General features: G+C 37.3%; 12 protein-coding genes, 4 long non-coding RNA genes, 1 other non-coding gene and 4 pseudogenes across 39 annotated transcripts in view; 11 read left to right on the forward strand and 10 right to left on the reverse strand.

The window, feature by feature from the left end:
- The first annotated feature begins 841 nt into the window (after positions 1-841).
- On the forward strand, positions 842-6,477 carry LOC126588760 (uncharacterized). 2 transcript variants are annotated; one of them, XR_007611598.1, is made up of 5 exons: positions 842-1,208; positions 4,043-4,149; positions 4,347-4,861; positions 5,109-5,219; positions 5,363-6,477. It is a non-coding gene; the product is annotated as an uncharacterized LOC126588760 (long non-coding RNA). The 2 variants fall into 2 exon arrangements; XR_007611597.1 differs by having other exon boundaries at positions 4,347-5,219.
- Positions 6,478-17,143: 10,666 nt separating this feature from the next.
- Positions 17,144-19,784, forward strand: LOC126591622 (zinc transporter 6, chloroplastic-like). Its single transcript, XM_050257382.1, has 2 exons — positions 17,144-17,924; positions 19,183-19,784. Exons 1-2 carry the CDS (start codon positions 17,202-17,204, stop codon positions 19,495-19,497), a joined length of 1,038 nt encoding a protein of 345 aa, XP_050113339.1. The 5' UTR covers positions 17,144-17,201; the 3' UTR covers positions 19,498-19,784.
- Positions 19,785-34,012: 14,228 nt separating this feature from the next.
- On the forward strand, positions 34,013-34,086 carry TRNAI-UAU (transfer RNA isoleucine (anticodon UAU)). Its single transcript has one exon. It is a non-coding gene; the product is annotated as a tRNA-Ile (tRNA).
- A 972-nt stretch (positions 34,087-35,058) lies between these two features.
- LOC126588742 (uncharacterized) lies at positions 35,059-36,814 on the forward strand. 2 transcript variants are annotated; one of them, XM_050253845.1, is made up of 2 exons: positions 35,059-35,466; positions 36,243-36,814. In XM_050253845.1, the coding sequence occupies exons 1-2, from the start codon at positions 35,182-35,184 to the stop codon at positions 36,357-36,359; spliced, it is 402 nt and encodes a 133-aa protein (XP_050109802.1). In that variant the 5' UTR covers positions 35,059-35,181; the 3' UTR covers positions 36,360-36,814. The 2 variants fall into 2 exon arrangements, 1 of the variants encoding a protein (XP_050109802.1); XR_007611585.1 differs by lacking the exon at positions 36,243-36,814 and adding an exon at positions 35,546-35,785 and having other exon boundaries at positions 35,333-35,466.
- A 1,289-nt stretch (positions 36,815-38,103) lies between these two features.
- On the forward strand, positions 38,104-40,431 carry LOC126588747 (uncharacterized). 3 transcript variants are annotated; one of them, XR_007611593.1, is made up of 4 exons: positions 38,104-38,162; positions 38,255-38,682; positions 39,234-39,300; positions 40,125-40,431. It is a non-coding gene; the product is annotated as an uncharacterized LOC126588747 (long non-coding RNA). The 3 variants fall into 3 exon arrangements; XR_007611592.1 differs by lacking the exon at positions 38,104-38,162 and having other exon boundaries at positions 38,178-38,477; positions 38,561-38,682; XR_007611591.1 differs by lacking the exon at positions 38,104-38,162 and having other exon boundaries at positions 38,178-38,682.
- Positions 40,432-41,167: 736 nt separating this feature from the next.
- LOC126588743 (photosystem I P700 chlorophyll a apoprotein A2-like) lies at positions 41,168-42,060 on the reverse strand (annotated as a pseudogene).
- Positions 42,061-46,649: 4,589 nt separating this feature from the next.
- Positions 46,650-48,736, forward strand: LOC126588746 (uncharacterized). 3 transcript variants are annotated; one of them, XR_007611590.1, is made up of 4 exons: positions 46,657-47,230; positions 47,468-48,076; positions 48,228-48,340; positions 48,461-48,736. It is a non-coding gene; the product is annotated as an uncharacterized LOC126588746 (long non-coding RNA). The 3 variants fall into 3 exon arrangements; XR_007611589.1 differs by having other exon boundaries at positions 46,650-47,230; positions 47,468-48,340; XR_007611588.1 differs by lacking the exon at positions 48,228-48,340 and having other exon boundaries at positions 46,677-47,230.
- A 1,793-nt stretch (positions 48,737-50,529) lies between these two features.
- LOC126588741 (RING-H2 finger protein ATL63-like) lies at positions 50,530-51,702 on the reverse strand. Its single transcript, XM_050253844.1, has one exon. The coding sequence runs from the start codon at positions 51,598-51,600 to the stop codon at positions 50,782-50,784; it is 819 nt and encodes a 272-aa protein (XP_050109801.1). The 5' UTR covers positions 51,601-51,702; the 3' UTR covers positions 50,530-50,781.
- Positions 51,703-55,501: 3,799 nt separating this feature from the next.
- Positions 55,502-63,549, reverse strand: LOC126588737 (6-phosphofructo-2-kinase/fructose-2,6-bisphosphatase-like). Of its 2 annotated transcripts, none has more exons than XM_050253838.1 (23): positions 63,055-63,549; positions 62,879-62,942; positions 62,425-62,723; positions 62,033-62,242; positions 61,567-61,770; positions 61,365-61,460; positions 61,048-61,146; positions 60,919-60,948; positions 60,537-60,590; positions 60,129-60,182; positions 59,968-60,045; positions 59,766-59,857; positions 59,633-59,690; positions 59,459-59,533; positions 59,104-59,151; positions 57,907-58,004; positions 57,464-57,539; positions 56,806-56,868; positions 56,586-56,671; positions 56,445-56,513; positions 56,301-56,364; positions 56,135-56,200; positions 55,502-55,781 (listed from the first exon to the last, which is right to left on the reverse strand). In XM_050253838.1, the coding sequence occupies exons 1-23, from the start codon at positions 63,256-63,258 to the stop codon at positions 55,704-55,706; spliced, it is 2,265 nt and encodes a 754-aa protein (XP_050109795.1). In that variant the 5' UTR covers positions 63,259-63,549; the 3' UTR covers positions 55,502-55,703. The 2 variants fall into 2 exon arrangements, with proteins under 2 accessions (XP_050109795.1, XP_050109794.1); XM_050253837.1 differs by having other exon boundaries at positions 56,580-56,671.
- A 1,240-nt stretch (positions 63,550-64,789) lies between these two features.
- LOC126588745 (uncharacterized) lies at positions 64,790-65,347 on the forward strand. Its single transcript, XR_007611587.1, has 2 exons — positions 64,790-64,958; positions 65,109-65,347. It is a non-coding gene; the product is annotated as an uncharacterized LOC126588745 (long non-coding RNA).
- Positions 65,348-67,031: 1,684 nt separating this feature from the next.
- LOC126588739 (protein CHUP1, chloroplastic-like) lies at positions 67,032-69,837 on the reverse strand. Of its 3 annotated transcripts, XR_007611583.1 has the most exons (6): positions 69,046-69,819; positions 68,628-68,944; positions 68,347-68,458; positions 67,511-67,642; positions 67,231-67,422; positions 67,032-67,067 (listed from the first exon to the last, which is right to left on the reverse strand). XR_007611583.1 is itself a non-coding variant. In XM_050253842.1 (5 exons), the coding sequence occupies exons 1-5, from the start codon at positions 69,652-69,654 to the stop codon at positions 67,333-67,335; spliced, it is 1,260 nt and encodes a 419-aa protein (XP_050109799.1). In that variant the 5' UTR covers positions 69,655-69,819; the 3' UTR covers positions 67,032-67,332. The 3 variants fall into 3 exon arrangements, 1 of the variants encoding a protein (XP_050109799.1); XM_050253842.1 differs by having other exon boundaries at positions 67,032-67,422; XR_007611584.1 differs by lacking the exon at positions 67,032-67,067 and having other exon boundaries at positions 67,358-67,422; positions 67,511-67,778; positions 69,046-69,837.
- Positions 69,838-73,525: 3,688 nt separating this feature from the next.
- Positions 73,526-76,484, reverse strand: LOC126588738 (pyruvate decarboxylase 1-like). Of its 2 annotated transcripts, none has more exons than XM_050253841.1 (6): positions 75,844-76,484; positions 75,323-75,486; positions 74,468-75,118; positions 74,266-74,383; positions 73,998-74,186; positions 73,526-73,891 (listed from the first exon to the last, which is right to left on the reverse strand). In XM_050253841.1, exons 1-6 carry the CDS (start codon positions 76,369-76,371, stop codon positions 73,721-73,723), a joined length of 1,821 nt encoding a protein of 606 aa, XP_050109798.1. In that variant the 5' UTR covers positions 76,372-76,484; the 3' UTR covers positions 73,526-73,720. The 2 variants fall into 2 exon arrangements, with proteins under 2 accessions (XP_050109798.1, XP_050109796.1); XM_050253839.1 differs by having other exon boundaries at positions 74,266-74,395.
- A 990-nt stretch (positions 76,485-77,474) lies between these two features.
- Positions 77,475-82,829, forward strand: LOC126588740 (uncharacterized). The gene is made up of 6 exons (XM_050253843.1): positions 77,475-77,655; positions 78,153-78,239; positions 79,814-79,877; positions 81,382-81,892; positions 81,973-82,204; positions 82,289-82,829. The coding sequence occupies exons 4-6, from the start codon at positions 81,395-81,397 to the stop codon at positions 82,738-82,740; spliced, it is 1,182 nt and encodes a 393-aa protein (XP_050109800.1). The 5' UTR covers positions 77,475-77,655; positions 78,153-78,239; positions 79,814-79,877; positions 81,382-81,394; the 3' UTR covers positions 82,741-82,829.
- Positions 82,830-84,376: 1,547 nt separating this feature from the next.
- LOC126588735 (potassium transporter 1) lies at positions 84,377-89,064 on the reverse strand. Of its 3 annotated transcripts, XM_050253834.1 has the most exons (10): positions 88,779-89,064; positions 88,513-88,639; positions 87,865-88,099; positions 87,312-87,557; positions 86,876-86,926; positions 86,526-86,786; positions 86,380-86,432; positions 86,147-86,261; positions 85,806-86,060; positions 84,377-85,726 (listed from the first exon to the last, which is right to left on the reverse strand). In XM_050253834.1, exons 2-10 carry the CDS (start codon positions 88,558-88,560, stop codon positions 84,717-84,719), a joined length of 2,274 nt encoding a protein of 757 aa, XP_050109791.1. In that variant the 5' UTR covers positions 88,561-88,639; positions 88,779-89,064; the 3' UTR covers positions 84,377-84,716. The 3 variants fall into 3 exon arrangements, with proteins under 3 accessions (XP_050109791.1, XP_050109792.1, XP_050109793.1); XM_050253835.1 differs by lacking the exon at positions 88,513-88,639 and having other exon boundaries at positions 88,779-89,063; XM_050253836.1 differs by lacking the exon at positions 88,779-89,064 and having other exon boundaries at positions 88,465-88,559.
- Positions 89,065-98,447: 9,383 nt separating this feature from the next.
- Positions 98,448-100,010, forward strand: LOC126589359 (protein LYK5-like; annotated as a pseudogene).
- A 4,734-nt stretch (positions 100,011-104,744) lies between these two features.
- LOC126591459 (putative ion channel POLLUX-like 2) lies at positions 104,745-113,065 on the forward strand (annotated as a pseudogene).
- Positions 113,066-115,362: 2,297 nt separating this feature from the next.
- LOC126589414 (photosynthetic NDH subunit of subcomplex B 5, chloroplastic) lies at positions 115,363-116,640 on the forward strand. The gene is made up of 5 exons (XM_050254704.1): positions 115,363-115,735; positions 115,830-115,893; positions 116,006-116,068; positions 116,158-116,216; positions 116,305-116,640. Exons 1-5 carry the CDS (start codon positions 115,493-115,495, stop codon positions 116,539-116,541), a joined length of 666 nt encoding a protein of 221 aa, XP_050110661.1. The 5' UTR covers positions 115,363-115,492; the 3' UTR covers positions 116,542-116,640.
- Positions 116,641-117,496: 856 nt separating this feature from the next.
- LOC126589404 (putative disease resistance RPP13-like protein 1) lies at positions 117,497-123,188 on the reverse strand. 11 transcript variants are annotated; one of them, XM_050254696.1, is made up of 5 exons: positions 119,612-123,188; positions 118,987-119,530; positions 118,454-118,641; positions 117,995-118,200; positions 117,497-117,817 (listed from the first exon to the last, which is right to left on the reverse strand). In XM_050254696.1, the coding sequence occupies exons 1-2, from the start codon at positions 123,125-123,127 to the stop codon at positions 119,177-119,179; spliced, it is 3,870 nt and encodes a 1,289-aa protein (XP_050110653.1). In that variant the 5' UTR covers positions 123,128-123,188; the 3' UTR covers positions 117,497-117,817; positions 117,995-118,200; positions 118,454-118,641; positions 118,987-119,176. The 11 variants fall into 11 exon arrangements, with proteins under 11 accessions (XP_050110653.1, XP_050110649.1, XP_050110645.1 ...); XM_050254692.1 differs by having other exon boundaries at positions 118,454-118,577; positions 118,987-123,184; XM_050254688.1 differs by having other exon boundaries at positions 117,995-118,165; positions 118,987-123,184.
- A 3,284-nt stretch (positions 123,189-126,472) lies between these two features.
- Positions 126,473-129,524, reverse strand: LOC126589412 (ran-binding protein 1 homolog b-like). Its single transcript, XM_050254703.1, has 4 exons — positions 129,286-129,524; positions 128,971-129,122; positions 128,736-128,861; positions 126,473-126,966 (listed from the first exon to the last, which is right to left on the reverse strand). Exons 1-4 carry the CDS (start codon positions 129,435-129,437, stop codon positions 126,722-126,724), a joined length of 675 nt encoding a protein of 224 aa, XP_050110660.1. The 5' UTR covers positions 129,438-129,524; the 3' UTR covers positions 126,473-126,721.
- A 6,234-nt stretch (positions 129,525-135,758) lies between these two features.
- LOC126589413 (galactinol synthase 2-like) lies at positions 135,759-136,714 on the reverse strand (annotated as a pseudogene).
- An 863-nt stretch (positions 136,715-137,577) lies between these two features.
- The window catches only part of LOC126589360 (uncharacterized mitochondrial protein AtMg00810-like), a 6,709-nt gene continuing 2,882 nt past the window's right edge, over positions 137,578-141,404 (reverse strand). The window contains exons 3-5 of the mRNA XM_050254630.1: positions 139,349-139,454; positions 138,472-138,511; positions 137,578-138,425 (exon numbers count right to left, since the gene is read on the reverse strand). Of these exons, the coding sequence (XP_050110587.1) occupies positions 137,579-138,425; positions 138,472-138,511; positions 139,349-139,454 (993 nt within the window). The 3' untranslated portion in view covers position 137,578. The remainder of the gene's footprint in view (positions 138,426-138,471; positions 138,512-139,348; positions 139,455-141,404) is intronic.

Consider the following 141,404-nt stretch of genomic DNA (forward strand, 5'->3'; position numbering starts at 1 on the left):
GGAGATGAGGGGAGGACGAACAGGGTCTGGGAAAAAGAAGGGATTTTTTTTTTGTTTTTAATGAATTTAAATTGTTAAATAAGTCGGCCCCATTATTTTATTATTATTTTATTTCATTTGTCAAATGAGTCGGCTCCGTTCCTGTCACATCATCATTTAACAATCAAATTAACAGAAAATTTAACGGATGTCTGACATTGCAATGAATTCATAAGTTAAGATATGACATTGCAATGTTTAAAACATGATGTATAACATTGTGATTCGACCTATAGTTGAGATAGTTTTGTGTGATTTACCCTTTAAGTTAGAAAGAATGGCTATTTGTAATGAGCCAAACAATGTTCTGTGAAATTCCGTCTCTAGATTTCACTATTTAAAATTACGTATTTCGTATTTTTAGTTTCGAGCGTGTTTGTATTTGCAACGTATAATTTTTTTTTTTCAATAAGTAAAATGTCGAAAACGCCTTTAATGGACTAAACGGAATTCTTCATGGATGTATTTGATCTTTCATGATTTTCCATATTTCTTAACATATTTGGATAGTACTCGTCGATACATACGCGTGGGCGCAAACGAAATGTAATTTGGAGTTATAACAAAGAAGTTATAAACGAATAAAGTTGAGGGTAAAATGGTCATTTGATCATTATCGGGAAGGCTCCAGATTTGCTGGAGCAAAGATCTGTGAAGCCACATGTGTGGCTGTGATGGAAAGGAAAGGAAAGCAAATGAGGGAAACTGACCAATCAAGGGGGAAAGAAAGGAGGAAAAGAAAGAATGAGGAAACCTGGACCCCTTTTTGACCCGGTTCCTCTATGCAACCTGACTCGGTTTCCTCTCTCTCCTTCCTGTCACTTTTCCAGCGGATTTTACGGCAAATCACATTGAGCCATCACCTACAAATGAGTTGCCGACCTTCCCTCTTCATTTCTCACTCAAGTTCGAGCCATCTTGGCTACTGTTTCATGAGAATCGAAGTCGTGGGCTTCGTGGGTGTCACGACGATGATCCATCGTTCCTGCAACTATCATCTTCGACCACCACTCATTATCGACTTTCCTTGAACACAGGAACAAGGCCCAAACAAGTTTGGGGGCGGTGGAGTACTGGAGAAGACAAATCAAAGTACAACAATTTCAAGGGTTTTTAGCAGATCGAGGGTGTTTTCAGGCTTTACTTGGCTGAATTGGACATCGGCCCAGGTATGAAAGTTTTTCCCCTTGTTGTGCTCTACATTCCTATAAAATTTGGTAATTTTTGGAGTTAGGTGAATTTTTCGTCGAGTCAGGGCCATGACACGTGGCCCAAGGACCCACTTGACCCTTCTAGGCTAGATTTGATACCCCGATTCAATATTTGACATCCGATTGATGAAATTTCATCGTTTGAGCCTAGTTCCATTATGGTCCGCCACTTGATTAATGTAGCAAACGACAATCCGACCGTTAGATCATTACCAAACTTTAATATGTTATTATACGTAATATTTTAGGACCTTAGGAACTTACAGATCGGGAATCCGATATACGGATCTCCCGGATTGAATTTCTAAGTTTGTAAAACTAAACGTTGACCGCCTCTTAATTTTAGCAATTGGATGAGATCCGACCGTTGGATCGTTCCAAAATTTTAGGATATTGTTATAGAAGATAAATGAGACTCTTGGGAAATTACAAATCGGAAATCCGTGGACTGATATTCTAGATCGAATTACGTAAGGTTGTGGACCCTACCATTGACTGAGAGTTTACTTTTGGTCAACAAGTCTCGAATTGTTTGGAATACTAAAATTAGTATTACTAAAGACTCAGTGAGGCTTTGCGAGCCTATCTCGATGAGTGAATTTTATAAATGTGATTTCTATTGAAATGTATTTTTTATATATATTTAGCCATTGATCTATGTTTATTAAACGTGATTTGACTTGTGTATTGATGATATTTGTGAAATGTCATTTAATTGAAATGTGGTTTGATTTGCATGATTCGTATGATGTGATGGAATGTGAGGGCTAGTAGTGGACCATTAACCCAATGCCATGGAGTTTGTTGCTTCGAAACTTGTTTCATATCCCGTTCATTATTTCATTTCTCGTTTCGTTGACCGTTCTAAATTGTGTAATTTGTGCTTTGTTTCATTTCTTATTTTGTTGAGCCTTTGTAAATTAAGTAAATTGATTTATGTCTTGTTTCTTCGAGTCGTTGTTTTGTTCTACTTCCGCTTGGTTTCGTTGAGTGATCCGGAACTGGGTCCCGCTGGGGTTCTGTTGAGTGGTCCGGTTCCTAGCTCCGTCTGGATTTCGTTGAGTGGTCTGAAATCCCTCGTACTCTACGATTCTGTTGAGTGGTCTGGAATCTTATCATGCCTTATATTTCATTGAGTGGTCTAATATCCATTGTACTCCGTGATTCTGTTGAGTAGTCTGGAATCGTATCCACTCGGATTCCGTTGAAAGGTCTGTAATCCCTTCTACTCTGCAATTTTATTGAGTGGTTCGGAATCGTATCCAAGTTTGGATTCCCACCACAAGAAAACATGGATTAGGTGACGGTATTTTTTGTGGCGCCTAAAAATTCATCACATTTGGCTAAAATGAGTGAGGCTTTTTCAGAAATCGTCACATAAAGATTTTCACAAACACCAAAATATTTTGTGTCACATAAACATTTTGAATTTGTCACAAACTATTAGGCGGGACATGTAACCTGCGAACGAAATGTTAATATGTGACAAAAATTTTACATTCATCACTTATATAAAGAATAGGCCACGTAATAGTCAATTCATCACTTATAATATTAAAAGTAAAAATTAAAAATATTGAAATAATAATGTCAAAACTCCCAAATTGTAAAACCTAATAACCTATTTTGTTTTCCCTAAAAAAAAAAATAACCTATTTCGTTCTATTCTCTCACTCCATCTCTTCCAGCTCCCCTTGGTTCTACTCTCTCACCCTACCTCGCCGACCAGCCACCTGGTGGTTGCCATCAACGGCGACCACGTACCACCTCTCCTTCGTCTCCCTCCCTTGGCCTGTCAATCGACAACAAGGTACTTATTTCTTTAATTGTTTTTTGTTTTTCTTCTTCAATCAGTCTTTGTTTGCCAAGTTTAGACACCCAGTTATCAATTTCCTTTCTCTTTTGAAAATCAATAAATAAAGGTTGTTATTTTTCTATTTTCTCTTTGGAATGTCGTTGATGGCCATCTGTGAACATTATCATTTGTTAAATTGTAATTTTCTTATTTCTAATTTAGTTAGAACACAATTATTGCAGCTATTTAAGCTCTTGATTAGTTGCATAGTTAATTCTCTGAGGTAGGATAAAAACTACAACATATCGGCTATAGCACAAATCCACTTCTAAAAAAAAACCTATCATGTCCTGCTACACCATAACAAATAAGAACAAAAGGGGGAAAACAAAAGAACTGAACAAAAGGTAAAAAAGAGGAGGAATAGTTTTTGGTAGATGAAGAAGATTATACTAATCGTAATATTGGGAAAAAAAAAACTGTAACTACTTCCTTTTTCGTGTAACTATTTTTTCAACACGTAGACTACCACAGAGTAAATTTTTGGAAATTTTAAGTTTGTTTGAATTTATTTTTCATAGATTGATTGAATGTACAAGGGGGGATATATAATAAGGTAGAAGGTTACACGCAACCCTACCTTGGCAAATCCTACTAACCCAGTAAACCCTAAAGTTGTCACTCCTTAAATTAAGAGAGTACAACAAGTAACTAGCACACAACTATCAACAAGTCATCTAGATTTCAATCTTTCTCAAATTAAGGGATTAGACTTAATAGAGAATCCCATGGAAAGAGGAAACATAAAATATGGCAGCATCAGTTACCCCATATCGTCTAATATTCATATGCAGCATCAGTCACCCAGTATGCAGCATTAGTTATATGCAGCATCAGTCACCCCATATCGTCTAATAAAATTCTCAAACAAAATAATATTTTGTTAATTAATTTGAGTTTGATTGAATTGATTAAATTTTGGTGTTTGTTAGTTCAGGTACAAGTACAATTTTAGTATTGTGTACGATTCTAAAATCCAGAGGACCCTTCGCGTTCTTTAGAGGGTTTCCTATTCTATTTCTCACTGAAACACTTTTTGTCATGGTACTCTTCCTCTTTCCCACACATTTATTTACCTATCTATTAAGTGCAATGCTTTTAGCACTTCAAACTAAGTATTTTACAATTTTTATACACGCAATATATGTAGGGCCAAAAGTTAAACATGAGAGTGCCAACGGCGCTGTGTTGTTGTCCTTCTGTAATTGGTTTATTATATGATTTGGTGCATTGTATTGCAGGCTACATGGGGTGTTTTTGAAAATCTCAAGAAACTAGAACAATGAAGGCTGAATTTGGCTTTGCCATTTTCTTGAACGCATTTCATTTTAAGGCGTTGGACATGCATTATGCAAGCTTAAATTTGGATTTCATGTTCCCCATCTTTTTAACCTGCCAAGTTTGGGATCGGATTGGATTTTACATCCTAGTCACTTGTTGGAGCAAAATGTAGTTTGACATTAGCATGCTAAGAGATTCAGATATTCTACCCAAAGTACCTTCAAGTGCTTTACAATAGAGGAAGAGAACAAAAGATTTGAATTAATTTGTAATTGATGGGATATAGAAAGCCAAAATCATTTGTTGGGAGGATAGGAAACTTGAACTAGTAAATTGATTAAACATCTACAATTGGTTAGTCAACTTTTAAAATTTCTATATTATGCTCTGATGCAAATTTACTTTTGTATATACATATATGAAATTCGTGTACTTTCTTGATTTTCAGGATTAAAGGTGCTCAAGCTTGAGATTAGTTAAGTATAAGACCAAAGTTTCAAGTTCGTATGTTTTTTCTAATACTTGCAATTTAACATGACATAGTATTCATGCTACCTTTAGTCAAAAGTATTATTGCATCTGAATAGTAATGATGTATATGAAGTATTGTGCATGTATATGTTGAAAGCATGCTAGTTTTTCCTGTCATATTATATGTCTATCTAAACAATTTTACATATATTTTATTATGCCAACCTATTGAAATGTGTCAGAATGTGCAGCTCAATAATATGACTAAAAGTGATCTGACTTCGATTCATGGATAGACAATGGATTTGTAGTTTGGTGAGCTTACGACAATGATGATAAAGTGATTATGATTGATGACAGTGGTGAGATATGTGCATTATAAATTAATTCATATCCTACAATAATAATCTATTGGCCTATAATTTTACAAATAGTCATTATGCATATAATGGTTATATATTAACATTTTAGTTTGTGTTAATTACTTTTCCTTTTCATATTTTAGATGGCAGCTTCTACGTAGTGAGGAAAGAGGGTGAAATAGGTGAGGGGTCCCTTATCTCCTCCTCCAATTAATGCACTTGCACCTCCTACGCCACCACCTCCTCCACAAAGACAAGAACGGTCAATGGATCAATGATGTTGCTCTAGACAAATAGATAAGTCGTTAAGTCATTCATAGGCTTATCATTTTTTTTTTTCATTTCAAGAGAGTTGGAGAGTCAAAATTCACATTTGACAAGATACAACTTAGAAAGCACAAATAAAGTGAACATGCAAGATTGACATTAAGAAAAAAACTTGATATAACTAGCTAGAAGCTGAAAGGGCCCCTTATGAATTAAATTACATTTGTGTTCCAATATAAGTTTATGTTTCTCTTCGTTTTGTTTGCCCCACCAATATATCCTTATGATATTGATTGATGCTTATTAAAGTATATTCTTATGCTATTGATGCTTATTACCTTTTTAGCAAAACCTTGTATGTGCCTAGTTCAATTTAACCCACATTCAAACAAAAACTACAAAATCATATGTAAAGACAGGTTATACCTAGTGGTCTCATATAGTAGTCAAGTTGTATTTTCTTAATTAAGGATATTGTAGCTGATCTTTCAAAAAGAAACTAATATGTTTCTATTTTATTTTGAAAGGATAACATGAAGAAAAAGAATGATGAAGCAGATCCAATAAGCACCTAAGGGTACTCTTTTAAATCAAGTTTTTATCAGATGGTTTCCCCATATGAACAATTGATAGCTCAATTGGATTTCCAAAATGAAGATGAAAGTCTGGTAAGTTAAAGGCTTTTTTGGCTGCAAATGTCGTAGACTTCTCTATTGTTAGCACTTCAATGTTCATGAAAGTCTGGTATCAAAAGTTAAAGGCTTTTTTGGCTACAAGTGTCTTGGACTTCTCTTTTGTTAGCACCTTAATGTTGATTAGACTTTCCTTTTGTTAGGACCTCAAGTTGTCTATGTATAAGTGTTGGTGCCCTTCATGACAAATTACTACCACTGGGATAGGTCACCTTGAGTTAGATTGATATTAGGATGTTTATGTTATTTTGTGGGATGTACACTTGATGAATGTATTCGACTTATTTGCTTTAATTGTTGATTAATGAAAAATGTGACTTAAGTATATTACCTTATAGTTATGAATTGCAATTCTAGATTACGAAACAGGAACAAGTAATTAATTCATCATATATTATTCCTAAATAGGTATTTGATTTAACATATGTGACATAAGTTGTGTCACATGTCAAAAGAATATGTGACGCTTTCAATGTCATTTAGTGTTAATCATATCATTCTGGGATTATATTGGGTGAAGATAAAATCATCACTTATAAGTTTGATATGAGACGAAAAACATTGGTAACTGACTTTTTTATTTTGTGATGCTTATTTCGTCACTTACAAACAGAATATGTGACAAAATTAACGCCACGTAAAAGAAAAATATGTGGTGACTCTAACATTCGTCACGTAAACTATCGATGACGCTGTATAGGTGACGATAATTGTGATGTTGGAATTTCGTCACATATAGTCAAATGTGACGAATTTTCATATTTATGTGATGAATGTCTGTCGCCACAAAAACCTTGCTTTCTTGTAGTGTCCGTTGAGTGGTCCGGAATCCCGCTTGGTATTTTGGTTCCGTTGAGTGGTCCAGAACTTGATGTTGTTGGATTTTGTTGAGTGGTTTGAAATCTCATTCTTCAGAGATGTAGGCTTCGGTCGAACTTTGTCGCTCTAGCCCTGCATTTTGGTGTATTGTATGTGTTATTGATTGATGTGATTGTTGAATGGTGTTGGAAAGCATATGTGTGTGTGAATGGCAAGATGATAACTCTTTGTTTGGCTTATGGTTGATGTGTAGTGTGGTACTTTGTGTTTTATGCTAGAAAGTGTTTTACGAAGAGTTCAAGGTTTAACAAATGGTGAACTACGAATGGCTTGATCCCTATTTAGGGTACGTAGGCAGTCTAACGAGAAGGTTAGATGTAGCCATAAAGTATCCGAAAATTACTACACAATTCGAATCTTGAGTTGTGCTTTGTCCATATCCCGGAGGCAGGGTATGTTAGATATACGGGTACTTGATGACATCACGTGTCGATCCTGGAAGTACGTCGGGATCGGGACGTGACATGTTCATTACTCAACCGGACCATCTGATATAAAATATCCAAGTTCGTAATATGTCACGATAGACTTTTTGACAATATGCGGAGAAATCCCAAGATGTCCCCATCTCCTGTTTTCAACACTTTTCTTCTGAAACTCTCTAGCTAGTCTAGGAGAACAAAAGGATTGAGCAAACGTTGTATTCACAGTAGTTGATAAAAAACAGCCTCTTGGACCACGTTGAATCGTGAATCATGAATTTGAACATAAAGCCAATTCTATGATCTAAGATAAGTCAAAAACTTTGCTCATCGTACGAGTAATGCATGTACTGTTTCTTTGAAAAACTTGCCGCTTTTTGGAAGGAAATTTCTCCAGTAGGACAATATGATTATGATCAAACCAAATGTAATTGGACCGATGACTAAACTTTGAGCCGCCCTGCAGTTAGCTGTACTACAGTTGACGTGTTAATCTATAATCAAGCTGTTGAGTTTATATATGCACGGTGTAACTGAGCTGCCATGTCGCTACCATGTACATCATTTCTCTCAAGTTCATAGAGTTTGACATTTTGATGAACAAATGTTTATACACGTGGAAGAACTAAATTCCATTTCGTAGACTACTAAACAAGATACAACAAAAAGTTGGCGACCCACTCTCTGTTACCATAGGATGTCCCAAGTCCCAACTGAGGAGTTTCATCAAGGTAATCCCTCTGCACTATAGCAAAAACGTAGGAGATTATCATTCATACATCACCCACATATCCGTAAATTATATATGGGTCTAATTAAAAACCTAAATTTCGAAGAGGTGATTTAGGAATGATATATGAGTTATAACCCATCTGGTTTTTACTAAGTGCGGCAGGATCCCTTTTGTTTTTGAGGGGGAGGGAAGCACGCTCAAGCACTTAGCTGTTAGTAAATTAGTATAATTAATTAGTTAATAAATTAATACAAACGGTTCGATTTGAATAACTCAACAATGTAAGGGTTTTGTTTAAATTTTTTTTATAGATGTGGTTCGAATTCGCTGATCGAACTTAAGACCTCTCAATTACAAGTGAGAAGAATATCAGTATACCTTAGTACTAAATGACATAAAATTATAAGAGTTGAATCGTTCAATTTGTAGGTCCTCATTTCAGTTTCATTCATGAAAAAAAAAATCTAATTCGCTATTCCATCATTATCATGAATAATTCATTATTTATGGAGATATTGTGTTAATATATATATACATACATACATACATATATATAATCATAGTAAAGTGACTAAACAACTTTTTAGTTGATTGAATTTCGCAGGATGATCTTGCAACAACAATTAAAAGGTAAATTGGATGGAATGATAGATTAGATTTTGGAATTATAAAAAGTAAATGGTTACAATTATATTAATTTACTAACTAATTAGAGCTTGAATTCTACTATAGATGCATATATATGTATGTATTTATACAAGATGAAGCACACACATTATGAGTGTGTAAATATAAAAATATAAATAATAAATAAATATATATATATATATATATATATATATATATATATATATATATATATATATATAGGGTTGGATGATAGGTTAGATTTTGGAATTATAAAAATTGGGGACACCCTCTTGACTGCTAGATTTGTCTTTAATGAAATTCTGTGGTTGAGATTTTCTGGCCTGTGATTTAATCTCAACCACATAATTTCATTAAAGCCAAATCTAATGGTCAAGAGAGTATTCCTATTTTTTTTTTAAATGGAATCCCTTCCCTTAAAGGGCATGTATGTGTGTGTGTGTGTGTGTGTGTGTGTGTGTGTGTGTGTGTGTGTGTGTGTGTGTGTGTGTGTATGGAAGAGATCATTAAAGCCAAATCTAATGGTCAAGAGGGTGTCCCCATTTTTTTTTTAAATGGAATCCCTTCCCTTAAAGGGCATGTATGTGTGTATATATATGGAAGAGAGAAGTTTGAGAGAAATGTGAAAAAGAGAAGAAGAGAATGAGAATGTATGAGTGGGGAGAAATGTTTTTATTTTTTCAAATATTTTTTTTTTAATTTTTTGTTGGGAGGAGTTATTAGTTTTTAACCGGGTGGGCAGACATCCGACAAAAGGGGTTGGCAGTTAAAGGGAGAGAAAGAGAGAGTGAGTGAATTTGAAGGTAGTGATTGGGTGACATGGTTGTTGTTAATCTTCATGAATCGAAGAATAATTTATGAATATATTGTTTTCTTAGCTACCAAGTAATACAATAAAATGTCTTATATAGACAGTTACAAAGCTATTAACCTAACTAACTCAATCCCTAGGATTGTGACAAGTTTCACAATCATAGACCATTAAACACATACTTTAACATCCCCCCTCAAGCTTAGGCTTTGAGCAACCAAACATGAGATTGATACAATGTGTTTGAAATAGAGGACCACTTAAGCCTTTAGTCAATATATCAGCAAACTGTTCTTTTGAGGAGACAAACTGCACTGATAATTGTTTCTTGGCTACCCTTTCTCGAACAAAATGCACATTTATATCAATGTGCTTAGTCTTTTGATTTTGTACTAGATTAAATGGCAGTGCAATGGCAAACAAGTTATCACATAATAGTACATAAGTTGCTTAATCCAATCCAATTCAGCATAAGTTGTAGATAGAGCTCGATACTCAACTTCAGTAGAGGACCTAGACACAGTTTGTTGTTTCTTTGATGACCAAGAGATCAGATTGTTACCCAATAACACAACTAACCCAGTAGTGGATCTCTTGTCATTGGGATCCCCTGCCCAATCAGCATCACTAAAGGCCTTGAGTTGTAAATCTCCTCTAGTATATGTTACAACAACATTAAAAGTGCCTTTTTAAGTACATGAGAATATGTTTTACAATAGTATAATGAGCCACCATAGGATTCTGCATAAACTAGCATACCTAATGCACTGAGAATGCAATGTCAGACCTAGTAAAAGTGAGGTACTGTAAGGCTCCTACAATACTTCAATAGGTAACAGGATTTGCATAGGGATTTCCATCATTTTTAATATTTGTTTGTGTGAAATTATTTTAAAGGCCACATTTTTTTTAATATTTTTTTTTCAGTTATGCATTAAAGGTTATAATTGTGATTTCATTGGTTTTTTGTTGACAAACAGAGTTCTATTGATATGTAGTTTAGATTAGAGACATGCTTTGATAACATGTGAGTGAGAGAAAAAAAAAAGAGCAAAAACTTTAATCTATTAAATATCTATATAATGCTTTAATGGTCATCCCTTAGCGCAAACACTAAGCAAGTAAACTACTTTCCTTTAAAGCTTTTGTTTTAGCAATTTCTTCCACCTTCCTCCAAGAACTAACTTGCCGGCACTACTTTAATGCCCATGAATTTTCTTTTATGATATTTTCTTTCAATTATGCATGGAAGATGCCACTTTGTACTACAGTCTAGTGGTACTCTTCTTCACTTGTAAGTGGAAGGTTTAGGTTCGAGTTTCGCCAAAGGCGAAATTGAACTACATTTTGCTAGCCTATTGTGAGGCTTAGCCACTCTCCCACCCCCTTAGTGTAGATAATATCGTTTGTTCAAAAATAAAATTATGCATGGACGAGTACAATAGTATTTTCCTTGGTTTTTGGCTGACAAAGAGCGATCTATTAGTAATCATTATATAGATAGGGATGTGCTATCCACACACCCTATTTTACTTCTCACACACCCCTTGATAATTTCTGTCCGTTGATCTTCTTCAATTCATCCGATCCGACGGCCGAAAATTTAAAAGGTGTGTGAGAAATAAAATAGGGTGTGTGGATATCACACCCCTATAGATATATATGTCCCATTACGTTGAGGGACACCTTGTGGGACCAAATCTACAATGGATTTCGACGATTCGACCATTGAATATCCATCTCATAATTCGTAGATCATCCTAAAACAATCATCAAAATTGTTAAGTCAACTTGGTGGAATGTAAAAAGAGGTGAACATAGTTTTTTCAATAAACACTAAAATGATTACCTTCGAATTAAGTGGTCAAATGATTTTCGATTTTGAAGAACATTTTTAAGAATAATCTATGAATAATGACTTAAATATTCAATGGTTGAAAAGTCGAAATCCATTGCCGATTGAGCCTATATACACACTGGCGGATCAATGGCGCATGGGCTTGTTTGTGCTGCACGTTGTTGCGTCCTTGAGCAAGTTGTTGTGCATTGTGCAATGTTGCAGCATTCTTTTTTCTTTATCTGATCAGTTAGTCTCCTGGGGTTTGTGGTGTAAACCACAACCAAGATTCAGTTACAAGAATCACAACCGAGTAAAGCACAAAACCTCAATCCAGATGAATGCTGCAATACACTAACCTGAAGAGTTTTCACTCGACGAGCCATGCATGCTTGAATAAAAAAATGTGCAGTAACTCTTCTCCTCTCTGTCAGAATACCTTATGCTCAAACTAAGAATAGGGCCTAGTTCCAAAAGAGCGTAGTTCTGTGAGAGCAGAGATCACAATATATATAGATACATATAACGTTCTCATAATATAATGAAGACTCCCTATTAGAATCCATATAGAAAACAACTTATGTTTCCCATCATATCTCAGTTCCAATGCTTCAACAAAATTCTTTATCAACAAGAATTAACCTACATCTTCTAATAAGGCTTTCCTAATTGGACTCAAACAGCCGATGCCAAAATATCTAATCTCATATTCATATTCTTACATGTGGTTGTTATATATCATAACCTCTCAACTCTCAAGACACTGTAATGATATATCCGCATTTTTTATTAAGTTTTTAAATACGTTAATTGATGAATTTAACATTCCCTAAAGTTCTCTAAATCTCAACTTTTTGGAGCATCATGCAAGATTTTTTTGTTGCTATCGTTGATGTGGTATTTTCATAAGATAAAAACTCGAGATGGAAAATTGTATCTTGTAAGGTTTTTTTTTATCGTTCAAAAAACTTTTATACATTGACCTTTCATAGAAAAATTTCTGAATCCACAACTATATATATATATATATATATATATATATGTTTGCAAACTCAGATGAGACACACACTTTGATGAGATACACAAATGTTGATAAAATCACAAGAAAAATGATTATGCTAGCCGCAGTTGTTCAGGACGCAAACACATTCACTAATGATTGTGGCCGTAGAATAACAATCTTGGTGAAGATACAAGCGACTGACATTAACATAACTCCAAAAAATAGAGAGGGGCAAACCCGTTGTTGGGAATTTTAGTGCTACATTTGATCAAGAATTGGGTTTGGGGGTCGATCATATGCTTAAACAACTGACCCAGCATTGATACAAACTATGATCACTCTAACCTCCAAGGTCTTTCAGAAAGGAACCCAACCCACCATTTTAGGCCAGGCCAGACTAGCTGAACTGGAGTTGTTGGGCCTTGGTTAGTACTTGCTGGACTCGTGCTAATCTGCCCTCCTGTTTCTTCAAGCCTAAAACTAAAACTACACTGAAAATCTTCAGTTATCTCTCTATGAAATAATTCTTTCAATTTCATGGTTCACTTCTAAATGTAGCGATGCTTTTTGAGATAAAACTCGCAATCAGAGGCTCAATGAGCCACTACCTACCTTTAGTATTGAGCCTAGTAGTTAACTTCAGGGTAAAATAGATCTAAATTTAAACCATCTATATATATTTAGTATCAATGTAGGCAGGTGAACAAGGAGATTAAAGTGAATGTATGTTCTAATAAATTCCCACGAAGTGCTATGGTTTATCAATTATCATAACTGAGGTGGCATCAATTGACCAAAATGGAGTAAGATTCTTCTTCCCTCCAGTCCCCTCATCAATCTTTTTCCTCTTTTTCTTTCTCTTTTATTATAGAAATCAACACCAAGTATTATTGTGGCTTAATTATAACTGTTCAAATAGAAGAAGACTGAAAATGAAGGGAATTTAGAAAAATAAATAAAATCCTACTCCCAACTTGAATTGGTGAAAGCAATAAAATTAGAACCCCACCACTTTAAAATGTTGTATTAATTTTGGTTGTGGGAGAGTGAAAGCGTCTTCATTCAACAGATTAATGGAATTCATACACGACCATCCTATTTAAAATGATGCATCTCTGTCGGGAAGAAAAAGTTACTAATGGAGATGTATTTGTTGTGAAAGTTATGTTACTTACATTGGGTTAGATGGACACTAATTAGGATAATACTAAAGCGACTAAATTTGTTAACGATATGGAAGTTGATAATTTGATTATTACTTAAATTTTGATTAACGTGCTTATTTTTTATTGGTGACACATCATTTGATTAGCAAATTTAGTCAATAAATATAATCTACTTAGTTTTACTCATTAAGCAATACCATTAGGAATGATTTATTCACATGTAAAGTCTAATGATTGAGAGATTTTTCAATGTAACCGATACTCAGGACGGTACATCACGTGTCACTATATAAATAGTGGGATATATGTGCTAAAAAATCGATAACTTAAAAAATAAAATTTCTCACCACTTCTATTAGAACACGTGATGTACCACTTGTATTCCCGTCATAATAAAAAATTTATCTCCTAATGATCAGGCGCACTTTCACACTAACCAACAAAAATTGAGCAAATGTATACATAAGCAGTGGCAGATCAAGGGGTTTTGTAGGTTCCAAGACATGCAGAAGTTGGGAAATTGAAGTTGCCGGAGGGCTCGGGGGCCATCTGGCATGAGACTTGAGAATGCCCATAAATCGTTCAATGAAATGTTTCTTGGGCAGAATTTGGCAGCCCTTGACAAGTGATGCTCAACAAGTTTTGGTATAAGACCTGGCAGGTGATGCTCAGCATCAGGCTTTGTAAGTTGTCGATAGAACTAGGAAGATAACGACATATCCTCCAAGTACTTGATTAAATGCCTTAATAAAAAAACTAAAACAAATTTGAGAACTTTAACGAAAAACTCCCGATACTGTTTTACTTTAATGAAAAACCACATTTTTACACTAAAAAATCAATCTTGGTACTACTCACTTTACCCTTTATTTTGTTCTTATCGTTAAAACTCAAAGTTTTCAAGCATTTTTCATTAATTTTTCTAAAAGAATTTGGGCATTGCTCTCATTTGGATCTTTTACTTTGGGACTCCACAAAGTTAAAGTCTTAGGGCTGGTTTGGTATTGCTGTGATTTGAAAAAAAACTGCTTCTTCTGTGCTGTGAAAATAAGCGGCTGTGAAATAAAGCTGTAGAGTGTTTTGTAAAAAGGCTTTTGAAAAAAAAAACAGTATTATAGTGTTTGATAAATTTTTATGTAAAACAGATGTGAAAAAAAACCAGTTTTTCAAAGCTGGGTTTTGCAGCTTCTTGTTTTGGGCTTTTTTCACCCAAAACTGTGAAAAAAAGCTGAAGCTGAATGTTTACCAAACACAAAAAAACTCCCGGCTTTTTTTTATACCAACTTTTTTCAGAATCACCTCAGCACCAAACCAAGCCTTAATGAGATCCTCCATTGAACACAAAACACATGACGTGTGATGGTCGTGTCCAGAAGACTACACTACTTTTGTCGCACAACCACAGAGCCTGACAAAGTAATTTTAAAATATGCCCTATATTAGATACAAAAATCTGGCATAAAGTACTTAAAGGGTGCGTTTGTTGCACCAAATTATTTCAGACTGGATTGACTTAGACTAGACTAAGTTGACTGAATTAATGAAGTGTTTGGTGCAATATCAGACTAAGAAGCAGGATAACTATTAAATTTAGATACTATATTATTTAATCTCTATTTATTAATATTTTATTATTAATCTATCATTTTACTTCTACAAACACCTATCTAAAGGCCAGTATTTTTTTCCCTAGCATATCACTCTAACCCATTCCTTTTTCCTCCGCTACTCTCTCCCTCCCCTCTCCCTCTTTGTATCTGGTTCACCATTTTCTAGAATTCTCTTCCACTCTACGTATACATCTCTCTATTTTCCTCCGCCCACTCTCTCCCTAACCTCTCCCTTTTTTCCTTATGCAGAGGATTCATCAAAGCTCACCACCCAACGCCTCCTCTGATTTTCTCGAAAAATCTGGGGATTTTCTGGTGATTTTGCATTTTTTGTTTTGAATTTGTTTGGGAGATTCGTCTGTATGTGCTTTTGGGGGAATTTTAGATGTTGGATTTTGAGGTTTTTGTTTTGAATTTGTTTGGGAGATTCGTCTACTTGTGCTTTTGGGGGAATTTAGATGTTGGATTTTGAGATTTAGGCAGTGGGTGGGGAGTGGGTTTCAGATCTAGACAGGGGTAAGGGAGTAGGAGTTGCAGACGACAAAGGTGTGCAAACGATGTTGAAGACAGGATTAGCAATCCCGTGGTTTTTTGGGGGTCTCACTAGGAGTACTTAGCGAAGCTCTTAGTCGGAATGAGTCCGACTTAATCCCATTTAGGTTTAGTCCAGCTTGCACCAAACACGGGATTAGTAATCTTAGCAAAGTAGTCCAATCCAGTGAACTTTAATGAGGGCAAACAAACATGCCCAAAAGATCTTAGGCCTCTCAACGGGATCAAGATCATCTCCTGAGCTTAAGAAGCTAAGTGTCCTGAGCAAATCATACAGACCGTTATATCAAAATTCAACAACTACAAATAGGAGATCCCTCTAAAAATTATAATAATTGTAACTGTTTGATTTTGATCCAACAATCCGTGTGCTTTGCTCAGAAGACTCAGCCTCCTAAGTTCTGAAAGGATGTTGATCCCTCTCAATACGCAACCAGTTTATATTTATGTTGATTTGCCTTCTAACTTCATATAAAATTTTTCAAAAGCCAATGATTAACGTTTAACTCGCATCAAAATGTTTAAATTCACCATCCATCGATCTACACAAGAACAAAAGTAGCCAATTTTTTTATTTCCCTTTTCCCTTTAGTATCAAAAGCAATTAACTTTCCTCCTAAAAAAAATTTGGAAGTGGAAACACACACACATCACACTTCACAACAATGGAAACTCACGGATATCCAATACCGCCGCATGCCAAGAGCACAGTGTGAAACAATATATGTCATAATATAATAGGTAATACTGGAGAAATTAAATTTTTAGACAAATTTTAGAAAGGAAAGAATATGGAAATTGATGATTGATTTATTACTTAAGTGTTAATAAATATACTCATTTATATTAGTGACACATCAATTAGTTTGCACATTATTACTAAGTATTGATAAACGTAATCGTTACTATTTGTGGTAAATATTTAGTTTGCTAAAATTGTCTACGAATTTAATTTCTCTAGCATTACCCTAATATAATTAGTTGAAACTTTTTTTTTAAGTTTCTAACAAATTGTATTGTAATAATAGATGAATCGGGCCGTGTTTTCAACAAACTAAAAAATCTTTCCTCGTACAATCTGATGATTTCTCAGCATACAAGAACACATAGTATAATATCACATGTTATCATACAATTAGACAAATACTTAAAGAAAATTTATCTATAATGACACATAGTGTTCAGCCTCTTATTCTTTATTTCTAACTGAAAATCTTCTCCTCACAGAGTCCCTAGGCCCCACAACCCGGCCCCACACTATTTAACCCGACAAGCATCTCTCTCCCTCCCAACCAGACAAGAAGTCCACAAATTATAGCGGCCTAGAGTCAGTTGAATTTTGCTTGTCAGTTGTATAGGAAAATGGTCTCTTGCGTATCGGACACTGCTCGGACCCTCTCCTGCCGGGACGGACGCGCCGCCGCTCAACTCAAGCTAATCTCAATCTCCGTCATCTTCGTCACCAGCGTCATCGGCATATCGTCCCCCGTCCTCCTCTCCCGCTACTTCCAAGGCAAGCCAGCGTACGACAAAGCAACGCTCGTCATCAAGTGCTTCGCCGCCGGCGTCATCCTCTCCACCTCCCTCGTCCACGTCCTCCCCGATGCCTTCCTAGCCCTCAACGACTGCCACGTGTCCTCCCACCACCCCTGGAAGGACTACCCCTTTTCGGGGCTCGTCACCATGGTCGGCGCCATCATCGCCCTCCTCGTCGACCTCACGGCCACCTCACACATGGAATCCCACTCCGCCGGCGGCGGCCACGGTCACGGCGGATACGAGGTCGTGCCGGTGGGGACGCGGGACGAATTGATGGGGAAGAATAGCAAATTGTCGATGGATACGGAGGTGGCGGTGGCGGTGGGTGTGGAGAGTAATAGTGGTGGGGGTAGTGAGGAAATGTTGATCCGGATGAAGCAGCGGCTGGTTTCGCAGGTGTTGGAAATCGGGATTATTTTCCACTCGGTGATAATTGGGGTGACGATGGGGATGTCGCAGAACCAGTGCACCATCCGGCCGCTGGTCGCTGCGCTGTCGTTTCATCAGATTTTCGAAGGGATGGGACTCGGGGGATGCATTGCTCAGGTAAATTTATTAACAAATATCTTAATAATTTGATTTTAGATACAAAAATTGACGACATAGATTTTGTTGTTTATTACTTTCTCTAAGTTTGCGGGTCTCTGATTTACCTTTGTCTTCAATTGGAGAAATTTTCAATATATCGGAAACACGTCCAGTACACCACAAAACAATTGGTCGGATACTTGGAAAAAAAAAAATTTAATTAATTATGTGTGGCACTTGATGTATGTAGTTTGTACACTAAAACATATCTCATTTGACTGATCATACTGTTAGAATTCTAGGTCATTATTGTTTGAAAATTCTAGTATGCTCCGTTGTGATTAAAATTCAGATGGTTTCAAAAGTGATTTTAATTCTGAAACTGACATATTCAATGGGCGAAGTAAATGTTCCAACTCAATGTGCTCGTATGGGTAAGCTTTATTTGTTTTTTGTTCGAAAATTTGCACATTATTTGTACGTGAATGTTTTGATGAGTATTTTTATGTCCGAAAAATTGACACAATTTTTTGTTTAGTGGTCGGGTGTGAAGCACTTGCAACTTTTTTAACGGAACAATTTATCGAATTAGTAAGAGACATATAGCAATAACTTTTATTTTAATGGAGGTGGCACATTATTATTATTATTTATTTATTTTTTTGGAGATTTGCTAAATGGCCTAAAATTCAGATGATATTGGTATAAATTATTAAATTATTTTATAAAACAATGTAACTTTAGATAATGCTGCAAAATCAAACACCAATTAAAAGCAGAAGTTTATTATAATATAAAAGTGGGTTTATAAAGTACACAAACGATATTATACAATATCACCTGCATGCACAAAAATAACAAAGCAAATAGCTATCATATGATCCTAGGAATATTCATGTAGTGCGCAAAATCTCAGTCCCAAGAACACGTGGCTTATAAAATTCGTAACAAACTAAAGTGTTTATTACACGTGGAAATATGAGTTAGGTCAATTAAAAAAAATCCGCCATGCACATGCGTTCTACTCCTCCTTCTAGTAAAATAAAAGAACAACTTACATGATATGACATGGCTAACACCATCACGCACCCATGCCAAAGTATCGTATCAATGAAATGAAGACATGAATTAAAATATATATGTGTTTTTATTTCATTGACATGAGACGCTGCAAGTGTCATATAAGTCTTTCTCATAAAGTAAAGACTTCTCTATATGTTTTGACAAAGAAAGAAAGTGCTCTTACATAAGATGCGCTTCATTTGCTTCGTTGCAGGCAGGATTTAGGTTCGGGACAACAGCCTACATGTGCTTCATGTTTGCAGTGACAACACCAATGGGGATAGTATTGGGTATGATCTTGTTCTCGGTGACTGGTTACGATGATAGGAACCCTAATGCCCTAATCTTGGAGGGTTTGTTAGGGTCCTTCTCCTCGGGTATACTTATCTACATGGCTCTGGTCGATCTCATAGCTCTCGATTTCTTCCACAACAAGATGATGAGCTCCAATTCATGGTTGCGAAAAACATCGTACATCGCTCTTGTTCTTGGCTCTTCCTCTATGTCCATCCTTGCCCTTTGGGCATAGAATTTGCTCCTTTTTTAATTAGCCAAGGAAAAGAAAAATCATGTCATGGGTTGCATAATGTTTAGTTTGAAATGTGAAATGATCGTTGATAGGTGCCGTGTAGCATAATGTTGTTATCACATCTTCATTTGGATCTTTGTAAGAAGTAGAGGAAAGAAATCGAAAATGTGAACATCAATGGGGCGATAGGGTAAAGCTTGTGCCCGTTATATCTTGTATCTTAGACGGGGTTCTACCTTTAATCAGTTATATAAGATATTCTACCTAGAGGTTCCAAACACTAACAATATATATTGTTCTCGCATTATGTTCGAAAAATAAAATTTTATTTATCAACGAAAATGAGAATCCGAATTTGGATTGTTAGTTTCAATTACATTGAAGATTGGATAGCACTATCACTCAAGGTTCTAAAAGACGTTAGGCGCTAGTCGGGCAACAGTTTGGGGCCTAGCGCCTATGCGGCTAGGCGGATTTAATTAAATCTATTATATTTCGTGTAAATAAGTGTCTGTTTATACTTAAAATGTATATGATTTCATCATAAACTACAAAATGGAATAACATATATATTATGAGCTATTGGAACATAATGAAAACATGGAGAACGAGTATATAATGTATGTTCCTTGGGTGCGTTTGGTACGCAGACGGAACGGAACGGAACGGGACGGGACGGGACGGAACGGGACGGGACGGGACGGAACGAAGGTGTAATTTTTGAAAAAGACATGGGGTATATTTGTCTTAAAATGGTAAAACATTGCGTTCCACAAACGTGGAACAAACCCGTTCCAGGGGGGGAGGTGGAACGCAAAAACACTCAAAATCTGTCCCGTGGAACAGCCCGTTCCACCCATTTTTGGAGCACCAAACGCGGGACAGAACGCCTCGTCCCGTTCCGTCCCGTCCCGTCCCACGTACCAAACGCACCCTTAAGTATTCAACAAGTCTCTTACAATTTATTGAAAAAAATAAAATACAAAATGAAAGTTATCTATTTTCTGTCTAAGTAAACCGCAACCTAGGCATCTAGGCGGGTCTGGGAGGCTAGACGGGTGTCTAGACGGTCTAAGCACACGCCTTAGTAGGTCTAGGCGTCCTTTTTAATTTTCAACCGCTTAGGCATTAATCGGAACAGTGTCCAACCGCCTAGCTCCTAGGGGCCTAAGCGACATTAGGCGGAGATTTTTAGAACAGTCACTACCTCTTAGTTTGGACTAACATGATGCGAAAGAAGCTATTTAATTATTTAATTTACGAGAAGATTTGTAGCTCAATTATTTAAGTCATTTATCTTTATCTTGAGCTCGATTTTTCTTTTCCACTCTGACTTGGACAAAATATAAGAAATGGCCAACCAAAAGTTGGCCCACGTTCTTTATCATTACTTTACCATGCACTGTTAGTTTCTGCCTTCTATGTCATCTCCAACTACACATACTAAAGTAAAAAGTAGATGGAATGCAACTATATCAACCCCATCCAATTCTATAGATTGACATGTTTGCTAAATGGAGAATTCAATTGACAGCTTCTTTAACTGAAAGGTGGAAATGGATCGGATCATGTCGTCACGGATTTAGGTTTTTACGTGCCGGGTTTGGGGCTGTTGAGTTATTAAACAGGTTAACACAACTTATATAACCCGTTTGTTAAATGGGTCGGGTGTGAATTTGGGTATTCTTTCTTTTTTTCTTTCCTGGTATTGAGGTTAATAATAAAGAAAATGAAGTTGCGATTTTCACCTCCAAAACAAGATTCTTTAACTTTTTGATGCGAGACTACTATGTGCATCCTCACATGTCCCAAGTTCCTTTACATGTAGCGACACTAAGTGAAAAATGTGAACAACACATATTGAATGATGTGGAGCACCTGTTATACAAGTAAACGATTGTAAAAAGTAATTGCCCCGGTTATTACTTGATGCACTAGCAAACAATTGCAATCCCTTTTTGCCCTAGTTCAAATCGAAGTCTTGATTTTATTCCTATTACCGTCTTCCTTGGTATGCTTGATGTAATTAGGAAAGTTTGAGTAATTATATTAGATTTGTCTGCTGTAATTAGGAAGGTTTGTGAATGCATGATACGAAGTCCAAGCTATTAGGGAATTAGATATGTTTGTTGTAACTAGGAATCGTTTTCTTTAATTAATACTAGCAGAGAGCACACTTTGTGTGTGTGTGAACAATTACCTATTTCCTTCTACGTTCTCCTTAAGTGCCACCGCTTCAATTCATTCAAACTATCCAAAAAACATCATGATTTCACTTACTTGTATGGAAAAAAATGATGGTGGGACAATTTCTCTTAATAAGTGCATATTTTTATCTTATGTAAATATTTTGATACAAAATTACTAAAAAAAAATCATGATTTCACTTACTTGTATGAAAAAATGATGGTGAGACAATTGTAGACATCGAAATTTCGGTAAATAAATGTTGACCGATAAATCAAAGTTTCAACGCTCATGTATTACATAAATTTTACACGTAGCGTGTGTCTAAACAAAAAATCAAAATAAGTTGGAAAAGTCATCAAACAGGACACATGTCAACACCTGGCAGAAAGGACTTATTTCATCTGGAATATTATATTCAAAATTAGGCCTTGGAAATTTCTATAAATAGAAGGCTAATTCATTCATTTAAAAAAAACCAAAATCATTAGGCAAAATTCTGAAGCTCCGAAGCTCTCAAGCATCCAGGTTCCCGAATAATCAAGAAAGCCTTCTTCGTTCTTCGTTCATCATTCATCCAAGATCAAGCCCCGACGGCCCTTGGATCAACAATCATCCACCTTCAAGATCAAGCCCCGACGGCCCTTGAAGAAAGCCTTTTTCGTTCTTCGTTCATCATTCATCTAAGATCAAGCCCCGACGGCCCTTGAAGAAAACCTTATTCGTTCTTCGTTCATCATTCATCTAAGATCAAGCCCCAACGGCCCTTGGATCAACAATCATCCACCAATTCAAGATCAAGCCCCGACGGCCCTTGAAGAAATTGTTCTTCGTTTTTCATTCATCATCTGTTCATCCTAAGATCAAGCCCCAACGACCCTTTGGATCAACAAACGTCGACAAATCCATACATCCAATCATTGTTCTTCAAGATCAAGCCCAAAAGCCCTTGAAGATCCGTTCATCACCGTTATTCAAGATCAAGCCTCAACGGCCCTTGAATAAACGCTCATTCTCAAGATCAAGCCCCAACGGCTCCTTGAAGATCCGCTCAAATCCACCTTCAAGATCAAGCCCACGGCCCTTGAAGAACGTTTATCCTTAGATCAAGCCCAACGGCCCTTTGGATCAATCGCACATCCACAAATCAATACCTTACGGAGATCGAATCAGAGGATCAAGATAGAGAGATTGTAACCCAAAATCATCAAATACAAAATATTATTTTGTGCACGTGGTTCTTGTCTCTTTCGTTTCAGGAATTTTTCGTGTTCACAAATTGGCACGCCCCGTGGGATGATCTCTACCTCTCATCTCTTTCTCCGTTCAAGAAATTCGAGCACACTTCCAAAATTAATGGCATCAAGGAAGGCTCAAACTGTTCCCGCAACTAGCACAAAGAACAAGAGCGTCCTCGTCGCAAGTGGTGTCACTTTAGACATCACGACTCGAAGCAAGGCAAGAGCTACTTCTGCCACCTCTTTCACCTCTGCATCAACTCTGCCAAGGGAACAAGAGCACCCAAGGCACGAGCCTTTGATCACCTTAGCCTTACCAAGGGCACCAAGGGGCGAAAGTCCAAGGAAATACTCTGAATCCATGCTCTCCGATGCCGATTCGAGCGGCAGTTTAGCCATGCAAGTCATGACCATTGGAGCAACTTCAATCGATGAGCAGCTGGCTCAAATGAATGAAGCAATTGCAAGGCTAACCCGAACTGTGGAAGAAAAAGACTTGCAAATCGTTGCACTCGTCAACCGACTGGAGCCACAAGACGGGGAGAACCCTGACCCAAAGGATGATCCACTAAGAGAGGAGATGACGAAGAAGAGGAGCTTCCGGTGGAGAATATCAATGTGAAGCCGGAGCCAGACCAAGCAGCGGCACTCATGGGATCTCTTTCTATCCAGCAGCTGCAGGAGATGATCGCCAGCACCGTCAAGGCACAGTACGAAGGGAGCTCAAATACCTCCGGGTTGTACTCAAAGCCTTATTCAAAGAAGATTGATGCCCTAAAGATGCCGAGGAGATATCAACCACCAAAGTTCATGCAGTTTGATGGAAAAGGAAACCCAAAGCAGCACGTTGCACATTTCGTTGAAACTTGCAACAACGCGGGGACGGAGGGAGACTACCTCGCCAAGCAGTTTGTGCGCTCGCTGAAAGGAAACGCCTTTGAATGGTACACAGACCTAGAGCCTGAGTCCATAAACAACTGGGAGCAATTGGAAAGAGAATTCCTTAACCGCTTCTACAGCACCCGCCGCACTATAAGCATGCTGGAGCTCACAAGTACAAAGCAATGGAAGGATGAGCCAGTCATTGACTACATCAACAGATGGCGCACTCTAAGCCTCGACTGTAAAGACATGCTCTCGGAAACCTCTTCAATCGAGATGTGCATCCAAGGCATGCAATGGGGTTTGCAATACATCCTTCAAGGCATTAAACCACGGACCTTCGAGGAATTGGCCACCCGCGCCCATGACATGGAGTTGAGCATCGCCCATCATGGGAAGAAAGAACCGATCGCTGACTACAAGAACGACAAAGTTCTTGGGCCAAAGTTGGAGAAGACTGCGTGGAAATCCACCAAGGAAGCAATGACAGTCAACACAGCTCCCGTCAAAATCCCTACACGAGGCAAGGCAATTCAAGCCGAAGGCTTTCGTGATCAAGAGATGCGTAGACGCACTTTGAAGGAGCTTGAGGAGAAAACTTATCCATTCCCCAACTCTGATGTGGTTGCCATGTTAGAATACTTGCTGGAAAAGAAGGTGATCAGTTTGCCTGAGTACAGACGGCCAGAAGAGATGAATCGCACCAACAGTCCAAGGTACTGTAAATTCCACCGCTTCATCAGTCATCCGACAGAAAAGTGCTTCGTTCTGAAAGATCTCATCATAAAGCTGGCTCAGAAAGGAATCATCGAGCTAGATCTTGACGATGTGGTGAAGTCAAATTATACCACCATCACTTATGGCTCTGTCAACTCAAAATCTTCACCTCAATCGCTAGAGGCATGCTCCAAAACCATGCCAGTCAAGCAAAGCAAAGTCGAAGAATGGACTCAAGTCACTCCTAAGAAATTGCACAAGAAGCATACGTCTCTTCCACAAGTCCGCCAATCGGAAAAGGGGCAAAACAGCTCTTGTCAACCTTCAAAACAACGTGAACGTGTTGAAGATGATGAAACTTCGACACGAAGATCGTCCATCCCCATGACAATGCGCGATTTCTTGCCCGAATACTTCTTCAATCACTCGGTCAAGGCTCCTTGCTATGAAGATTGTGAGGAACACCTCTCCAAAATTGCTTGACAAATTCACCAATGCTCCTTGTTCGCACGAGCCTAAACTGCACGAACCAAAGCTCCTTGTCCACATGAGCCTAAACTGTAGGACACGAAGCTCTTTGCCTGCACGAGCCTAAACTGCATGGCACAACGCTCCTGGTCCGCATGAGCATAAAAGGTGACATTAATGCTCCTTGTCCACACGAGCCTAAACTGTAGGACACGAGGCTCCTGGTCTGCACGAGCATAAAAGGCAACACTAACACTCCTTGTTCGCATGAGCATAAACTGCACGAACCAAAGCTCCTGGCCCGCAAGAGCATAAACTGTGTACGGCAAAATCATCATCAAAATCACTGTTAAATTCGTCACTCATTTGAACTACGTTATGATTTGATCTCTTCTTTGGAAGAGTACGTAGGCAACTTGAAACTTCAAAACTTCGAGTTCAGTCACATCACATAAAAAAAAAAGTTTTATTAATGAAAGTCAATTTCATTACCAATATATATATATATATATATATATATATATATATATATATATATATATATATATATATGTGTGATTACTATGTATTTAAAAAAATAATAATAATAATAAATAAGTGTTTCATTGATGAAGGTCAATTTTATTACAAATTTATTTTGTTAAAAAAAAAAAAAAAGGGTTTGCAATTTTCTTTGTACACAATTAAATTACAATTTCTTCGAAAAAAAGAAAATGGATACATATGTTATGTATTTACCAAAAAAAAAATACATATTCCTTTTATATATATATATATAACCTCTATCCAGCCAGCTCATCAAAAGAAGGTCATCCAAACCCAAGTGGCAGTGACCAGGCCCAAGCCTATGTCCAAATCCAACTCCAAGAAGAAGACCCAAGTCCACCAGCTACAAATCCAGGCCTGGTCTTCTCTCGATCCGTACACCCATCAAGCTACAGGCCCTGTCATCCTCTTTAATGCCTCAGAGATCCGAATTGTCTCCTTTTTTCTCCCATTCCGCGACAGATTCAACACTCCATAACTTACAAGGTGATGTTGCTGTCAACCCATAATGCGATACTGATAATGGGATGACTGCAATTGTTGCCGCGAAACTGTCTAGAGGGAGGAGCTTTCCGATGGGGTCGCATCACCGGCGAGGTCATAGTTTGAGCTTAGGGCTAAATGACTACGATAAAGGCGGCCTGGATCTCTTCTTGAAGAATCGACAGATTCTTCCTCTAGCTCCCTCTTCCTCCGAAGACAGTTGCGATTCCTCTCTCTGTTCTCCACAGTCGCACCCTCACTTTAAGTTCCCCGTAACTTGGCTCAAGTGAACTCGCCTTTCATCTCATGCAGCGGCGTGCAGTGGCGTACAGTGGCTTCTACGTAGCGACAAAAAATAAAATAAAATAAAATAAAAAAATACACCGCTTCCAACTTGTTAGCAACGCCGAGTCAAAGCGTCCTCGACTGGAGGAAGAGCATCCCTACCGACAACTCAGCCGCTGTCACCTGCAAAGCCGACTTCTCGTCTGTGGAAGTTCATGTGGCAGCCATAAGCAGCACAACAGCATGGTTCTTCTGGCAGGTGAAGACCTGAGATGAGAGCATCACACATTTCCGTTACAGAAGATGGCTTAACTGCTGAAAATGAAGACGTGGCAGATTCTGAAGTGGAGGGTTCATCCTCAGTGCTGATTTCTCAACATGCTAAGGGCGTCAAGCGATTTGTTGGATCCGGTGATTCTTCTGATGCTCAGAAGGAAGTTCGAAGGTTTGCTGATTCCAATGTTGTCGACCTAAATGGGCAGAAGAGGTTTAATATCTCATCAGAAAATGAATATAAGCTTGGGAATATGGCGTATGGCAGTCCCTGCAATCAGTAAACATGATGAACATACCTTATTCTCTCCCGACGAAGGAATCTAACTCAGTTGGTGCGACCACCACATCAGGACATCCAATACATGGGATGATGCAGGCGATGCCTACTGTTATTGGTGAGCGAACAGGGACTCAACCTGTGAATCCTGGAAACTTGCCAGTTATGTTTGGCTATTCACCTGTCCAGCTCCCAATGTTGGATAAAGATAATTATTGGGGTGCGATTCCTCATGCTCAACAAATCCATCCTGCCTATGCTGGCAGAAATCCACCAGCCCCTGCTACCTCTTCGGCATCCCTCACATCGCCACCAGCGATCTCGTCCGTGACGAGCTGGTTGCCTCGACCATCAACACGTCTTCTCCCGCATCTCCTTCTTGTTGTTAAAGTAGACCAAGTCACCATCTCCGCCGCTTAAGCCGTTCGCAGTGATCAAGCTGCTGTCAACTCCTCCTCCCCGACCGCATCGGCAACATCAGTACGGGCAGTGCACTTCTGGACTCAAAGCTCAGCAACAGCGGCGGCACCGACGGCTTTGAGGTCGAGTCCCGGAAGCTCCCTTCCTCCTCCAAGCTTCTATCCCGCACCCTATATATATATGTATGTATGTATATGTATGTACGTATGTATGTATGTGTGCATGAAAAAATAAATTTTGGTGCACCCGGCACTGAAAGCGAAAAAAATAAAATATAAATAAATAAATAAATAAAAAATAAATAAAAAAAGTGATGGTGTCAGCCACCACCCTAAAATATACATATATATAATAAAATAAAATAAAAAGGGGATGGTGCGGATTGCACCATCTGAAAAGACAAAATAATAATAATAATAATAATAATAATATATGTATATATATAAAAAAAATAAAAAAAGGATGGTGCGGATTGCACCATATGAAAAAAAAAAAGAAAAAAAATATATATAAAGTAATGGGTGGGATGGTGCAGATTGCACCATATGAAAAAAGAAAAAAATAATATATAAAGTAATGGGTGGGATGGTGCAGATTGCACCATATGAAAAAAAAAAAAAGAATATATAAAGTAATGGGGGGATGGTGCGGATTGCACCACATGAAAAAAAAAAACAAATGCATTGAGAAAAATAAAGTTTATTTCGTTGATTTCTCTGGAAAATTACAGAGGGAACATTTACATGCCAAAAACAAAAAAACAAAAAAATGTGCAAACAAACAAAAGCCTTCATTGATCAGGTGGCGCCTCAGTACTCGGCGAAGCCCCAGATCGGAGAGGCACCAAAGGGTGATTATTCAGAGCCTCAGTACTAGGTAGAACTCCAGGAAGAAGAGGAGCCGGAGGTTGATCATTTGGAGCTTCATTACGCGGTACAGCCTCAGAAGACGAAGGCAAATGCTGTTGGAACAAACCCACAAACCTCTGATGATCAAGTAAAATCTGACCATCAGATTCCTGCATCTGGTCAATCTTCCTCTTCATGTTTGTAGCATAGTTATGTGCGAGCCTGTGCAACTGTTTATTCTCATGCTTGAGCCCTCTAATATCCTGTTTGAGACTCATCACTTCAGCCGCCAATGATTCAACTTGACGAGTTCGAGCAAATAGACGTTGGGCCATATTAGACACAGAACTTGCACACTGCACACTGAGGGCCAGAGAATCCTTAACAGCCAACTCATCAGACCGTTTGGAAAGTAGTCTGTTATCTTTGGGAGTGACAAGGTTCCGGGCCACCACTACAACTGTCATATCATTCTTCATCACCGAATCCCCAACGGTAAGAGGACCAGTAGGGGATATGAAGGATGGGCGCCATATGTTGTCTGGAGAAGAAGGGACTGCCTCTTCACCAAGATTCAAGTCAAAACGACGGTCGGAGGGTCCAGACATTTTCAAAGTGTTGAAGAAAGAAGAGGTCGAACGAACCAAGATCTTAGAAGTGCAAGAAGGGAGTTTCTACAAGCGAAAATTCAAAGGTGCTTTGAAACGAATTGCGTGCCTCTATAAAAAATTAGCACTCGACGGGATTTCAGAGATCGAATAGGCAAGCTCAGAAATCGGAGAAACATCTTGCTTTTCCAGACGCGTCAGCACCCGTCACACGCAAACTCAGCTTTGCGGAAATCACGGGCAATTTGTCGAAGCGCCGATTCCAGATATCGAAGAGGCGCCAGTCTTTTTCAGCCTCATCAACACCTGTCACATGCACACTCAGCTTGGCTGAAATTACGGACAATTTGTCGAAGATTTTTGATAAAGAATAAAGCACGTGAAGCCATACTAATCAATCACTTAATGGTTATCGACACGAGTGAAAGAATAGTACCTCTACAGGGATTAAATGACTTCCTATAACTGTCCACCTTCACCCTACATAGCAAGGCAGACATACAGAACATTTCTTCATCTCCCAGAATGCCTTCCCAACGAAGCCTCTCGAGTCACCCAGTGTTCCTTATTCCTTGGGGTACCTCTGCAAGCCGATGACTCCAAAGCAAAAGTATCTTATATCACCAGGGTAGAAAGCAAGAGTATCTCATATCATGCGTTCTCCCTGTCCTTTCCTTTGTCCTTGTTCTTACCTATAAAGACAAGGATAAAGAAAACAATATGCCGGAACCTCCACTCAAACTCGGGTAAGGAACCGACTGCTTGGAACCCTTCCCTGATTGCCTACCTAGCACTGCTCTCGAGTACTCGTCTCCCACTGCTGCTGTACTTCCAAAGAAGCTGCCACATTTGCCTGAAGAACAAATAAGGCAAGTGAAAATGATACCTTGCAGCATGTGGAGACAACGTGCAGAAGAAACAAGCAGAGAAAAATGCAGCCTGCACAGTCAACTCAGCAGAAGGAGTCTGAGATGAGGAACTCGAGAAGATGCCACATCTGCCTGAGGAACAGATAAAGGAAATGAAAATGATACCTTGAAGCATGTGGAGACAAGTGCAACAAAGCACGTGCTGATTCATCCACTACTTCTTCAAAATCAAAAGTATCTCATATCATCAGGGTTGCAATCACTCTGGGTGGAGGACTCGTTTTGACCCTCAAATTCTTGGGTCGACTTGCTAGGCGTTGTGGGCTGCATGTGCCGTTTCACCACCCTTGAATCAAATCCTTAAAGATCAAGTCACCAACTGGAAGAAGAGCCCATCAATCTTGAAGATCATACCGTTGACCAAACTGCTCAGGTGTGAATTAGAAAGATTGAACAAAGCAACAAGTCGTCACCTTCACCTCGTGCCTGCTTGCCATGTGTTCGAGTCAACCTTCAAGAATCAAGCCTCAACGGCCCTTGAAGAAGTTTCCGGTTAAATTCAAGATCAAGCCTCGACGGCCCTTGAAGAAATCACAAGTCCGATTCAAGATCAATTGTCTACCACTCTTGAATCAAAACCTAGTTCAAGAATAAGCTGTGGAAAATCAACAATTGGAGGAATCCAAAAAATCCTCCAACCCAGTTCAAGATCAAAGCTGTGGAAAGTCAACAAAGCGCAAAAAACCAAATACGTGCCGATTCATCCACTACCCAAGCCAAAGATCATCTACCACATGAAGCTCCTTGTGGTCCAATTTCAACCTTCAAGATCAAGCCTCGACGGCCCTTGAAGAAATTCCAAACAAATTCAAGATCAAGCCTTGACGGCCCTTGAAGAAATCTCCAGCCCAATTCAAGATCAAGCCTCGATGGCTCTTGGATTGACATCTACATTAAAGGACTTCAAAACGCATCTCCTACACGCGACAAGCACATGTATACAATGCGTCTTGAAGTGGGGGCATTTGTAGACATCGAAATTTCGGTATATAAATGTTGACCGATAAATCAAAGTTTCAACGCTCATGTATTACATAAATTTTACACGTAGCGTGTGTCTAAACAAAAAATCAAAATAAGTTGGAAAAGTCATTAAACAGGACACGTGTCAACACCTGGCAGAAACGACTTATTTCATCTGGAATATTATATTCAAAATTAGGCCTTGGAAATTTCTATAAATAGAAGGCTAATTCATTCATTTAAAAAAAACCAAAATCATTAGGCAAAATTCTGAAGCTCTGAAGCTCTGAAACTCCGAAGCTCTCAAGCATCCAGGTTCCCGAAGAATCAAGAAAGCCTTCTTCGTTCTTCGTTCATCATTCATCCAAGATCAGGCCCCGACGGCCCGTGGATTAACAATCATCCACCTTCAAGATCAAGCCCCGACGGCCCTTGAAGAAAGCCTTCTTCGTTCTTCGTTCATCATTCATCTAAGATCAAGCCCCGACGGCCCTTGAAGAAAACCTTCTTCGTTCTTCGTTCATCATTCATCTAAGATTAAGCCCCAACGGCCCTTTGGATCAACAATCATCCACCAATTCAAGATCAAGCCCCGACGGCCCTTGAAGAAATTGTTCTTCGTTCTTCGTTCATCATCCGTTCATCTTAAGATCAAGCCCCAACGGCCCTTTGGATCAACAAACGTCGACAAATCCATACATCCAATCATTGTTCTTCAAGATCAAGCCCAAAAGCCCGTGAAAATCCGTTCATCACCGTTATTCAAGATCAAGCCTCAACGGCCCTTGAATAAATGCTCATCCTCAAGATCAAGCCCCAACGGCTCCTTGAAGATCCGCTCAAATCCACCTTCAAGATCAAGCCCACGGCCCTTGAAGAACGTTCATCCTTAGATCAAGCCCAACGGCCCTTTGGATCAATCGCACATCCACAAATCAATACCTTACGGAGATTGAATCAGAGGATCAAGATAGAGAGATTGTAACCCAAAATCATCAAATACAAAATATTATTTTGTGCACGTGGTTCTTGTCTCTTTCGTTTCAGGAATTTTTCGTGTTCACAACAATTTTTCTTAATAAGTGCATATTTTTATCTTATGTAAATATTTTGATACAAAATTATTATTTTGCCCTCCCTATGTAAATATTGTGTATCAAAAGCGAGGGTAAAATAGGAAAAAAAAATCAAAAGATACAAAATTACTATTTTGCCCTCCTCATGTCAACATTGTGTATAAGTGAGGGCAAAATTGGAAGAAAATTGGGCAAAAAGTTGACAAGCCCTCTTCTCTTAATAGAATAGATTTAACATATGTGTGATTGGGTAAATCTTAGGTAATTTGGAGTTAAAATTAATTTTTACTATAGCGATTCTTTCTTATTAGATTTTGTATTAATTAAGGAACAAATTTCTCTCTTTTTACTATTTACTATAAATAAAGGTATTGGTACAAAAAAATACACACTCGATTTCACAACAAGAAGACGTAATATATAAGCAAAGATTTTCTGCCTATAGCGCTGTTCCCGACAACTGAATACTTATGTGGTGAAGACATTACCAAGAAACTTGGAAGTACTTTTCATGGGCCTTCGCTTGTGCAAGAAAGATTCACCCTACGCCAGTTGGACAATCATGGGTTTTGCTTAACAGATGGTTGGAAACAGATCGTGAGAAGGGAGAGATTTGTTCAAGGTGGGAAGGTGCATCTATGGGCTTTTAGAGAGGAGGACGATGACCTTTGGTTTATTATGCATAACGTATGATGGATTTTAGTCATTTCGTTTAGGACTTTAAAACAACATTTGAAATTATGTAATAAAAATCAAACCTTTCAATTATTGTCCGTATTATCTTGTTTTTAATTTTTAAAGAACTCTAGGGTTTTCCTTTTAGTGTCTTTATAAGCCATTTGGCTGTGTATGTACTCTTATCAGTTCAATCTTTAATCAAATAACTCTTTGAGATTTCTCTCAAATTCTGGTTTCCTTTGCATTAATCTCTTTACTAATAAACCAAAAAAAAAAAAAAAAAATTGACATAAACTATACACTTATTTTTGCATTCTCCCTGGAACTTGAACTTAATCCTACTTCTCCCTCAAAAACAAAAATAATGCCACCTTTTAAAACATCATTGAAAGATGGAGGCTATATGGTTTAACCACCAGAAGCACGCATATGGCATTTAGATTGACAACATTAGCACAAAGCTTCACTCTGTGTTTCACTAAAGGAAGTACTTTTAAGTTTCTGTTATCACCCTACCATTAGCGGATTAGTGTAAGTTTTGTTGTGCCCCGGTTCGGTGGATTCTCTTCTCGGATAACGGTAGGTTTTGTTTGTGCCGCGTTAGTGGGTGATGTGGTCTCGTCTTTGAGCGACAACTTGATATGGTTTCGCCTTCGAGCTATGATTCTATGCGGTCTCGCCTTTCATCAATGATTTTATGTGGTCTCGCCTGTCATCAATGATTTTATGTGGTCTCACCTTTCAATAATGATTTTATATGGCCTTGCTCTCCAACGACGACATTGTGTGGCCTCACACATCAGCAAAGATCGGTGTGTGCACTAGTATATGTTTGTCGCGTCTATCGTTCTGTGTTAGGGTTTTAATTAATTGCTTGTTTATGCAAATTTACTCTAGATATGTGCTAGTCTCTGGAGCAATGTACCAAATTGGCACCCATGCATTTATTTGTGATGATCAATGAAATACCGCTATTGTTTCTCATTAAAAAAAAAAAAAAGTTTATGTTATCACTCTATCATGATATTTGGTTATTAATTTGTATCTACTTTGTGACCAAACTTTTAATTTCAATTGTTATACTCTTTCTCTATATTCAATAGAATCGATACAATTATGTTGGATTTTCCGAATCTCGCTTAAAGAGATGGATGAGATTGATAATTAGATGAATTTTTATATGATCGAGCAACACAATGCAGATGTTGTTGATCTATGCATCTTGCAAACGTGTAATTAATTGAGTGCTTGTAACGTTGTTTGGGGATCAGTGAATTAATTAGTGAAAACAGCAAAGTAAAGATAAGGTTGCGAACGATAAATGTTCTTTTCCGTTCCTCTCACAATGAGAAGCCTTTTGGAATGAGGTCGCCTTTGAACACTTCAAATCAAATTATTTAAAAACAAAGCCCTTACCTATATCAGTGGTTGATATAGAACACATAAGGATGCATAATATAGTAATTTTGTGCGATTACAGTTGCTTCCAGGAGTTGTTTTCGAAACCAGTTTTGATGTGGATCAAGGCTGCAAATTGGACCCGAGATTGCTACAATTAGATTACTTGTTTGGATTTCAAATTGCGTGACGACATAATCGTATATAAATGGCATTGGAGAAATAAACAACAAATTGGTCCCGTAGCTCAGTTGGTTAGAGCGTTGGTCTTATGAGCCGAAGGTCGCGGGTTCGAGCCCCGCCGGGACCAATTCGGTTTATTTATTTTTTCAATATTTTTGGACCCCTGATCCTTTCTTTGTGAATATAAAGTGGGCCCGTAAAGTGCCAATTTTTAAGTTCTACCCAACATTGAACTTGACCCAATATTTTGTCCCAGAAAGGAAAAACTTGGCCGAATATGATGTGGCTACCAAATTAAACACAATTTTGTTAAAAGAGGCCTAAATATTGTTGTTCAGATAATCGAATGGGAATATCATTTAGCTTAATCAAATTTAACGACTTCAAATAAGCAACTTAAGTGTGGACTTTTGATGTGCATTGGAGAAAATTTGCCTGTGGAAAGCTCTTTTTTCCTATAAATTCAAAATATACTTTCTTAGCTTTGGCCAGACAATAATAAATTCAATACAATGCTTAAATCATAGAAAAAGTCTCAGGGATGCGGCCAACTTTGTGTGCCTAAATAACATTGTTAAATGTATAACACTCACTTTATTAATCAAATGAGTGAGCTGGAAAACAAAAAGAGCTTGAAGTGAAAGCTAGCAGAAGTTGCCAAAGAGCTTGATGTGAAAGCACGTAAAAGTTGCAATATGTTATGGGTGATGTTATTTACACATTTCTTTTTATCTTTTACACATCTCATGCTAATTTATGTCATTCAATTATTTTCAATTCATTCGATCATCCATATATATCCATATATTGATACTCATTTATGACTGACGTAACACAGAAGTAGGACATGCAAGTAGTTCAATATTGAGACGTTGCACAAACACTAATGCTCACAACCACCTAACCCCGTGAACTGCCAGCCCATACTTCTAATTAAACTAGTCTCTATTCTATCCCCCTGGATATATGACAAGTCATCCCGTTTTGTATGATTGAAAGCTTTTGTGATAGTTTTTTAACAGAAAAAAAGTTAAACGTGCTTTTAATGACAGTACTTTTAACAAAAGTGCTTATGACCGTTCGTTATGCTACAAAAGTACTCCTCAACATGCCCGAAGGGTACCAAAAGCACACAGCCCTCACCGTCACAACCCACACCAACACTACCATTAAGTCCAAGAGAACCCACTAAAAACTCATCAAAACCTCTTTTCCAATTTTAATGGCGTCCGAAAAATCACCACTCTTTGAGTGGCATTTCAGTGATCTCAACCACTCCAACTTCCACATCGACAGCCGAGGCCTCTTACTAGTCCTCTTCTTCTTCTCTCTGATCTTCATCATCACTACCCTATCCTTCTATGCTCGTTGGGCTTGTATCAGAGGTCGTCTCTCAACAACAACCTCTAGGGCTACAAATATTGCATCTTTGCCACAAGTTCATCAGTCGCTAGGGCTCGATGCTGCCGCCATTGATAACTTGCCGGTTGTCTTGCATCGATCGGTGGTAATAGCTAACCCTAGTATTGTTCTTGATGTTGAAACCATTGATATTGAGTGTTGTATTTGTCTTGGAGTTTTTGAAGGAGAAGAGAAGGTTAAGGTGTTGCCAAAGTGCCAACATACATATCATTCTGAGTGTGTGGATAAGTGGCTGACCGTTCAGTCAAGCTGCCCGCTTTGTAGATTGTCCCTCCGAATCATCACCTCTCTTTAGTTAATAATATGACCTCCTCATCTATTTTATATCATAATATTTTCATGTATATGACTGAATAATTACACAATTTAATTTTATAATAATTACAGGTTTTATACAAAATTCACCCTTAAGATCTGTTGTAGATAATTCGTATTTTTGTGTAATTCTATTGCCATCTCATATATGCATTTTGTAAAAAGAGAATCGAATACAAGACCGTAGATACCTTCGTCTTTCTACCATGAACTACAACCGCCCATGGGCGTCGCCAATGGCTGAGAGCCCCACTTTGTAGCTAGATAAAATGATCTCTTCAATGAATCATTCTCGTCCAGATTCTGCGTACATATATGACGGGATAACTTTGAGACTGAGTTTTATGCAAAATTTACTCATGTTTTGCATGTACATAATTTATACTTTCGCGTAATTCTATTGCCATTTAATTCATGCATTTGTGAAAAGAGAGAAATGGGTACATGATCTCTGGTGCAGTGTTGCATATTATTTCAGTCGTGAGCTACAAATATTTCATTTTGCTTACCTCAATCACTCAGTTACTCATCAGTGTCTTCAAACAGCAATACATGTCTGCTCAAGGACCTACCGGTTTAGGTAAATATCTAATGCATTTGCCGACCGGGGAAGTTATTTTTGGAGGAGAAACTATGCGTTTTTGGGATCTGCGTGCTTCCTAGTTAGAACCCTTAAGGGGTCCTAATGGTTTGGACTTGAGTAGGTTGAAAAAAAGACATACAACCTTGGCAAGAACGATGTTCTGCGGAATATATGACTCATGCTCCTTTAGGTTCTTTAAATTCCATGGGTGACGTAGCTACCAAGATCAACGCAGTAAATTATGTTTCTCCTAGAAGTTAGTTAGCTACTTCTCATTTTGTTCTAGGATTCTTCCTATTCGTAGGCCATTTATGGCACGCGGGAAGGGCTCGTGCAGCTACAGCAGGATTTGAAAAAGGAATTGGTCGTGATTTTGAACCTGTTCTTTCCATGACTCCTCTTAACTGACACAGAGATCCAATGCTTGAAGTAGGAATCAAATTGATTCCACCAAACTTAATATGTATGGTGGATCAGGTCATATTTTAAAAGTATTCTTTCTTTTCAACTCATTTATATCTTCTAATCTTTTTTTTTCTGGCTCGGCTATCCCACTTAGTCGAGCCATTTCCTTTTATGCTACCAATTTCTTTTATGCTACGCTACTGAGCCGAGCAAAACCAATAAAATAAAGAAAAGCAACAAATCTATTCACCGAGTATAAAGGAGAGAGAGGGATTTGAACCCTCGATAGTTCTTTGTTTCGAACTATACTGGTTTTCAAACCGGAGCTATCAACCACTCGGCCATCTCTCCTAAAGATAATTTCTATTTTATTTTTATCCCATATTTTATTTTTATTCCACCTCATAGAACATGAACATATGAGTTGATACCATTACTATCTATAGAAAGATATCAGGTGTAAATCTATAGGTCTATCTATTATGTATATATATAATATAGATGCATGATCCAGCAAGCATGCCCCTTTGTAAGTTAAAAAAAAAGAATGGATTCATGGTAAAATCCTTACATGATGCTTTTTTTTTTTTTTTTACAATTTTTTGGCTGATAAAGGGATCAAATCAAATGGTATAATTCTTTTGTTGGTGGATTGGAGGATTGGAAACATGACTATTGCTTTCCAATTGGCTGTTTTTGCATTAATTGCTACTTCATTAATCTTTCTGATTAGTGTTCCTATTGTATTTGCTTCTCCTAAGGGTTGGTCGGATAACAAAAATATTCTATTTTCCAACACATCATTATGGATTGGATTAGTCTTTTTGGTGGGTATCCTTAATTATCGCATCTCTTCAACCTATTCGTTCTATATCCAAAAATGAAATGACCCCCTCCCAATTCCTTTAGGTTGTGAGACACATTAAAATTCAATATAAGTCCCAAAAATTCAAATAAAGAAAAAAAAAATAGAAAAATTTGAGGGGGGGGGTCAAACTTGTGTGTTTTTGTATTGTAAAAATATATATAAATGAAAAATATTAAATTAAAATAAATAGATGTAAATATGTATTATTTATTCAATATGGATTGTATATATTGTATATTAAATATGTATTATTGTATTATTATTCTATAACTATAATAATTTAAAAAAATGAAATTTTATTTATTTATTTTATTATATATAAAATATATAATTTATAAAATATTATAAATACTAAATAAATTATATATAATGCATATATAGTCGAATGGTAAAATTTCTCTTTGCCATGGAGAAGACGCGGGTTTGATTCCCGCTATCCGCCAAGGATAATGGATAAATATATTAAATTTTATTTTTTATTTAATAGATAAAGCATTAAGTATAGCTGACCACAATAGTACAGGAGTTATACTCTCCTGTCACAGCCCGTCCCAGAATTACTAAATACCGAGGACGTGAAATTACAAAAACGCCCTTAAACGGGATTAAGGTGCGTAAATTTGGTATTTGTTTTACACTAAGATCTTAAACTAGGGTTTAGATTTACATTTGTTTGGTCTAATAATTTTGTATTGGACTTAGGTGGGATCCCCACCTCCTGAAATCCTTCCCCAAAACCCGTAGGTTGTCTCTCTCCCTCTTTCTTCCTCATCTCTCCCTCAGAAACACTCTCTCTCTCTTACTCTCGAACTCTCTCAAGCTCTCGGACAAACACCAAGAACAACCACAAACGTGCACCAACGTCCAATCTAAGATCATCTTCGTGATCTTGGGAACTTCACGAGCACGGGGGTATAAGTTTCAGGTAAGTTTCATTTCTGAAATCCTAGTTTCAAAACACCCCGTGTAATGGCACTGTTCACGAACTTAATTTTGGTTGTGTTTTAGGTTAAACAAAGATCACCACGAGTCTTAGGAAGTCCTAAGGAGGCTCGGAGTGCCTCGTTTGAACAAAATGGACGTCGGGATCGTCGGGTTCGAGTTTGGCCGAAATTGAGGAATTTTGGAAGGTATGATCTAGTTGTTTTTAGGCCCTAAAACCCTTCCAACGTGATAGTACTTGTTAAATGCTTCATTTTGGTATAAAATGCGAAGAAATTGGTTGAAAAACGAAGGAGAATAGTAGATTTGAAATTTTTCCAGAAACCGGCGAACAGTCGCCGGCGACCGGTGACTCGCCGGAGAAGACAGGGAATCTTCCGTCAAGTTTGACGGAATATTCCGACGCCGTTAGTTAACTTTAACGGAAACCGTTAGTTTTTAACGGAATATACTAGGATTTGACGGAATATTCTCTAACGCCGTTCACTGTAGCCGTCAGTGTGCATGTCACGTGGCCGCGCGTGGGCCGCGCGTAGGTCCGTGCCACGTCAGGCGCGTGGGGGCGCGTGAGGACTCCAAAAATTATTTTAAAAATTTGGGGATGATCCTGAGGTTGTGTAGGTCACTGTGGTATATTCATATACCCAATTTGAGCATCGTATGAAGAATTAATTACCTAGTTTGGTTTAGGTGCGTTAAATGTGCGTTAAATGATTGTTTTAAGTTATTTCACTTCTAGGTGGAACTTTTAACGAGGACGAGCACATCCAGGGGCGTCAAGGGGGTTACGACCCGGCGACATACCAGTGAGTGGGCATTTGTTTTTATATATACCTATATACTCGATTTCCCCAGAAATCAAATTTAAATGAAAAGTATATTGAAATGAAATGAAATATGATGTGATTGCCATGCATAGAATATTATGGATATTATGAACTGTCGTATGATGCATATATGTATGATGGTGCTGTGGAAGCACAGGTAAGTATTTAATTAATATTATGATGATGATGATGATATATTGAGCTCATATCCTGCACCATGGTTTAGTGCTTATAGTATTCACCGCATCGCACGCTCGCCTTGGATCCAAGTAGATGCTGGTCGTACAGTCCATGCGGAGTGGGTACGACGGGCCAGTCGTAGAGTGTTAGTGAGATTATGACTGGTGGGTGACCTTAGGTTATTGTATACAGATGATTGATGAGAGAAGCACTAGAGCGAATATTACCATGAGTCGTTCAAACTACATTAGGTAGTTCCGACTTATGTGCAGAAGGCCGGACAGGTCACGCGGAGTGACTCCGGCAGAGAGTGAGATTGATAGATGTTGAGCTCTAGGTTCAATCGTTCAGGGCTATTAGAGGGCCTACGATTGATTATTTCTTTTACCTGATTATATTATGTTAATGCATTCATACTAAACTGTTGAAATTGGCATGGTACATTCTTTATTGAATCTGTCATAAGATTGATGATTGAGACAGTTGAGATATATATGCTATATACTATTTTTCTGGGAAAGTATACAGGTTTTCCAAAAAGGGGTTATAATTGTGGATTTATGAAATGATTTGGAAAAGATTGATTTTCGCCCACTCACGTTTTCTGTTTTTCGCCCCTCCAGGTTCTAGTTGATAGTTGAGGCGTTGGTGGCCTACGAGGACTGCTTCGGCGTTCTGACAGACTAAATAAATGTAGGATTCACCCGAGGGTGTTGTAAAATAGTTATGTTCCTACTTGACTGCACCTAGATGCTTATGCTCTGTTTATGTGTGTTTAGTACACTCTTATGCACATAGAATGCTAGGTTGTAAATAACTGCAATTAGTGGTTTTTGTTGACTCGTATTTTATTATTAAATCGTTTCCGCTTGCGTTATGGTTACGTCACACTCACGTGACGGCCAGCACGTCCTAGTCTTCGGGTTAGGGTGTGTCACTCCCCTCTCTTTTCCTCCCACCAAAATGAAAAGGGTAATTCATTATTTTTTTTTGTCAAAAAAAAAAATGTTGCGGAGACGGGGATTTGAGCCCATGACCTCAAGGTTATGAGCCTTGCGAGCTACCACGCTACTCTACCATGTGATGCATAGAAGAACTGAGAATTAATGGACAAACAAGGATTGAATGCGCCCCTTTACCATATCCTTACAAATAGGATAGCCTATTTATACATAATGGTAAAGAGACCCCTCTATGATCAAAGAAATTAATAGAAAATGGATATTTTAATCCTTACCAACTTGATCTTGTTGCCCTCGGCAACAAACATGCACAAACGATTTCACGAAGTATGTGTATAACCCAAAATCTAGATAGTTAGCTCTTTGTCTTCTGGTCGAAAAACAACGTCGATGAAGGCATGTAGGTGCACTATTACGCGGTGGGGATTGTAACTTTCCATGAATTTCTCATTTCTCGCTCAACGACGGAACTTTGCTTATTTCTTTTTTGAGGATTGACGAATCAAATGATTTTTTTTCTTTCCAATTTTTGTCTCTTTTTCTCCCACTAAATCAAACTTTTTCTTGCCATAAGGGTTCAATTCCTATTAGTATCAATGATACAATTCAGATCCTAGATGTAGAAATATAAGCAGGTAGATCCCTTCTCCATCGAAAGAAATGGTATGATATATTATCGTGGATACATCACATAAAATAAATAATTAACCAAATTTGCCCGACATAGAGGCAATCAAGAAAGCCGCATAAGTAAATATATATCCAACATAAAAGTGGGCTAATCCAACCAATCTTGCTTGCACAATGGAAAGAGCCACCGGTTTATCTCTCCATCGAATCAAATTAGCCAAAGGTGTGCGTTCATGAGCCCATGCTAAAGTTTCAATCAATTCCTGCCAATATCCACGCCAGGAAATTAAGAACATAAATCCCATAGCCCAAACAAGATGTCCAAATAAGAACATCCACACCCAGATTGAAAAACTATTCATACCAAAAGGGTTGTATCCATTGATAAGTTGTGAAGATTTAACTATAGATAATCTCTTAATCATCCCATCAAATAAGTGGAAGACTCATTAAATTGTGAAACGTTACCCTGCCATAATGTGATGTGCTTCCAATGCTAATAAAAAGTAACTCATCAAATCATATTTAACATCCAGAAAATTGCCAAATAAAATGTGTCCCATGCCGAAATATCACAAGTCCCACCTCGTCTTGGACCATCGCAAGGAAAATTATAATCAAAATATTTTTTATTTGGCATTAACTTGGAACCACGTGCATCTAAAGCACCTTTTACTAATATCAATGTAGTTGTATGTAAACTTAGAGCAATAGCATGATGAACCAAGAAATCTCTAGGTCCTATTGATAAGAATAGTGAATTACTATTCTCATTAATAGCATTTAACCAACTCGGTAACCATATGCTTCGACCTGCATTGAACGCCGGACCATTCGTTGAAGATAAAAGTACATCGAACCCATATGAAGTTTTACCATGAGCAGATTGTATCAATTGGGCAAATATAGGTTCAATCAAGATTTACTTCTCCAGAGTACTAAAAGCAAGCATGACGTCATTATAAACATAAAATCCAAAAGTATGAAGCCCTAAAAAGAGACTGGTCCAACTTAAATGGGATATGATAGCTTCTTTATGGTCTAACATTCTTGCCAATACATTATTCTCATTCTGATCCGGATTGTAATCTCTAATAAAAAATATAGCTCCATGAGCAAAAACCCCCTATCATGATGAATCCTGTGATGTATTGGTGATGACTACGACGGCAAAATGGCTCATGTCCCTTGAGTCAATGGGTGCTGAATTGACAACGTGTGAGAGCTTGCCACACAAACACACACACATATCATATTTGAACACACTAAGGATGATAAATTAGTTACTCAAGCTTGTACTAACATTGCATGACCACTTTTATGCATGTGCTCACTTATTCAATATATATATATATATATGGGTGAACTACAAATTTAATTCCTGAATATCACTTAAGTGAAAATTAGGTCTCTAAACTTTTTTTTTCTTCAGAAAAATTAGTACTTAAATTATAAAAATCTGTCATTTACATCCCTAATTATGTTATATTAGAAGCTATCATATTCAATTTTCTGTCAATTTAAGTCATATTACTTGCATGTAATACACATTGGAGGGTAGATATGGTAATTTCACATAAAGAAATAGTATGTGAAGTTAACTTTGGGGGGTAATTAGACGTTAAATTGCAACCTATATGAAATATTAAGTGCTTAAGAAAAAGAACGGAATTACACTCTAAAATGAGTCAATTGACTTAAGTTGACAAAAAAATTAGGTAAAATAGCTTTGAATATAATAGTAGGGATGAAATTAGCAATTTTAATTAATTTAGGGACTTATTTTACTAAAAAAATAATTCAGGGACCTAATTTTCACTGAGGTGATAGTTCAGGGACTAAATCGGCACTTCACCTTATATATAATATATAGGGTGGTGCAATCCACACACCCTTGTTAATTTCCGTTCTTTGATATTCTAGCTCTTCAATTCATCGATCCGATGATCAAAAATTGAGAGGAGTATGTGAAAAGTAAAAAAGATGTGTGGATAACAATACCCTATATATATTTATTTGAATATTAACTCCTTTTTTTTGAAATAAGTCTTATCTGCAATATACATGTAAGACTAATATAGGGATTGCATCTTTTTAGGATTCATAATTGAAAAAAGTAACAATAAGGAAAAGTTTTATAAGAAAACTAAGGAAAAGAGCTTGAAAATTTTGAGTTTTAATGATAAGGACAAAATAAAGGGTAAAGTGAATAGTATCAGGATTACTTTTAGTATAAAAATATGGTTTTTCTTTAAAATAAACAATATCAGGATCTTTTCGTTAAAGATCCCAAGTTTTATTTGATTATCATCGTTACTTGAATTGAGGTGAAGTAAAGTCATAATACAATGAGAATATCTATCTTAGGTTATGAATGGTCGTGCTAAGTGTAAATATTAAGAGTCAGTACTTTTTGTATGGATATTATAGATTGGCTAGGAGTGCATAAGGCTTTTAGGAAAAAAGAAAGATCGTTGCTACTTCGTCATTCAACTTTGATCAGGTAAATGGCTTCTCACAGTCAATACTTTTTGTATGCATATTATGGATTAGCTTACCATACACACTTTGACACACAAGCATAAATATACCATTAAAAGTATAAAAATAAAAACTCACATGTTATTATTTGGACCTGCTTTGGCATGCATTTGACTCATCTATTCTAAGTTGTTGGATGAGAGAAATATAAGAATCAGTTGGTTTCAGAATAAAAGTTGAATCAATCGCATAATCCATCTAGATTTAGAGTCTCAGTCGAATATATTTAGAGAATATCACAAGGAAATATAATATTATCAGAATTTTACAGCTCAGCATGCTTGGTCATCACCGAACTCTTCCCTATATATAGAAGTGGTTAACTTTTCATTACAAAACCTATAAACCCAAAAAAGATGGATTATTTTGTGAAAGAATTTTTGGGCCTATAAAAAGTGGAATTTGTGCTTTGCAACGCAAAGAACCCTTCAACTCAACAAACAACTCAAAGCGCTCTACGCGGAACCTTGCTCTACGCTAAGCCTTCTCACAACCTTGAGAAAGATACTAATTATCCTAACCCTTATGTAAGCACATATTCAGTTCGTTGGAACGTCACTGGAGCCATAGAACTAATCAATATAGGAGTATCTTCAGTTTGGTTAACAACACTACTTCTAGTTCAGTTGGTCACCTATCCAAGTCTCAACCAGCAAAGAGTCTTTAATTCTTTAGCCGAAAGAGGTCACTTAATAAGCTTCCCCGTCGAAGTGAAGTGTTCTATGATTGGTTACTCGCAAATGCATTTCCGAGTTTGATATTCGGACGGCCAAACAACATTCATGATAAAGACACTCATCTCCTTTTAGTATATTTTATAGGGGTGTGTTCGGTTCAAATCGGTTCGGTTTTTTGCCAAAACTGAAACCAAACCAAAATTTCAGTTCGGTTCGGCTCGGTTCATTTTTTTTTCGGTTCAGTTTTTTCAAGTTCGGTTTCGGTTTTTTGTTTTTTTTTCGGTTCGGTTTTTTCCGGTTCGGTTTCGGTTTTTTGTTTTTTTTTCTTTCAAAAAAATGAAAAACATTGAAATTTTAAATTTTAACATCTCCAACACAATCATAACATAAGCATTCTAACTAGAATCAAAGACAATGAAAATAAACATTTAAAGTTGAACTAAAATCATCAATCAAGTCTTCCAAAGTCCAAACTAACAACCTCACAACACAAAAATCATACAAATGACTTAGAAAAGTTAAATTGTATGATGTTGTTCAAAGATCAGGGATGTTTGCTTGTAACTGCATGTTGACAACTTGATTAGTAAAAGTAATGCGTGGGTGGATTTATTTAGTGTGTGTTGGATTCTTTTCCATCACAAATTACGCATGTAATCTACAAAAAATAAATGTTTATGGATTCTGTTACATGTTATATGAGAGTAGATTTGGAAAAGAAAGTTGGGGCAGAAGGAGACAATGCTATGGAGATGGATGTAGGTACTTCAGGAGGATGTTTGGTTCCGGAACCTTATATGGGGGAGAAATAATAGGTTAGGGTTTAGAGTTTTTATAGGCCTTTTTTAAATATTTTGAGCTTAAAGTTTGGCAACACATTGGGTTTAGCACATTTTAACTTACAAATTGGGTTTAGAAAATAATACCCAAAACAAATAATTAAATAAAAAAATTAATTTAATTAATTCGGTTTGGTTTGGTTTGGTTCGGTTTCTAGATCACTAAAATCGAAACCGAACCAAAAGAATTTGGTTCGGTTTTTTCAGTTTCGGTTCGGTTCGATTTTCGGTTTTTTTCGGTTTTCGGTTTTTTGAACCCACCCCTAATATTTTCCCTTACATCATGATACCAATTCGGCAAACTTATATTATCATGAATATAATTAAGATGTCGAACCTAGTGCAGAAGATCTTGAACTTCATAGAGAATTGAGTAACATTGCCTTCAAGTTCTAAAACCCTACGCTAAGAGACGTTCCTTCATTGGCCACAATTGCTAAGTAAAGAAGTCAGCAATGAGTTCAACACCACCACCACATCTACTCTACTCGCCCAACTAGCCTCCGTTGTGAGTTGGCATGTCCGCATTAACAAGAATAACGTAGTTAGCTCAATATTTACTCAATCTACACGTCACGTAGACTTTGTAATTTTTAAAGTCAACAGTTACATAGTTATTGAAATGTAAAAGTTAGAAATGACTACTTTCAAGAGAATGATCAAAGTATTTTTCTTTGAATATCCCTTCAAAATCTGAAAAGGAGCCGAAATAGTGGTTTAGAGGTCATATACATTAATTTCTAGGATGAGTGAAAAGTTCCATTGTGACAATCCTTTCCCTTTGTCGTTCATTCACGTGCCCAACCCCCAATTTTGGCTACTAAACAAAAGCCATACTTCTGAGAATCCAAGGCCCTACCATGCCTCTCGGTTCTTGTCTATTCAGATTTTTTCAAGATTTGTTATGTGACAGTTAATAGTTGAATTTTCTAAAATAAAATTATTACTTTAATTATATTCTGTAGAACACATGACGTGACAGTTGATTATTGAATTTCTTATTAAAACATTAAAGAACGTATTTGATCATCAATCACCACATCATGTAGTCTAAAAATTATGGCTAAAAATATGGTCTCTCTTTGTTTTTTAGGTACGAATATAAACGGCCCCATGTACAATTCTTTGCAAAATCAACAATTTTATTTACAAAATCTCTAGCCACATAACAAAATAGTGCTATGTCACTAGTACATAACATCATATTTACCACATCAATTCCATCACGGGCATCAACAGCACGTGGTAGAAACTATTCAATTACCACGGTTAAATGTAGCTTGTGGTAGATAACATTAATTCACCACGGTCAAATTCTGGCCCGTTGTTAAAAGTGAATAATCTACAACGGTTTTTAATCCCGTGATGAAATATCAAAACCACCACGCGATACGCTCGTTGTGGTTACTTCAAACGACCACACCGCATTTTTAAAGTTCACCACGTATCTGGCCTGTGGTTGATGTTTTTGAATTTTTTTTTGAATTTTTTTTTGTTAGCGCCTTGATAATATTTGGGGATATTAAAATTATTTACTTACCCCGCGCGCGCCTCAGCTGAGTGGTTTTAAGTTTTTCTCAATTGAGAGATAAAGTCGTGAAAATTGAAAACCGTAAATATCCATCGTTTCCTTATTCACCTTCAATCCTCTTGTATCTCCATCTCCCGTCTCTTTTACTCAAAAGCCCAGACCTTAATTAGAGCCTAACCGCTTCCAGTCTCTCCTCGCTCATCTCCGTCTCTCCCTCCACCAATGGCAGCCTCCCTCCTGTGCTCAGGTTTCTTTTATCTCTCTCCCCTTCATTATCTCTCTCATCCTTCCTGTATCCTTTTTCTTCCTCATCTCTTTCACGCAACAGTAGCGTCGTCCACAGGTCACCAACGACCCTCAAATTATACTTCCAGGATGATCTTCCCGTCCTCTTTCCAACCCCAAGTTAGTTTCTACAAATTTGTAGCCGAATTTCCTCAATTTCAGATCCAATAAATGGTGACCGTCGGTTTTCCAGCCAAGCCTACCCGAATTGGACCTCGACCCAAGAGGTAAAAATGATCCTCTCCTCGTGGGCTGTCATCTAGTGTAAGTGCTTTTCCAAAATAAAAACTTTCAGTTTTGGGATTAAGGATAGAACAAACGCCTTTTTACTTTTCTGTTTGGCTCTAAACCTATTGGGAATTCTAGTTTATACATTTGTAATTCATTGGTTGTGTGAATTTTATGATTTATTTATTAAATCTGTGGCTTTTTTTCTTTTCTGTTTGGAGTTTGAGTAATTATTTAATGACATCAGAATTTGACTTGGAATTTTGATTGCAGGTTATAGTGGTTAATGGGAAGTTTTCAGGCCCTCATATCAATGCTACTACAAACAACAATATTGTTGTTAATGTACCTAATGAATTGAACGAGAATCTCCTAATAACTTGCTAAGGCTTTTGTATAAATATCATTGTATTTCATGAAAGAGACGTTTTGAGATGTTTATGCAGTTTGTGTGAAATTGATTCTTATCACATTTGTTGTTTGACTACTAAGAATTATTGTTGATACTTGCATTCGGTTTAGTGAGCATTTCAGATTTTTAGTTATTCGTAGAGCTCTGACCTTACCTGAATTAGACATATTTGTCACCGTGATTTGAGATAGTTCTGGTTGAAATTGTGTTGTGACATATGGGCAACTTATCGATTTTGATGTCTACATATTTCTATTTCATAATTTGATCTTATGGGTGTGGGGTTTCTTCCTATGTTTTGGTTTTACACAATATTTTCTAGTTAAATTTTTTGTACATGCACCCAGGTTGTCTTAATCCACTGACCCATGCAATAAGTAAAGCCAAGCAATTCGCCCCATTGATGATGTTCGAGTGCAGGGTTATTAACCTGTGGACTTGTATTTGATGGTGGCTGGAAAGCTAAGTCTGTAAGTTTCTCGTCCTCACGTGCAACTTTTAATCATACATCATTCGAATGAACATTTCTCATTGTACTCGACCCCAGAAAAGTCATTTCGTTGGACCTATGAGCTGAATGACCTTAATAAATAATATTTGTGTGAAATTTCCTAACTTCAGTGAGCATTAAGGAGTACAAGACTGTTTGTGAATAAGATAGACTGTTTCTTGTGCTGTGAACAGAAAACCCTATGTAATTGATAGACAGTGGATGTTCTGGAAAAGTTTAGAATGTACGTTATTCGGTTTTGTATATCTATTCACTTTTCCTAGTTGAGATCAAATGTATATTTCCATCTATAAGTGTACAAGACTTTTTTGTCTTTTTGATACATATGCTTATGTCTATGCAGATAGAGAAAGCCAATAACTGCTGAGGCTCAAGCATTAGGGTCAGTATTCCACTCTCAAAGTCATTTCGTTGGAGGTGTTTGAAGAAACGTGAAGTTTTCAACTGACAATGTCCTTGTTATTGGAGGCTTGGTTTTGTTGTTAGCTTTAGTGTAATGTACTACTTGTAATATTTGAATTTGTGATTTTTTATGTAATTATTATATTGTAGTAAATATGCAATTTTGTACTAAAATATATAATACAGACATATATATATATATATTTGTTAAATAGTTTTAATTTTTTTTTAATTTTGGAAAATAATTTATAACGGGCATTAGTTGTGGTCAATTAGTAATCGACAACGGCCATACCACGTGATGTTGGATCCCAATTTACCACGGGTACAATCCGTAGTTATATTGCCTTTGACAACGGGCATAACCTGTGGTAGAAACTGAGACTTTTTATCACATCCAGAATACTAACGGGCACAATGTCTGTGGTGGATTTCAATTTATCATGGGCATTCACCGTGATAGATGAGCTTTTTTCTTCTAGTGTGTACACTCTAAATTTTTCATCATGCACTCAACATTCCTTAGTTGAATATAGAACACGATTCATCGTTGTATTAACATTTTATTAGTCCAATTAGTTTAACTGTACCTCTTTTTTGTTAAAAAATGGGATAAATGTAACAATAAAAACATGATTCATTCACAAAACAAGGACAACATACAAAATTTAATGCAGCAGGACCCGAAATCCAGGCAAGGATATGTATTAAATGTAAGAGCATAGAGCATACAGTGAGCCACCACCACAATTTCACAAGAGTTTCTCTTCTTGACTATTCTTCCTTGAGACATGCCAATGCAACGGTCCAAAACATTAACCAGAAATCATGGACGAACGACTTGACAGCAACTCTCTTGTCTTCGTCACCCACAGGCCATAGTGGGGCCTCTTCCAGTCAAGGACATGAGTCCCTGTACAATCTACATTGCCCACCTATTATTGGTAATGCCGACAAACTTAGGGCTCCAAACAAAATTTATTTTAATTTTGGATTTTACATGTTTGAAACACTATGAGTTTAATTTGACTTCGCTCAAACTCACAAACTCCACAACTCAATTTTAAAATCATCGCATGAGTTCCATGTTTAGATTTTTCTTTAATTACGTTGAAGAGAATCGAACTTTGTACTTATTCTAATTCTACCTTATTTTCCTAATATTAATTGTGATTTAATATGAACCCAGTAATTTACCTATAACCGACTCATTCATCCAACCCAAATATTCACTTATTGTGCGCCTACTATGTCTTTTGGCTTTATCTTAGCCTTGACTCACCCTTTGTGGCCGAACCTGTGTTTGGGTTTCGGAGGATTGGATTCTCACCGGGTTTGGGAGGAGGATTGGGTTCTCACCTAGTGTTTGTGTTACTCAAGCTGCATTCTCGCTTCTACTAGGTCCAGCGCTGCTCACGGATGCTTACCTCTAGGCGGAACACTCCACTACAAATGCATTTTTACATCCCACTGCTTTGATATATCATTCAAGAGACTCCAAATGTTTGAGTGTATTATTATAGGCATTGCTGAGAAGCCAATATGAGTCCATCGGGGATTTTTGTGTACCTAGAGACACTAAGTATGTCGGTGTTCCCCTTAGCTTAGGAGTGAGTATTTGGTCTGGCCGCCACACTATAACATTAGACACACGATGGTGGAAGCCACAAGTTCGTTAGATTATCCACTAACGACATCAAACTAGTATGATGCTCTACAAAAAAAACCTTGACGTTAGTTGTGTGCAAATTGATGACTCCTTACAAATACGATATGGATTACAAACATGACTCTAATCTAGCTTACTTTTTCTAATACTCTCTCCTTTTCACTTCGCGGAATTGTGCCTGAAAACTACAAATTGGCATCCTTGTTTGTTTGTTACCCCATTTAACTATACACTATTTGTAAATGTCACATCCAAAATCTTTGACACCATGCCTTTTCATATCAAAACCGACCCAAAGTTTTTAGCACAAGTCGCATCAGAAAAACACTAACAACCGGAGAGGTATGAACAAATCATTCAATAACGTCAACAAAAGGCATTTCTGATACGCTCCAAAAATATGACAAAAAAAAAATCGATGTATACTTGCTAGAAATCTGTACAAATTTGGTTTACAAACCAACCACAGAACCCTCTCTCTACTCTCTGATCCTCGATAAGAACTTTTATCGCGCAAGGTGAACGACATTGTGATAATATATTAAGTTAATCACGTCCTGTTACGCGAGAAAGTTAAAACTTACAACAGTTACTCAAGCATCTGCTTGGTCAAGCCCATTAGTGGTTGGGAAAACCTTGCTAGTTTCCGGCCTATTTCTGCTCAGCATTCTCTTCAGTGAACACCCCACCATTAATGGCGATGATGATGAAGACGAAGGAGAAGACGAAGATGTCGATTCGGAATCAGTACCCATCACTCCAACATTAACAAGACCGCGATTTGAAACATACCCAGAATCCAAAACATCAATGATAACCGATTCCTCTTCGCCCGCAACCCGATCTGACGTCGTTTCAACCACCGTCGGAGCTCTGCAAATTGGACAGTTCGTGTGAGAACCCAGCCACATATCAATACACTCGACATGAAAACAGTGACCGCATTTTGGCAAACTCCTCCCCACGTCGTTGTCCTCGAACAGACTCAGACAAATCACACACTCCATCTCCAAAACCCCATTTTTACAACTCTCCTCCTCCGCCATCTCCGGCAACTCCCCTGTTTTGTACACGAACAAAGGAATGGCGGAGATGGTTTTCGAGTCGAGGCCCTTGGATGAACCAGAGCCCGAAATATTGTTAATGTTGGCCGAGTTTGTGTCCAATGTGAAGGTGTGGAAGTTCTGGAAGCGGTTGGGACCGAGGACCTGAGAGACGGTGACGGAGCTTCCCCGGCGGCGGTGGTGGGCTTGAGCTAAGAGCCACTTGGCGTAGATGTGGAGGATGAGGACGAAGAGAATGACGAGAAGAAGAGAGACCAAGGCGGCGAGCATGACATTGCCGTCGTATGAGAAGATGGTGTCGACGAGTTGTTCGAAGGGGTTGGTGGTGGAGTTGTTGGGACTGAACATTATTATGGATTGGAGTTTTTGCTGAGATAGTGCAAGTAATTGAAGGGACCTATGGTTGAGAAGGGAAAACTGAAAAGGTAGATATAATGGGTCATATGATTGAGTCAGTGAAGAAATGAATGAAAGGGATTAGGATTCTCTCTTTTTTTTCATTTCTTCTTTTCACATTTTCTTATTCTGCCTCTCTTTTGTTATAAAAAAATTAATATAAAACGTTGACGTGATTTAACAGTAACTGTTTAAATAAAAGGAAAAAAAAAGGGAAGAAAATTCTACTCCGAATGAAAGTGCCACCAATTACCCAAAAAAATAAAAGGAAAATGCTAAGAAAACTCTTAAAAGTGGGGACTTTCCACCATCTCATTTTTTTGGCATCTTGTTTTATAATATTGACATAGAAATTGTACCATAAATATAAGAGGACGAAAAATCTATTAAGAGTTTTACTTTTAAAAGTTTTTTTAGTGTTTCGGAAAAATAAAAACAGAGGAGTGATGCTAGACTTACTAGATTCCATTCGTCAAAGATGTGTCATATCAAACACAACTATCTATGCATTTGTGAATGAGTGTCATTCATTAATGCATGCAAGTGAGTTTATAAGCATCAACGTTTAACAGCTATTTGTGCGGATGAATATTAGTTGCTACCTCAACTTTTCGATTTATCAAATTTGGGCTAACTATAAACCATATAGATCCGATGCTAAATATGTCTCGTGACATCATTTGGTTAGCAAAATTTTTACAAGTAATCCTATACTCGCCAAACTTTATGTGTTAAAGACATTTCTAGAGTTGATGTAATTCAATCTCACAATGTATTAATAATTGACAATCACTCATGAACACATGTGAATATATTGCCGTCAGCACAATTTAAGCTCGTTTACGAAATAACTATCTTATACATCATTTAGTGAACAATTTTTGTTTTATTACAACAATATATTTTACACTAAAGAGAGGTGGAGTTCGGACGAGATTCGAACATAAGATTTTTCATTTACAAGTGAAGATGAATACCACAAGACCGTAGTATAGAGTGACAGTGAACAAATTTAAACAAATAAATTTAACCAATATAATATTTCCCGTGAATGAATGAGATATAATTAGATTATAAAATGCAGCCAAACGACTTCATCTTTAGTGGAAAGAGATCCTCTCCGGATCTCTCTCACCAAAGTCCAATGATCAAGTGATCCGGACCTTTGAAATTTGATCAAACGGCTAAAATTTCAAAGACCCGGATCACGATCCTTGGGCTTTGGAGGGAGAGATCCAGAGAGGATCTCTGTCCCATCTTGAGTGACCTTTTGTTTCTATATTTCCGTGAACATGGGTGAGAAGGAGCTGACGTGAAGACGAAGAAAAAAGGGTTTCCCTTGTTTTAATGGGATTAAAATGGTGGGTTTGCGGACACTTGGTTGCCCTTGCCCTACTCCCACATTTGCATGTAACGGAGAGATTTTTCAGTGTGACCGACACACGAGGTGGTATATCACGTGTCATTATACAAATGGTGGGATATGTATGTTAAAAAGTTAATAACTTAAAAAGTAAAATTTCTCAATACTTACATAAAAATATGTGGTGTACCACCCGTGTTCCCGTCACAATACAAAAATTCTCATAGTTTTCAAGTAGGTTGATGCTTTGAATACAATAATATTAAGGGAACGGGTGAAGTCGTGGTTTTAAGTCAAGGGAAGATCCCTATATCCAAGGCCAAGGGAAATGGAAAGAATAGATTTTTTAGCGTACACGGAACATAGACACATATGTTACATGTCATTATTTAAGTGGATGATACTTAAAAAATACTTTTCTCCACAACTTCATTTATATAATAACAAATGATGTATGTGTCTGTATTCCGAGTACATCAGAAAAATCTTTGAATGAGAAGGGGAACTCAATGCATGTTAGACTGGTGAAGGCGACGGCAGCGGAGGTGGGAGAGGATTCATGTGCTATTTCTTTAGTGGAGGTAGTGGAATCCCGAGACCCTTGAGATTTATCGAATCAATTAACCACATTTCTTTCATTTGATTTTTAGTGCTTTCATATTTAACCCTTTATTCTTTCTACAATAATTTATAGAAAGTTAGAAGTAACTGCGTCTCACAAATGCGTCAACGCCTCGAAATCGCATGATTATTTACGGACATTTCTTCATTGTGATTCTGCGAACTAAAAGAGGCTTGCCCTTTGAGAGCTTTTACCCTTGTGCATGTAGATGACTGTCAGGTATTAATGCATGTGAATTATAGATATACAACAAGTATTTATGGCCAAATAGACTATTAGTGTACTGTAACGAGCGCTTTAATTTTACATTCGTTAACTTTTTGAGTGTATTGTTTTAGAGTAATGCTTGTGTTTTCCTCATGGAAGAACATATTTGTTTATCCACTTACAATTAATATATCTTAATCGTACAAACATCATAATCGAACTCGTTCATAAAACATGAATTATTTATACTCTTCCTTGCATACTTGAATTATTTATATTCCTTCATCAGTATTTAAATCATAATAACCGTAATTGAATATTTATGTTCTTCATGCGTTTGCTAAATCATGAATACTGAAATTGCTTGAATTTCTGACTTTCATGTTTGTTTACTAACATATATAGAATACAAAAAATGTGAATTTCACCTTAAGTTTCATAATATAATACTTGAAAAATCAAGAATTAAATTAACTATAGAGGCTAATTGATCCCCATACACATTCCTTATTTTCCTTCCTAATTCATGACTTTCTCATTTTAATGTCATCTCCAATGCACATAGAAGACGAGTCAAATATAACTTTTGACTTCAAATTTGACTCAATTTTCCAACAAAGTATAATATTAAGTCCATAACTTTCATGTTCCCTGCAAATGTGCATTTATAGATGAGAAATGCTAAGGATACTCTTTCAAAATGAGACTCTCCATAGGACTCTCTGTCACCTCACAGTTCAGCAACAATTCTTGTGCCAATATTACGAAACATTGTGCAAAAAATATAAGGTGACAGAGAGTCCAAAAGTAGAAACCTAAACAAAAAGAATTTGATTGATCAAATCAACCTAATAACCTCAGGATAATCTCTTCCTAATAATCTTTTCTTGGGGTGTTTTTGTTCATGGCAGGAAGACTGAGGACAGAAGAATTGGGGAAGAATCTTTCTCAGGGGTCAATTATTTCACAAATCAGGGTTCCCATGTGAAACCAAACAGACCTTTTTTCTGTTGCTCCCCACAAGCACTGTTTTGGGGATGGCTGGTCAGTTTTAGGGTTTGGCCCTTTGGAGGTAGGTGCAGGCTCTGTGGCTGGTGACCCCTTTTGAGTCCTTGACCCATACACACACAGTCACACACTTGGCCTTGTTTCATCATCACATTGTTCACATAGAGCAGGACCCCCACATTGCAAAATTCTGGGCGATTGCAGAGCCAATAAATCTTTTGCTACTAGGGTAGTGAGCGTACAGAAGAGTGAGAGGGAAATTTGACCCGTTTGAAATCACTGTGTTTACCTCTCTTGATTTTTAAAATGCCTATGTATGTTTTTGGTCTTTGTAATTTGACAATGTTCCACTTTGGTTCCGGTAAACTATTGTCGTTTAACACCTCTTGTTTACTAATTACTGCAATTCAAGGACAATGGTTTAATTTCGTCACTTTTCAACGGAAATAGAATTAAATCATTGTCCCTGAACTGTAACAATCAGTAAGCTACAAGCGTTAAATCGCAACAATTCAAACTATAAGAACTGAAGTGAAACTTCGCTTAAACCGCTTAGGCTTTTTTGGTAACTAAACCAGAGACTCAAATCATAATTTAGATAACCAAAGAATTAATACAAGAAAACCTTACATACTTTGGTAAGATGGTAAGAATAACAGGAGCCAATAGTGAAATCACTACGTTGGTAAGAGTTTGGATTACTTATTATTGTAGATAGATATACAGTTGAGACATTTCTGCTAATACTACATTGTGTCAACAGATGGAGATAAGAATGGAGATTCGGAGAAAATAATTTGAGGCAAACGGAAATTTTCCGGAACCTTACAACGAAAAGTTTCGGGTAGCGAATATTCAGTCCATGAGCTTGTATCTTTTCTCCTGTACGCCAGTAACTCCCATTTGAATCTCTATTATGGTGTGAAGTGGCATCTGAAAATTGAAAAAATGGCTGTCAGTAAGACCTTCATGAGATCAGTTAAAGCAAACCGTTAAGTTTATGAACGAAGAAAGACAGATCTTTTAGGGCTCGTTTGGTGGATCAGATAACTCATAAAATTCAAGGTATGTCAAGGGTAGAGGTGATTGATTTTTATTTCGAGAGGATTAAAAGGGATTAGACATGAAGAAAACTTATCCAAGCGTAACTTGAGCACAAAAGGGTAAAGGGCATTTGGCCTTTGGCCTTTTTTTTTCAAGCCGATAATAACGATGGGTAAGTAACTCGGAATGTTCAGGGAAACAGGCAATAGAATACAAGAAATGCACGAAACAGAAGCAATAACCTCAATGTGTGGAACCTCTTTCAGAGGCCTATCGGCAAAGTAAGCATATAATGCTCTCAAAACAGCCTACAAAAATGAAACAATAAACAAGCATTTAATTATACAGAAAGAAGAAGGGGAAGAAGACGATGATTAAGCATATATTAAAGCCATGTGTATCACCTACCTGGTGAGATATAACCACAACAGGTGCACGTTGTCGTTCGAGTTCAATGATTACTGGCTCTAGCCTGCATTTGCGGTGGAAGTTAAATTCTACTGAACAGGTTGGCTTACAAGAAATTGTATATTGTAACTGTAAACTACAAACCTTTGGATAACATCTAAATAAGATTCTCCACGAGGATACCGATACCTCAGTTTGTCTTTCATACGTGCTCTGCAGTCAAACATATATTAGCAAACAACAAAGACCACTTCTAACTTAGAGAATAGTGTAACATACTCATACTCGTCCGGCATATTTTTCTTTATCTCTTCATACGTCATTCCATCACAGACTCCAGCATTTATCTCATCCAGTGCACGCCATTGTATCTACCAAAATTGTAAAGAACCATAAACCAACCATGCTTAATTATATGTAAATTTCTGGGACTATTGGTAGTCTTAAATGTATAAAACTTGTGAGGCTACAGAATTTTACGACATTCTAAACGATGCACACTAACCTTGGGAAATCCTACAATGGGACTTGCTGTCAATATTGCTCGCTCCAGTGTGCTAGTCCAAATCTGAACAACATGAAGAAAAGTAGTATTATTCGTTATACACACGTATTATGCATTCAGTCAAGGGACGGTGAAAGAAAAGTTAGAAAACAAGTGAACAAAAAATCAAAATGCTAAACTTTCAAACAACAAAAGTTAAGAATTGATGTCAGGGACATGGCTGCACCCCTTACATATGCTACATACCATGAAGAAAAGAACCCAGAAATTAAAATATGTTCACTAGTAAGATAATTAGTACGCATAAAATATTTGTTTGCATTTAAATCCCAGTTGCATCTCCACCACTCATGGTCAATCCTCAATTAATGTTGGTCCGATTTAGAAGTATTTTAGTAAATGTAAATTCAAAAGCAAACTATATAGTTTTCCAATGTTAAACAGCTGATATTATATATCTTCTAATTAACATTTAGCTTTACTTATCACACCACCCATGGTCAAAGCACATTTTAGTAAGAGAGATGTAGAATTGTTTTTTGGGATCAACAGATATATGTAGACTACATGAGAAACAAGGATCAACCCACAGCAAGCATTTACTTCATATGGAAAGCAACAAAATTCAAACTGAACATTAGATAATGCTGAAGCTTACAGAAGCAGCCCGTTCTGATTTCAGTCGTTTTTCAACAAAGTTGGCAAGTTTCTTTGCATAAATTTCTCCGGTATCACTGTTGAAACAATTAGGAATATCATTTGGTAACTCACAATCCAGCACTGACAACCATCAAAAAACAAAATTTACGTGGAATTTAAAATGCATTATGAAGAAAGTAGAAAAAAAATCAAAGGAACAGGTCTTGTAATGAGGCAAAACCAAATTGTATAATAGGACTGAAATGAAACTGTGGCGGGAGCAACACCATTGTATGTTAGCAAATAGAAACATGAATAGCAGCATACTTACGAGTTATAAAATGAGAATAGAATTGAGGATCAGATAAGTTTGAGCGGTTGAGCGGTTACTATACTAAATGAATATTTTAACATGAATAAACCAGTATTATTATATCAAGATAATCAACAGCAAAGGCAAACCTCAAAGGATTGTCTCCTCCAATTCTGCCTCTTACATTATCCATACTCTCTCCATGCCTAGTAAGTAATATTGGGCGGGGAGTGAGGTGTGTATTCACCTACAAAGTGTACCAGAAATATATGAATACATGACCAAAGTATGAAGAGACAAAATGACCAAAAAAGAGTGCCAAAGGAGCGCAAAAGAGGCGCTGGGGGTGGGGAGGGCGTTTGGGGCTTGGGGATAATCAACGTAAGATTTTGGTATGGTAATTAAAAGTGCAATTTAAAAGAGGGAACCTTTTACTAAGATGGTTAACTGTAATTTCATCAAGTGCAGTTCCAACAGATTATGGTCAGATTGTTATACATATTATATGACAGATTGTTAGTTTTATGCAATGATAATAATTACGAAGTCTAGCAATCAAGATTGAAGTAACCTGGAAAGAGATCACCCATTTTAAGAGAATTACTGAGTCCCAATGAAGAAAACGTGAGAAAATAGAATTCTTCTTTTGCAAAGCCAAAGAACCATATTCTTGGCTATAACGGGACGAAAATAAGGGCCTATTTGGTATACAACCTGGATCCAACTTTTCAAACTCAAAAACAAAATTTTCAAGTTATTAGCTTGTTTGCACAAAGTCTAACAAAAAAAAAACTCAAAAAGAGGCCCACTTTTTAAAAACACAAAATGTAAGGTTTTAGAGTTTTTGTTTCAGCAGCTCTCTCATCTCTATCTTCTCTTGAAACCTCTCTCTTCTCTGCCTTAAGAAACTAAGGACGATCTCTCTATTTCTTCTTTCTGTCTCTGCAAATCCTATCTCTTCTCTCTATTTTCCTCTCTATTCTCTGCTTTGTCATCACCGCAATTACTGCTTTGGCTCCGCCAAAATTCCCGGAGCTACTACCACAATCTAATGGTTGTGTTGTTCATCATGGTGATTAGATCGTTACTTCAAATCTGAAGTTGGAGTTGGCAGATCTGGTTGTTATGTAAAAAGATTTAAACATAGGTTTAAATGTCAGATATTCAAAAAGAGGTTTTTGAATCTTTAATCTTGTATTTGGGAACTCGCATTTTTAAGAATTATCATAGTCTTTAAGGAGGATACCCAAAGGGCCTTAAGATTACCACCATTGTATAAAAGCCTTGAAAGAATAGGAGTACGAGTTATACCAATACTGAACTATATTCTTCAGAGAATAACATACCAGGAAGAAAACAATTCGTCCGGGAAGATAGCCACTGATGTTGTTCACCTGAACCAAAATAGAAAGCTTCTGAGTGGATAGGAATCAAAAGTCAAAGCTACACGCGCATGAAAATCTAGGCCAAGGATTCTAGAGGGCGAAGAACCTAGTTGCATTAAATTGAATTTACATATATGTAGGAGGTTCAACAATAACACGCTTAATAATTTCAGAAGATGTAGAAATGTCGAAATCCATTAGTTATATCTACCTCTTGAACAGACAAAACAAAACCATGTCCTAAGAGCATGTTCAGATATAATTACCGCAGTTCACTACTCTTCAAGAGAACAATACAAAAATCATGTGAACTTACTTGTAGTTGGCCTCCATGTCCACTGACCATATCTATCATTTTGATGTATGATCCTTCTTCTACTGGCTCATAAACCTAGCAGTGGCAGCATAAATGTTAATCTAAATATGATAATAAGAATAGTTACAGACCAAACGTCACCAAACAATTAATAATATATGTTTAGGGAAGTACTGTTTCATAATAAGCCAGTCGATTTTTGAAGTCCTGTAGTCCAGCCTCAAAATCTGGCCTGCAGAGCGGCAACAATTAATGTACCGCAGAATCCATCAAGATAAGGAACTAATGGTTGAGGTCTAAACCATACTGTTCTGCATAATCAGGGCTTTGTTGAATTTTAAGACGTATATTTCTTTCTATAATGCGTTCATCGTTGCATAACGTTTCCAGAAAAATAATCTGCAAAGAAATATATAACCATTAATAAACAAACATCTACAAGAAGAGCTTAAGACCAAGTTTTTACAATGTCATATGGGAACTGTCACTCCACGCAATACTCATAGTACCTTGCATTTTCCTTCAGCCAATTTCATGAGCATATTTCTCCGTTTCCTTGTACTGTTTGTGGCATCAAATATTCCTACCTATAATCCAGTTGGATTTGTTAAAAAGAAAGGATTAAGCAGACACCAGTAGAGATCAATATCACTCATGTAGAAGGACTTACCTGGCCACCTTCTTGCATCCAAGAAACCATGTCATCGAATGCCAGGGCTGCTACCTAGTAGCACGTGATATATTAAAACTATGTACAAAGAAAAAGATTAATATTGTGTTAACTTAGCCATTTGCCCAATGAAATCCAATTTCCTCTAAATAGTATTATTCTTAAGCACAAACACTCAGAGTTATAAGCACCTATAGACTGTCGTGCACTAAGACCTGACTGATATACGCTAAAAGTGCCGACTCTCAAAGTGTTTTCACTTCATTAGGATCGTATTCTATTTCGTGTTTCTCATAAGACCTCATCTCTTTCACTTGAGAAACATCCGTTCAAGATGTGTCTTTTCTAAACAGGAGAATCTATCATGATTTATGAAGTCTAAAAGAAAGTAAATCCAAGGACATTCACCTCGTTACGTGCCTCTATGCCTTCAGGGTTGTCAGGTCGGAAAAAATCAGCAGTCTGCATGAATAAAATATGGTGAGATTTTGCAGGGCACCCAAGAACTATTCGATTAATAATTTAAAAACTGTTTAAATTTATATCTCCACCCACATCTTCACTATTGTGGAACCATGTCTAATTTCTTTTGACACAGGAATACCACATGACATGTTTGCAAAAGTTTAAACAAAGATTCTAGTGATGAAAAAGTAAGGCAGCAAGACAAATAGATTGCATTTTGTAGGATGACTCATCAGTCAACAGATAACAAGTTAACCATTAATGACTTCTAAAATCTCTGCCAATTAATCAACCAAATCAAACTTTCAACAACCTATAGTTTTACCTGATTAGCTCCATGCTTAAGACGGCGGTACTGCAACAAAAAAGACAAAAAAGGCATGTTGGTGTCCATCTTCATATATTTTCAACAATGAATACAACAAACAATTGTCAGTCATAAAAAAGTAGTAACCTTTCCAACATTGAAGTGCTTGGTATCATGACCCAACCAGCGGAGATACCTTGTAAGCTTAGCTGCTGTAAAAGTTTTTCCACGAGCAGGCAAACCAACCTGAAGTACGTAAAACTTGTTAGAACTGTTTGCTCTAGTGCTCATGAACAAATTTTGAATCAACCAAAATGAAACCTTCTATGTTTCAGCTTTTAGGCTACTAAGTAATACGTTCAATTTTATAATTACCAAGAAGTAAACTAAGAGACAACACTAAGAAGATGATTATATTTATCAAGTTCTAAGCTGTGCGGCCAATCACTCATGCAGGGCAATACCAGGACAATTGCCAAATGCCTATCTTCCTTTGGTCCAAGCATTTGATCAGCTACGGCTGCAGCTGCAACGGCTCCAGCAGCTTCTGGAATTGAATTCTAATATAAAACATTGAAAGATAGAGTTTCAGAACAACAAACACTGCAGATAGAAGATGAGTTAACTTTTGATAATCTTCGAGGCAAGATGCTAATCCATACAGACCTTTTTTTCTCCATCAAATCTGGACTCAGAGAAAGTACTAGTACTAGAAGATTTAACTAGCCTAGGAGATCCAACACCCCTATCCACAAAGAGACCCCTGTGATCTTGCTTTTGAAAAGGTGAAAACGTTCCCACTGACTTTGATTCAACCATCCCAGAGGAAGAAGACAGATTGGATGAATCTGGGATAACAACCTCCATCTCCTGCATAAACTTTGAATTAGAGGTATGCTTACGGTACAATGTATTAAAATTCTCCAGAGTCAAATATTGTCCCAGAACCAAAATATGATTAGAGCCTCTTATTGTAAAAGTTGCTCTGCTCAAAATTGCAATAAAACAATGAGAAGGTAAGAATAGATAGATGTTAGATAGTGGTGAGAGAGAGAGAGAGAGAGAGAGAGAGAGAGTATAATTTAGAAATAAATAAAACTAAAAAAAAAGGCACACAGGTAATGTGATAAACCTTTGTAGTTGCATGTCGATCAGCTGAAACACCACCATCCTTGAAGGTATGTGAAGCACTGGTAGAGCCATCTGCCACTCCAGAAAGATTTAATGACCTTGGAGTCTCGGTCATGTTAGCTGCGTAAACATGACCTGAATTGGCAGAAGTTGAAGGAGCTGGAACGACATAATATTCAAGGTCGAGCTCCAAACTAGCTGAAGAGCAATTCTGCATATACAACAACCACACTTTGAGCCAACCAACGAAAATGGTCAAGAGCTTCTTGAACAGGTATGGAAACAATCTAATAACCTCACTTTGGCCAACCAGGACCGCAATTACAACCGATAAAATGTCAATATAATGAATGAGCAATAAGAGAGATGCAAAGCTTCTGACTTGGAACGCACCTCCTCACCTATCTCTGGCACTGTACCTAAACTGACATCAGGAATTCCACGAACAGCAGAAGGCCTAAGGTTATCCTGATAAGCCCTCCAACTGGCTGCAAGATCAAACGGCGATACCCTATCTGCCTTAATGAACACCCGGTACTCAAGAACCTCATCACTGCTAAGCCTAAATATAGCCAGCCTTTGATCCCCTTGCAAGGCCCCTCCAATGAGTTGGCGGTTCGGACCCTCCTCCACAACACAAGGTGCAGGCGCATTGTTCTTTGGCTTCAAAAGGAACTTGAAGTCCAAAGTTTCTAGTTCGAATACAACAAAACCAATCATATCAGAAATCGAAAGCCAATATCTTTCCACTCCACAATGGAAACAGAGTTAAACTAAGCAAATACTATTACAGCAATTCAAGGCTCAGAATTACAAGTCGAAAATCGAAAGCGGAATCATAAATTACCATGATTCGAAGGAACAACAAAGCTCAATTCCCACATGGAAGTCGATTCCCGCTCCATTGAAAGCTAACAATCATTCAATACAAACAATTGCATCAATCAGCAATCAGAAAACAAAAACGGGATTAACTAATAGATAGTCAGCGAACTAATTGGATTGAATTCGTAGAAAGATTACAGCTTTGGAAGCATCCCAAGAGCCAACGAGCGGGACGGAGCCGAAGACGTGAGGGAGGAGCTCGCCTTTCTTGAGCTTGTAATTGTTCTCCATCTTCAGCGACACGTAGAGCTGCCCACCTCCCTGGTCCAAATATTCCTCCTCCTCCGGCTCATGGCCGCCGTGCGAGCCGTCGTCCGTCCTCTTGGACGCACCAGTCCCCATTCTCTCTCTCCTCTCTCCCTGCTCAGAATGGCGGTGAGTGCGCTTTGTGGTGCGAGTTTTTGGGATTGGATAGAACGGGAGTGGAGAGTTAGAGATGGAAAATGAGTGGGATTGGAAAAAATTTGGATTGGATTGAATTTATATGCTGCCGGCCTCGGGTTGGATTGGATTAGCTTTCTAGTTTGATGATGGGGTCACCGCCACGGCTGAGGCCTTCGCCGGTACGTTAGAAGGAGTAGTTGTAAAATCAAATCATATCAAATTACACTGGAAAATTTGACTGTGAAATTAATATATTGAATATATATTATTAATACTCTCTATCCTTGTTGTATTAAGATACATTCGCTTCTTGTGCGTGACACGTGTTTTGGTACTGGACTAACATGTGTCGTGGTGTTTTAGATTAGAATCGATCATATTAGTGATTCGAATTAACGATCTAACAATGTAAATATCTCAATCGACTATTTACGAAATTTTTTCTTCTTCTGAAAACTAGAAGATGATTGAAGTTTGAATCTCCTCTTGTTATTGATTAGAACAATATAGATCTTATGCATTGTCAAACGCTTTGATTATGTTAGGCCAACTACTTTTTTTTATTTATCAATGATTGATTTATTTATTTTTAAAACTTATTTATTTTTTAAAATGACGATATAAAGTCAACAAAACTTTTCATTTTGGAAAAGTTGAAAAGGAAACGACTTATTTATCTCTAATTTCCATAATTATTAGTCTAGTAGATTTTTTGGAGTTGTTGAAAGAAGTTTGGTGTTCGAATTCTCGTTCTTGCTTCTATATCAAATTTCATAACAAATATCCTCCAAAAAATTTTGATGAACGGCAGATTAATTAGCAACATAACTTTGGATATATGCTTGGGACCAATAGAATATTCAGGTAAATTATAGTCTTTTTTTTGGTAAAAAAGCAATTATATTCCAAGGAATTAGTATTTTGATTTCTCTAAGAAGCATATTTTTATCTCATGTCGCGAATAGTAATGCGCGCTTTTGGGGCCATTAGGATAACAATGAGGTGCTTTTAATAATAAATATACAAGTAAATTCTGAAAAAGTACTTAGTAAAACATTTTAAATATTTTTGAAATTCAAAAATAATTTCTTTAAAAGAGTTTACCGTCATTTAAAAGCACATCGGTCTATTTAGAAATATTTTTAAAATAACTAAAACTGCTTTAAATTATCGAAACCATTTGTATGACATAAAATGTTAGAAATGCTTCTAGGTTCAAACAAAAAACTTGAAGTACTTCCTTTTATTAAAATTTTAATATACTTTTAATAGAAGTCCTTTTACTTAAAAGTAATTCTAAGCAGAAGTACGTGTAAAAGAAGTTGTTCCAAACGAACTCTAAAATTTCAATTTCCTCTGATGTATACAGTGACAATAATAACGGGCCACGGCCCAAACAACAACATAGGACTAGTTATTTAGAGGATGGCCCACTAATGCCCTTTAATTCTTACCGGGCTCGAGCCCATGTCCCTCGGATTACATCCAACGGCCCAAAACACAGCTAGGGTTTTGCGTATAAACGCTAACCTCCCCCTCACTGCCTCACTCCAACAACAACACAACACCCATTTCTCACCCGCCGGTTCTCATCGGAGGAGGACCTCCAACAAAGACCGCAAGGGTTTCAGTCTCGCTTTGACGCCATGAGAGCTAAGGTAACAACCATAACCGGTTCACATTTCTGCATCCAAATTTTTTAGCTTTTCCTGAAAGTGCTTATGATAAGTTATAAGCTTTGCCAAACAAGGCCTTAGTCTCCAATCTTGATAGATCAATCTCATGTAATTGGTGCTGTTTAATTGCAGTGGAAGAAGAAGAGGATGAGGAGGTTGAAGAGGAAGCGCCGAAAGATGAGGCAGAGATCTAAGTGAGAGGAGCAGCTGCGTGGAGCTCGTTCGCATGGCGGTTCTTCTATCCCCCAGGGTTTTGGATCTTGTCAGACTTAGCGGTTTGTTTAGAATTAATGTGAAACCTTTTGTGTTTTTATCTGTTTATCTTTGCTACATTTCTTACTATTTAATTGAAATTTGACTGCTTTTTATAATTTGGCTATGAGGATTGCTTTGTTTTGAAGAAATTGTGATTTTACATGTTTGATTTGTTTTTGTTGATTTTTTACATTGGGGTTTATTTGAGTAAAATGTTAAATTTTGGGTAGAAATCAATTAGTTTAGTTAACCCTAAACACCCATTTGAATTTGGTGAAAAGTTTGAGGATTTCTCGAATTTTGCAAATGGTTGAGGATTTTTCAAAATTTGTGAAGTTTTAGGAAAGATATAAGAGTTGGTTTTTTATTCCTAGAAAAATGGGGGAATTTTTAGGGAAAGTGCTGGGTAAAATGTAACGACTTGTCCCCAAATATTACGGTTCGGATCGTTACATAAAATCCATCATTGATCCTTCCTAAATTCTTCTCTAAACATAAATTTGAAAAAAAAAGTCATCCAACCCTTTATTAAGCTTCTCATTTGTAAGAAATTTCCTCAACTTTTCATAGTCTTGCGGGTTCACAAATTTTTCAGAACTTGGAACCTCTTTATCTTATTATGGTCTTGCGGATTTGGATGAGTGCTGCTATGTTCGCTACTTTTCCACCTATCTTATAACCAAAATACAGATCACAAATTCATGTAAGGTTGTGCATAGCAACATTCATTCAGATTTGTTTAGGAGGATTATGATTATCCAAAGTATGTTTTTAAGAAATGTTTGGTGACCAAGGAATGTGTAGTCATCCACCATTAGATTTTGATCATGGGTGGAGATTAAATGAATGAGCTTTTAAATCTCAAACTCTTGATATAAAATCTCAAGGGTGTTTGACCATGAATCCTTAATCTGTGACCAAGAGAATGAGGCACTTATATATGTATCTTGATGAACTGGTATGCTTGCTAGGTTTGGTTGGTGTACCACGTTACTGGTCCAACCATACTCATAAAAATTGAATCTCTGCATTGTGTTGGACAAGCATTTGGTGTCTTGAGGAGGAAGAAATTCTACGGTTTTGCACCGGATCAGCTCAACCATATGGTCAAGACACAAAGAACCACCCTACCCTACCTCCTTGATTTTCATCTTCACACTTACCTCATTTTTTATCCCACCCTCTTTCGTCCGAAAACTAAACTAGGACCAAAAAAAGGGTGGGGTCAAAGAGTGGAGTAGGGGTTGGTATAACAATTGAGGGTGTGGTGTAAGGTGGTTGTTCTGTCTGGGACATAGGGGTTCTGGTTTCCCTATGCTAGAATTTCTATCTTTTGTGACCCAAATAAGGAGTTATGCTCTTTGTGAGTGTGGTCGGACAGGTGACGTGGTCCACCGGCGTAATCTAGAACATGCGCAAGGAATTTTGAGAAAAGGTAGTGGATTTAGATTTAACGAAGAGGATTAACGATGATCCGCATTATGTTTTTATATCTAGAAGTAGAAACATTCTTGCCTAGAAGTACATGTAGTTGGTAAAAGAGTCGGTGTGTCTAGTATTATTGATTTCGATTCTTTGCATCCATGTGGAATTAAGTAGCAGAGTATCGATCAAATTCTTGTTTACTGTTTAAGGACTCCGGTGGTGTTCAGTGTGCATGCTAGTTGAGGAAGCATAAATGGTGGAACCCTAAAAGGAGGGATTACGCTTTTTGTGAGAGTGGTCCGACGGACGACTTGGTCCTCCGCCAAATCGGAGAATTTCCCTGAGTGAAGCCTGTCGCACCCAGTTCAAATTAGATTATCACGGAGTTTTACCAGTATAATATTAGGAAAACTAATGAAAAGTGTTTGAAAACTTTGAGTTTTAATGATAAGGACAAAATAAAGGGTAAAGTGAATAGTACCAGGATTGACTTTTTAGTGTAAAAATGTGGTTTTTCGTTAAAGTGAACGGTACCGGGAGCTTTTCATTAAAGTTCCCTGTAATATTTTCAAACACATTATATGTTGGACATTTTACAAACACATTTTCTGCTACAAGTAATCTGCTTACACCCCCATCGATCAATTTCTGGGTTCATGTACGTATTGAGAGTGAGCTAAATCGTGCCATTTCTTCTACTATTCGCGCCTATCTTCTTTAGTTCCTCAAATGCAAGTACCGTCTCCGAATCAAAACCTCCTGCAAACTGAATTTTCTGTGTGTGAGTACCTGGTGTAACGAATTAACAAGTAGGTCAAGAAATTTGGAACGGCGTTTGTGAAGCATTTCACTACCTGGTGTACCCGGAAAGCGAATCGGACGCCTTGAAGCAGGAGATTTTCTTCTCTTGAGCATTCACTGGACTGCACTTCTCTAGTAATCCTCTTCATGAACTCCTTGGCTAGCCTCAGCGAGCTCAGTTTCATCTGCAAATAGTTATGTGTACAAGATATACGGTTTGTATCAATCGATGGTTTTCAGTGAAATGAGATGTTTTCAAATGAATGTGCGTGAATCCACCCCTTGCTTCAAATCCACTCCTTGGGTATTGTCGTTAGCACTCTGAAACAGTCGTGGAGTGAAAAAATATTATCTTAGAGTGTTAATAACAACTTTCTTATTCTTTGCGAACTGCTATCTACAGTCTCGTAGAATAGTGTTGTCAATTCATGTTCACAATTTTCAAATTTTATAGCTTCAACATCATTGTTAATCAATTGAAAGTTGAAACTAGATGGGGGTTTGCTTAGCTAGAAAGAGTTCAAATATTTTGCCTTTATTTTGTGTGGGCCTTTCTGTGGCTCCTATCATTGATTAACACGTGTTCATAAGTTGAACTCTTCTTAACTCTATTGTCATAAATTTAACCCTCCTTAACTTTGTTGTCATAAATTTAACCATTTTTTAACTTTGTTGACATAAACTTAACTCGTATCATTCAATGATAGAGTGCAAAAAAATTGATCCCGGCTAAAAAGCGTAGATATTTGGTCACTTGGGCTCTAATTAACCACAATTTAGTACCACTTTAATGGAAGTCAAAAGTAAACATAGGATTAACTCTTTCATAAATTATTATCTGAATGATTGCCAAATTAAAGTTATTGGTAAGCCATAGTTATCTACCTACCTGACCCATCAGCCCTGTGTCCAGCATCCATTCCCATGGGATCTGAAAATCCCTGTACCTCTTGCTGGCAGTCTCCCTTGTTCTTTCTGTGCTGCTCACACTTCTTTCCAACCTGCAAAAGCGGACTTCTGACGTTAGACGAGGTGATATTCTAAACTGCTGCTCCAATCTCCAATCAACTGACCTAACACGCATCTGCAATTTTTGATATCAATGGAATAGCACGTCTGCAATTTTTGATATCAATGTAAGACTAATAAGCTATTGTACTCCACGCTTACCTGTCTTGTAATGCCTCCATTCTTCTCAGAGCAAGGATTGATGGCTCCTTCATGTTGTCCTCAAATGATGAGGCTTCGTTTTTCAGATTCCTCAGGTCTCTGTAGCTGAAAGCGGCTTCTCGCAGCGTGTCTGCTTTTCGTTCCGGCCACTGCGGGAAGTGCTTCAACACTGCTCTTTCATCCACTAAAGAAGATAGCTGCCGATCCAGCCAATTTACAAATGCTTCCACATCTGCGATGTTTGTAAATTTTGCAGACTCCACCTCACTGATCAAGAAATTTATGAATTCTCCTTGCGTTTCGACCTCCGACTTTATCTGTCCATGAATGTAGAAATTAGTATTAGAAATATTTCTTGTATGACTTTCTTTTGATTTATTCAATTCAATGTGCGGAAATCATTTGTTAATTAACTTACTGCTAAAACGTAAGATGAACGGTTTTCGATTTCTCCGATCATGTTCTTAGTAAGTGCAAAAGCATGAACTCCTGCTGGGTTGGCTTTGTTCTCCAGGTGTGCATCTTTCCTTGTAAGTGAACGGTACAGCTCAATTACTTCCGGCACACGTCGCACTCCTCTTGACCCGATTAATGATTTTGAGGGCGGAGGAGGAGGAGGCGGTGCTAGTGCTGAAGGCCCTTTATTTTCCTTTACCTCCTTGAACAAAGCAGGGGGAGGAGGAGGAGGCCTCGGTGTTGATGGTGTTGCATTGGTTGGTAATAATCCTGCTGCCGGTCTTTCCTTTATGGCTTGAGATTCCGTGAAGTCTACTTTCGGATTCGGTTTCTCTTTCACTGGACTCTGCTCCAATGCACTGTGCTCCAACGTGCTTTGAAACTTCTTCCAGAGCACAGATTTCCTCTCATTGTTGTGTGCTTTGAGGGAAGTTATTTGAGCTTTAAGACGACCAACTTCTTGCTTCAGTTCATGGTTTTCTTTCTCCAACGAGCCGTTCTTTTCGAGAGAGGCTTCGAGTTCTTTCCTGAGAAAGACGACGATCTCGGAGCTTTCATCTTCTTCTGGCATCCTCCGAGTCTGCTATGCTTTCACTGGAAGGAGATAGCTAGAGGTGACAAATGAGTTGCTGGCTCGTTCCTCTTTTATGTTATGTTGTCTTACTTTTGATGTAAGGCTTGGTGGGTTCACGTAAACCTGACGATTGATGCTCATCTAGTGAGTCGTTTATTAGGGCATTAACAGTGCATTAACATTAGTTTGCCCATTTTTATTTTCATTTTTTATATACATGATAATGAGCAAGGCCCGGAGGGAAAACGGTACACATGACTTTAGATGTAGGGTAGATGATTTTTTTTTGTTCTTTTTCCTTTGGTGAGAGTGAGGAGAATCGAACCTAGAGACCTCAAGTGTAGAGCATAGATAGTTTTCTCACTTGATCCACAATATGGTAACCTTAGTTTAGACAAGGATCCTTTTACATTTGCAAGATTTTATACGTTAACATTAGTTTATTCTGTCATTTGTTTAATGGCAATGTTGAATTGTAGGTAAGAGTCTTGTTGCAAGTACTATATACTGGTTGGTTTAGGTGCAACATTATATTCTTTGGTCAAGTTTACCATAAAACCCATATTTTTCTTGAGTATTTAATACAATTATGTTAGAATATCATTAGCAAGGTAGTGCATTCATAATTTGAAAAGCTTGAGCATCCACGTAATGAGTTAACAATGTTATCTACTTTTACCCTTATCTGTTACATACGTCGACATGTGAATCAATAACGAGAGAGGTATAAACATATAGGGTGAAGCCTCACTCTGCGCTTTGCAAACCAACAAAGAGGTGATCAATGAGAATCGGATTCAAAACCCCTACACTAAAGCCTCAAATACCATATTAGAAAGAACTAGCCCCATAAGCTTTATGAGAAAATCATGCATCGTGTACCGAACATGGTTATTACTCCTATTAATCACAAGTGAGTGTTATGATTAATTTTTTTTCTTCTGTCTCCTCTTAGTTTATGCTAATCACAAGCGGAAGAGACGTCACTAAAATTATGCATTGGATGCGTACGAGAGTCACTCTTAAGTTTTACCTGAGGAATGTCATTTCCATCACTTTTCACATGTAGATTTGTGAAGCTTCGGCTAAACAACGAATGGTGCATGATTGATTGATTGCTAACTAACAACTTAAGGCTCATTAACTAGCTTCTTGGACCAGTTTTTGTTGTCCAGGTGTCAGTCTCAGGCTGGGATGTTGAAATCATTAGGTAAATCTTAATTAGCATACATAAGTCGGTTGATATGCCGATTGATTTAGTCCTCCAGGAGATCATGACAAAATTGAATGCGAATTTTCAATTCTTTGCTTGCGAAGCAAGGCAAAAGCCATAAAAAGGGGGAAGGGGAAATAAGAGCAACAGAGAAGGGTATATGCTGACAGTCGAAAATTAAAGAAAAAGTAAAAGCCTTGACATTTACAGCCTACCAGATTCAGATCTTCCCCTATTCTTGCTTTATTTTTCATGTCCTTCATGGAACAAAGTAAAAAAAAATGGAGAGGGGGTGTCATTTTTCTTTTTGAGGATCACATTTATGCAAAAATTCTTAATGACAACACAAATCTTGCAAGATGGTTGCAGAATAAGTGGCCGGCCGTCCGGCTTTATTATGCCCATTGAGAAGCTACTTACGTCACGCAACTATCCAACAATATATTTGCCGCATTAGACAAAACCCTACATTTATCTTTTAGTAATATAACAAGATCAATATTTGGATGCCATTGTTTATGACAAGATAATAGTTTAAATTACTCTAATTTATAGTGAGGGAATTCAAATTTCGATATAAAGAACGAACACACTATCATAATTAACTAGACAATATACGTCAAATTTAAGAGGCAAAATTTGTTTTATGCCAATGAACCCTAAGGAGAAAATCCTACAACTTTGAATAGTAAAGCACTAATAGGCTGAAGCTGAAAGGTAGCTCACCTAGACATGAGGTGTAATTACTTGGCATGAGCATAATCTTTAGATCTTTTTAAAGGGTTTATGTTCCTCTCACTGATTTTAGCAAAAGTCCACTTCAAATTCAGCTTTAATTTCTAGGGGACCACATACCCTATATAGCCCTTAATCAAAGTACCCTACAGGTAAGGGAACCTTATTTTGGGTGGGGGTAGTGTGTGTGTGTTCATAGATAAACAACTTGAACGTGCCGCACCCTGTATTGATTTGAAGGACTTTAATTACATGGAGTTCTGTGCCAGTAATATAATAATGTGTGTAATTTTCTATTTACGAGACATTGTATTGTATTAGGACAAGGATTGTCTACCCTCCTTGTTCCCGTGCCCTTCCATACTTTACTGTTTGTATGATCACGATTAAGCCACGTTAATATTTTATATTACTATTTATTTTTGTCTTATTATCTCTATAAAAAAACAATATAAAATGTTGACGTGGCTTAACCGTGACCACACAAAACAGGAAGGTACGGGAGGGCACGAGAATAAGGAGGGCAGACAATCCTTGTCCATTGTATTATTAGTACGAACACTGTGATGATGAAGAATTCCTGCCATGTAAAATACTTTAAAGTAGAAGAGCAAAAAAATAGAAAAATGACTTACATGAAACGGGTTCACCATCACGTGGTGTTCCCTACTTAATAATGCAGTGCCATTTGCAAGTTTTGATTCATAGGGCAATATGTTATTAGATTAGAACGTCATATGATTGTAAAATCTGTTTCATATAAATTGCTTTAAAATTTTGAGGAGATTTTTTATTTGGTCAAAGAAGGTAGAGGAGATTGAGAAACCAGGTAGTAGTCACTGCTCAGTGAAGAATTTATTTGGCGGACAGACATGCCCCAAATCAAGGGAAACACAAAAATCAAATTTGACTACCCTACTTGAACAAGATCTTTCATTTGAATGGCTATTTGACATGTTTCGACGTACTTTACAGTGCTAGCAAGAGCTTGCACGGTAATAACTCAGTCTTCCCTTAGTAAGGAGATCCTTGCATACAATTAGTGACAAAAACTTGGGTTACAAACATATATATCAACATGATATGGACGACTAAATAATCAAAGTATCAATAATATCAATAATATAAATAATATCGGTAGTCAATAACGTGTGGGTATGCTTTTTAAAATTGAACGGACAAATTAACTACCTAATTTGACAGTCTGACTCAAGTTGTTCTCATATTCTTCTAGCACTCATCCTCTGAAAATAGCTAAAGTAGGAAAATACATGTATTTATCACACATAAAACAAACAAAGATAAGAAGCATTTCAATCATACAGAGTTTTTAGCGCATCTTAACGTGCTATGTGCGTTAGTGGATTGGTATGTTAATTGGGTTGACCACATTTCAAGAAGCTTTTGGTGTCACAAAAGCAAGACATTTCAAGGAATGCAACGACCTCACATCTTAAACCTAGCTATATATGGATCTTGCAATTTATAAACATAATTAATTTCCACATCAAAGTCATGAAACAGCCTCACAACTTAAGCCTAACTTTGTGTTTGATACAAAATACTCACTTGAGCATCTCAACGTCCTTGATCGGTAATACTCGAGTGTCCCTTTTAACATCCTTCGAGCAAGAAATACATAACTAATGCTTATTGTAGAAAGCACTTCAAGTGTTTTTTCAAGATTAATTTGCATTTTTACCAATAATTAGTTTCAAAAATTTTTTTTTTTCTGAAAGCGCTTTAGTCATTTAAAATCACTTCTCAAATGAGCTCTTAACTATCCAACAAAACAAAATGCACACCAAACTGCCAAAGGTTCCAAACTACAATGATATGGAACCCAAATTTTCCTCTTTGGGTCATGGCAATTGAGCTTGTTTGACAAGTATTCAAAAAAAGGGTTCAAAACATAGGAAATGATACGAATGAAGCAGAAACTAATAATTCCAAGTAAATGAGTTGATTCCGTCACGAATAATAGAAAATAGAAACACACTACTAAGACATAATTTGCTCTTATTCTAATTTAAATAAAATAGTTCACTCTACCAAAGTACTAAGATCTTATTCTAATTTGAATTTCTTGAGATCATTCTAAAGGATGGCATTTTTCTATTGAGGATTTGGCGGGCGGCTATTAGCAGCTGAGACCCTTGACCCCCATTCAAGCAGCTCTTTGCTTGTGTCATCCTTGTGAGCAATCACTTCTATGAAGCACAAGCAGTCTTTCTTCTCCTCCGTTGCTGTTGCAATTGCCTCCGTTAGCTCCTCCTCAGTACGAACCTGAGACCGAAAAAAGGAAGGAAAAACACATAAATTAGGTCATGATTTACTTCTCCAACACAACATATATAGTCTAACAAAGCAAGTTTTTATATCGAACACTAACCTTTGTTGTCCAGCAGTTTCCTTCGCCGTTGTGGATTGCGTCCACCAAACCAGTGTAGTTCCAGTTCTTGATCACATTGTAAGGGCCGTCATGGATTTCAACTTCTATGGTGTATCCGCCATTGTTTATGAGGAAGATGATGCTCTTTTGATTGCATCGAATCATTGTTGACACATCTTGTGCAGTCACCTGTCATAAAAAATAAAGTTTCATATATATAAGCTTGAGACCAATTAAATCAAACGCTGGTCGAAGCATTAATTTGAACCTGGAAGCTCCCATCACCGATGCAAGCAATGACGCGCTTCTTCGGAACTGACTGTGCATAGCCTAGAGTTGCACCAACAGACCAACCAATCGATCCATATTGCATCTGGAATTCATACCTGCAAGACCAACTTTTTTTCTCTAATGATACTGAAAAATTAAAAACCTCAAATCACATAGCTCGGGTTTTGTTGCATGCTCACCCACATCCTTCCGGCAGTTTCAATTTCAAGCAGTTAAACCAAGAATCACCGGTCTCAGCAATAACCGCAGTGTCAGCTGAGAGCATTTTCTGAATGTGCTGGAACAGAATGTTCACTCTAAGAGGCTCATTAGGCTGAGATTTGAGAGGCTGGCCATCTGGGACGAAGATTCTGGCATAGTTTTCGTGAGCGGTTGTGTTTTTGGTGACACGCTGTGCAAGTGCCTGAAGAAAGTCCTTCATTAGGACACACCCGAAAGAAGGGCCATTGCCAACCACCACACGATCAGGCTGCACAATAATTGCCTTCTCCCTCTTGAGAAGAAGAGAGTATCCAACAGAGCTGTAGTCGTTGAAGATTGGACCAGCAAACAAGTATGCATCAGCAGACTCTACAATCTCACCACAGTATGCCGTGCCGACTGCTCCCCAGTATGTCCCGATGTAGCGACGATGGGTTTCGGGGAAACGCCCTTTGGCTGATGGCATCATGGCAACAGCATAGCCACTGGCATCAGCAAATTCAACAAAGGCTTCATGTGCCTTTGCCACTCGGATCTTTGGTCCGCCAACCACAACTGGCTTCACTGCCTTGTTCAAGAAGGCAGCTGCCGCCTCCACAGCGGCTTCTAGCCCCATCTTGTTGGTCATTCTGTATCACGAAATCATCAAATTGTCATAAACTAAATCTCATGTTAAAGAAAGAGAGAAATATTACATTGTCAAACTGTCAATCATAAATATCTTATTAGTCGAACTCTTATTTGATACTGGACATGGTGCGGGATCTTGTACATGTCTGACATACCTTGCACAACTCAGATAAACCATGAAGATCAATTAACAAATAACTTACCTAGGTGAGATGGAAAATTTAATGGGGTGTGTGCTAAAAGCTGGATGTGGAATGCCAGGCAAGTTGCAGCTAATGCTGATATAGACAGGCTTGCTTTCTTTGAGAGCAGTAGAAATGGCAGTATCAATTTGTTCATGTGCATCATCCAAGTTGTTTACCACAGCCTGCCACAGCAAATAGCATAAACAAGAATCTATACATAATTACACAAAGGAAAATAACACAAATCCAAATTTTCCCAAAACGCAAAATAACACAACAATATATTATAATTTATAAATTCAAATCCTAATTAGGTCAAAGCACTAAAATGTTGTATATATATTATTATGCATGGCTCTATACTTAAAATTTAAAACGTGGTTAGCAATTTAACACTCCTATTTATTCTCGTTTTTGTGAGTTAAAAAAAATGTCATCAAAGTGTTTAATTTAAAGTGCAGATGGTTACAAATAAAATATTTCTATTTAAATGTCATGTATTATAAATCAATAAAGGCAAATCAAACACTTGAGCTGACTTGATAGCAAGTGACAGTCTGGAAGCATCTGAGTTCTTGGCTGAAATCCGGCAGGCCAATGGTGTGGTGAAGAATTCTGTTGGTGCCATAATCATTTGTGTTTGGCCCTCCAACAACACAAATAACAGGAAGGTTCTCACTGTAAGCTCCAGCAATGGCGTTGAGAACACTAAGCCCACCCACGGTAAACGTGACAACGCACGCCCCAACGCCACGCTCCCGGGCATATCCATCAGCGGCATACCCGGCATTGAGCTCATTGCAGCAGCCGATGTTGGTGAGCTTCGGCTCAGCAATGAGGTGGTCTAATAGGGTTAAGTTAAAATCCCCGGGGACGGTGAACACGTCCCCCACCCCGATCTCCACCAGGCGGCGCGCTAAGTGGCGGCCAAGAGTGGAGTCAGCGGAGGCAATGGTGGACGGAGGGTGGGAGGAGTCGTGGATGGTGGCAGTACCATTTTGAGGAGGGCAGCCGACGTTGTTGTTGGCCGGTTTTGATGAGTCTAGGGAGCCAATATTGGTGGCCATGGTGGAAAACGGAGAGCTCGAAAGTGGGATTCAGGATTCTGGTGTTGTAGTGGAGATCAAACACACTGTTGATCGAACAAAAATGGGAGAAAAATTGGATCTTTGTGGCTGTTGGGAGGAGGAAGGAGAGTAAGAAGGATTTATATATATAGGTTTGTTTTGTACGTGAAATAAGGTGGTGGGGTTTCTTGGGAAGGGTGAAGAGACACATTCGGGGTTATGCATGGTAAAGTAATAGAGTGAGTGCTAAACTAAAGGAGAAGGAAATAATTTGTCTTTTTATTTTATTTTATAATATCTATATGATTTTATGTTCTGGTAGAAATAAATAATTTGTTTTGTGTATAGATACTTGAAATGTTACGTAATGAGACTATTAATCTGGATCGTACATTCAAATAAGAATCAGATCGTATCAATTATTGTCCAATTTGTATTTCTCACCTTGAGTATTGTATTTTATTAGAGAATAAAATGGTCTATAATTTCTCTCCCAAAAAACTGGGTCTAAATTTTGGTTATGGTATGTGTTTTTTCTGAACCCCATTAGAATATTCAAGAACATTATATATAATTGACAGTAATATTTTGGTAGTATTCCTTGGAACCCATTCACATTTTACCGTTCGAATTAGGGGTGGGCAAACGGGTCCTGGACCCGCGGGTCGGGGCGGGTACCCGCGATTTGGGGCGGGTAAGGGGCGGGTCCTAAATTTCAAAACACAAAACGGGGCGGGGCGGGGCGGTACAAGAAATTAGCGGGGCGGGGCGGTTCTAGAAATAAGAGGGAACGGGCCCCCGGCCCGGCCCGTTTCTAGCAAGAATAATTGGTTTTATCCTCATTTCAGTCTTCTCAGTTCTCATATACTCAGCCCCAGTTTGGTAGGGCTGTGCTTAAAAAAAAGCTAGGGTGAAAAAAAGCCAGAGGGATTTGAGGCGTTTGGTAAATTTTTCAAAAGCAGCTTTGTTTTAAAGCTGAGGGTGAAAAGAAGCCTAAAACAGGAAGCTGCTATTTGCAGCTTCCCAAAAACAGTTGCGGCTTCCCAAACCAAAAACACGGGTGAACAGTGTAGGTTTAATGAATTTTTCAATAATCCAAAATTGCCCTCCTTCCTTATACAGTCTCTCCTCTCCGCCTCTCTCTCCTTCTCGCCTTCTTTTCCTCTTTTCTTTCCTTCAGTCTACTCTCCTCTCTCATACCCGAACCAAGAAATCAGATCTCTCTCGTTCTCTCGTTCCAAAACCAGCGTTCTCCCTTGTTCTCTCGTTCTCCAGGTTCGTTTGGTAAGTTTCTCTTGTAAATTTTATTTATTTATTTGTTTGGATTTTTAACTTTGGGGATGGGAGAGGGAAAAAGGGGTGGGAAGAGCCCAGGGATGAAGGAGCTCGACTGCATGGAAAATGTAGGCACAAATCGGGCTTGCTTCTGTTGCGTTTGACGCCTCTAGGAGGGTGATCATGTTGCGTACACTTTCTTCGTTGTGGACACAGCAAAGGATTTGAAATGTTTCCGAGTTGCTTGCCAGTAATGATTGGGTGTCGGGAAAAACAATTGGGGATGGAGGGTGGGGAAAAATTAATTGGGGAAGGTGATATGGTTTGTGGAAAAAAAATAATTGGGAAAAAAATAATTGGGGAAAAAATTAGGGTTTGTGGAGGAAACAAGAAAAATTGAGAAGGTTTGCTTCTGATTTGGGTTTAGGTAAAGGATAGTTTTTTATAAAGCTTTGCTCTGGTTCTAATCTATGAACTGTGCTTCTGATTTGTCATCCCTTTGTCAGTGTTCGTATTGTATCTCTCTGGAAGGAAGTGGGTTTTTGAGGACGTCGCTGAGGCTGTACTCGAACAGGTGGATTATTTTTTTCTTGGTACAAAATTCGGTTTTCATGTTTTTGATAAATCTGTTTTGTGATTGCATTTAAATGGTATTTGGTTTATTAGACAGATTAATGATAGAACATTAGACAGATTAATGACAGAACAGAGCAACTACAAAGTCTGTTCTGGTGTTTGTTGGTTAGGATTAGATAAAGCAAAAGTCTTCTTTCAATTAGAAAATGCATTTTAGAATAAAGCAAAAGTCTGACTCTATGTAATTAAAATGACTAATGCTCTAATCACACATACTTCTCACATCCACTAAATCAATTTAGCCTTCCATAAAAGGTTATACAAGTGCAGAGCTTAAAACACATCAAATTTATAAACAAAGCAATATATATTTATGTATGATCAGGGTTCTGTTTGATTGAAGCATTTATGTCAATGTTTTCTTCCATTTTCCCAGTTTGTTGGTTTGTAATCTCTCTTTGGAAGGAATTGAACTCCCCAGTGTGGTGTGGTGTGGTGTGATAAGTGACTCTCTTTCTTTCTTTCTGTCTCTCTGTCTTTGGTTTTTGTTCTTCATGATATGCTTCCAAACAACTGCACTTGTTCCCCAGATATGATCCTACATATTAATTAATTTTCTTTTCTTTTTCTTTTTTTTTAGTTTAGTTTGTTGAGTGAGTGAGTGGTGGCTAATGGCTATTCTTTTCTTGCAATTTTTTGGTTTTGCTGCCTTTGAGTTTCTTGGTAATAATATATTGATATGAAATGTGAGATAGATTATCTGGTTAATCTAGTTAATTTGGTTCTTGGTTGCTAAATCTAGCTTCTTTTTTCCTCTTCTGTTTTTAATTTTCTGCAAAGTCTACGTCTTTTATTTTCACACACAAGTCAAGTGATATATACGTATATTATTTATGGGTTTTATTTTATGTGATCGATCTAAGATATTCTCGAATAATCACACAATTTTTCTCTAGTCCAAACCCTTTTGCATTACCTTAAATTATATTAATTGTCAAGCCAATGTTATGTGGAATTGTTAGTAACTGCGCCTTTTCGTTTACTGAGTTTTTGTTCTTCTTCTTTCACAAATATTCTGCGAGGTTCCATGGAAATTGTTTGCATTTTGTAAATGTTTTGGTTCAATGCCCTCTGGATGGATGAATGCTGGGTTTCTTTTACGGTTGGGTTGGGTACTTGGGAAGTGCAAAAGAGCATAATTAAGTAATATTCATTGGGTGGTGGTGTTCTCGTGCATTTTCTTTTCAAACTTGAAATGGTTAAATATGTCCGAGTCATGTGCAGAAGTTGGCAAATTTCTGGAAAGTGGAAAGGAAGTATGGCAGATTACATGAGAATTGTTAGATGTTTAAAGAATCAACAAAATTAGCATTGTTTTCTATTCTCTAACCTTGTATGCATAGTAAAGCCACTCCGCTTGAAAATTACTTGTAAGGAACTGGCGACTAATTTTGAGTTCCACTCTGTCTACTCACTTAAATGTGTGTTGTTGTTGGATCTGCATTTTTGCATATCCATTTTTAATCCTCTCTATCTGTTGATGCTTGCCAGTACACTGCTATTAATCCTCCATCTCATGTTGCATTTTCAGACTGTGCTTCCTCCCGTCTATTAATCTTCACCGCCACGGTTTCATCTTCTCCGTCTTGCTCTAGGTATTGTTCGTTCCTATTGTATTGTATTTATGGTTTTCGTTAATATTTAATTGTTTCCTGGAAAGAGAAAGAATAATTGAAAATACTTCGATTGTTAATTTTGGAAACTTGCAATTTCCCCACAGAAATATGGCATAAAACAATAAAAAGAGGTTTATGTTTCTCATAGGCTTTTATATATAAGTATGAAACCATAAGCAAGAAATATTTTTCAGAAATTTTTCATTTGTTCTTGTTTTAATATATAAATATATATATGTATATATACAATTCAGTAGTTGGTATCGATGGCAAAGAAGGGGGCATCTTCATCAAATCCTGTGGCTACATGGAATGCCCACAATATATCTATATTTTGTGATGTTTGCATCAAGGAGGTTGAGGCCGGACATCGTCCGGGCACTCACTTTGACAAAGATGGATATGCAAATATTAGAGCTAACTTCAAGGCAGAGACAGGGCATGATTATGATAGAAAACAACTAAAAAAAAAGTGGGATGCACTTAAAATTGAGTGGAAGTTGTGGAAAGAGCTAATTGGTAAAGAAACTGGCCTAGGGTGGAATTCGAGCAAGGGCACCGTTGATGCCTCTGAGGAGTGGTGGAATAATAAAATTCAGGTTTGTGTATTTATCTTTGAATATGTATTATGATATCATGGAATATGTATTAACCATATTCTTTGTTTACTTGTAGATAAACAAAGAATATGGAAAATTGCGGAAAAAAGGCATTAGTCCTGAGATGGAGGATAAGTTAGATAGGATGTTCTCGAACACAGTTGCTACCGGTGAACATGCTTGGGCACCTTCATCTGGAGTACTACCACCAGAGTCAAGAGATGAATCTATAGGGCAAATTGATTTGGATGATGAGGAAGAAAGTGAGACCATGCAGGATCTAAGGCAAGCTACTAGGAAGGGGAAAAAAAGAGCGACCAACCAAGGAGATTTTCAAAAGAAGAAGGTTGATAAGAAGGGGAAAAAAATTGGAGGTGCTGCAAAACTTTCTGGTCAAATTGACCGTCTTGTTGAAGTTTATGAAAGTAGGAGTTCTGCAAACTCATTGATGAGGCCGCCGCATATAGGTTGTAGTATTGCGGAAGCGATAGCATCTGTTGCACAATTGCCTGGTTGTGAGCCACCTAGCGAGTTATGGTTGTTTGCTACATGTTTATTTTGTAGTGCAGAGAAGCGAGAGGTGTTTGCCACTATGACTGATCCTGAAGTGCAGCTGACTTGGTTGAAATATATGTTCAACAAACAACAATAGAGAGCTAAAACTATGAATTATGACTATTTGTGGTTTGTACTTTGCATTAGGATTATGTGTTGAATGTTGCTTGTTGCTTGTATTTTGTGTTTATTGAATGTTGGATTATATGTTGAATGTTGGATTATGATTTCTTATTAAACGTTGGATTATTCTTGAATGTCGGATTATGACTTCTTAGTGATTGTTGGATTATGACTTATGGAATGTTCAATTATGTGTTAGGTTACAGGTGTATATTCAATATGAACACTTATGATGAAGATGTTGAGGAGTTGGAGGATGGTCTAATTATATGCACTATAGCGACAGCTGTCGAAACATATTACTCAAAATATATCCACAAAACTCCGTGTATGAATTCTTCCCAAACAGGTAATATGTGGTTGATGGAAGTACTACAAGGAAATCATGTGCGATGCTATAGAATGTTTAGGATGAACAAAGATGTCTTTTATAGATTATCCAATGACTTGCAAACTAATTATGGATTGAAAGGTTCACGGAGAATGAGTGCTACTGAAATATTAGCAATGTTCTTGCATATGTTGGGATATGGTGTGAAAAATAGATTAGCGCAAGAGAGATTTCAACATTCTGGTGAGACTATTAGTAGATATTTTGGTGCTATGTTGGATATCGTATGTAAGATGGCAATAGATATTATCAAACCGATGGATTCGGAGTTTCGTGGCATTCCCCAAGAAATAAGGAGAGATACAAGATACATGCCTTATTTTAAGGTAAATTTTGACTCGTCTTCTAACTTATTTCCAAACTATAAGTGTAGGTTGACGGTTTTTTTCAATGTTATTATTTTTAGGATTGTATTGGTGCCATAGATGGAGTACATGTTGAGGCTTCAATACCACCTCCGGATCAAGTTCCATACATTGGTAGGAAAGGAATACCAACTCAAAATGTTATGGCTGCATGTAATTTTGACATGCAATTCACATTTGCTTGTGCTGGATGGGAAGGCACTGCACATGATACAAGGGTTTTTCTATCCGTGCTACGAAATCCAATTTTAAACTTTCCTAAGCCTCCAAATGGTAATCTTCATACTTATATTATAACATTTTACATACTTGCTTTGTATAATTAATACAATACAAAACAAAATTTTCAATTGTCAGGAAAATATTACTTGGTAGATGCGGGATACCCACAAATGAGAGGTTATTTGGGACCATATAAAGGTGAAAGATATCATCTCCCAGACTTTCGTAGGGGTGCCGAACCAACGGGTCATAAAGAGGTATTCAACCACACACATTCTTCTCTTAGGAGCATCATTGAACGAACTTTTGGGGTATGGAAGAAAAAATGGTCAATTTTAAGGGATATGCCTAATTACCCGTTCAATAAGCAAGTGAAGATTGTCATTGCTACAATGGCTCTTCATAACTACATACGGAGGTATTCTGAACGTGATCGTCATTTTGATGACCCCAGAGACTATTGTGAAGAGAGCGATAGTGGTGATGATGATGATGAAGAATATCGAAATTATGAAGTTGAAGGATCAAATGAGATAGAGGCATTAAGAAATAGAATAGCGGCAAGTTTGATGAATGCATCTAATTAGACTACTTTCAAGTACATTAACAATATTGTACTAATGAATTCTAGCTATTCAGTCTAAAATATTTCAATTGAAATAGTTTGTCATACTAATTAATATTTAAGATAAAGTTTATAAATATTTTTCTTTTAAAAATAAAGTATATTTAATAATTTATCTTTATTTGTTAAGAAAATTAAATTAATAGCACATCTAGTATTATACCCTTTTGGTCATTTCACACAGCCACAGCTGTTTTACATAAAAGTTTACCAAACACTATCATACTGCTTTTTTTTCAAAAGCACTTTTACAAAAAAGTTTACCAAACACTCTGCTGCTTTATTTCACAGCCGCTTTTTCTCACAGCACAGCCGCTTTTTTTTAAAGCACAGCAATACCAAACTAAGCCTCAGAGTCACTCACTTTTCCTTTTTCCCAACTCAATCTCTCATCCCGACTCGCTCTCACTGTCCCAGCTTTGTCTGCCGCCGCCATCATCAGCTCCGTCCGCCGCTGCCATCATCAGCTCCGTCCGTCGCCGCCATATCAGACCTCGATCCAGGGAAGCTGAAATCGTCTCTTCGTTTTTTTTTCATTCAATTTATAGCGAATTTCTTTGTTTTATGTGGCTTTAATTTTTGAATGCATGCAAGGAATTGGGATGGGGAATGCAATCATGGTCGATGATCTGGAGCTCCTTGTTTTCTAATGTAATCTTAAACCGCTGCTGCTGTGTATCTCTCTCACTCACTCTCTCGAAATCAGTCTCTCTCTGTCGAACTCGAATGGACGAACGACGAAGTCAAACAACTCAAAACGACGAATCAATCATCTCCTCCACCTAACTCAGACTCATATTTGCAGCGCAGTCGAGCTCTGTTAACAGTCATCTTCAGTTAAGGTAATATGTTTTAGGGATTTAGGATTTAAAATTAAATTAAGGTTTTCTAGATTTAGAGATTTTGTTGGGTTTTGAAATCTTGACCTCTGTTATGTTCCAATTTCAAATCTTTTGTTCAAATGATTTGGGTGGAAGGGGTCGAAATCTGGGATTAAGCATTAGCTGGTATCAGTTTGTGAACCATTGTTAAAATGAGATCATATTAATATGTGCTGATGTGCATTTGTGCTTCAACAATCTGTGCTTCAATATTTCTGTGAGTGTAAGTGTAATATGTGCTGTTGTGCACTGCAGTGCAGCGGCAGGCTGCAGCTCCATTTTATAAAATAATGTATTAAAAAAAAAAAAAAGTTGGACCCGTGGACCCGCCCCGAATCGGCCCGTTTGAAACGGGCCGGGTTAGGTCCGGTTCCAAAACTCAAAATCTCTTTACCCGGCCCGTCCCGCCCCGTTACTATTTAAAACGGGTAAGGTCCGGTTCCTCCAAAATTGGGCCCGGCCCGGCCCGTGCCCAGCCCTAGTTCGAATTCTTTTTACCATGTGAAGTTAATTTGATAAGTTAAGTAGGACTAATGATGGTCATGAACATGCAGAGTTTGAGAAAATGTGTTTGCCAGTGGGAGTATATCTCTGTGTTTATAGAGCAAGTCACGTGATGAGTGTTGTAGACATAATGAGTAATGTCTCGAGTTATAAGCTAAAAGTATGCATGTTCCACTGCTAAACGTAACAATTATTTTTAAGATAAAACCCTACTGAAAGAAAGCATTTTGGCATGGCTTTTTCCATAGCTGCATACTAGGAGAATCAGAATATACAAATTGTGAGGGTGTTAGTTAAAGGTATTTATTTGTTCTAAGATACAGCAATTTAAAATTTTACATTTCTCTGATACAAAGTTAACATATATAAACCTGAAAAGTCAGTGTTGAAAATCTAACTGTAACAGCTATCAGTTTCTGCAAGTCCATCTGAACTTCCCACTGCTTAGTAAAACCATTGCGAGTTCAAACAAAGTATGGATTTACTCCGTCGACACATCCCAACATCACACGCAGGATCTTCCGATGGGTTTAGTACGCCTTCTTCCTAGAAGTCAGACGTAGTAAATCATACCAACTTCCAGCAAAGAAGTATGCGGCACATTCAGAACAACATCCGGCTCTCTGCAGTTCTTGCTCAGAAAAGCATAGACGATATCTATAACAAGTTTCTTGAAAAAGGATGATGATTTCTTTGCCTTCGCATGTGAATGCCCGAAAATGTATGTGACACCAGATTCTTTGGCTTCTAATATTCGCAGGGACTCGTCTTTGCAAAGAGAACTTTCTACTTGCCTGATACCAGGTTTTATCACTTGAAGATCACATGAAAACTGCACTGTGTTTTCTTTTTTGGTCGAGTCCATGAAGGTGCGATCTGGAGCATAAAGGGGGTCGGAATCTGCATCAATAACCTGTCTAGAGCATCCAGTTATCGGTCTCAAAGGACTTTCTTCCTCTGTTTCTACAAAGTGCACTATACTAGACACCAATATGTTGTCAAAATTACAGGTTTCCTGTTGAAGATCCTTATAACCGTACCTCACAATGCACCGGAACAGTCCATACTCCTTTGGGCCCACCCTACTAACAAGCAATCTTTCATTTCCACTAACATGGGGAACTTGAACAGATTTGATGCAAACAAAAACCAGCACCTTATGGAATGCAGGTAGATTAGTTACAAAGTGTCCGAAAATAGCTGGTACCCCAGTCGCCAAATTAGTGTACATGAGTCCAATTCCAGGGACCCGAACCATGCCAAGGCTCGGACCTAAGCTCACTATTCTGTTGATTGAGACCTTGTTTTCAACATCAAATTGGTGTTTCATCATTGTTCCGTAGTTCCATATGTACATTACACCCATAAAGATCAGAGAGAGCACAACCGGGATCCATCCACCTTCTGGGATCTTGCTGACGGATGCTGAAATGTAAACTAGCTCAATTGATCCAAAGAGCATTAAAAACGCTAATGCAGTTATTATGCTTTTCTTCCAGACTATTATCATCACCAGAGCCATCAAGCAAGTTGTCACAAACATTACAGCAGTGACTGCCAAACCTACCAAATTCAACAACACAATCAAAGTACATTCATGTAAACACCAAGAATATCCAAGAGATAGCAGTTAGATTTATACCGTATGCATGACCCATCATGTTTGTGTCCCTCAATCCAATTGTCACGCCTAAACAAAGGCACATTAACATCCAGTTGACCTCTGGAATGTATATTTGGCCATATATTTTACTAGAAGTATGAACTATCTTGACGCGGGGAAAGCATTTAAGTGCACAGCACTGGTTTATAACGGAGAAGGTAGCTGAAATTACTGCCTGGCTTCCGACAACAGATGCAAAAGTGGCAACTATGAACACTGGCCAAAACACAGCCTCTGTAGCAAACCAAACAATTACGGCATACATACAAAAGATGACAATTAATGATATTAACCATTAGGGTACTATGATAAGCTATTACCTGGTATGGCTTCATAGAAACTTCTTTGGATGTCTTCGTGGTGCTTAGAAAGAAACGCAGCCTCACCCATGTATGAAAGAACTAGAGAGGGATATACGAGTAATGTGAAGGCCATCTGGGATTTGATGCCAGGTACTTACATCAGTGTTGAAATAAGAAAGAACTATTTGTGGATGCAATTTTAATGATTCAAGGCATTAGCATCGTGTCCATACAATCGACTGCAAAGTTACCTTTATTGAGAGCGGAGAGAAATGGCCCAAGTTAGCAAACATCGCCTCTACACCTGAGATAATATTCCGGAGGAAACTAGTTTCCAGTAGCTCTGTTTAGCAGCAAGTAAACCACAATTACTGCAACAGGAGTTTAGAAGAGATACCTGTTATTGAAAGAACAACTCCCGCCAAGGATACCCATCCTTCAATGCCTGTGCTTCGAAGGAACTTTAACATATAAACTGGAGAAAGGGCATGAAATATACGTTTGTTCCACCGAAATACGTTGTATATTCCAATGCCACTAATACACAGAAGCCATGCTGTAACAATCGGAGCAAACATGAAAGCAACTCTGTGTGTTCCGTGATGCTGAAGGGAGAAAAGCCCCACTAAGACGACACATGAGATTATAACAACATAATCTGAAAGAAAGAAACCAAAGAGAAGTTTTACAAACGGTGATGCATAGATATTTGAAAGGTTATTGGCGGTATAAAGAAGTTTGACGTACTGTCGTGGAGTCCTGTGATTTTAAGCTTAATCCCGGAGACTGCTGAAAGAACTGAAAGAAGAAATACAAGTGAATCTCTGTCATAAATAATGTTACAAACTAATCAAGAACTATCAAACTCTAGTTGAATTAGAAGTCTTTCTAAAACGCCAACAGATGCGTGTTTGGAATTGGACTCGTAATTGAACAAGCTCTAAGAAAGGGAGGAATTTAGCTCTGTCATACATGCTTTAGGTATAATGTGTATTTCTAACCATTCATATGTCACAAAATTATCATATATATCCATGTTCTGAAGGATGTTATGCTTACTCAAAAGTCGAAACCTGAAAAGTTAAGATGAGCTAGCCTAGAATTTGAAAAGTTCAGGGAACGGAACTTGTATGGGGAAAAAACATTCATATCACTATAGAGAATTTTGTTAGGACTAGCCCACCTGATATTGCAGGAGTGAGTACACCATCACCAATTGCCATACAGGTTCCAAATAGAACAAAAACCAGCAGCCCTTTGCGAAATCTTGGATGCTTGTCAAAGAACGATTTCAGAGCTGAACTCTGCCATGTTTCTGTGGTTCCTTCCGTCACATATTCAGACAACTTCTCATCTGTGATTTCTTGATTTGGCAGAATGCTTAATCTTGCATGACGACAGAGGAGGGAGTACAAAGCAAAGGTACCGCCTGCACCATGTGTACAAAACTGGTATTGAGAAACCGTCTTTTTGCCATCCAATTACATTTTTTTTTTTCTACAAATCATTTGGAAAATTAGATGAGATCAAGAACAGTCGAAAATGACAAGAAAAAGGAGATCAGCAGAGTGTTTTTCTCAGTGTTGAAAACAGTATTGTAGAATGCAAATCCGAACCAACCATCCAAAAGTGACTGGAAGGTTGAATGAACAGCCTAATAATTTGCGTCATAAGATCAATCGGGTTACTTAGCATTGTCATCAGCCAACATCACAATGAAAACAACATAACTGTACCTTCACCATTGTCATCAGCCAACATCACAATGAAAACATACTTGAAGAGCGCAATTAGAGTAAACGTCCAGAAAATAAACGAAAGGACGCCAAAAATCTCTTCATCATCCTCACGAAGGCTCAACTTTCCGGAGAACGTGGTCTTATAAACATATAGAGGGGATGTACTTAAGTCACCATACACCACTCCCAGGCTTTGATAAGCCAATGTGAGCACAGTTGCACGGGATACCCTCTGCAAGTCCCGATTCAAGACAACATTATAAACATACATTCGAAAAATTCAACAATTTAGAAACATCAAAGAAGGTCAATTAGTACAAAAGAGCCCATAAAAGTTCATGACCCTATGGTTCAGCAGCTACATTGAAGACTAAATTTATTTTTTCGGGGTTTTATGCATGTCCCCAATATTTGTTTATCTGGCTGCTCAAATTATGAACAACGACGAATAGCGTAAATCCTTAAAAACCATTCACACTACTTCCCTTTTTTCTTTTGAGGAAGCAAAAAGAATGCCTTTTGAAGCCAGGATGTGAATTCCATTGAGAAAACAGTAAAAGATGCAAAATTTATATCAATTAAAGGGATTTAGTTTACCCAAAACCCAGAAATAAACACTCAAAAACTGGAAACCCCTCTTCTCACATTCTCAAATGTCCTGGTTCCACAGAAGCTGCTGCTCCAGATGTACATTTTATATTTGCATAAGAATATGCAATATCTCACACTCTGATGAGAAAATTTTCACTAAAAACTATTTGTCCAAGAGAAGCTGCAAAAATGGCTGACATTCATAAGTTTGTCGATATCAAACACTTAAAGTTTACCATCATGAAAGCAAACAACTAATTATCAAAGAACAATATTAGGAAGAACAAAATAGAGTGAGAGAGGATGAAGGATATATATACCCGTGGAGATATTCCCTGTTCCATTAGTTCTTCAGATGGGTTCATTGTAGAGAGAGAGAGAGAGAGAGAGAGATGCAGTGCAAGAGAAGTGACTGACTGAAGAGGAAGAAAGGCTGGTAAAGTGTATATAACACAGAGAGAGAGAGACAGAGACAGAGAGATGTAGGAAGCGAGGGGCGGTAACAAGTAAGTAGGAGTAGGCAAGTGTTGTGTTGTGCGTCCTAACTCCAAAGAATTTGCCAAAGGCGTTCAACGCTCTTTTACCTCTCTTCATTTCCAAATTTTTGACCAAAACAACTCTAAATCTGTATACGTTTGAATGAAGTGTTATAAGCTCGTGTTCTTTGCCCAAAGTTTTAATCCTTGCTCTGTATATTACAATAGTTTAGATTAAAGAAATATATCCGTCCCTCATATTTTTAGTTCAAATTTCTTATTCGCATACTAAAATAATATAAGAGGGTGTATTCGAATGAGATTTTGATGGATTTTAAGAGAGCTCATAAATCTGTTTGCATGCAATGAAGATTTTAAATGAATCTGTCAAATTCTAATAGTATTCAATCTTGATTTTCAAAGACTTTGTAAAAATCTAGTGGTATTCACTCTCGAGTTTTCTTAAAATGTTCCAAATTTTGGTTGCATTCATAATTTAATGAATTTAGAGGAATTTAGGAGTTAGAAGATTTTAGTGGATTCTAGAGTGGAAAATATAAATATAAAAAATCCTCACAAGCCATGGCTCTACCCTAATATTTTTTCGTGATTCTTCCCTCTACAAAATATGATCAGACTTGGATATGAACGAAGTCTTCTTAAGACACCCAAAAATCTACAAACTTCTTTTTCAATTTTTCTGTCTTCTATGGCCAAATCTTTATCTATTTTCTCTTCAAAGAAGACAACAAGTAATCAACAATTTTTTTTGTCTTCTCTTCATGGCCAATTTGGATTATTATTTGTTTTAGAGAACCCTAAAATCTATATAAATCCATGAACGTCTATAATTCCAAAAGTCTATACAAATCCATTAAAATTTATAGACTCCATGAAAGTTTATAATTCACAATTTGAAGGCCTATTGATTTTAACAATTGATCAAGTTAATTATTCGGACAGTAAGTGTGGAGTTGGAATCCAAAAGCATTCTCTCCGGATCTTTATGGTGAGGATCTTTGAGATCCGTAAATTTTCGTCCATCGTACATCTTACGATCAATTTTTATTAGATATTGCTTATATTTAATTTTATATCTAAAATAATTTTTAACCGCACGAGGTACGATAAAATGATATGATTCACGGATCTTCATAATTCTCACAAAGAGGATCCGGTTTCGAGTTGGTATTCCATTCTAACTAAAGATTCATGTGATTTCGGAGGATTCATCTCATAAAACAACGCATTGTCAGAACCAATAAAAAAAACTCAAATTTACATCCTTTCATCCAATAATAAATAACTTTATATTTATTCCTTCCTAATATTTTGAAACAGCTCACTCTACTAAACGAATATTTTATAATTTTTTGGCCACAGCTGTATGGATAGCTTAATGATAAGTGTCAAAATCGCAAAACATCGTAACATGATTAAATTAAATATAGAGAACTTTAACAAAAAAAAAAAGCTCTCGGTATTGTTCATTTTAACGAAAAATCACATTTTTACACTAAAAAGTCAATCATGATACTATTCACTTTACTCTTTATTTTGTTATTTTCGTTAAACTTAAAGTTTTCAAACATTTTCATTAGTTGTCCTTAAAATATAAACCCACAAACACCCAAACAAAATATTTAAATAAGCAATGTGATAGTCTAATCCACATCCATGGGTTTATTCATATTGGATTCCATACAAATCATTATTTTAATTTTTTGTTTATGAAGGAGAATAACAGACTAGTGGCAAGTTACAGTTATCCACTTCTTTCGGAATCGAAGAGGCTATGGGAAAATTTACTATGCATGTGGCCACAGTCAAGCAGATTCACCAGCTTGGAGCATGAACATGGGACCTCCCTCATTTTCTTTGTTTTATTAGGAAGTCGCAGTCCGCGCACTTACCATTAGACCACTTGTTGTGATTCATACAAATAATTATTTAATTGTGTGTTTTAGCTTCAATATGACTAGTTTAGTGAAGCTTAACACATAACATATAGCCACCGATAAGTGGTTTAGTAGTTAGGGACGGATTCTAGGCCAATTTTTAAAAAGCATGTTCTGGGTTCGATTATTGACCTATGTGAATTACATAATACCTCTTTGATTCTTCCTGTCTCTGAAAAAAATGAAATGCCATAGCAAATCCTCCAGCTGCTCATTTTTTTCCCTAAAAGAGAAAAAAAAAACACATATTATAGAACCATTAATTGCTTAAAATCGCCAATTAGTATTACGGTCTAGTAATATTCCTCTTCATATGTAAGTGAGAGGTCTTAAGTTTGATTTTCGCTAAAGACAAACGTAAACCACATTATTGCTAATTCATTGTGAGGTTAAACCCATCTCGTCTACTTACTGTAAAAAATATCGTTTCTTTAAATAATAATAATAATAATAATAATAAATAAAAAAGGGCTTACACTTATGTGAGTGAGAGTAGTCAATTTCAATCATCCTGGATTTGACTGACAATTAGCCATCACGATCTCATAGAGAAATTTTTAGTTGTGATGGGAATACAGATGATACATCACTTGTTTTTATGCAAGTGGTAAAAAAATTTAATTTTTAAGTTATTAACCTTTTAACACACATAACCCACCATTTCTATAGGGATAAATGGTATATCACTTCGTGTGACGACCATATTGAAAAATCTCTCAATCTCATGGTGTGTAGATTTTAATATTAGGTAGAAAGTCGATTAGCCTACTATTTTTAGTCCATGAAAAGTACGTGACTTCAAATTATTGTTGTCTGCATGAGAGTCGACCTTGAAGATAGAACAATCCAACACAACATTTCGCGTGCAGTGACGGATCTAGAATTCAAATTTTATGTAATTCTAATATTAAATACAATTTTTTTTTATAAAGAAACAAAGCGCGAAGAGCATAAAAAATAGTTTATTCAATGACACATTTAGTTGAACACGTGGTGGACTTATTGTCATTAGCCAAATCATGTTGAGTACGTGTTAACAAATATCAACATACGCCGAAGCAAACTAATGAGTGATATAAAGAGAATTTGTTGAGTGTTATCGACATACTATCGAGATATATATAGCAGACATTACATCAAACACTTGCACACAAAAGGGATTCATACCAAATACTCAAAGGATCCTCAAAAGATCTTCACATGTATATTTTCCAAACATTATGGTCTTGGAGCCACCTTGGTTTCAATATCCATCCATCCCTACTTGTGTGCAATAATAAATCTTTGGAGTCTCGTGAGCCACAAGCTCCTTGCATTTTCCAGATCTCTGAAAATGAAAGATCATTAGGTGGGAACCATAATTATCAAAATTAGGTATATCAATTTTCCTTGTCAAAATTCTGGTAATGTGGTATAAGTAGGAAAATAGTTAGACTTTGATATTTTGAAGTAAAAGGTCCTTAAATAAATTCTTTACGGTACCAAGTTTCAACTATCAGTTTAGGCACGTCCCATTGAATATAAGTTTTGACTCACCAAAGCAAACAAATTAGGTTCAAATTGGGCATCCTCCCATACTCCTCAATTGACATCAACATGCCCTCTAAAAGATTCAAATGTCATGCGAAAAATATTTCACTTCTCACTTGTCAAATGCATTGGTAGTCAGTTTTTTATGAATAGAGACATTGGCAGGGCTAAAACGTACATGCAACGAGTTGTATATTCTTTTGCATTTGTCTCTCTCTTCATGTAATAAGTAACGTGATAATCAAAATAGACGCAAGAGAATATATATCCCGTTCATAAGTCTATCTCTAGTTGGAAGTTGTATCCATTATTGAAGTACATTATCTTCTAATAGCATAAGATGCTAGAACATGATGTTACTTATCCAAAATAGAATGAAAAAGGAGATATGATGCTCTCTCTCTCTCTCTCTCTCTCTCTCAAGTTAAACCCAATGTTGACTAATATAGGAAGATGATCAACTCCAAATTAACATAATTGTCCTACAATTTGGTGTAAGATCCATAAGTTTGAAGTGAGATATCATCTTTACCTTAACAACCAAATACGATGGCTTTGTTCATATATCTTCTTGTCCAAAGTATGCCAAAAGAAATGGGTTCCAGCCGTACGATGTCACATTACATGATGGGAAGAAATGATAGTTAAAGCTCTTTTGGACTAAAAATATGAATGATTAAGAACCGTATATGGTCATCGTCTGCATGCCTTTGACTCCACAACCACCATATCTTCTTTGTTTGTTCCTCGCACCATTATTCAGTTCCAACCGTACATTGTCTTAATCATTGTTAGTACATACATTGCATGAGAACGAAATAGGAAAATAATTGGCTTATTAATCATTATGTATCAAGAGCAATTCTTGTTTCGAATAAATTACAATTTGACATGTATACGTATCACGGTCAATTTTGAAAGTATGCAAGTGGTATTGTAGCACAAAACCCCAAGTTTGGAAAGGCAGGTATTTTTGAACCCAAAACCACTGGGTATGAGAAGGGTCTAATCGCCGCACTACACTTTCTTTTGGGACAGTTGCTTGGAGTTTCGCACATATAGTTTCCAAAAATCCAAGATCAGGCTTCGTATTTGTGATGATTCCATATGTATAGGGGTGTGTTCAGTGTTTGTCAAACTAAATTTTTTCATGTAATTAACATCCACGATGCACGTAACGTCCCCTTAATGAGACGAGAATCGTCCAGAATTAATACAGTTGAAAAAAAAAAGAGTAACAATGAAAGAGAAAAAGGTACAAGCATATGTTTGGTATGCTTTCAACGTCAAGTATTTATAGTTCTGTCATACAATGTGTGTCCCCTCCCCCCAATTGTGATTTGGATTGAAATATGCTATTACCATGCTTGGCCATTGGAGATTGGTAGGTCAGTTGGCTTCTCCCTACTCATCTGGTCTTCCCCTTTCAAAGGACAAGCACACGAGAGGAAGATGATGTTGATCTTACAATAATACCCTCATACTCCCCATATAATTACTCTATGTGTCTCAATTCAATGGATTCTAAGGGTCATCATCATTCACTATCAAGCCCCACGTGCATATATCCGGCATAACTAAATTGATATTTTTGTTCTCATATTTTAGTGGACAAGAGGTAGGTTTTCTATCCACATCTTTCATGTTTGAAACTTCTCATTTTCTAAATTATTGTAATAATTTCGAACTCTCATTTTTCTCCTAATAATACTAAAATTTAAAAGAAAAAAAAAGTACCGACATGCCTTGCATATACTATCATTTGGTGATTAGTATTGAATTAGATCCGATAGCTCATAAAATTTAATGTAATTAAGGGCTCGTTTGGATGTACTTTTAAAATGATTGAAAGTGCTTTTAGAAAGAAAAAAAAAGTTTTTTGGTCCCAAAAGCACTTAAAGTGCTTTCTGCAAGAAGCACCAGTTACGTGCTTTTTCCAGGAAGCACTTTAAGTGATTTTCCATAATTTACTTGCATTTTTACTAAGAATTGGTTCCAAAAATATTTTCATCAAAAGCGCTTTCAGTCATTTTAAAGGCACATCCAAACGAGTTTTAAGACATGAGAAATTTTAGTTGAATTCATTTGTCTTGTCTTTACCCCAGCTTAAAAACTCATTTAATAAAATTCTAAATGTGCCCTGAAATAAATAGAAAGAAACTCAAAATAATTGGAATTTGTATATGCTCCAGCCAAACCCATCGGGAATGTTATAACCCATCAATAGAAAGAAATTCAAAATAATTGAAATTCTTTAAAATCAAATTCTAATTGAATACACTTAGAATGTTATAAACTTCCTTAAAATCCTAATTGAATATACCCAGATTTTTAAGGATTTTAATAAATTATCTTAAAATCCTGATTGAATACACATTGAATTTTAGATAATCATTTAAAATCCTGATTAAATACATCTAGATTCATCAAAAGAATTAAAATCCTTCAAAATCCCAATTGAATACACCCCTAAAAGAAAAGGTGGGACCCACACAAAGAGGATGTATTCAATTAGAAATTAAAGAGATGTTAATGAATTTATAAATCTATGAATTTTTATGGAGTTTAATTGATTTGTAGAAATTTCATGTAAAAATTTGATTTAATTCTCTCGAAATCTTATGGGAAGAGGGGAGATTTGTGGATGCTTAAAATACACTACAAAATCTCTCAAATACCCTCTAAATCCTCAACTTTTTGAAATTCTTTAAAATCAAATTCTAATTGAATATATCTTGAATGTTATAAACTTCTTTAAAATCCTAATTGAATACACCCAGATTTATAAGGATTTTAATAAATTATTTTAAAATCATGATTAAATACACATTGAATTTCAGAGAATCACTTAAAATCCTGATTGAATACTCCTAGATTCATTAAAAGAATTAAAATCCCTCAAAATCTTAATTTAATACACCCCCCAAAATTTTGGAATTCAATTCCAAAATTTGGATTCCTTAGATTAACATGGTATTTGGATTCCTGATTGCTTGGGCAATCAAAATGACACTTTTATTCCCTTTGTGCCCTCATTTATTTTTTTTTATTTTCAAGACTATCCTTTATAAACCCATTATCCCTAGTTTAATTATGCACAACTCCTTACTTTTTTTTATTTCCATGCTCATTCACATTATGCACAACTCCATGTTCATTCATATTATGCACAACTCCATGCATATGCCAAAGAGAAGAAACTACAACTTGAGCGAGAAAATTTAAATATTAAAGTAAATACTTAAATTTATAAAAAATAAATAAATAAACAAAAGTATTTTAGCGTGTCTATGAAATAAAAATAAAAAAAAAATTTCTTACTATTATATATTATATCAAATTTTATTAAAAAAAGTATATAAAATGTTTGATTTAGGACAAGGGAATTTTAGTAATCATACTGGTTTATATTCCGATTCTGCTGTATTAGTAAACAGTTTTATGAAATTAGTGTCATTTCTATTCCAATTCTAGAATTTTTAAGTAAACAACTTTAACAGGAATCCGATTCTGACTTCTCCTCATTCCAACTCCTCCTCAGTTCAATTCCTCCTATTTTCATTAGGGTTACATAAACGCGCCACAAGTGTTATTATTGACTTACTTTTAGAAGAATGCATGAATATAAGGCACTGAGAACTCTATGTAACACTTGGTTTTTATACCTTTTGATGAAATGAAACAAACTATTGTATCTTAAAAAAAAAAAATGTACATAAATGACCATCTCACTAGAAATAAAAAATGAGTAGGATTCTCTCACCTCTAAATTTCTTCCGCTTCTCTCGTTCTTTCCTCACTTTTTTTTTTTGGTCTTTCTCTCTTTATAAAAAATACGGAAACAAATTATTGAAAACATAATTGAATTGTATCATATTTGACTTTAGTTAAGGGAAAATTTATTTAAACCCATTTAACCTCTTTTTACACTCAACTTAAATTTTAAATGTTAATTGTCTATTTTACCCTATTGCATAATTACTATTAAGTATAAAATGAAATTAATAATAAAACTCAAATTTATCAATAAACCCAAACACTATAATTAGACCCTACGATCACTCTTTGTTTATTCTATGTTCATTCTGGCTAAAACCCTAATAGCTCTCATAGAGAAAAATAAGTTTTTTTACGGATGGATGGTGATTTTGAAGTTTTGAATTCTCCAACCAAGGTATGACTCAATTTATGAATTTTTTGTTCGTTTGATTTCAATTTTTTAGAGTGTAGAAGTTACTTTACTGTAATTTTTTTCAACAAATACAACGAAAGCATTCTACCTTCTGGCTAAAACAACAATGAAAGCATCCAACGATGAAAAATGTCTGGTGTGAAAGGACCCAGTAACTGGTTGAATTAGCAAACAACTAAGAGAAGTCACACTCTATGCTCCTTTTTTGCGATTCTAAAGCGAAAACCATGATTCATTTGCATTATCTTGCTTAGTTGTTTCCTCGATACTAGGACATAAGAATATAAGATTTTCAAATTTGTAAGCCAATTTGTGCTTGACTGCTAATATCCATTTTTTTTGTGGATTTAGAACCCAAAATATTTCTACATCGTTTTTTTGTGGCGTTTTCCCAGTTATGATCTCCAAAAGGACAACCTCATAACTATACACATCGCTTTTCGCAGTGATTTTTAGCATGCAAACATATTCTGCAGGTAACAAATTGAATTATCAGCTTTTGTGTTGTGGAAAACCATGCAAAGAACTTAGGTCTAAACACTTCAAATTTAGCTTCTAAAAATCAAATGGGTGTAAAAACATTGGGCTTTTAGATTCAAGGTCCAAAAACATAGAGTGTTTTTAGGAGTGACTCTAGTTATCTAATTATATGTTTTTATTTCTTTTATACTCCTTTTATATTTTCTAAAAATAATAAAAATCAATAAAAATCTTTTAATATTATGCATTTTTCAACTCCAAAATATCTAATTAATATCTATAAACAAAAAAAATTAATATACTACCATAAATCTATCTGCAAAACATTATACCCTAACTCAAGTAGCAAATATATAAATGTATATTATACCTATAAGTGAGATATGAAACTTAACTAAAAGATAGAAAAAAAAACATAATATACCTACAAGCAAGACACATTAATCTGTGACAGGTTGACTATGAAAAAGAATCTGTCATATAGGTAGATAAATACAATTAACCTATGATATAGGTTGATTATAAAAATTTAAAAAAAATATATAAATGGGTTAAACCTGGAGGAAGAACAAGAAATAACAATATATATATACAGAAATAATCAAAGAGATAATTAGGAAGAAATTTGATTTTTACAATAAGTTTTTTCTTTTAAAAGATAATTATTGATAATTAAATAATTAAATTTAAAGAATTGGACTTATTTTAATAAATTGGACCATTCCTATTATTGGCTCAAAAAATTGGAGTTATATCAAGTTTCCCCTAAAAACAAATCCACAAATTGAATTGAGTTTATGGGGTATATTAGATATTAAATTTGTATTTATATAAATATTAATAGTTTAGTTAAAAATTAAATGGATACAAAAAGTAATTTAAATATAGAAATAGATTAGATGAGTTTAAATAAAATTTTCCTTAGTTAATTGGAAGCATATAAAACAATTTCAAGGCCAATAACGCTACAACAAGTAACCTCTCCCCAGTGGACCCGTAGAGTGACAAGTGCAGTATACGTCGTCGTTTCCATTGCAAAAGCTGCCGCAGACCCCTAGGTCAGCCCAACGTGTCCAAATTCATTGCTTTCCAGTTTCCGGACTACTTCTATTGTGTGCTGTTTCCAGACCCTCGTCTTAAATTACGTGAAAGCCCCTCATTGGGAATTACGCGAAAGCCCTTTCCCATTTTCTCCATTACAGAAATGAAATTGACCACGCAATTAATTAAAGTTGAATATTAAGCTGAGCAGGCCCACCAGACCAGTGAAACTTTCGGACAAAAACGACACCATAAAATGTCGTATTTCCACCTAATTTGACCGTCTTTAGACCGTAGAATTCCAAGTTGCACATGCACAAATATGGACTGCTGATTCATGAAAGACCTATGATTATGATTGATTATGATTATGATTCCAGTAAATTGTCGAAGGTGGTACATTTCGTTTTCCAGTCCGTGATATGTTAAAAGATAGATATTTTCATCTTTATTATTTTATTCTTTTCAATACAAATGATATTTTACGTTAAAAGTCATTATTAGTTGGAAAAAATTTAAACCCAAAATGTCGTAGAATGGGAAAGAATACTCTAATTATAAGAGCAGTACGACTTACGTTAAAGATAAATATTTAAAAGGGAGAAAGCCAATTACTGTTTTGAAAGGGAGGATAAATAATTAATTATCTGTTTAAGGCTTTAAGCATAGGTTGATTTGTCGGCACCAATATTAAGGCTTTCAAATGGGAGAAAAAGCCAATTACTTTTAGCATAGTGGAAATGCCTTTAACCTTTTCCTTTGATATTGTTTTTGCAAAATGCATTACATCCTGTTCGTGGCCGTATAAGCCAATATGAAATTTACTTTCTTTTGAATCTTGCATGCCCAATTTGGCCATGTTATTTTTCATGTTATTTTAATAGGTTTGGTGAGGTTAAAGACAACATTTACTTACGTTTCTCTTTTCTATTTTATCCAGAATTTAATATAGACTAGAGCAGTTTAAAATATATATCATTCATCGAGCAGTTTAGAATATTTATCTCATTGTCCGGAAAATGAAAAGAACATTGAAGATTTTACTTCACTGGGGTGCATATGAGATTGCTTCTCATACTTGAACTTAAAAACTTTGATGACTTCCAATATACTGTTATTAGCAAACATTTTAACTACTTTGCATAGGGTATTTTAATTACTTTTGAAACATGATTAATATGTGATTATGTGCACAATTTTGAATTATAATTGACAAAATACTGGCTTTTCGGATTTTGAAGGCAAACCATGGCAATTTGGTGAAGCTAGAGGGTTTCTGCATAGACTCGGAGGATGATTGTTGCTATCTAATTTACTAATATATATGTCGAAAATGGTTCTCTTTATTCATGGCTGCATGAAAACAAGAATAAAAAATTGAGTTGGAAGACAAGGCTGCAAGTTGCTATCGACGTTGCAAACGGTCTCCAATACATTCACGAGCACACCAGGCCAAGGGTTGTGCACAAAGACATCAAGAGCAGCAATATTATCTTAGATTCGAACATGAGAGCCAAAATAGCCAATTTTGGGGCTAGCAAAAACTGGTTGCAATGCCATAACAATGCACATTGTTGGAACTCAAGGCTACATTGCACCAGAACGAAAATGGATGTTTTCTACTTTGGAGTGGTGTTATTAGAGCTCATTTCGAGGAAGGAGGCGATTGATGAAGATGGAAATGTTTTGTGTACATGTGCTGGTAGGATTTTGGAGGGAAATGAGGAAGAGAAGGCCAGGAAACTCAGGGAGTGGGTGGACAATGAACTTTTCTTGGAGTCATGCTCAATGGAGAGCAAACTGAATGTTGTGGCTGTTGCCATTACTTGTTTGCATAAAGATCCTTCAAAAAGGCGAACTATGGTGGATATGTAAGATGTAATATGAAAATCAACAAGTTACTAGGATCACATATAACAAATATAACTACAATAAACCAATCAAACAATTAAAAGGAAATAAACTTATCTTCCAAAGCAGAGGAAGAAGACGCCATGACTGCTAGGGTTTCCAAAGGAGTCTTCTACTTCCAGTACTTCAATAATATCTCTCTGCTATATGAATAGGGTTCAGTGTATCTGAGAGATTAAGCGTATGGAAGCAGGGATTTAACCATAGTATTTATATCATTAGGGTTTAATCACAGCCAACCTATTATTGGTTGTGAAAGTCAAACCCTAGCACTAAAGTGTTTAAGTCCCACCATGATACTATATCTTTGTAGGGAAATCCATCAGATTTCTTTAGGTCAATTGCAAAGGATAAGACTTCATAATCCTTATTTCATTAGGACTATCAGATTACTTAAGTTGTTAACAACTCAATAAACAAGTGGCCCACAAGATAAGTAATCCAATACATCATTCATTGTCATTCACAACCTTACATGATATTGTCTATGCCTTGTGTAAGAGTGATGATTTGTTTTTTGACATCTCCGATGATGGATCATCGGCTCCCCCAGTAAGAGCAAGATGAATCGCGAGGAACTCTTTTGGCTTTCATCCCATTTAGGGAAGGCAAATGTTAGAGTCGAAGTCTTGCCGTGAATGTGGGAGTAAGTGATAGTTTTACTCTTAAGAGCTATTGTCTAAATTTATTATGTACCTGTAAATAAATATTATGTATCTGGTATTTTCAGGCACATGTGTTTCTACTCGTTATATTTTTATTATGGTGAGTAAAATCTGTTAATTACTGCTCAAGTGGTAGGAAAAGAATCATTTGAATCAAAAACTCAAACTCAAGAAGAATGCGACCAACTAGCTATTAGTTTCGCTGTATTCTCTTCTGGGCTATTGAACTAGGTTTCAAGTTCAAAACACGTTTTTCAGGGATATAGAAAATAAAATTAGAAGGAAATAAAAAAAGCACTCAAGATCAAGAGATAGCCACATCAAGTTGGCAAGATCTTGCAAACTTAGCATTCAAAAGCTGAAACCCAGTTTTGCAATTCCATTACAATTAAAAAGCTGTAAAGATTTCAACCATAAACTAGAAAAATTTTAGGACGAGTTTGCAAAAAAGTGGTTGTAAGATGGGGGAGTTGAGCCGGACAGCACGCTAGGTAAAGGCATCATCATCTGTAGGATCTGGGCAGCTGTTGGCTGTTGAATCCCATTTAAACCGTGTGTTGACTTCTTTGTTGGTTTGCTACCCACTTTTAGAGAGGTGTCCTAATAACTCGAGTAGTATATGACATGCTTTGGAGCAGTCTCTCCATAAATGGGGGTAAGGCTAGCCGACATTCACCTCTTCCAGACCCTGCGTAAAGCGGGAGCCTTGTGCACTGGGTACGACAAAAAAAAAGTATATGACATGCTTGGTATGATCCCACGCTCCATAAATGGTTGTTTATGTACAAACTTTAGAGTAAATTGTAGCAATAGTCCCTGAACTTTAATCAAATTGGAGCAATGGTCCATCAACTAAAAATCCATTATCATTGGTCCCTCAACTTATCAAAATGTGTAGCTATAGTCATTTTCATCAATTTCTTCAAAATTTTGTCAAAATATGTTATGTTGGAATAACCATTTATATAATTAAGGTCCCTCAACTCATCAAAGTATGTAATTATGGTCATTTTCGTCAACTACGTAAAAAATTTTGTCAAAACGAGTTATGTTGGAAGGACCATTGCTACAATTGGGTTAAAATTAAGGGACCATTTCTCCAGTTGAATTAAAGTTGAAGGACCAAATGAAATGAATTTTTAGTTAAGGGACCATAGCTGTACGTTTTGATGAGTTGAAGGACCAAAGGTAATGAATTTTTAGTTGAGGGACCATTGCTCCAATTTGATTAAAGTTCAGGGACCATAGCTACAATTTACTCCAAACTTTAAATACCTTTGCCCACCTGACTCAAGCTCCATCAGTGTAAAATCATTTTAATGCTCTACTTAGTCACAAGTCCATGCAACTGAGCTCGACGATATTAATATTTAGTAGAACTTCTTATAAGCATCTGTTCTATGCTAAGCAAGTGCTTGCCGACTTGGGACTCCGTCCACTTAATTTGTAACTTATGAATCATGGCTGTCGCAGACTCGCACAGCGCAACATAACTTTGAACGAAGTCACGACTCACACCCTATAGTACAATGGCATTTGCAGGTATACCTGCCACACTTCTATTGTTTCTTGTTGCTTTTGTTTTTCATGGTCATTTTTGCTTTCATTAGTTATTAGCCTACTCTTCGCATGCACTTAACACTCATGTGAATAAAATCTTTCTATATAAAACATATATTTTTCAAAACATGTCGACATAAGAAAATTCACCATATGAATTAGTTAGAGCCAGTAGCGTAGGGTTTTATTTCTCTAATTTGAGTCTCTATGGATTTTACTATGGTCTAGATTTCTCTTCACTTGTAAGTGAGAGGTCTTAGGTTTAGTTCTAGCTACAGACAAATTTAAACTAAATTATTGCTAGCCCATTGTGAGGCTAAGTTCATCTCCCTCTCGTGTAATAATATCGTTTGTTCAAAAAAACTTTTTTTTATATTAGTGGGGAGGAATAGTGCGGGAAGGGAGCGAGACCAAGCCGAGCCACTAGGACAGTAAGCCCTTCCCACGCTTGCATTTTCCATTCGAAAATGGGAAAGGACCGCTTGTGCCGTGGAGGCGGGGTCCGGCTCCAGGAAAATCCCTAAATTAATAAATATTTATTTATCGATATGTTTATAACTTCTTCAAAATAATAATGTTTTAGCTCCAACATTATTCATTTATAGAGGATTTTTCCTATATTCACAATTTTAAAAAATATGAATTATCAAACGCTTATTTGTTTTGTTTTACAGCTAATTATTCTTTAAGCACAACATAATAAATTTGTGGTTTGCTACCCAAACATAGCTAGTGGGGTGCTCTACTCTTGAGAACCATAGAGTGTGCTTACTATAATACTCCAAATTAACGGTTGTGGCCTTTACCCACCTTGATGGATTCTACTCAGTGACTAGCCATTTTAATGTACCGCTTAGTTACAAATTTGCGCTATTGGACTTGACAGTATGAATGATTCTTGTAACTACTTATAAGCAGTCGAGTCAAGCAAATATATTTCGAAGTGGGAGTTTATCTGCTTAATTTGTCGAGCAAATGTATCTTTTTCTTGCTTCTTGTGTTGTCTTTGTTCTCCATGGTCACTTTGTCTTCATTAAGTGATCACTAGTCTCTTGCCACGCGTCACACATAGAATTAGTTTTTAAATAGTAGTATAGGAACTCCAAAGGGTTGATCTAGTGAAAACTTAAAAGTGAGCAAAGAGTTGGAGCTTTCAATTCGAATTTGAACTTCCACGTATGCATTCCTTGGGCCCATTTGCTCTGCTTTGACGTGTCGTTTGATTCGGGTGCAAAAAGTACGCTATCGTCTCTTGCGGTACTCGGGCTACATGGAAAGAGAAATTAGTATGTCACCAACCCTTTGACAACACGAAAAATCATAGTTCAACTATTTGACAACATGACAAACCAAAAGCTCTGCCCTCCTCTCTATCTATCCAAGGGATGGAAGGGGCTTTTGGGATGAAAAAACAAAAAACAATTGCAGGTTTCTTTTTTTGTTTTGAACAAATAATATTTCTTTTTTATGTATACCTTTGCTTTGCATTGAAAAAGAAAAAATCGATAAAAAAATGATATGATTCAACCTCAAACCTATTTGAATGTGGCGGATAACAGCGGAGTTCGAGAATTGATGTGTATTCGAATCATATGAGTTAGTAATCGACGATATGCTCATATTGGTGATATTATTGTGAGATACCTTCTACATTATGAAAAGAATAGTAGTATAGGTGTAGGACATGTCGATCCCCTCCATAAAATTTTCATGTTTCATCGGTAAAAATTGTTTATATAAAGTCAATTTATACTATTAAAAGTTATACTTGGATCCTTTTCCATCCAAGTGGGCATTCTAACTTTCTTGCACTATGTGGTTGGAATTTATTGAATTACTTCCACTACTGTTAAATTAGTTTTAGGATCCTTCATGATATCATAGCCTATTTGTGCGTTGTTTGTATCATACTTTATCAGTTTCAAAATTATCGAGTACCAATCAATTTTATACCTTCAGAGCCCCATTGAAGGATTTGTGTTGAGGCACTAGCCACACTACTGCCAAAGCACAATAGTTTCTCTCAAACCAGGCGGCCAATCACAAAACGACACATGTTAATATCAAAATTAAGCTTCTAGAGTCCCATGTCGACCTCGGACAAAAGTGTGCGCCTCTCCTCAACTATAAAAGAAGATCATTCTCCCACAACTAATGAATAATGACATTATTCCACTTAACCCATTATTAGAACTTACTAATGATGATTATATTTGAACCTTTGTGTTATGTAAACTCTATATTATTAACGAGAACTCCTTTATCCTAGTGGACGTAACCCAACTTAGGGTAAACCACATATATCTTGGGTTTGTTTTTCTGTCTCTATCTATTTACATATTACCTACACTTGACCGAAGCAATCTTGTGAGAGTTATATCTTGACACTTTAACGAATGTCGCAACTTGACACTTTACGTTGTTCCAAAGTTTATTATATTTTGTGCATCAACACATGTTGATCTTCAATTAAAAGAAAATGTTTTTAGAATGTCGATAACACGTGGAATAAACAAAATGCAAGGAGAAACCAATCATACCCTAATAAGTTCGGATATTATTTTATTCATGTGAGACGCTGATGTAATGTTTGATTGTTGTTGATGAGATCGGAATAAGAAAATCAAGAACCAACCTTGGCAATCCTAATAAAACAGAAATACCATCAAATATTATACTTTTGGTGTTCTTGTTGATGAACAATGAACAATCGACGACAGTAGGTTGGACAGCGACTATCCACTATAGTTGCAAGGAAGCGAAGGAAAGGAAATGACTTTTCGGGGAGGGACCAGGTTGTCCACGTTGGATTTCACGAAAAATCCTAAATTTTCAAGATTTCCCCACTTTTCTGTTTCTTTTATTTTCCCAAAATTCCACTTGTTTTGTTTGAAGTTTCTGTTGTTTCTCTCATCGGCCCCAGTTTCCTTGTTTCTTTCCTCTGAAACCTCGAAACTTCTCTGGCTGACTGTAACAAACATGGTTCTTTTGAGTAGTCAGCTGCACAGATTGCCGCTCTGCGTTTTGCCTCCTCGGGTTCCGATCTCCCACCGTTTTTCTTCCCCAAAAAGGTATTCAGAATTTCATTTCTTCATCTTTTCAACTACCAAAAGTGATTGGTTTTTTTTTTGGTTGTTTGTATGGCATTGGCATTCATGTGGTTGATTGTTTGTATGGCATTGGCATTCATGTGGGTTTTCTTCGCATTCAAGATCAAAGGGTTTATTTTATTGATTGGTTTATGAACTAGTAATGCTATATTGTGCCCTCTGCCCACACTAATCTGGCTTAATTGTAGAAATCGTCCTGAACTGTAGTTCGAGTTGCATTTTCATCTCTGAATTCGAATGTTAGATTCTTTAGCCTCCAAATTTGGTCCAAGGTTTACACTCTTGGTCATCAAAGCAAACTAATTTGGGCATTTGGTTGGTGGTAACTTTTGAAGCTTTGTTTTTGGGTTAATCTTCGTGTGTTTCTTGGATGTTTGTGAATTGGCTAGTGCTTGAAATTGTGAACTGTTGATTGTAATGTGAACCGAGAGATTTCAGGTTTTTAACTAATTGGGTAGTGCCAATTCTTTGATGGAAGTGTGAACTTGTTGGTAGACAAAGGGGCCGCGTATGGGGAGGAAGTACGGTGCTAGGGGAAAGGGAGTAATCAAGATGAGTACTTTTCGTGAGGAATTTTTCTGGGTTTGATTCGCCTTTCCTCTTCAGACCGGCATACTGAATTTCTGAGATTCTATATACTTTGGCTCAAATTTTACTGTTATTCGTATCTTCAATGAAATGGTCTACTTAAAGTAGTAATAAATGGCTTTCGCATGCGTTGCTTGTTTAAAAGTATGCGTTCTTCCCGTAGAGTAGGAATTTACTAATGAAAATTAGTTGATGTCTGATACCGTATACATAAGTTCTCCTGGCTGAGCTCCGTTTCATAATCCTTATAAATTGTTAGGCAGGTACGGGACCAAGATGCAGGATTATCAACATTTAAGTTTGAACGCACCATATAATATTATGTATAAAAAGCTTTCGACTTCTATCTGAGGCATATTGTGATAATATCATACTCTGTAACTGAGGGAGATTGTAATTTGGAGTACATTTGCTGACGTCTGTATTTGTGCAATGAACTGTATGATACATACATGGGGCAAGTGTGGAAGCACAGTTATTCTGAATTTTAGTGTAGACGAGCCATATGATGCTAACGTTGATGATATTTACCAGGAAATTAATGCCATGCCAATTTTGGTGGATCAAATCTTCGTCTTTACATGCAAGTAGTTTCATAGTACACAACAGAGGTGAGAATATTGTATGTATGCCTTATCATGTGTGAAAGCAAGGTATTGATAACTTAGATTCTTTCATGTTTTACTTATGTTTATTCTTTTTACAGCGAAATGTGAGGCCAGTTCTCAAAGGGCAGAAAATAAGCTAGATTCCACTGTGTATATAAATGTTGCAGATGATTTGAATGACCAACTCTTTTATACAGACCAAATTAATATTTCTCAGGTGAGCATTAGATGAAAATTTATTTATTTATCTGTTTAATTTCTAACAAGAGCATTAGATGGATGAATCTGCATAAGAGATTGTAATTTATTTTTTTAAATCTGAAAAAGAACATATCTTGAATTAGAATTGATTAAATCGGATAACAGCTTAAACCCCTTTTGATGTTCCTCTATTTAGTGGTTTCACCTGTTTACTCTCTGTTATCAAGTATTTGTATCCATGATAACTTCAGATCTTGCATTTGACTCATGTCATGGCACTTCTAGTATATAGTAAATTTCTTGACAGAATTTTCTGTATATTCAGGTTCTCGTAGCTAAAGTCACGATGGAATTGCTGTCCTTATATTTCTCAATTAGGCTAGGACAGTGAAATGTTTTTCATACTTTCATTAAGATCATCCAAGCAAAACTTCCCTCTATCATTCAAACTTTCGGGGCTGCCACCTTGCCCTTTGCCTGTGTCTCTAATTCATTGAATAAACCTGTGCCTCTTCGGTTGGATGTGTCTTTTCCTTCATTTCAAGACATTAGATGGAGCTTTGCACAGTTACTGTATCTATTTAACATCCAACTTGAAAAGAACGTTGCCACGTAAGTGAAGATATCAGATGGAGCTTTGCATGGTTTCTATATCTATCATTTCATGCTCGTAATTTGTTTGGTCTATGTTCTCATTTAGCTAAGTTCTTTTGTAAATGTTTTTTAGGTTCTTTCTGGTGCTCCTGGTAGCATGCTTCTCATTTGTTGTCATTGGTGGTTTCCTATTCTACAAGTATAGGTAACCTATAATCCTTTCTAAGAGCAGTTCAAATTACTTTCTCTGGCATAGTCTGCTTCATGTTGCTTTATCGTATTTCATTAAATAGCATTTTTTTTCCTGGTGTCTAGACTATCAGATTGATACAATTATTGGCCCATTTATAACAGCTGAAGTTTTCTAATATGTTATCACCATATCAGAGCTTTGGTGGTAGCTCTTAGCAGGGGGTCCTGGATGCGGAACCCTCAATCCATTCCCCACTTCTTTGGTGCAGGGTGGGGTTTCAGCTATATTTTTATTTCTGTTTGATTTTAACATACAAAGAAAGAATGCGTTCGTGTGAGGGACAGTGTTAGATTGATATACATTGTTGACCAATTCCCTAACAGCTTAAGCATTTGGGGTCCATCGTTGTCTAACACAAATGAATTTCTGAAACAATATGGTTTCATCATTTTCTTGCCATCTTCTTCACAAGGGTCTCAGCATCTTAGACCAACAATTATTTTGTACACTCCCCGTCAAATGGGGGCCTCTCTTCACTATTAAAGCCCAACATGTGGAATTCAACTTATATTGGTTACACTTGCAAGATTTGACCAGGATTTCCTGCTTTGATACCATGATAAAGTTTGTTGTTACCACACTATTCCGAAAAATTTAAGCTGTTACGATGTGGGCTGACAAATATTTGATATTCTAACGGTTAAGCAGTCTTTTAATAGTATTTTTATCAAATGAATTAATTCCTCATGTTTGTTTACAATCCGGATGCATTTCAAATTACACAGGGGTAGTAATGAGTCTTTGGATGACTGCTTCTGGGAGGCTTGGGCATGTCTGTGTTCATCATCGACACATTTAAAAGTGTGATTTCGCTTCCTAATTTTATCATTTGGTTCATTCTACAAGTAATCACTAATTCTGTATTTTCTTGGATGATTGTAAATAACTTGCATTGTAAAATGTACACTGCAGCAAAGAACACGAATTGAACGTGTTATTGGTTTTGTTCTTGCAATATGGGGCATATTATTTTACTCTCGCTTGTTGAGCACAATGACCGAACAGTTTAGGGTAAGTTCTTGGATCAGAACATTATCGTACATCTAACTTGTATGTAAACGGCACCCTTATGGCCATCATTTGCTCTGAACAATACGTACAGACTAAAAGAAGGCGCACAATGCAAGTTCTGGAGACTGATCATATCATTATTTGTGGAGTGAACAGTCATCTTTCCTTCATGCTAAAGCAACTAAACAAGTATCACGAACTTGCTGTCCGCTTAGGTACTGCTACAGCTAGGTAATCTATTTTTTATACTCGAATGGAGGTTTTTATATCAGGATTGGTGTAGTAAAATTACTGGATTGTGTTGTTGTCTTGCTTATATGTTCACAGGAGGTAGAGAATTCTTCTTATGTCCGATCTCCCAAGGAAGCAGATGGACAAACTTGCGGACAATTTAGACAAAGATCTTATAGATATTGATATCCTTACAAAGAGGTAGGACTATAAGAAATCATCTAACTCATCTGCGTCTGATTTTATAAGGCCTCGGTGCAATAAAATAAAAAATTATCAGTAAGAAATGATGTAATGGGTAGTTGGATTTGATAATAAAATTGAGACTTTGTGTGCTTCTGATTCTTACTTTGAGGCTCTACTCTTACAGTTGCAGCCTTAGTTTAACAAAATCATTTGAAAGAGCCGCTGCAAACAAGGCACGTGCAATAATTATACTGCCACTGATGCTTTTTTGAGTATACAAGGTTTTCGACAAAGTTTCTTTGGAATTTCCTAGTATATTAGAAATTTCTTATCTCTCAAATGTGTTTTGACTTCACATCCTCATCTGTTTAGGTATGAAGTTGACACTGATGCTTTTTTGTCTGTTCTGGCTCTTCAACCTATTCCCAACATGGAATCTGTCCCCACAGTTGTTGAGGTATATCACTAATCTAGTCTTCGTACTGAACTTTGTTACGAAGTTTGCTAAAATCATGTTAAATTTTCCGTCCCCAATGAATGCAGGTTTCAAGTTCCAATACATGTGAACTCTTAAAGTCGATCTCAGGGTTAAAAGTAGAGCCTGTGGAAAATGGGGCGTCAAAATTATTTGTACAATGTCCCCACAGTTGTTGAGTCCATCTTACAAATCAATTTGAAATCTTTTGGTGGTAACTAGAACTTAGACCTGTCAACCCAAGTCGTGTGTTGTTTCTTACTACGGTGGTTATTTTTACATCATATTGGTTATTAGGCAATTGGAACGATCTCTCTGATCATTTCTGAGATGGCACACTAATTGATGTCATTTCTACTCAGTGCAGAAAATGTATTTAATCTTTGCAGTTTCCCAAGTCTAGCAGGGCTCAAGTACAGGAGATTACAACATGGGTTTCAAGAGGTAACACCATCTGTCAAATGTAATTCTGCTAGTGAAGAACTTATTGCGGTTGGCTGATTGAGAATTTTTCTCTGACTCGATATCCCTTTCAGGCAGTTGTTTGTGGGCTTTATAGGAACGGGAAGATAGACTTCCACCCCAATGACAGTGAAATCTTGCGGGAAACTGACTAAGTATGAGAAGTTCTGGACTTTTTTAATTTGAACTAAAACAAGCACCAATAACTTTGATATTTCTTTTGACTTGTGAAAAATGGAATCATGAACACAATGTTTGTTAAAATTTTGTTTTGTAAATATCTCTAGACACTGATGGTTGGTTGGATTGTTTACCTTCGCGGTTCCTGTTTTTATTTATCGCGAGCAGACAATTAGACAAAAGTGTAGTAAAATTTGATAATTCAAAATAGAAGAAACAAAGATGATCATGGGAGCCTGAGCGGATTCACTCTGTGACTGCTTCATTTGTTTTAGTACTTGCTTTATGTTGTTTTGCTGACTGAATGGGTCGTGGTTAACCATCATTTTTATTTATGAGTTCCTATCGTTGTGCACTTTCCTCATGTAGGTATTATTCATTGCACCTGTTAATGGGAGTAAGACACCAGATGTTACTTATTTGAATGTTGTCAAAGAAATAGGCGCTTATCAAAGTTTGGATGATCTAGAAACAAACGGGGGTACTTACCCGCATGCCTTGCAACTGGTGAAAAAACAGACATGAGAACATTGTCAGGCGTCCCAAGAAACCAGGCTCTAAGGTGCGACTTGACTAAGACATAATTGCTTATAGGTCACCAGGGCTTGATAGATTTGGTCTCCAATCTGAATAATTTTTTTCTTATTAATGCAGGCCTCAGACTATAATCTGGGACCAAAAGAATTTATCCTTCTGCTTGGATGGCGCCCCGACATCATAGAGTTGATTGAAGAATATGACAATTATCTTGGACCTGGCAGTGTCGTGGTATGTTCTAATTCGCTTGGAACTCTTGTTGTGGATCCTATATTCAGCAATTTCCTTAAAACGTAAAACATTAGTAAAAGTACGTTGTTACTTACGCAAGTGCATGTGTGATGGAATCTTGAAGAGGTGGTTATATTAAGTGGCTGCAAGACTCCAAAGTAACGGAAGGCAGTGAAATCTCTAATAAATCAATTGCCCTGATCTGTAAAACATTAGTAAAGGAGGTACATTGTTACTTGTGCAAGTACATGTGTGATGGAACATGGAGAGGTGGTTATATTAAGTGGCTGCAAGGTACTCCAAAGAAATGTGCAGGTGGCGAAATTGCCAATAAATCAATTGGGATGTTATTGCAGGAAATTAACGGATTATAGGAATTTTTCTTCACCTTGAGGAAGCATGATAGAGACTGAGAAAACAAGAATTAAGACGCATGTTAGTCAAGGAAAACTCAAACACGTCAAGGTTTCTCATCGGGTACTGCCTCTCTCTTTCAACCTAGAGTAGTACCTTCTGGTGTTTCTTTTCTTCCTCTATAATATTTTTGCAGGGAAGTTTCCTTTTCGGCTTATAAACTTCCATTTTTTCCATGAGCTGCAGATTGGAAATCCAATGAACTTTGAAACCTTACAAGATACCATAGTGCATATCCAAAATTCATTGAAGAACGAAGATGTTCCCTTGTCGGTCGTTGTAATATCTGATAGGGAATGGCTTCTTGGAGGTGAACATACATGAATTCCTCCCTTTTTCTTGGTTTTATGTTGTTTTCAATTAGCTTTTGGTCAATTTGCGTTAAAGCACCCTCTCTTCAGATCCAACCAGGGCAGACAAGCATATTTGCAACAAACTTGGTGTAAAGGTAGGTCATGTTCAAATAAATAACAGTATCATTCATCATTTCCAATTTTGTAAAAATTCAAACTCAGAGTTTAATTAATTAAATAGTTTTCGCAATAACTTAGTCATAATCGTCACCTAGAGCAAACAAAGGAAGTAACAAGGTGGTGCATTGCAGGTACAGAATCTAGTTGCAGAGATCGTGGACTTGAAATTGGGCAAACAAGTAAACTTCAACAGAATTGGGCAGACAAGTAAACTTCGACAGACTTTTGTCAATGTTTATTATTTCTGTTGATATTGATTGTTATTGATTGTTATACACCCACAATCACTGCAGATCACAAGAATTAAGCCGTCCCTGACTTACATTGCTGCAGAGTAAGTAATGAGCCTCATAACAGCTCAAGGTCTTGAATCATTGTACTAGACTTAGCTCTCACAACATGTAATATGGTTATTCCAAAACATTATAACAGCTAAATGATTTCTTTGTGCATAACAGTTGCTGAGAACAGTGAACTAAACAAAGTGTGGAAAGACATTCTAAACGCAGAGGGTGATGAAATATATGTAAAGGTAGGCGCCTGCACCTCTAATCCTCAGTTTTAATATGCTATGATTTTGATTCCGTTTGGACATTGTCTTTTTTATATTTTCGGCTAGAGGATTTGGATTCGATATCCATTAAACCGCATATTTAAACTATGCATGCTTTTGTTAGGACAGGATATCAGCCTCTACATAAAGAATGAGAAAACCCTTCATTCTTTGAGCTTTCTGAAAGAGCAAAACTGCGGAAAGAAGTGGCGATAGGTTATGTGAAAAACAACAAGAAGGTAAAAACGTCTTGATTTGGATTCGGCTCTTAAATTGCTTCAGACTTCTCATTCATATCTCATGCCATGTTGCAGGTTATTAATCCAGTTCCCAAGTCAGAACCCCTCCCTTGAGTTGACGGATTCGTTGATAGTTATATCCGAACTTGAAGGAGAACAACCTATCATTCTGGAGAACCAATCAAGTTGAAACGACGGCCCAAATTTTGCTCGTGAAAGTTTGAATCCCATGCTAAATGGAAGTACTCATGTTTTGACAGTGTAAGTGTTCTCCGAGCTTGACCATAGAACCGGCATTAAACTAGCAAATCGGTGAAGAGACGGTTTTAGCTTCTTTCTTCTGCAGTATTAGCCTCTCTTTTGTTGTTAAGATCGTAACATTGATACAGACACCACAATAATTCATGGAAATTTGTCCAATAAAGAAAATCTGGATTAACAGTAATAAGCATTGTTAGCCATGTTAATTATACCTTGATATTGTCCTTATGTTCGAAATTTACAGTTTCGTTATCTGTTCTAGTAATATTTCTCTTTCCGACGCTGGAAGATGTCCTAAGTTTGTGGGTTGAGTATGCCGTAAGGTATGCATTTTAGTAAGAAGTTAACTATAGCTGGCCACTTGTATAATGCCCTTTTAGCAACAGATCACCTAATGACGAAGGATTGATGGTCACTCACCCTTAGATTTGATACCAAGAATGAAGATTAAAACAATAAAAACACGTCCATTTAATCTCAACGTTTGGTATCGAAGCCAAATGTGAGTGAGTATGAATTCCTTAGTTACCAAATGAGTAAGAGAATATTTTTGTGGTGACCAAGAGAACATTCTAAGTCCGAGGAACAAAGGGTGATCCAAATCTGAATGCACCACTATTTTCTCAAATCTCAAATAATACCATTTCCAATGTTACATGTGTTAAGAATGATACGAGTTTCTTGAGAATACAATTAAGCTATTTGCTTATAATACTCAATCAAATTCCACATAAAACAATAAAATCCGATTAATCAACGTCGTTACTAATGAAAATATTAAGCATTTCAAGGTTTCACAAGGTAATACGCTTGAAATAATTTCACCATGACAACTCATATAAGAGACTGAATACGATTAATAATACATACTCGGTTGTTTGGTAGATTTATATTAAAAAGTACTGAGAGAATTTAGGATAGTGCTATTCATGGGTATTTTTACCCTCCATACACCTTTTTTTTTATAACAAACAATAGTATCTACACTATGGAAGAGTGAGCTAAGTCTTACAATGAGTTTGTCATAATCATGTGGTTCAACTTCGCATTTAGCAAGAATCAAACATAAGACCTCTCACTTACAAGTGAAAATGAATATTACTAGACCGTAGTACTAAGTGGCTCCACACACTCTTGTTAATCATTAATCTTCTTCAATTAATTCGATCAGACGGCTAAAAATTGAGAGTATGTGAGAAGTAAAAATAAAGGTATGGATAGCACTACCCAAAATTTTATATAAAGAATTATAAATATTAATGAGTGGTTTCATTAACAAATGTATTTCTTTTATATAAATTGGTTGCGAATTCGCCATTTATAAGATTTGAATATAAGACATCTCACTCATAAGTAAAGAAAAATAATATTAAATCATAATACTAAGTAACAAGTTGAACAAATAACTTAGTATTGTAGCCAAATTCTAAATAAACGGAACTAACTTTAATATTTATGTTTAAAACAACCAATATTTGACCTTCAAAATAATAATGATATTAAACACAATATAAGTATTGCAGTTGAATATAAAGTGTGTACTTAAAAATATTATTTCGGCTCAACTTTTTTTTTAATTTTTTTTTTAAGAAAGGAAAAAAGAGAAAACTCAACAAAACAATATTGGAAAGCGCTCGCTGTCTTCTGTCCGTGCCCTCAGCGATTATTTGGAGAGGTAACGCCATGGCTCACGGTGGCTACAGCAAGCGGCGGGTGAACCCCGCCGGACGTCGGTCCAAGTCGGCCTTGGGCCCGGAGAAGAAACCCAAGTCCGTCACCCTCAGAAACCAGATACGCTCCATCGAGCGCATGCTCCGTAAGGTACTCCCTCACTCTTCCTTCCCAATCTCCAGCTCTTTATCTGTTATTCCATTTCGACCTTGCTTCAGTTGTGGTTGATTTTGGGGTTAGGGTTTGTGTGGTTGTGGTCGATTTTCAGCTCTTTCGTTTTTGCCACCGCTTGCATAAAAAATTAGTGAGTTTTAACAAAATATGCCGGACCTTGGTACTGTTTAATTTTAAAGAAAAATCATATATAAAAAAATCAATATAAATGTTGACATGATTTATCGTGACTGTTTAAATAGAATGGAAAGGAAGGGAAGAGAATAGAGATTAGGAGGATAGAAAATCATTTTCTATTCACTACACCTTCATTTCATATTTTTCATTAAAATTAAAGTTATTTTTTAATTTTTCGATAATTTTTGTTAAAAAATAACGAAAATCTCTTGATACTATTCATTTTAACGAAAAATTACATTTTTATACTGATTCTAGTACTATTTACTTTATCTTTTATTTAATTCTTATCGTTAATGATTAAAGTTTCAAAATTTTTTAGCTAGTTTTTGTTAAAAAATAAGCATCCAAATTTTAGACCAAACTCTAAATAGTCCTGTGACGTAAATACTGGAATGGCCAGTTATCGGGTGCCACGCGTGCCCCAATACAATGAACTCCTTCATCCTCACTACGTGGCGAATTTCGATTAGTCGTTCTCAAGATTCAAGGACACCGGCAGTGACTTATGTCATGCCTTACCGTCTGGAGAGCAAGCGCGTATTTGAGCGTTGCACAACGGCCACAAAATCGAAGATAATCCAAACCAGAAATGGCGGTGTGCTCTTCACTCGCGGCTGTCTCTCCTTACGCGGCTCCCAAACTGAGCTCGAAGCTGTCGGAATCTCGGGCGAGGGTTTCTCGGAGTACTCAGACACGTAGGACCTCCGAATTGTACAGAAACTTGGGGAAGACAAGGTTGAGTACTAGGCTGAATGCAGCTGGGTTCGCGGAGATTGAGCCCGATCTCCGCGAAGACCCCCATGACCGTTGGGAGACTAACAGTATCAGCATGGTATAAACTATAAACGCTCACTGACTGTACAAGTTCATGTGATTGTATGAATTTATCATGATTAGTGATTAATTAAGTATGGTTAATTTTGCAGGATGATTTTAAGTTCGGGGAGTATGATGAGCACCACACTTACCACGAAGGCGAAGAGAAGAAAGGTGCCCTGTTTCTATTAGTTAGCGCACTTAGTGGCGGGTAGTCTAACATGTTATGTTATTAAATTATTCGTGCCCAGAACCGTGATTTGTTTCTGCAAACTATCTTATCCAGGAAGCTTTTGGGGATCAATAGCAGAAGACATTGAAGCAGTTGGAACCCCTACAGGTTTTCAGGGTACATGCGAATGCTTACCAGACAACTTTGATCATTCACTAACCTACATTACAATAAACGAACATGATCTGCTTTGGTTGTTTCCGCAGGTCTTATATCATGGCTTTTTCTCCCTGCAATTGCTGCTGGAATGTATTTCAACGCTCCGGTAATGCCAATTGTTTTGCATTCGTTAACATGATGGTCTTGTTCATCGTCGCATAGGAAATCATATCCCAAATGCATTGTTTTTTCAGGGGGAGTACTTGTACATTGGCGCCGGTCTGTTTACAATTGTGTTTTGCATCATTGAGATGGATAAGCCAGACAAACCCCACAACTTTGAACCCCAGATATACAACATGGAGAGGGGAGCTCGTGACAAGCTGATAGCGGACTACAACACCATGGATATATGGGATTTCAATGAGAAATATGGAGATCTGTGGGATTTCACTGTGACTGTGAAGAAGGAAGATATTATGAAGAGATAAAAATTCATGTTTAGTAAATTCCGCCATAATTAATATGGGATTTCTCAAGTTCTCAACCAGCTTGAGCATGAAAGGTATATAGCTATCAATTCAGTCATCTTTCTATTGCTTCCTTTCTTTCTGCATCGGCTTTTTTACTTTCTTGTTTACATATTACATGAAAGGGTAATGTGAGAAAGACCAAATTTATATTTCCTTACACATGTAATGTACGTACATATGAATCTGTTATACGTAATCCAAGTTAGAAGAATGAGAAATCATACCAGTCAGATTTAAAAGTCCATGCCTTGTCAATGCCTTGTCCATGCCTTGCATCTAACCCCAGAGGCATCTCCTTCAATGGACCATCTTTACAACTGCCCGTGGCTAAAAGTGTAGACAATCTTTTACTACGGAGTAGATTGCACGGAAGATATTGTCAATATATGATGCCAAAGGAGCAATGATTCTCTAGTCTCTACGGCTATGAGTCTCTACGGCTATGGTTAAGGACTCCGTCCAAGGTAACCATGTAGAGCAAAATCCAATAACAATGATTAATTATGTCATGTTCTGCTCACCAAAGAAGCTAAATAGAAATGTGCAGTGGACACGAGTTTAACCAAGTTAGCTATGCTTCTCTCTTTAGCATCCGATTTTGACTTCCCTTCCTCATGTTTTAATTGAATTTAGAGTAGAATGAAATAAATAAATAGGCATGAAAAGGTTATGCACACATTTTTTCAACGTTTACACTTTAATGTTTTAGTCATTGAACCGAACAAATAAAGAATGATCAAGAGCCAGAATTAAGATGGTGAGTATGAGCCATGAGATGAAAATTAGCTTATAAAAATCATTACCGTGGTTAAACTAAAAAATAAATACCTACCTCCATTAGTTTATGTTAAGATTTATTTCTAGTTGCAAGAAGCTTGAAAGTTGGTTAAGAGCGTTTTTGCAACCGCTTGCATAAAAAATAAGCACCCAAATTTTAGACCAAACTCCAAATAGGGATCAAACTATTAGTTACTACATCCTGTGACGCCAATACAGGAATGGCCAGTTATCGGGTGCCACGCGTACCCCAATACAATGAACTCTTTCATCCTCAATACGTGGCGAATTTCGATTATTCAAACCACGCCCGCATGACAAAGAAATATATCATCCGGGGGTTCCATCATCTTCCTTTAGAGGTGCATCATCTTCATGCCAAAAATGCTTAGGAAATTGATGTGAGCTAACATCTGTTGCCTCAGACAATTGCCTCTTAAGTTCCACAATAAGGACTCTGCAGCAATGACGCCACCATATTCAAACCAAATAAGTCAGTGCAGCACATATATAGGTGAATTACGCATTTGTGTTTGTAAAGAAACTTATCCGCACCAACATAAAATCCACCGTATTCAAACGAAATCAGAATGATGAAAGAAAAAAAAAAAAAAAAGCATCGTCCAAGGGTTACCTAGATGATATGTCTGTTGCACCAGCGTGAAGATCACTAGGACATCGGAAGAAAACTAGAAAAGCATGCCGCGGCTGTTAACTCATGCCAGACAGGCTCAGTAATTGATGCAAGCTAGCATCTGTTCCCTTGGGTAATTCTACTTTACGGTTCCACACCACAGTTTGCTCGCTGCTGCATCCACAAAGGCCATAAATGAGTCTGTCCTGGCACATTGTATCAACAGATACTTAGGATTGATCTTACAAAATTCTTGATAACTGATGCTGATTCACGCAACCGATAAATGGTAAAAAGAATACAGAACAGTTGAAACTTTGATTCTCATAACTTTAAAAAACATTTCTTCTTTTTCTCTGCCCCTCCCTCCCCACTCACTCTCTCTGTGTCTCTCATCAACAAGTTTATGTTGGAGATAAATAAAAAGAATGAAACGAAAAGAAACATCAGAAAACACACCTCGAAAGATTTAACTACACACATCTTCCCATTTGTCAGCTGCGATTATATGATCGGAACCACAAGGGCATAAAGTATCAACGCAAGCTTCAAGCAGGTATCTGAATAAAGAAAACGAGACAGCCTGCCAATGGAGAAGGAGGAAAGTGTGGATGCAAGTTTGTGCCGCCTATGTCGAAAGTAGGCTTCTGCAGACTAAAATAAGCAGTATTGATGGTTTTTATTATTTTTGATATAAGAAACATGCATGCTTTCAATAAGAAATCAATGAAGTCCGAAACCGGAATGCAGATGCAGAGATATTAACATATAACAGCACCATTTTTCCCTAAAGTCCTGGAATACAACATATTCCAAAAGTTCTTGGTCAAAAAATTGTGAGTTTTCGAAGCACCATATATTCTATAAGTGAGAAACAAATTGACAATTGCAAAATTTGTAAGAGATGAGAAAGAAAATGCAGAGATGAGAAACAAATTGCAAAATTTGTAATTTCTGAAACGTTAATACATTATTCGGTTATGAAAGAGTACCTAAACATGTTGCACTTTTGATGCTTACTATGCTGGATTGATCCTCTTCATACCATCCGAAAATGTTGAAGATCCAGGGATAATCTGTCTTCTTTGCTGCAAAGAAAAAATTGATCAATATGCTATGATTCTTATTTCTATTATGTCTTTTATTTTTCAAACTATTGAAGTTAATTGAGAGAGACAGAGCTCATATGAACAGGTCTCTGCCTATCCGTATGAAAGGAATGTGAGATATCTTGGCCCAATCTTCTCCCGTCTTATCCTCATACCTTTTCTCCAGGGTGGAACAAGAGTAGATCTCCAGGTAAGAAAGAGAGGGCGGCAAACCGTTGTCTGGAAGGAATTGGAGTTTTGGACACCCATGAATTCGTAGCCGTTGAAGAGAAGTGAGGTGTAGAAGTCCCTCTGCTGGAAGGAATTCCAGACTTGGGCAATGATAAATATTTAGATATCGAAGAGAAGTGAGGTGTTGAAGTCCCTCTCGTGGCAGGAATTCCAGACTTGGGCAATCGTCAATAGTTAGCCGATGAAGAGAAGCGAGGTGTCGAAGTACTTTTACGTCCACCACCGATTTCAGACTTGATAGTCCAGCGATGTTGAGACCGTTAAGAGTAGTAGGGAGCAGGAGCTGTTCCTTGAGCAACGGTGCCCAGATCTCGCCAGCAATTGCAAATTGTTTAAGGGAGACAAGTCCTTGTAATCCCCACTCCACTGAACGCTTCACTTTGTCGCAATCTCTAACATCAAAATATTGTAGGTTGGGAGGCAAACCCCCTTGGGCAAATGATACAAGATTTGGAAGACCGCGTAAGTCCAATCGTTCAAGGGCGGTGAGGGTGCGAATTCGTTCGGGGAACGACTTCAAATTCTTGCATCCACTGACTTCCAATTTTCTCAAGTTGGGAGTGGGCAATCCTCCGTCCGGGAAAGACGCCAGATTTGGACAGCTGCGGATTATTAGCCGATTGAGATGGCTTAGGTTCTGATCAACTCCTTCAATAGAAAAGGATTCCAGATTCTCACAGCCTTGGATTGTAAGAGTTGAAAGTTTGGGGAAAACGCCCAACGGAAAGGACCTCACTGAATGAAAACTATCGTATATCTCCAAATACTCAAGTGACGACAATTCGGCCATCATCTCATGAGATAAGAACTCTAATGACGACACGGTTGGGCAATCGCAGAACTCCAATCTTCGAAGATATTTCATTTTGGGCAGGCACTGTATTGCATCAAAATTATAAATGTAAAGTGTGGACAAGAACTTCTTCTCTACTCTCTCTATTAATGGTAACAGACCTGGGCATCCACCAATAGATAAGAAGTGCATGTTAAGACTACTACTACTACTGCCCCATTCATCATGCAGATGTAGATATTCACACCCATACACCTCAAGTGCTTTCAAGCATGGAAGACGATTGGGCAAGTATCCTCTCAGCTTCGGACAATTCCTTATTATCAGCTTCCGGAGACAAGGAAAGTCTGAACATTGACCTCCACTTGGACTCGGTAGCCAATCCTCCCACTCTGGCATGTCCACAAACCCTAGCGTCTTCAGAGACCGAAAGGGCTGAATTACAGAAGCTCCATTAAGATCACCATAGAATTCATCACCAACTTTCGTAACAAAATTCATCCTTTCGATGCGTAGCTCTTTAAGAGTGGGCAGCTGCCCAAAACTTGGCAAGGACAAACAATACTTACAATCACTGATACACATGAACTGTATGTTCGACAAGGAATTAGAGCTTCCTAACCAATTTGGGAAGCTGAACCCTCCATAGAATCTGATAGTCAGTTTCTCCAAATTTGCAGAAGGTTGGAGCTTGTCAAGCACATCTCTCTCCTTTTGGGAATCATCGGCTTCCTCCACACCCCATGCCAACTCTAAGTCCTTGAGTTCTTTCTTATCCTTCAAATTGGCTTCCAATGCATCCACAACATGAACTCCATTGTTCAGCTTTGAAATACAAAGTCTTCCTTGAAGATGCTGCAACTCCCTTAATTCTCCAATGCTAGACCCGGTAGATTTCCCCACAACGAAATCAGTTAATGTTCTCAAACATTTTAGTCTTCCAATTTCCACCGGCATCCCTTCTATCTTTGTTCCACTGACATCGACGTAATGCAAACTACTCAATTCCCTCATATCTGCTGGTAATTTAGTAAGGGAGCTGCAACCTGCCAACGTTAACTTCCGTAAATTTATCAATTTTCTCATGTCTGCTGGCAGTTCAATGAGAGCAGAACAACCTGACAGCAGCAACGTCTGCAAATTGTAGAGAGTGCAAACTGCACCAGGTAAGCTTACAATTGCCGTCTCGGAGAGATCCAGGTAGCGCAGGTGAATGAGATTGCCCACAGAATCAGGTACTTCAGCAACATTTTGATAACAGGACAATGATAAAACCCGTAAACGTTTCAGGGATGGCAACAAATCATGTAGAAACTTTTTACTTATGAACGAGCCATATATTGAGATAGGTAGGAAGGTCCGCAGACACTTTGCCCCATTTAATGGCTCAAATTTTTTAGCTGCATCAATTTCTCCACTAGCATATGACAAATGACGAAGTCTTTTAACTTCTTGTGATTCCGTCCCTTCCAGCCTGAGAAAAAATCCCCTAGACATGAACTGACCCAAGTCGTTAAGAAGATCATGCATTGTGAAACCATCCTTCCCTGAATTTTGAAGTAGCGATCGTGATACCAGTTCATCAAAGTAACTTCTAGCCGTCTCTTCCATTATTTTCCCGTTAAAACCTTGTGGAATTAAACCTTCCGCCATCCAAAGTAAAACCATATCTTCCTTCTTGAACTGATAGTCTTTTGGAAATAGTGAACAATACACAAAGCATCGTTTCAACTGAGCAGGAAGATAATGATAGCTCAACCGTAGGGCTGGAAGGATATCACTTTTATCATAAGGTAGCTCCCAAAGACTACTATTAAACAATTTATTCCATTCCTTGAAGTCTCTCTGGCAACGTAGTAGACCCCCGAGTGTTTCTGCTGCTAAAGGCAAACCATTGCACTTACGTGCAATTTTCTTGCCAATTTCTTCCAAAGTTGGATGTGCATTGTGGTTTTCGTTTCCAAACGCATGTTTTGCTAGTAACATCCAACAATCTTCATGCGACAAAGGCTTCAAGTGTTGAATGGGCACATTTTTCATGAGAGATGCGACATTTTCACTTCGTGTTGTCACGATGACTTTACTTCCCCTTGCCCCGGAATTAAAAGGAGTTTGGAGGCACTTCCAATCAAAATATTTCTCATTCCAAAGGTCATCCAACACAAATAAGAATTTCTTTCCCTTCAGTTGTTCTCTAAGTTCAACTTGAAGCAAATTCAAATCCGTCATCTTACAAGGTTTTGAAGTGACCGACTCGAGAAGAGTTTTAGTCACCCTAATAGCATCATAATCTTCTGAAACACATGCCCAAGATCTAAGGGTAAAGTGCTCCTTCACCTTATCATCGTTGTAAAGGGCTCGAGCAAGGGTCGTCTTGCCAACCCCGCCCATACCAACAATGGTGATGATAGATACATCATCCTCGCTTGCTTCATCAGAGAACAAGACTTTTGATAAATTTTCTTTATCTCCGTCTCTTCCATATACACAAGGTTCATGAATCAAGGAAGTTGTTGGAGTTCTTTGTGAACCCTTCCTCGCAACATCTCCCGTCAGACCAAGGGCAAGCTTCTGTTGCACAAAGCCATCCAGCCTTTGCAATAACCCTTGTATCTCATCATTCATGCTTTGATAAAAATGACTAGGAGAAGTAGAGAAGAAGTTCCACACCTTGTTGGTTAATTTCTCGGTTTGATCTTCACCTTCCACCTTGCATCGCAAAGCTTCAGTGTCGATCTCATCCAGCAAGTCCTCCGCGTCCAAGACAGCATGCTTGAGCTCGTCAAGCCATTTTCTCACATCAAGGTTTGAAATTTGCTTCTCTTCTGCATCATTGAGGACTGCAGAAAGGGCGGGCAGCGTCACCTTCAGTTTCTCGAGGAGTGGCTCGTCCAGCTTCTTCTGCCGGAACAAGTCACCAAACTCGGTTGAAAAAACTCTGTCACACAGCACCTGGATGGAAGCGGAGAGAAAAGCCTCACCAATCAAAGCGCTAGCCATTTTTTTCTTGGTTGCTTAGTCTGCTAGTAGCTCAATGTAGAAGAAAGGCTTTTGAGATTGTAAAATTATTGATGCATCCCAGTTTGTAATGAACTTGTGATTGGTCAGTTGACGATAAAAGAACTTGTGATTGGTCTGTTGACCATAAAAGAACTTGTGATTGGTATGTTGACCATAAAAAAGTTGTCCGATGGATCCAGATCCGGATCTTTTTATGGGTGGCCTGCGGACTACAACATCGTGGCCGTTGATTCAAAGTACATGGAAATCGTGCGGCCGTTAAATTTCTCAATTTACACAAACAGCGAGGCGCTGCTTAATGGTTTCCAGCTGGTGCTTCTCATGAAAAACGAGGCGCTCTCTTTTATGTGAGATAATAAAAAGAGAAGATAATTGTTTAGGGGATTCCTTAGAATTGAAAATTTTAATTGGTTTTCTGTTATTTTATAATTTAAAGGTAATTTTCGTGTTAATATTATAAAATTTTACGTAAAATCATTATAAAGTCACAACTTTGAACCCCAGATATACAACATGGAGAGGGGAGCTCGTGACAAGCTGATAGCGGACTACAACACTATGGATATATGGGATTTCAATGAGAAATATAGAGATCTGTGGGATTTCACTGTGACTGTGAAGAAGGAAGATATTACAAAGAGATAAAAATTCATGTGTAGTAAATTCCGCCATAATTAATATGGGATTTCTCAAGTTCTCAACCAGCTTGAGCATGAAAGGTATATAGCAATCAATTCAGTCCTCTTTCTCTTGCTTCCTTTCTTTCTGCATCGGCTTTTTGACTTTCTTGTTTACATATTCCATGAAAGGGTAATGCGGGGGAGACTAAATTTTGTAAACTAAATGATGTGAAAATTAATAATTGGATTATTACTTAAGTGTTGATTAATGCGCTTATTTCTTGTTTGTGACATATCATTTAGTTTGCGAATTTAGTCTGTCTCGCATTACCCAAGAAAAAATAATCCCCTCGCCTATTGTCAATAATTGGTCAAGTGCAATGATAGTTAGGTCCAAGATGTTCTCTTTAACTGTGGCTATAAGGTTCATATTTGTCAAAATTTCGGCCTCCTTTGGTGTATAGGATTTGTTTAGTGGTTTAGACTAGATAACTTACTAGATTTGATCAATATGGAATGAAGAAGTGGGTGCCCACTCACATGGTTTTCCAAGTGAAAAGTAGAAGATGAACTAATTATGACGAAAGCTTGTCTCTCCTAATCTCCGCAAGATTTGTAGGATTGAAATAAAGATGAACAAGTCCACCCATTTTAGGAGAGCAAAGGCATGTAAGTTGCCCATACCATTCATTTTGAATAGCTCATCATGGTGCATGTTACAGTTAAATGGCTACTCAATTAGTCTCCCTAACAATTATTAGTGAGTAGCATTTAAAAAGCAATTTATAGAAGAAAAAAGGGTAATGTGAGGGAGACTAAATTTGTAAACAATTTTGTAAACTAAATGATGTGAAAATTGATTATTAGATTATTACTCAAGTGTTGATTAACATACTTATTTCTTATTGGTGACACATTATTTAGTTTGCAAATTTAGTTTACAAATTAAGTCTACCTAGCATTACCTAAGAAAAAATAATCAACTCGCCTATTGTCCATAATGATTGAGTGCAATGATAGTTAGGTTCAAGAGGTTCTCTTTAAAAGTGGCTATAAGGGTCATTTGTTAAGATTGCCTCGTTTGGTGTATAGGATTCGTTTTATGGTTTAGATTAGATAACTTACTAGATGAGTAATCTTAGGAAGATTAAATTTTTAGACAAAATTTGTAAACTAAATGATGCGTTACGAATAGAAAATAAGCATGTTTATCAACGCTTAAGTAATAATTCAATCATTAACTTTCATATCATTTAGTTTACAAAGTTTTGTCTACAAATTTAATCTCCTTGGCATTACTCCTTAATAAATTCAATCAAATATGGAATGAAGAAGTGGATGCCCACTAACATAGTTTGTCCAAGTGAAGGTATAAGATGAATTAATTATGACAAAAACTTGTCCCTCTTAATCTCCACAAGATTGGTAGGTTTGGAATAGACACGAGCAAGTCCATCTGTTTTAGGAGGGCAAAGGCATGTACGTTGTCCTTACTATTCATTTTGAATAGCACTTGCCTTTGTGCAACTCCACCCATTTGAAAAATGGCAATGGTAAGTACTGTTCACAAATATTTTTTTTTTATACTTTTAAAATAAAACAATTGTCTAATTCCAATAAATTATTTCAAATACAAGGAAAAAGCATAGCATAGCATTTCCAATAAATTATTTTAAATCAATATCGAATGAAGAAGTTGATGTACATTTGCACAATTTGTCCAAGTGAATGTAGAAGACAAATTAGTCATGACATAAACTTGTCCTTCCTAATCTACACAAGATTGACAGGATTAGAATAAATTTTCGTGACGAATTCATCTTTTATCTTCACTTAAATTGTTCACAAATCACTTAACATTTATTGAATTTAGAGAATTATCCATTTCGAACGAATCCCGCCCATCAAACAAGGCCTAATTGTTCTATCATTTGTACTGTACCTCTAAATCATCATGTGTAGAAAGGCAAAGATATAAATTATGGGGATGTCTATCACCTCTGTGTTCACAACCTTAACCTCTTTCTAGGTCAAGCAATTAGTGTGTCTGTAATGTAGTGTTCCCCCTTCAATAAGTTAGAAAAATAGTTATTATTGAATATTAATCACATTCCGCATTACGAGCACATTTGTATTTGTTTTGTACCCAAAATACCCATGTATATTCCTAAAATAACTCCTACGGTACCTTCATCAATCACTCCCCTCTATATTTGTTTCTCTCACAGGAGACCACCCCACCTTCGCAATCAGAAATGATGCCGTAGCACTGAACGATGAATGCTGCGATTTGGAACAACGATCGCCAGGGGTTTGAAACGACTACCTTCATCAATCACTCCCCTCTGTATTTGTTTCTCACAGGAGACCACCACACCTTCGCAAACAGAAACGATGCCGTAACACTAAACCATTAACGCTGCGATTTGGAACAACGATCGCCAGGGATTTAAAACGACGCCACAAGGACAAACATAATCTGGAACAACGAACACCCAAATCCTCAAGGAAATTGCGATTTGCAGACCCAAACAGAAGAGAAGGAAACAACCTTTATCACTTTCACTCTTGAGATTGGATGGTGGGGTGTGGATACTGCATACTGGGGAAAGAAAGGGGTTGCAGACAAAGACTGGGGGAAGAAAGGGGGAAGAGAGAGGAGGTAAAATTTTATTTTAGTTTACTTGAAGGGGCTGGGAAAAAATGGCTAAATATTGTTTCATAAATAGAGAAGCAATGTTTCGGTACCACATTTGCCCACAAATAAAATTCAAGACCCTAAAAACAAATCAAGAAATTATATCCAAACAAAACGTCCTCGGTTTATATCAAGTAATTTTCAACCTGTAACACACCACTCTTCAACCCGAAAGTCTAACCCGACTTTTGACGACGACGTCGACGACACCAATTGGACAAAACTATAGACCCATAAAAAAAATACCGTCACTCTTCACTCTTGATCGTCTTTCTTCTCTTCCTTGGCAGCAGGTGCCTTTTCTTCTGCCTTCTCCTCAGCAGGCGATTCTTCTTTTACTGCATCGCTCTTCTTAGCTGCAGCAGGTGCCTCTGCCTCAGACTTCTCCCCAACACTCAATTTATCGAGAAGCCCAGCAGCTTCAGTGGCTTCTTTGCTTTCTTCTTCTGGACTCTGGGATTCAGCAACTTCTTGAAACTTCTCCATGAACAACTTGTTATCTGATAAAGAAAACAACAATCAAACATCGATAAGCTACTTGCGTGATGATGGTGGGGACCTTGTACCACATTTAACGCTTGACGAGATATGAAAATGCAGAAAATGAAACTGAATGGACGATGCTGCAGAGAAAGAACCACTGCGAATGTATAATGGCTATAGGAAAAGTTTAAATTGGATCCATTCAGAAGGTAGACATCTCCCAAAACTCATACTGAATCGTATAATATCAGTAACGCACTACCAAATAATTGAGATGGTAGGAAGAATCTACTCCCAGAAATAATGCTACAGAAAAATGATTCATTCCAATCAATACACATGCATGTCAGAGAAAGTATGGCAGAGGATGTCATCTCATATACTTAAGAAAAATAATGCTCTAGATCTATGGTTCTATACACGCTTAAGAGAAATAAAACAACTTGTGTTACAATTTAAATCAAGATCCGTAGGCAACAGATCTGCTAATTTATGGTTTCCTCTATATCTTGACAACAGTCCTGAAAGCTAACATTTATTTACTTATAAAGAGAAACACCTAGGACCTTGAAGTCTCAGAAACTGATTACCCTATACTTTATACAGGCAGCACCATTACATAGAAGACTTTGAAGGATCGGTGCCGACTTTTCCTAATATAAACACAAGTCAAATCAAAGACCATAACTCTCTCTAATCAACGAAGAACTCAAAATCTATTTTGTTCGCTCTGTTATTCCCGAATATTCATATTCCCACGTTCCATAGTACATAAGGGAACCTAATTCACCACAACTACGTGCACTACTGAGAGATATTCAGTAAAACATATTTTGGTCCAACACTGACTTCAAAAGCTCTAAAGTTCATAACTTCTTCAATTTGCAAGCAACATTAGTGCAAGGAAGCCAAAAAGTATAAATTCTTACACAGGTTCCAACATGCAGGTAAAGTTTCTAAACAATAAAAATGTGTGCTTTACAGCCTAATTGGAACACATCTCCATAAGTTTTAAGCTTAGAATGTACTATTCCTCATTGCAGTGAGGTGATCATAGCTTTACAAAAACGAATAAGGAAAAGAACCCACTTTAAATATATGATTAACACCAACACATTATGTAAAAGAGACGTTTTCATTCAAGTATCAGCAAATTACTCACATACGAGAAGAAACAAAAAACAAGATCCATACAAAAGGGTTAGACCTAAACTATTAACATCTAATAAAAAGAGAGCAAGTCATGGTGTCCCACATATACACATGTCCAACCAGTACATCTTTTCAAAGTTAGTAATTTCAATGTTTAAATGTGGGTTTTGTATTAGTTACATTTTTTTGCCAGCAATGTATTAGCTAGTTACTGGAGAGCATCAATTGGTACACTCTCAAGTCATACCAAATACATAAATAAATTAACTCAAATGCACATCATCAAATAATACATAATACAGATATACATATATGTATTATGACTGAATCTAGTCAGACCATTCATCACAAACAAGTTCAAATCAAACTGTGATATCCATTGCATCCCTCTTCAAAGCCACTATCAAACATTCAACTCTAAACATTAAAAAACAATACCTTATTGAACTCGGACAAAAGTAATTAGAAGGAACGAAAATTTATTAAATTTGGGTATTTCATGAATTAAAAATAGCTACTGATTACATACATACACGAAAGTAGGAGACAGTACCAAGTATACTACCATCTAATATCAAGCAAAAAAAATTACTAGAAGATAAACTTATAAAGTAGATCAAACAAATTAACTCACTTTCAATTGAAGCGAATCTAATGCAGAAAAGCTCCTCCTTCAATTCCCCATCAGCAAAATCGGTTGCATGCCAAACACAGGACTTCTCATTCCCTGCGTGCTCCTGGACTGTCATCTTCGGTAGAACTGCAGTTAACAACATAACAGAGCACAAGCAAAAATATTCAAAACCCTAAACCCAAAATAATAACATGTGTACAATTACAATGGAATACATAGACTATGAGAGACTAACCAAGATGATTGGCGCAGATCTTTAGGGTTTTGGATTGCCGCATGACAAGGCGGACTTTTCCAGACTTCTTGTGCTTGAGAAACTTGACAGTGCCGGCACCTCGCTCCTTCCATTGATTACCGTCTTTATCAAATCGGTAAAGCTTCGCCTTCCTATTTACACAAACACAGCAGACAGATTAATAAGAATTTAAAACGTTCAGTGCGCTAATCGAATCGAATCAAAACAAAACCCAGGCTAGGTTTTTCCAGATCGGAGTAAAAAGCAAAAAAACCCTAGTATTCGACGAGAAATGAATCGGGGGAAGAGACTTACAGATCGAGGATGGCGTCCTCCTCTTCCTCGCCGGTGGTGACGGCGACCTCCTCCAGCCGAACGATCGGAGCGACCTGAGCTCCGGTGTCCTCGTCGTCGCCGGCGAGTGGTGCCTCCTCGTCGTCTCTGTGCCCTGGATCGGCGCTCGACATCTTGTAGAGAGAGAGAAAAGTAGGAAGTAGGATGAGTCGCAGAAATAGGAGTGAGAGAGAGAATTGGGGGAAGGGGTTCAGGGTTGAGGGTTATAGGGGGTTTTTATAGTAGTAGGAGTGCGAGCGTGAGATATACGCCATTCAACGACCAAGGCCCAAATCCTTCAACCCAAAATAATTTCAAATTCCCTACCAAACAAATTTTTTTAATTTAAAAAAATAATAGTTATGTCATTACTATGATCTAGTTGTATTCTTCTTCACTTGTAAATGAGAGGTTTTAGATTCGAATCTCATGTATGGTGAATTCGATACCAAATTAGAATGTCTATTGTGTAGCTTAGCTAAACTCTCTCCTCCTCCTAGTGTAACATATATCGTTATACTTAAAATAAAAAAAGCCACAATAGTTCTCTTTGTTCAAAAAAAGAAAAAAAAATTTAGAAAAGTTTTTTTTTTGCCAAAATGGTTTTTGAGATAAGTATAACTAACTCCTCACTGAGTTTGTCCATCATTCATCATTTTAGTCATCATGTGAAAATCTCTCCTAAGTAAAGTATAACAACAAAAATACCTTAATTTTTGTTAAATCATTTTGATCCATTATTTGTTAAATTGAGAATATTTTTGTTATTTTTTTTCTTATTTAACAAATTGACACTGAACAAACTCTAGAACCATTTCTATTGATTACTAATATCAAGGATCAAAAATAAAGAATTATGTCAATTTCAAGAATCATTTTGTCTAAGATGTGTTTTTGAAAAGATAATTTTTTTTTTTTACATTTACTAAAATATGCGAATGAGATCATTTTGTTGCTTAACATTTTTCTGCATTTACTTACACCTAAAAAATCGGAAAAATAAAAGTTTTCACGTAAAAATAAAAAATAAAAAAAAAGAAAATCAAGAATCAGATCGGGGAACACTAGCTGATTCAATTCCCTCTAGTTAATAAGAGTACACTGCAACAATGGTGGGGTTTGCCCAGCTTGCACAGGAACACAAGAAGAAAATATCAGAAAGCTATACCTGAAATTTAGCAACAGTATCAGGAGTATGGAGTATTCCCATTGGAGATTCCGCCGCAATCTCTGCAGCCTCCTTATACTTTGTCTGAGAAAACAGTTCTTCGAGCCGCTGGATAAAACCTGAGCACGACAACCATATGTTTTAGTTTCAAGAACTACATCACTACGTACTGATTTCCTCAGCATAAGGGGAAAGACATGCACCAAAACACACACACACACTGTCGTTACTGTCTGCAGGCCACCGGTTTTGATCAAACTAGAACACAAGATGAAATAATTGCCATTGATATATGATCATCATAATTGTGAGGGATAAAAGAACCGTGATTTTATTTATCATAAGCTTTGTGGTGCATACTGTAGAAAGCCAAGACTCACAGTTTCTAAATATCTCTCATATATTGATTCAATGTAATAATCTTACAGTATGCAGCAGTGTATATATAGACAGTACACTGCTCTAATTACAATTATATCCTTGTCTAATCTATCTATTTACATAAGAAACTTAACACACATCTAACTAATTTTACTTGACTCTTTACACCCCCTCAAGCTGAACTTGGAGGCATCGAAAGGTCCAAGAGCAAGCTTGGATTGCAAATACAGAAATCTGGATTTAGACAGAGATTTAGTATGAATATCAGCTAACTGATCATGAGAACACACATACTGGACTTTGAGAAGATTAGCAAGGACCAACTCTCGGATATAATGGTAATCAAGTTCAATATGTTTGGTTCGAGCATGAAAGACTGGATTAGACGCAAGAGAGATGGCAGACAGATTGTCACACCAGAGAGAAGGGACTTGAGGAAGATGAAGGCCAAGATCTTTGAACACTTTACAAATCCATGTGATTTCAGCAGCGGTGTGCGCTAACGATCTGTATTCGGCTTCAGTTGATGAACGAGCAACCGTAGGTTGCTTCTTAGCACTCCAGCTAATAAGATTGGATCCCAGAAATATGCAATAGCCACTAGTAGATCGGCGATCAAAAGGGCAGCCAGCCCAATCAGCATCAGAATAGGCAGTAAGATGAACAGTCCCTTTCTTGAACCACAAACCATGACTCACAGTGGCTTTAAGGAATCGGAGAATACGTTTGGCGGCTTGAAGATGGGGTTCTCGGGGAGCATGCATAAATTGACAGACTTGATTGACAGCAAAAGATAAATCAGGTCGTGTCCAAGTTAGGTATTGCAATGCACCGACAATAGATCTGTATTCTGTGGGATCATGCAACAATGGACCGGTGTGATCAAGTTTATGAGAGCCAAGAGGAGTGAGACATGGCTTAGCACCAGCCATGCGGGTCTTGTGAAGTAAGTCAGAAATATACTTGCTTTGATGTAAGAAAAGACCATCAGCAGATCGCTGAACCTCAAGACCCAAAAAATAATGCAAGGGGCCTAAATCCTTCACAGGGAAAACAGTACTGAGTTTCTGAATGAAACGTTGACAAGCTGCAGTATTAGGACCTGTGACAAGTATGTCATCAACATACACCAAGACAATAACAGGAACACCGTCTTGGAGCACAAATAAAGAAGCATCAGATTGAGATTGATGGAAGCCCAAGGACTTAAGGACTGCAAATAATTTTTCAAACCAGGCCCGAGGGGCTTGCTTCAAGCCATACAAGGATTTGCGAAGCTTGCAGACATGATGGGGATAAGTGGGATCACTGAATCCAGGAGGTTGCTGCATGTAGACATCTTCTTGAAGGTCACCGTGCAGAAAAGCATTACTGATATCCAATTGATTGAGAAACCAGTCATGTTGAACTGCAAGAGAGAGAAGAATGCGAATGGTGACTGGTTTTGCAACAGGACTGAATGTTTCCGTGTAATCCAAACCAGCTTGCTGATGAAATCCTTTGGCCACAAGCCGAGCTTTGTATCGATCTATAGTGCCATCAGGATGTTTCTTGACCCGAAACACCCACTTACATCCAACAATATTTTGTTGGGAGGTAAAAGGAACGAGAGACCAAGTGCCAGTGGACTGCAGGGCATTGATTTCATCCTGCATAGCAGACCGCCAATGGATATGTTTAGAGGCCTGAAGATAAGTAGTGGGGATAATATCAACCGTATCAGGTAAAGGGTGTTTGGTGGCTGAGTAGGCCTTGGGTTTAGAGATACCAGCTTTAGACCTAGTGATCATAGGATGGGTATTAGGGACGGAAGAAGGCTCATGAGTAACAGGAAGATCCTCTGGATGTACCGAAACATCAACAGGTACTGGAAGATTTACTTGAGGTACTGGAACATCACCAGGTGCAGGAAGATGCACTTGAGGGACTGTAGAGGAACCAGATTGAGCAGCAGGTATGGTAAATTGTAAATTGACAGAGGAATTCACTGGAGAAGGATCAGTAAGAACAGGAGATGCACCAGGAAAGGCAGAAGATAAACTCTGAAATGGAAAGGTAGTCTCATCAAAAAGGACATGCCGAGAGATATAGACACGTTGTGTGACTGGATCAAGACAACGATACCCCTTGTGTTGAAGACTATACCCAAGGAAAACACAGGATGTACTTCTGCTGGCCAACTTGGACGTAGTATAAGGTCTGAGCCATGGATAACAACAACAACCAAAAATTCTGAGCCGAGAATAATCTGGAGAAGTGCCGAAGAGAAGTTCCCAAGGGGATTGCAGTACACCACCAAGGGGAAGTCGATTAATCAGATAAGTAGCAGTGGAAAAGGCTTCAACCCAAAACCTATGAGGCACTTGAGATTGCACCAAGAGTGTACGAGCAGTTTCAACCAAATGACGATGTTTCCGTTCAACACATCCATTCTGCTGAGGAGTATGAGGACAACTAAATTGTTGGAAAATGCCATGAAGTTTAAGAAAATGCTGAAATTGGTGACTAGTAAACTCACCCCCTGAATCAGAGCGAACAACCTTTATTTTATTACCAATAGCGTTCTCTACATAGGACTTGAAGTCCACAAAGGTTGAAAATACAGAGGACTTGGACTTTAAAGGAAAATACCAGCTATACTTGCTGTAATCATCAACAATAAGCAAGTAATATCTATAGCCACTCACTGATACAACAGGAGATGGGCCCCAGACATCACAGTGCAACAGTTCTAGACTTGCAGTAGATACAGATTGAGGAGAACCAAAAGGAAGCTTGTGATTCTTTGCTAAAGCACAGTCTTTGCAGAAGAAGGCCAGAGAGGATGTGCCATGGACAACAACTTTATTGGTAGACAAAACTTTACGAAAAATAGCAGAAGATGGATGACCAAGTCTGCTGTGCCATATGCGAACATTAGCAGCAGTACTTACAAGGGCAGTAGGAGAATGAGAGACAGTGGAGAGAGCAGGTGAACCATGAAGCGGAAAGAATCCATCTTTAACTTGGCCCCGCAAAAGCGTCCTCCCCGTAAAACGATCCTTGACAGAGGATCCATTAATATCAAGAGTCAAAGAACAATCATTATCTTTAATAAACTGATAAGCAGAGAGAAGACTATGCTGCATTTGAGGCACATGAAGAACATTGTGCAGTTTAAAAGAGTGAGCAGGAGTATGTAAAATAGATGTGCCAATATGATCTATAGACAGACCTTTACCATCTCCGATGTACACCTTGTCTTCACCATGATAGGGAGTAGGAGATTGGATATTGGATATATCATTCGTAATGTGAGAGGTAGCACCCGAGTCGATGAGCCAAGAATTGGAGGACTTTGCAGTATAATGAGCACACATGGCAGCAAGTTTAGCTGGAGAAAACTTGCCTGAGATTTCTGGATTCATTCGGTCGAAGCAATCAAGAGCTTCATGACTGGTAGAACCACAAATTTGACAAGAAGTTTTGTGACCTGAAGAAGAAGCAGGACGATTGAATCCAGAATTATAAGATCCTCGATTGAAACCAGAGTTGAAATTACCACGATTGGAACCACGATTGTAGTTGCGATTAGAACCACGGGAAAATCCTCGGTTAGAGCCACGAGTGTAGCTTCTGGTAGAATTATACCGAAAAGAATTCTGAAGTGGTGATGCGCCAGGATTTGGAGCAACCAGAGCGTGTGGTGGTGGTGTAGGAAGGAGAGGCGCTTGGCTTTGCACAGAGAAAGCATGAAAAGGCTCAGAAGAAGAAGATTTCTTGCGACGCTCCATGGATAACTCCTTAGTGAGCAACAAGCCATGTAATTCATCCAACGAGGTAGAAGAAAGACGAAGTAAGATAGAATCAGTGAAAGATTCAAAATCATCAGTGAGACCGGCAAGAGTCGCAGCAATGAGATCATGATCGGTGACAGAGGCACCAGCGGCAGTGAGAGAATCTGAGATCTCCTTGATTTGTTGAAGATAGTCAGCCATGGATTGAGAGCCTTTCTGAATATTTTGAAGCTTCGAACGCAATTGATGAATGTGTGCATCCGAGACACCACCAAAACGCTGCTCAAGTTTGAGCCAGAGATCACGAGCGGAGGAAACACCGACGGTGAACGGAATGATTTCCTCAGAAAGCGTCGAATTGAACCAGATAAGCAGATTCTGATCTTTCTCATACCATTGCTCAAAATGTGGATTGATTGAGCGATCTGGAAGAAAGGGAGAGGGACAGGGCTCAGTGCCATCAACAATCCCTAGAAGCTTGTAGCGACGAAGAATCGGAGCAAACAAGGCCCGCCACGGCAGATAATTGGATCGCCGGAGCTTGATCGGAACCATACTGCCAATGTTCTGAATCGTGAGAGAATGATACATCTGAGAGGTATTGAGATTTGGGGAAGAAGAATTAGGGTTTGAAGGAGGCACCGACTCAATTGGAGAAGAAGAATCAGATGGAGACGCCATCAAGATGCAAGAAAAAGAAATCAAGAATCTGAATCAGACGCAAACAATCACGTCGGAGAAGACGATCAGAGAGGAGCGGAAGATCGAAGAAGAAAATTGCAGGATCGAAGAGAGGCCGTGAGGCGGTTTGGCGATGGTACCATGTAGAAAGCCAAGACTCACAGTTTCTAAATATCTCTCATATATTGATTCAATGTAATAATCTTACAGTATGCAGCAGTGTATATATAGACAGTACACTGCTCTAATTACAATTATATCCTTGTCTAATCTATCTATTTACATAAGAAACTTAACACACATCTAACTAATTTTACTTGACTCTTTACATACAAGCTGCCAACAAAACGTCTGTCCACTGGTTTGATGAAACTAAAGCAACCTTAAGTATTGAAACCAAACGAAAAACCAGAACGTCCTCAGACGTCAAACATAAAGTGCCTCCCAAGGGGCCCTAATAATCAAGCAGCAGATGGGCTGGAGATGAATTCGACAGCCCCAGTCTCTGAAAATGCCGCTTCTGATGGCTTCACGTTAACTTGGTCTGTGCCCTTTTCAGCCTCAGCTGAAGTCACAGTCTTCTTGTAGTCCAAAGAGCCATCACTGTATATCTCCCACCATTTGTTCACCAGCATCTTAACATCTTCCCTCTCCATGTTCTCTTCCTTCCCAGTGTAACTGCATGGCTTAGACCCTGAACCAAAAATATAAATGTCACACTCTCAAGTTAGTTGATTAAAAAGAACGGACGTGCGTCAATAATATTACAAAACTCACTAAAGGTTGTAACGAGAACTCGCATTAGCACAATAGTTAACAACTTTGACCCTGTCAAGCTCAACGGCCTCTGGGTGATGCCACAGCATGGGCAGCATAAGGTTGTAATGTGGAGCCAGGGCCACCAACTTGTCCTTGAAAAACATGTTCAGAAGATCCTGCCGAAAAACAAGCACATAACTGCAATGTCAGGACTCAGATTTTATAACCCGATTGAGCAAATAAAAACAATGATACAATAAAACTCCTTTCTTCACGTATTGTCGAGGTTCCCCTTAAATAATATGGAGAGAGAGAGAGAGAGAGAGAGAGAGAATTACCTGCTCTGCAAAAGCGGTAGTACGAGAAGTCTGTAGTGTTTGGACGAGGTCACGGTAGGTCACCAAGCTGGGCTCAAACACAAACATGCTAGCATTGAAGTAAAGAGGAGGTTTGGGGCCCAATGTGAGGTCCCACTGGACTTTGTTGGGCCACTGCTGGCGGTGCCCAATCTTGTGCTGTGGGCTGTGGCTCCAAGACTTCTCACAGAAGCAGTCCAGTCCAGTGCCGCATAGAAGTAGGAGTCAGGGTAGTCAAACAAGAGGTCAATGTTCTCAAAGACTTGGACGTTTCCGTCCAAGTAGATCATTTTGCGGGGAACCGGATCCCCTCCTAAGCTTACTAGGTTGAGTCTCATGAACAAATCACACGGACTGTTGAAATTTAATTTAACATTTGCAAATCACACCCACCAACACCATACCTTAGCCTCCATCTCAATCTCTCTCTCTCTCTCTCTCTCTCTCTCTCTCTCTCTCACAGTTCGGTTTTTTCTTTTCTTTTTTAGGCATCGTTGTCATGTACAAAAGTTGGGCATACGGTCGGTCGGTCAATCAACATATGTATTAATTTGTCTCTGATATACCAATGCAAAAATAAGACAAACAAGAGGAAGTTTTTTTTTAACCATGTTTCAGTACGTGTTATGCAACTGAAAATAGATTACACTTCCTTCCTCTAATCCTGTTGTAGAAAATAAAAACGGAATTTGTGAGAAGCTGATGACGATAAAAATGGAGCATCCGACAAAAAGTTTCAAAAAAAAAAAGAATAAAACATGTTTGAATGTAACTGCCAGCATACCACCCTGCCACCAACCAGAGATTGATATGAATAACAAGTAACCGCTCCTCCTGTCCGTGCCCTCGCCGCGTGAACGTTGACATCACCACTGTGCTCATGCTTTTGCCACGTTGTATATAAGACACACAATTAACTCTTGTAGAAAATTAGATGTTACTATTGAACTAAACATGGTAAATACCAATATTAAACTAAACATGGTAAATACCAAAAATATATGATAATATTTGGGAATTTCTTATATATTCATTAATCTCCAAAGTGGAGTATATATAGGAGTTACAATTGGTATTACATATGTACTTCACCAATGTGGGACAATAAACTACTATTTACATTTTAACTAATGTATAACTCGCAACACTCCCCCTCAAGTTGGTGCAAAGATGTCACGCATGCCCAACTTGTCAAGCGAGTCGGAAAACGCACTATTAGACACAGCCTTAGTAAGAGCATCAGCCAGTTGATCTTCAGATCTCACAAACGGAAACATAATAATTCTAGCATCCAATTTTTCCTTAATGAAATGTCGATCAATCTCCACATGTTTTGTTCGATCATGTTGCACTGGATTATGAGCAATCTCAATAGCAGCCTTGTTATCACAATGAAGTTTCATAGCACCTTTGTGTTTAAACCCAAGATCTCTCAACAATTTTTTCAACCACAACAACTCACATACACCATGAGACATACCACGAAACTCAGCTTCTGCACTTGACCTAGCCACCACTTTTTGTTTCTTGCTTCTCCAAGTAACTAAATTACCACCCACAAACATAAAGTATCCAGATGTAGATCGCCGATCAGTGATAGAACCAGCCCAATCTGCATCTGTATACCCTTCGACATTCAAATGATCATTCTTGGAGAAAACCAGGCCTCTGCCAGGAGCGATCTTCAAGTACCTCAAAATACGAGTTACTGCATCCATATGAGCTTCGCTAGGTGAGTGCATAAACTGACTTACCACACTAACTGCATAAGCAATGTCAGGGCGAGTGTGAGACAAATAAATTAATCTCCCCACAAGCCTCTGATACCGTTCCTTATGAGTTGGAACTTGATCTGGAAATAAGCCCAGACGATGATTCTGCTCAATCGGAGTATCAACAGGTTTGCAATCTAACATACCTGTTTCAGCTAACAAATCAAGAACATACTTCCTTTGAGATAGAAAAATACCATGTGAGTGCAACCTCGATTCCAAGAAAATACTTCAATTCACCCAATTCTTTCATCTCAAACTCAGTAGCTAGATACTTTTGAAGGTGATGTATCTCCTTTTGATCATCACCAGTCACTATCATGTCATCAACATAAATAATCAATGCAGTTAGCTTACCATTCTGTCGCTTTAGAAACAAAGTATGATCTGAATGACTCTGGATATACCCAAACTTCTTCATTGAACTTGTAAACCTCCCAAACCATGCTCTAGGAGATTGTTTCAAACCATACAAGGCCTTTCGTAACCTGCATACAATACCTTTTCCAGGAGATGTTCCAATACCAGGTGGGAGATCCATATACACTTCCTCCTTAAGATCACCATGAAGGAAAGCATTCTTAACATCAAACTGCAACAGAGGCCAATCCTGGTTTGCTGCCAAGGACAGAAGAACACGCACAGTATTAAGTTTGGCAACAGGAGCAAAGGTCTCCTGATAGTCCACCCCATAGGTTTGAGTATAACCCTTAGCAACTAATCTGGCTTTATACCGATCAATAGAACCATCTGCTTTGTGCTTAATAGTAAACACCCATCTACATCCAACGGCTTTCTTCCCGTTTGGTAACAGAACCAAATCCCAAGTATAATTCTTTTCCAAAGCTTCCATCTCAACTTTCATAGCATTAACCCACTTAGGGTCAGACAAAGCATCTTGCAATTTTGTTGGAATTGATACACTATATAGCTGACATATGTAAGATGCATATGGTTGGGACAAACGATGAGAAGACACATAATTGTTGATAGGAAATTTGGCTTTGGCATGCATATCAGGCTCATATTGTACTTTAGGTTTTCCACGATTAGCTCGTGGAGGCAACTGATAAGTAGAAGAATCGTCAGAATTTACCTCATGTATGCCACCATCTTGTACCAAACAGTTAGAAGAATCATTACTGGACGAACCATCATCAGGCAACTCGTTAGACATATCAGCAGCAGGCAACCGATCATCAGAAGGTAATTCATCAGATATATCAGCAGCAGGCAACCGATCATCATCTGTAGCCGACTGATTAGTATCACGCAAAATAATAGGTTATGTTCCCAACTCTGTTTGTAACACATCATCCATATCATCTCTTCGAATCTGCACTTCACTCCCCCTCTCCCCCTGAAGTGGAGAGTCGGAAGAGGGCTTCACAAAATACGAAACTTCCTCATGAAATGTGACATCCATGGTAATATAAGTTTTTTGAGTCGGAGGATGATAACACTTATAGCCTTTTTTATTGTTAGCATATCCAATAAAGACACACCGGAGAGCACATGCATCAAGTTTACTCCGCTGATGAGAGTAGACATGCACATACGCAATACACCCAAACACTTTCGGATGAAGCTTTGAGACAGAAACAAGAGAAACATGTTTTTGTAGCACATCAAACGGTGTCTGAAAATCAAGAACCCGACTTGGAACACGATTGATCAAATACACAGCAGCCAAAACAGCATGACCCCACAAATGATTAGGAACACATTTATCTAACATCAAGGAGCGAGCAACCTCCATTATTTGACGATTCTTCCGTTCGGACACACCATTTTGTTGGGGTGTAAACGGAGTAGTCGTCTGGTGAATAATACCATGATCAAGGAAAAAACATGCCAAAGTGTGATTCACATATTCTCCTCCGTTATCAGACCTAAAGACCTTAACTTTGGTCTGAAACTGAGTAGATACCATTGTACAAAATTCTTGAAGAAGTAACGGAACATCACTCTTATTTTTCATCAAGAACACCCAAGTTACCCGAGTACAATCATCAATAAAAGTAACAAACCAACGGAATCCATTAGAAGTAACTTTTGCAGGACCCCACACATCAGAATGTATCAAATCAAATGGTAAAGTAGCTTTAGAATCACTTACAGGAAAGGAAGCACGATGACTCTTAGCCATGACACATGTTTCACACTTGAACTCTGAATCACTACAAGTGCGAAACAAAGAAGGAAATAGATGCTTCATATAACTGAATGATGGATGTCCCAATCGTCGATGCCACAACCAAATTTGATGTCTGTTATCCACTTTAGCACTTAAAACTTGATGATTATTTGAACCGGAAACAACAGTATCCTCCATAGTCAAGATGTACAAACCCCCTATCCTTTTACCATAACCAATTATCTTCTGAGTTTGAATATCTTGAAAATAACAATACGTAGGATAGAAGTGAGCAGAACAATATAAAGTATCAAGAAGTTTTCCTACCGACAAAAGATTGCACTTAACATCAGGAACAAGTAAAGCACGGACCAGTGATAAGGTTGGAGTCAAAGAGATAGTGCCTTCACCCTTCACAGGGGAAAGTGCTCCATTTGCACTAGTAATATATGGATCACAAACATAATCACATAACTCATCAAACACTCTAGGGTCACTCGTCACATGATCAGTGGCCCCAGTATCAATTATCCATTTATTTGTTCCACCAAGATGCATAACAACACTATGATTATATTGAGCCATTGAACAAAATCACGAACAATAAAGGCACAAAAGATACGCAGCGGAATGAAAACAATTTACCAGAGTACTGTAGCAATCACTGTTCACGACTGTAGCAATCACTGTTCACGCAATGTGGAAGACCACTGTTCACGGCACTGTAGCACGACACTTTTTTTTTTTTTTTTTTTTTCCACATGGAGGAAATCACGAAAAATGTGGGCACAAAATTTAAAGCACACAGGTCACCAAGAGCGAACTGCTCTGATACCATATTGAACTAAACATGGTAAATACCAATATTAAACTAAACATGGTAAATACCAAAAATATATGATAATATTTGGGAATTTCTTATATATTCATTAATCTCCAAAGTGGAGTATATATAGGAGTTACAATTGGTATTACATATGTACTTCACCAATGTGGGACAATAAACTACTATTTACATTTTAACTAATGTATAACTCGCAACAGTTACTCTCCATCAAAGATCTTTCGTAA

Source organism: Malus sylvestris, chromosome 11, assembly GCF_916048215.2.
Source record: "Malus sylvestris chromosome 11, drMalSylv7.2, whole genome shotgun sequence".
Taxonomy (NCBI): domain Eukaryota; kingdom Viridiplantae; phylum Streptophyta; class Magnoliopsida; order Rosales; family Rosaceae; genus Malus; species Malus sylvestris.

Coding starts and splice junctions, on each gene's coding strand:
- LOC126588741 (XM_050253844.1), bottom strand. CDS start 51,600: ATGTTCAGTCCCAACAACTCCACCACCAACCCCTTCGAACAACTCGTC.
- LOC126588740 (XM_050253843.1), top strand. CDS start 81,395: ATGAACACTTATGATGAAGATGTTGAGGAGTTGGAGGATGGTCTAATT. Junction 81,893..81,972: donor GATACATGCCTTATTTTAAG/GTAAATTTTGAC, acceptor TATTATTTTTAG/GATTGTATTGGTGCCATAGA. Junction 82,205..82,288: donor CTTTCCTAAGCCTCCAAATG/GTAATCTTCATA, acceptor TTCAATTGTCAG/GAAAATATTACTTGGTAGAT.
- LOC126588735 (XM_050253834.1), bottom strand. CDS start 88,560: ATGTACATCTGGAGCAGCAGCTTCTGTGGAACCAGGACATTTGAGAAT. Junction 87,558..87,864: donor GGCTGATGACAATGGTGAAG/GTACAGTTATGT, acceptor CACATGGTGCAG/GCGGTACCTTTGCTTTGTAC. Junction 85,727..85,805: donor CATGATGGGTCATGCATACG/GTATAAATCTAA, acceptor TGAATTTGGTAG/GTTTGGCAGTCACTGCTGTA.
- LOC126588739 (XM_050253842.1), bottom strand. CDS start 69,654: ATGCCAGAAGAAGATGAAAGCTCCGAGATCGTCGTCTTTCTCAGGAAA. Junction 68,459..68,627: donor ATGGAGGCATTACAAGACAG/GTAAGCGTGGAG, acceptor CCGCTTTTGCAG/GTTGGAAAGAAGTGTGAGCA. Junction 67,423..67,510: donor TCGCTTTCCGGGTACACCAG/GTAGTGAAATGC, acceptor CAGAAAATTCAG/TTTGCAGGAGGTTTTGATTC.
- LOC126588742 (XM_050253845.1), top strand. CDS start 35,182: ATGGCGTCCGAAAAATCACCACTCTTTGAGTGGCATTTCAGTGATCTC. Junction 35,467..36,242: donor TTGTCTTGCATCGATCGGTG/GTAATAGCTAAC, acceptor GTCTTCAAACAG/CAATACATGTCTGCTCAAGG.
- LOC126589414 (XM_050254704.1), top strand. CDS start 115,493: ATGGCGGTGTGCTCTTCACTCGCGGCTGTCTCTCCTTACGCGGCTCCC. Junction 115,894..116,005: donor CGAAGGCGAAGAGAAGAAAG/GTGCCCTGTTTC, acceptor TATCTTATCCAG/GAAGCTTTTGGGGATCAATA. Junction 116,069..116,157: donor AACCCCTACAGGTTTTCAGG/GTACATGCGAAT, acceptor TTGTTTCCGCAG/GTCTTATATCATGGCTTTTT.
- LOC126589412 (XM_050254703.1), bottom strand. CDS start 129,437: ATGTCGAGCGCCGATCCAGGGCACAGAGACGACGAGGAGGCACCACTC. Junction 128,862..128,970: donor GATCTGCGCCAATCATCTTG/GTTAGTCTCTCA, acceptor TGTTAACTGCAG/TTCTACCGAAGATGACAGTC. Junction 126,967..128,735: donor TAGATTCGCTTCAATTGAAA/GTGAGTTAATTT, acceptor TTTCTTTATCAG/ATAACAAGTTGTTCATGGAG.
- LOC126588737 (XM_050253837.1), bottom strand. CDS start 63,258: ATGGGGACTGGTGCGTCCAAGAGGACGGACGACGGCTCGCACGGCGGC. Junction 59,534..59,632: donor GACTGGCTTATTATGAAACA/GTACTTCCCTAA, acceptor TGCCACTGCTAG/GTTTATGAGCCAGTAGAAGA. Junction 59,152..59,458: donor GACATGGAGGCCAACTACAA/GTAAGTTCACAT, acceptor ATTTTGGTTCAG/GTGAACAACATCAGTGGCTA.
- LOC126589404 (XM_050254695.1), bottom strand. CDS start 123,127: ATGGCTAGCGCTTTGATTGGTGAGGCTTTTCTCTCCGCTTCCATCCAG.
- LOC126588738 (XM_050253839.1), bottom strand. CDS start 76,371: ATGGCCACCAATATTGGCTCCCTAGACTCATCAAAACCGGCCAACAAC. Junction 75,119..75,322: donor AAATTTTCCATCTCACCTAG/GTAAGTTATTTG, acceptor TTCGTGATACAG/AATGACCAACAAGATGGGGC. Junction 74,187..74,265: donor TCGGTGATGGGAGCTTCCAG/GTTCAAATTAAT, acceptor TTTTTATGACAG/GTGACTGCACAAGATGTGTC.
- LOC126591622 (XM_050257382.1), top strand. CDS start 17,202: ATGGTCTCTTGCGTATCGGACACTGCTCGGACCCTCTCCTGCCGGGAC. Junction 17,925..19,182: donor TCGGGGGATGCATTGCTCAG/GTAAATTTATTA, acceptor GCTTCGTTGCAG/GCAGGATTTAGGTTCGGGAC.